Raw genomic sequence first — 144,179 nt, forward strand, 5'->3', positions numbered from 1 at the left:
ACCAACAGTTTGGCAAATAGAAAGTGTCAGACAGATCTCTTAAACATCCAAGGAAATAAAGCAATGGGGTCAGATGGTAAACACTTAAAAAAAATATTTCTTACTCATGGAGAGATTATTTCTCTATGTTCTCAAGTATCACTTTTTTATTTGGTCTTGAGGATTGCATGGCTCAAATTATACGCTTAGTGGGAATGGATTCTTTACACCGTGAGAAACCAGCAGTTCAATTGGAAACATTGTTGTCTTAGTTCTAAGAGGACATCCAGTACAATAACACCATACAAAAGTAAACCACGGATGTCAGAAATATTCATTGGGCTTGCGCTCTTGAACAGATTAGCGTAAACATGTTTCATGCATTTTGGGACTGATCATTTAACACAGCGTTGTTTTGAGCACCTTCACATTTCCAGGGGAAGAGGATCAATTACAATTAAGGGACCGGACTCAAGTGGAAATCAGGTTGCAGTTGCTGTGGGTGAAAAGCAGGTTGCAGGCGATGTGAACACCTAATCCTGTCCTGTGTCTCTCTCTGCAGCAGGGCTGCCATGATGGCCCCGTAAGTGTAGAGTCCTGTGGCCAGGTCAGTCAATGTTACACCAGGCCTGACTGGGTCCCCATCCTGGACAACAAAGCAAGTAAAAAAAGAAGGAAACTTAAGACATTTTTGACAACTTTACCGACATCATTAACTGTTTATTTCAAGTCCAGCAATCATTAGCATAATTCAGAAGTCATAGAAATGATGATATATTGCATATGCATTTAGCAGACACTTTTACACTAAGAAACTTACAGTGGTGCATAGACATTTTCGTATGGGTGATTACTTTGTGATTCTGACATACATTTTGGCACAAATTATGTATCTTTATTGACCTGTGAAGATGTATTTATTGGGGAGAGAAAACATACTAACCTCAGGGCCAGTGATGTGCACCATGCCAGAGACAGCAGAGGCAATGGAGCCATACCCTGGTCGCTGGGATTGTGTGTGTGTGTGTGTGTGTGTGTGTGTGTGTGTGTGTGTGTGTGTGTGTGTGTGTGTGTGTGTGTGTGTGTGTGTGTGTGTGTGTGTCTGCACGTGAGAGAGTATAAGTCAGAAGCACACATGTGATGGGGATATTCACTCTGTAGTCTCAGCACAAAACATTTCTGTCTCTATACTATGGCAACAGAAAATATATTCCAACATGAGACACACACAAACCATCCAACCCCACTGTACTATGCAATAGCAGCATGACATTAACCCACAAAACCATTGACCACAGCTGCAACTGTTGTGCATGTCAACACTGGGCCAATTGAATAATAACAAGTGACTTCTTGCTTACAAGGTCCCACCTCATGCAGAAAGAGTTATTTTAAGAAATAAATTGAAAACATATGTTCCATAACTCTGCGCGAACTAACTAAAACAGAAAGTGAATACTGGTTTTGTTTGATTGAGCCCAAAATGAGGACGTTGCAGCAGAAACTCAGAAGTGTTAACGTGTACTGAGCTATAGCCACTGCAGCCCAATCAAAATAAGCACTCCAGGGGAAAAAAATAACTATATTTCACACTTCAAATTAGCTTGGGTAACTTCAACACAACAAGAATGGAATTTTCCTAGAAACCTCAACACTTTCAGTACGGAGGGCCCTACTAATGAAGGGCACATGTTGACGATTACTTGCGTTCTCAGATGGCACTTAAAATCAGCTTTCATTTGCTGCAAAGAAATTAAGCACCAATGATAACATTTCAAACGTTTCATCCTTCTGTGGAGCGAGGACCCTAGTCCCTCTGTACCTCAAATATTCTAAAATCCTCCCTCTGTGCCTGAGTGCATCTGCTTTCCATTCCTGCCCAAAACTTCCATTCCACAAATTCTCTGGTAACTTTACGTGTTAAATAAGGTTGTTTAGTTAGTTAATAAATCTTGGTGGTATGTGTCTCTCCAATATACCTTCCTTATAAATCTAAAGAGGCAATACCAGATGGGTTTACTGTATCTGTAAAGCAGTGTGAAATCAAAACCATCTTCCCAGGCTGGTGTGTACAAATAGCCAAAGGCTCAAATATGTGTCACAGCAGAAGAAATACATACAAAAACCTAACAAAGTATAAGAGCAACAAAAAATGTGTGACTCTCCTCACTCCTCAGATGAATGCTCTAACTCCTCAGATTAATTCTCTAACTACTCTCATCACTCCTCAGATGAATGCTCTAACTACTTACTATCCTCACTCCTCAGATTAATGATCATACACCGCATTAAGTGCTCTTTAATATCCCCAAGATGTGTGGGGAGAGGCTCACGACAACCAAACCCACTCACTCTATATAGAGCTCAAGGAGAAGGGCATGCAGTCAGCTGAAGAACAATGACAGACTCACTTTTTATCCTTCCTCACCTTGTGCGGAAATGGATTTAAAAGCTCAGCAAGTTTAAAAAATGGACTGTCGCTAACTGAAACAGAGTTTATTGGTCTCATGCACAGGATACATGGTATGAACAGTACAGTGACATGCTTACGGTCAAGAGCCATACGTCTTCCGAAACACGAACCCGCCAAGCCGCACTGTTTCTTGACACAACAGTTGCTTAACCCGGAAGCCAGCCACACCAATGTGTCAGAGGATACACCGTACACCTGGCTACCGTGTCAGCGTGCACTGCGCATGGCCCCCCACAGGAGTCGCTAGAGAGTGATGGCACAAGGACAACCCGGCCGGCCAAACGCTCCCCTAACCCAGACGACTCTGGGCCAATTGTGCGCCGCCTCATAGGTCTCCCGGTCGCGGCCAGTTGCGACACAGCCTGGAATCAAATCAGGCTCTGTAGTGATGCATCTAGCACTGTAATGCAGTGCCTTCGACCGCTGCACCACTCGGGAGGCCGCAATACATTTGTTTAAAAAAAGAAACAATCAGTAATAAGAGTAGAATTCAGTGTTGAATGAGCTGCAGATAATGACCATGACTTTGGATGATTCATTCCATGAAAATGATGGAAGCTTTAGAAAAGTAGGCTATTTATGCCCCATCTCTTAAATTGTTTCTGTGTGTGTGACTGCTCATATGCAGTCACACACATTTTCCACTTGTTTGCAGCATAAAGCTCAAATAAATCTAAAATAGCATTGGATAAAAGGTATATTTTCCTAGAAGTGTGTCCTGGATCTTACTTTTCTTAATAGCTAGGTGGTCAGCTGAGACTAAAGATGAGAGAACTTAAAAAATGATGTAATTGAACTCCTGTATATGAATAAAAAGGTTGAAAAGCCTATTCTATAAATATCAGTACATCAAAAAAACTCAAATGGTTTATGAGGCAAAGACAACATGAAGCTAATCAAAGCACATTAGTTACAGATTCACACAAGGAAGCTGTCAAAATCCAGCAAATTCTCAGCATGAGCGTTATAAATCTTTCCAATTTCACTGTAGTCTTTACCATCCACAATTTACTAAGGCCTCGTGGGCAATGCCTTTTGGCTTTTAAAAGAAAGCAAGGTTGGGAATTTAGCAACAGAGGTAATCTTCCCGAAAAGACTTTGGTAAATTAAAATTGTCTGCAATTCATTGGTTTCCTTACCAAACCTGAAACCAACCCACCACATCTGATGTATCGAGGTACGAGACAAGAGGTATAAACTCATGGTTGACATCTTATTTAGACAAGACGCGCTTCTCAAAACTTAAAAAGAGGCACACCCGTGAAGAATTCGATTTTTTTTTTTATCAGGCTGGTATTTATTAATTGAATTTATATATCCTTATTTACACAGAGAATGAACATTGAGACCCAGGTCTCTTTTTCAAGTGAGCCCTGTAAACAACATAACAAAATGCATATAAATAAAGATAACCATGTTGCAGTAATTCATTGATTGATCGTTTAGCATCACTGGTTTCTTGACTGGCGGTTGAAGAAACTCGGAATTCAGGGGTATAGACATGCATGTTCACTAGGGTGTTAGGCGCCCTCTAGTGACCATGTATGAGAACTTTAGGCCTGTGCTTTGGACAGGGGTAGATAGCGCAGGCACCAGGAAAAAGTCAAGCGATGGCGTGGCCAATGTTCCCTGTAAACTGCGCCATGCCCCGCAGAGACGCAAGAGATTGATCTTCATTGAGTTCCTTCCCCCCATTAGTTGGCACTATATAGATCAAAGTTTTTTCTGTGATCGAATCAACATTATATCAGCCCCTTTTCAAGACAACAAACCAAAACAAATCTAAATTTGCAGATTGAGTCCGATTTTGTTGTAGGCAGAGCCAGAGCACAACAGGGTAGAATTGAATTGGCGGGTGTTGCCAACAAGCATTCTTTCAATCACCCGCGAGTGAACGCGCTTTTCAGATCAATTTAGATCAGAGCGTGCACGTGTGCACATTTGTTGATATTCTTTGCTGTAGTTGGCGAGTTATTAGTACAGTTATAGATACGTATAGGTCAGCTATTGCGAGTTACTGCTTTCCCACAAGTGCACAAAATGTGCAAGCTACATTTCAAGTTGTCTTTGAAAAGCCAGTCAAGTAAAAGCTTAGGTCTTAATTAAAGGGGCAATGTTGTAATTTGAGACAGGCTTGAACATGTAAATAAGCAAATAGTCAGACAGGTAGGATACATTGTTGAATTCTCTGTATGTTAATAATAATTCATTGTATTTTGTAAAGTGGTTTATTGCATCATATAATGTAATTCAGTCACCTGTACTGGAACAAGGGTAATTACACAACTGGTCAAGTAATTCTAATGTTAAGATTTTCTTGTTCCAGTATGTAACTAATGTTTTGTAATTACAAGACCTAAGGCAAAATGTGATCTGTGCTCCCAAAAATTAGAGGGAACATTGAGCGTGGCCCTGTGATGTGCAAGAATAATTGATTTATGAGTAAATATAGCTCAAAAGAGGGGCTATAGAATGGACATACAGTATATTTAATTATTGCAAGCCACAAGTTGCTGTACATAGAAAATGGCAATGGCAGTTTCCTTGAATTGAACATGGTTAGGATTATGTTGGTGGATAATGAGAGTTAACCATGAAGTCAACAAAAATGGATCTGTTTTAATGCAAAGGCCCGTGACAACAAATAGTAATATCCAAAGCAATATCAATAGCAATATCACGTCAACACATACAGGTATGTCAAGGTGACACAATATCACTTCACAGGAAACAGTGACGTGGGCTTTTGGACGGAGCATGACACGATTACAGAATTTACAGCTTGCCAACACGTGAAACCAATCTCGGAGAGCCAGCGTGGGGACATGAGCCATCCGTTACAGATTAGTGTGGCAACAGAGTCATTTTTGTATAAATCCCCACTTCCTTTACGAGTGAATAATGCAGACAGTAAACTGAAATGTGCCTTTTCACAAGTCCCGAAATTAATTGAAAACATGGATGGTAAAAGATTGACAACATGCATAGCCAAACAAAACTGTCTCAGCAAAATGGAGGAGAAATTGTCTCCCAGTCATTACATCTCCTTAATTAAAGATTTTCAAGCCATAAACTACAGTTCTCCGCCACCATACACACATACTTTGACAGAGTTGAGGTCAATTTCCCTTACATACTTTAAATTCAGGGAGTGAAAATGGAATCCTAATCTAAACAAATTCACTTTACATTAAGTTCCCCCTATTACACATTAATAACTGTAGTAACATAGCATACATATGTATTACTATGTAATTACATGGTAATAGGATTGTAGCTGTACCGGTAATTACACAACTGGAACAAGGACTATGTAATTACACATCTACTTGAAGGTTATTTCACATGTGTAATTAATAATGTTAAGCTTTTCTTGTTCCAGTATGTAACTAATGTTTTGTAATTACATATTCGATAGTCACCTGTGAGGGACCTCCCGAGTGGCACAGCGGTCTAAGGCACTTCTTCGCAGTGCTAGAGGCATCACTACAGATCTGGGTTCGATCCAGGGCTGTTTGCAGCCGGCTGCGACCGGGAGACTCATGAGGTGGCGCACACTTGGCTGAGCGTCATCCGGGTTAGGGGAGGGTTTGGCCGGCTGAAATGTCCTTATCCCATTGGTTTCTTGTGGTGGATGCACTTTGACTTCAGTCACCAGTTGAATGTGTTTCTTCTGACACGTTGGTGTGGTTGGCGTCGTTAAGCAAGCAGTGTGTCAAGAAGCAGTGCAGCTTGGCAGGGTCGTGTTTTGGAGGACGTATGGCTCTCGACCTTGGCCTCTCCCGAGTTCGTATGGGAGTTGCAACGATGGGATAAGACTGTAACTACTATCAATAAAAAAAAACATGTGAATTACAATGTTAAGTAACTCAAACCAAGGTTCCACTACCATGTAATATCAGGGTTGATAACTAGCAATAAGGCCTGTCCTTAATGCCCAGTAATTTTCAATTTATTTATTTCTGTGTTATAACCTGGCTAGGTAACACCATGGGCCAAGGTAGACTCAGCAAAGTGATGTTGACACAAGTGGTACTGCATATATTGAGATAAGCAAGTTGCAAGACTTCCCTCTCACACAGTATCTGAGCATATGCACAGGTTCGCTTCACGCTGTGACAATGTGGTAGCCACGGGACCAAAAGCCTTGTGCTTCACGCTTTTAGTTGTTGCGGACATTGACCCACTATGCTGTTTACTTTCTGCATTAAACTGTACAGCTCATGTAAAGTGTTGGTCCCATATTTCATGAGCTGTATGTTCCATATGCACAAACTTTTTTCTCTCAAATTTTGTGAACAAATTTGTTTCCATCCCTGTTAATGAACATTTCACTTTTGCCAAGATAATCCATCCACCTGACAGGTGAGGCATATCAAGAAGCTGATTAAACAGCATGATAATTACACAAGTGCACCTTGTGCTGGGGACAATAAAATGCCTCTTTTCAATGTACAGTTTTGTCAGACAACACAATGTCACAGATCTCTCAAGCATGAATGTCCACCAGACCTGTTGCCAGAAAATAATCTTCCACCAATATCTTTTTATAAATTTGGCAGTACGTCCAACTGGCCTCACAACTGCAGACCACATGTAACCACACCAGCAAGGACCTCCATATCCGGCTTCTTTACCTGCGGAATCGTCTGAGGGGGGACGGGTGTTGAAGAATATTTTTGTCTGTAATAAAGCCTCATTCTGATTGGCTGGGCTTGGCTCCCCAGTAGGTGAGTCTGGCAGCCAAGTGGGTGGGCCCCCAAGGCTCTGCTCAGTCACATGAAATCCATAGATTAAGGCCTAATTCAATTCTTTCAACTGACGATTTCCTTATTTGAGCTGTATATTTTTCTTGAGTGGATGGTCAAGGGACCTGAACATAATTACAAATCATTTGTAGACTGAAAATTGACCACAAGAAGCCCAAACAGATATACAGTAATATTTTAGTAAAACATAATAATTTTAAACATTACATTTGTATACGATCACCCTCTATGGAAAGATGACTCTCACAAACACAATGTTGTTCTCCGTTTTGCTGTATGACCCCCACAAGCATCACGGGACATGTCTGAAGTCGGTTTGGTTTGAGTTATTAACATGGTAACTCACAGGTATTTTCTGTTTATTAAGGATTCCCTTTAGCTGCTTCCAAGGCAGCAGCTACTCTTCCTGGGGTCCAGCAATATTAAGGCAGTTATATACAGTTACAGATATTACAGGACATTACATTTCATAACACTTTTCACAACACATTGAGTGTGTTCCCTCAGGCAACTACTCTACTATTACATATCTACAATACAACATCCATGTGTACGTGTGTGTAGAGTACTTGTCTTATCATGTGTATGTCTCTTCACAGTCCCCGCTTTTCCATAAGGTGTATTTTTATCTGTTTTTAAATCTGATTATACTGCTTGCATCAGTTACCTGATGTGGAATAGAGTTCCATGTAGCAATGGCTCTATGTAGTACTGTGCTCCTCCAGTAGTCTGTTTTTGACTTGGGGATTGTGAAGAGACCTTTGGTGACATGTCTTGTGGTGTATGCATGGGTGTCCTAGCTGTGTGCTAGTAGTTTAAAACAGACACCATGTTGCATTCGCATGTCAACACTTCTTACAAAAACAAGTAGTGATGAAGCCAATCTCTTTACATGCATATTATAAATGTTAGCTCTCCATGTACATTTAAGGGCCAGCCGTGCTGCCCTGTTCTGAGCCAATTGTAATTTTCCGAGGTCCCTCGGTGGCACCTGACCACACGACTGAACAGTAGTCCATGTGCGACAGAACTAAAGCCTGTAGGACCTGCTTTGTTGATAGTGTTGTTAAGGCAGAGCAGCACATTATTATGGACAGACTTCTCCCCATCTTACACAACTTGCTAAATTTCCAGATGATTCATTTCAAGACTTAGTTCAGGTTTAGGGTGAATAATTTGTCCCAAATACAATGCTTTTCATATTTGTAATATTTAGGACCAACTTATTCCTTGCTCCCCATTCTGAAAATAACTGCAACTCTTTGTTAAGTGTTACAGTGATTTCACTTGCTTTAGTAGCTGTATATTGTTGAGTCATCCGCATACATAGGCAAACTGGCTTTACTCAAGGCCAGTGGCATGTCATTGGTAAAGAATGAAAAAGTAAGGGGCCTAGGCAGCTGCCCTGGGGAATTCCTGATTCTCCCAGGATTATGTTGGAGAGGCTTAGACAGGTAACTCTTTATCCACAATATAGCAGGGGTGTAAAGCCATTACACATACGTGTTCCATCAGTAGACCTTATTACTTTGTTGGTTACAGCGAGCAAGTGCAACCATCACCATCAATCATAGTTCACAAATATGAATGTTTTTCCGCAACTGCCACACATATACCACAGGTGTTGTGAACTCAGGACCCCATGAATACATCTTCCTTTTAAAAACATATATATATATAAACTCACCAAAAAAGAAGTGTCCCTCTTTCAAAGATAATTCATTAAAATCCAAATAACTTCACATATCTCCATTGTAATGGGTTTAAACACTGTTTCCCATGCTTGTTTAATGAACCATAAACAATTAATGAACAAGCACCAGTGGAACGGTCGTTAAGACACTAACAGCTTACAGATGGTAGGCAACTAAGGTCACAGTTATGAAAACTTAGACCACTAAAGAGGCCTTTTACCTGACTCTGAAAAACACAAAAAGAAAGATGCCCAGGGTCCCTGCTCATCTGCGTAAATGTGTCTTAGGCATGCTGCAAGGAGGCATGAGGACTGCAGATGTGGCCAGGGCAATAAATTGCAATGTCCATACTGTGAGATGCCAAAGACAGTGCAACAGGGAGACTGGATGGACAGCTGATCATCCTTGCCGTGGCAGACCATGTGTAACAACACCTGCACAGGGTCGGTACATCTGAACATCACACCTGAGGGACAGGTACAGGATGGCAACAACAACTCCCCGAGTTACACCATGATTGCACAATCCCTCCATCAGAATTCAGTCTGTCCACAATAGGCAGAGAGGCTGTCCTGAGGGCTTGTAGGCCTGTTGTAAGGCAGGTCCTCACCAGACATCACCGGCAACAACGTCGCCTATGGGCACTAACCCACTGCCGCTGGACCAGACAGGACATTAAAAAAAATTATCTTCGCTGACGAGTTGCGTTCTTGTCTCACCAGGGGTGATGGTTGGATTCATGTTTATTGTCAAAGGAATGAGTGTTAAGACTGAGGCCTGTACTGGAGCGGGATTGATTTGGAGGTGGAGGTGTTCTGCCATGGCCAGCGAAGAGCCCAAATCTCAATCCAATTGAGCACGTCTGGGACCTGTTGGATCGGGGGGTGAGGGCCATTTCTCCCAGAAATGTCCAGCAACTTGCAGATGCCTTGTTGGAAGAGTGGGGTAACATCTTACATCAAGAACTGACAAATCTGATGCAGTCCATGAGGAGGAGATGCACAGCAGTACTTAATGCAGCTAGTGGCCACACCAGATACTGACTGTTACTTTTGATTTTGACCCCCCCTTTGTTCAGGGACACATTATTCCATTTCTGTTTGTCACATGTCTGTGGAACTAGTTGAGTTTATGTCTCAGTTGTTGAATCTTGCTGTGTTCATACAAATATTTACACACTTTAAGTTTCCTGAAAATAAACGCAGTTGACAGGGAGAGGACGTTTCTTTTTTTGCTGAGTTTACATACACACATATACATTACCGTTCAAAAGTTTGGGGTCGCTTAGAAATGTCCTTTCTTTTAAAGAAAAGCACATTTATGTCCATTAAAATAACATCATATTGATCAGATATACAGTGTTGACATTGTTATTTTTGTAAATGCCTATTGTAGCTGGAACTGGCAGATTTTGAATGGAATATATACCTAGGCGTACAGAGACCCATTATCAGCAACCATCACTCCTGTGTTCCAATGGCACGTTGTGTTAGCTTATCCAAGTTTATCAAAGTCTAATTGATCATTAGAAAAGCCTTTTGCAATTATGTTAGCACAGCTGAAAACTGTTGTTTTGATTAAAGAAGCAATATAACTGGCCTTCTTTAGACTAGTTGAGTATCTGGAGCATCAGCATTTGTGGGTTTGATTACAGGCTCAAAATGGCAAGAAACAAATAACTTTCTTCTGAAACTCATCAATCTATTCTTGTTCTGAGAAATGAAGGCTAATCCATGTACGAAATTGCCAATAAACTTACAATCTCATACAACGCTGTGTATTACTCCCTTCACAGGCGCTAACCAGAATAGAAAGAGCAGTGGGAGGCCCCGATGCACAACTTAGCAAGTGGTCAAGTACATTAGAGTGTCTAGTTTGAGAAACAGATGCCTCACAAGTCCTCAACTGGCAGCTTCATTAAATTGTACCCACAAAACACCAGTCTCAATGTCAACAGTGAAGAGGCGATTCTGGGATGCTGGCCTTCTAGGCAGAGTTCCTCTGTCCAGTGTCTGTGTTCTTTTGCCCATCTTAAACTTTATTTCATTTTATTTCCTGTTTAGTGTTTTGTCATTCACCTTGCGGGACTATTTGTTTGTTGTTTATTGTTTTTATTCAGTGTTCATTTTGCTTAATTAAATTATGGACATTTACCACGCTGAGATCCCTTACAGTCAGCAGAGTTGACTTTGAGTCAGTAACGATATGTAACTGTCACGTTCTTTCAAAATCGAACCCAGAAGCAGACCAGGACAAGGAGAGTAGGAAGAAGGTGAGTATTTATTTACAAGTGAATGTGAATGGGTAGATATATCCAGGTGGTGTAGCGAGCAGCGGTGGTGAGTTGATGGGAGTAAATAGGTGGATCCAATGGGGTAGCGGAATCCTCCGACGACCAGGCGGGAATGGGGTAAATGATCCGGGTGAGTAACTGTCACGCCTTGGTCTTAGTATTTTGTGTTTTCTTTATATATTTGGTCAGGCCAGGGTGTGACATGGGTTATTGTGGTGTGTTTTTGTCTTGGGGTTTTGTGGGGTGACTAATTAGTCTATGGCTGCCTGAGGCAGTTCTCAATCAGAGTCAGGTGATTTATCGTTGTTTCTGATTGGGAACCATATTTAGGCAGCCATATTCTGTGAGTGTTTTCGTGGGTGATTGTTCCTGTCTCTGTGTAGTGTACACCAGATAGGCTGTAATAGGTTTTCGCATTTCATTTATTGTTTTTGTATATTATGTTATTTCATGTATCGTCGATTCTACATTAAAGAACATGAGTAACCACCACGCTGCAATTTGGTCCGATCCTTATTCTACCTCTTCATCAGAGGAGGAGATAGAAGAACGCCATTACAGTAACTGAAGACAGAACAAACGGAGGTAAGTTTAAGGCAAGCAATACGTAAAAAACAACAAAACAAATTATATCCAACTTGAGTCTGATACTATGGCTCAACATACTGTTCATGGCTAACGATCCGGCAGGGAATGGATGTCAGGTCCGGGCTTATGAAGAGGAGAGATGATGATCAGGACCAGGTGTGCAGATAGCTGATGGGATATAGGTGCGGGTAATCAGAACTCCCAACTGGCTACATTGCCCGGCAACCAGACAGGGTGCGTTCCAGGACGCCGGAAAAACACTCCAGGACAGAACACAGCCAAAAAACAGACTCAGGAAACGGGATTCATGACAGTACCCCGACACCGACGAATGCCACCGGGCGGACTACCCGGAGCGCCAGGGTGGAGGCGGTAAAAGTCACGAAGCAGGTCATCGTCAAGGATCTGACGCCGAGGAATCCAACTCTCTCCTCAGGACCATGTCCTTCCCAATCCACTAAATACTGGAACCCTCGACCCCGCCGTCTGGAGTCCATGATGCGGCGCACCGTGTAGACAGGACCACCTCTGATCATCCGAGGAGGAGGACGACGAGGAGGGGGCAACAGAGGACTGAGGAGAACCGGCTTGAGGCAGGAGAGATGAAAGTTGGGATGTACTCTTAGTGTAGCAGGCAACTTGAGTCGGACCACAACAGGATTAATGATCTTCTCCACAATAAACGGACCAATGAACTTCGGTGACAGTTTCCTCGACTCAGTCCGTAGAGGAAGATCCCGTGTAGCCAACCAAACCCTATCTCTGACGGTATAAGCGGGGGCAGGAATACGGCGACAATTCGCCTGGATCTGATACCGGTCAGAAACCTTAAGGAGGGCCTTCCTGGCCCGATGCCAGGTGCGGTGGCAACGACGAATGTGGGTCTGGACAGAAGGAACCGAGAGATCCCGCTCCTGAGAAGGAAACAAGGAGGTTGGTAACCGTACAGGCACTGGAAGGGAGACATCCCAGTGGCAGATGAAGGGAGAGTATTATGAGCATACTCGACCCAGGGTAATTGAGAGGACCAAGAGGTGGGATCAGAGGAAACAAGACAGCGCAGCGTGGACTCCATCTTCTGATTGGCTCTCTCCGCCTGACCATTAGATTGGGGGTGAAATCCAGATGTGAGACTGACTGTAGCTCCAATGGCCAAATAGAAGGAATTCCAGACAGCAGAGGTAAACTGAGGACCACGGTCAGAAACAATGTCACAGGGAAACCCGTGGACCCTGAACACCTCCCTAACCAGGATCTCAGACATCTCAGTGGCAGAAGGCAGCTTGGAGAGGGGAACAAAGTGGGCAAACTTTCTGAATCTATCCACAATGGTCAGAATAACCGTGTTACCAACAGAAGAGGGCAACCCCGTGACACAATCCAGGGCCAAATGCGACCAAGGTCGCGGGGAATAGGTAGGAGGTGAAGAAGCCCAGAGCTGGCCCGATTGGTACTCTTATTCTGCGCACAAACAGGACAAGCGGCAACAAACCTCCGGGTATCTTCTCCCATGGCAGGCCACCAAAATAGTCTGCGCAGTAGCGCCATAGTCCGAGCAACACCAGGGTGACAAGCTATCTTGCTGGCGTGGGACCACTGAAGGACAGCAGAACGAACCGACTCAGGCACGAACAACCAACCGGGTGGACCGTTACCGGGCCCGGGCTGTGTCCGAAGAGCCGCCATCACCTCCTCCTCAATCCTCCATGTAACGGCTCCACGACAACATTCTGGGAAGAATCGTCTCAGTCTTGGCCCCACTCTCCTCCATCTTGGAGAACATCCGGGACAGGGCGTCCGCCTTCCCGTTCTTCGACCCAGGTCGGAATGTCAAGGAAAAATTGAAGCGTCCAAAAAACAAAGCCCACCGGGCCTGACGGGAGTTGAGACGTTTAGCCGATTGCACGCAAGCCAGATTCTTGTGGTCAGTCCAGACCACAAACGGTTGCTCCGCTCCCTCCAACCAGTGACGCCACTCCTCCAAGGCAAGCTTCACAGCGAGAAGCTCCCGGTTACCCACATCGTAGTTTCTTTCAGCTGGAGAAAGACGACAAGAGTAGAAGGCGCAGGGATGGAGTTTACCGTCAGTGGAGCTACGCTGGGACAGGATGGCGCCCACCCCACATCAGACGCATCCACCTCCACAACGAACTGACGGGAAGTGTCAGGTTGAGAGAGAATCGGGCGTTGGTGAATCGGCTCTTCAAATCTAGAAATGCTCGGTCTGCCTCAGGAGACCAACAGAACTTTCTGGTGCAAGACGTCAGTACAGTTAAAGGGGCGGCCACCCGGCTGTAATCACGGATAAACCTCCGATAAAAATTTGCAAACCCCAGGAATTCCTGGAGCTGCAATCTCGCACCGGGCTGGACCCAATCCCGAACCGCCCGAACCTTCTCTTGGTCCATCTTGATCTCTCCCCTGGAGATGATGTACCCGAGGAAGGACGTCGTGTGGGCGTGAAAATCACACTTCTCAGCCTTCACGAACAAATGGTTCTCCAATAACTGCTGCAGGACCTGCTTGACATGCTGAACGTGGCTAGAAAGCTCCTTCGAGAAGATGAGGATATCATCCAGGTAAACGAACACAAAAATACCAATCATATCTCTCAGAACGTCATTCACCATACTTTGGAACACAGCAGGAGCGTTGGTCAGTCCAAACGGCATCACCTGGTACTCGAAGTGTCCCATCGGAGTATTGAACCCAGTCAACCACTCGTCCCCCTCTTTGATCCGAACCAAATGATAAGCATTACGTAAATCAAGCTTCGTAAAAACCGTAGCACCCTGTAAAGAATCGAAAGCCGAGCTCATCAAGGGCAGGGGATACTTGTTCTTGACCGTAATATCATTCAAACCCCGATAATCAATACACGGTTGAAGAGAGCCATCCTTCTTGCTCACAAAAAAATCCTGCTCCCAGAGGTGATGACGAGGGCCGAATGAGACCTGCAGCTAGAGACTCCTTGATGTAGGTCTCCAAGGCCTCACGTTCAGGTCGAGAGATACTGTATAACCGTCCCTTGGAAAAGGCATCTCCAGGAAACAGATTAATCGCACAGTCATAAGGTCGGTGGGGAGAAAGGGACAGAGCCTTCTGTTTACTGAATACTTCACCCAACTTGTGATATGTTTCTGGAACCAGGGACAAATCAGGAGGAGCAGAGTCACTGACCTGACTGGAAACGGCAGGAGAACAGGCAGTCCTAAGGCAGTTAGCATGACAATCAATGCTCCAACTAGTTACCTTACCCGTCACCCAATCAAACGAGGGATTGTGTTCCTTCAGCCAGGGGTAACCAAGAACCAGAGGAACATGGGGCGAGGACAGAATGAAGAAGGAGATAAACTCTGAATGATTCCCCGACAACAACATCTTAACCGGTTCAGTCCTCATAGTGATCCGTGCCAGACTACTGCCGTTCAGAGTGGTTGCTTCAATGGCTTCCGGCAATTGCTCCTTGGAAAGCCCCAGCTGTTCCACCAAGTCGGCATCAATAAAGCTGCCATCGGCACCTGAATCGATAAAAGCGTTCATCTCTAAGCTCTGATCCTTATTCATAAGGGTCGCAGGAAAACAGGGTCTGACAGGATCTTTGAGAGGTTGAAACTGGCTCGCTAAAATTCCTCCCAAAACTAGCGAGCCGGGAAGTTTAACGGGCGCTGTGGACAAGCGGAGATGTAATGTCCCGAGCTACCACAGTAGAGACAGCTGTTGGTCTCACGTCTACGTTGGCGCTCCTCCTTAGTTAGCCCGTGTTGCCCCACTTGCATTGGTTCAGCATCTGGTGGCAAGACCCCTCCACTAATCCCGTGTGGGGAATAATGATCAATACGTTCTGGTTCACTTCATGAACCGAATGGTAACCGAGTTGCTGATTGATTGGATGGGCCCCACTGCTTCTCCCTCCTTCTCTCTCGGACTCTATTATCTACCCAAATAGATAAAGTGACCAAGCTGTCTAGGTCACTAGGCTCTGGATAGGATATCAGCTCGTCCTTGAGTTGCTCCGACAACCCTGTGTAAAAAAACGCTTGTAGTGACTACTCATTCCAACCACAGACAATGTCCTGAACTCGATCATAATGTCTGCCACACTGCGAGCTCCTTGGCGAAGAGTGAACAAACGTTTAGCTGCGTCCTTACCTCGGACTGGATGGTCAAAAAGCTTTCTCATCTCTCCCATGAACTCCTGGTATGAAGCCATGCAGGTCTCCTGTCATTCCCAAACTGCTGAAGCCCATTCCAGAGCTCTTCCACACAGCAGTTCAATAACAAAGGCTATCCTAGCCTTGTCAGTGGCGTAAGAATGGGGCTGCAGATCAAACACTAACCCACACTGCATAAGAAACGAACGGCATCTTCCCAAATCCCCTTCATATTTATCAGGCGTCGGTACCTTGGGTTCACGGAAGGAAACCGCACCAGACACGGCAGGTGAGATGGGTGAAACAGGTGGTGAATGAATCGCCGGCAAACTGAGCTGATCCTGGATTTGTGTCAAGCTAGCAGATAAGTTCTGGATTGAACCCGCTATCTCCTGTATCGCCGTCTTGCATGGCAAAAGGAGTCCAGGTCCGCTGGGTTCATCCTTGGCCGGATCGTTCTGTCACGTTCTTTCAAAATCGAACCCAGAAGCAGACCAGGACAAGGAGAGTAGGAAGAAGGTGAGTATTTATTTACAAGTGAATGTGAATGGGTAGATATATCCAGGTGGTGTAGCGGGCAGCGGTGGTGAGTTGATGGGAGTAAATAGGTGGATCCAATGGGGTAGCGGAATCCTCCGACGACCAGGCGGGAATGGGGTAAATGATCCGGGTGAGTAACTGAAGACAGAACAAACGGAAGTAAGTTTAAGGCAAGCAATACGTAAAAAACAACAAAACAAATTCTATCCAACTTGAGGCTGATACTATGGCACAACATACTGTTCATGGCTAACGATCCGGCAGGGAATGGATGTCAGGTCCGGGCTTATGAAGAGGAGAGATGATGATCAGGACCAGGTGTGCAGATAGCTGATGGGATACAGGTGCGGGTAATCAGAACTCCCAACTGGCTACATTGCCCGGCAACCAGACAGGGTGCGTTCCAGGACGCCGGAAAAAACACTCCAGGACAGAACACAGGCAAAAAACAGACTCAGGAAACGGGATTGGTGACAGTAACTGTGTAGAGAGTGACAGGTTTGCGACCTGGGTCAAGAAGTTTGGGATGGAACTCACTCTTTATATATGCATAGAATATGTATCTTTTTGTTTCTGTTGACACTGAGAAAATAAACATTCTCATCACCAACAAACGCAGGTCTCCATGATCTAGGGTCATCCTCAGCACCTTCCAGAAATTATCCCTAATACTAGGTTCAAATACTTTCGCTTGATCGAGGTTGCCTGGTACAATGGAACCAACAGAATAATCGCTTCAAAACTGAATTGTACACCGGTCTGCTGGATATCAGTATAATTACATTATCAAGATTTCTGTGAAATATTGGCCAATCGTCACCATTGCCCATGCTGAGGAAAGTTGAAAATCCTTCTCCAACTGAAAATGCATCCTTCCTTCCTCCCCATAGTCACAGGAACAATTTTCACATAAGTAGTTCACTGGGTTTTTACTAGTGCTGTATTTGCAGACTGATATGGCCTTCTGTCGCGCAGTCCACAAATTTATACAGAGCTGCAATATATCTCGGTTTATTGTATAAATCGTGCACGCATTGGAATGCAATGCTGGTGCGGAAAATAATTATGTCCAGTTAAATTAATTGCAGTGTTGACTAATTCAAGTGTAGACTATGACACAATGTATATGGAGAAGGCGGCTAAAACGTGGTCAGCGACAGATTAAAATAGCGGCATGAAGTCTCCAGGTGAATGGGAGAGCTATCCATGGTGCTGTCATTCAAGGTCCTTTATTTACCCTTTTCGTAATTGGTGCAATTTTGGCTTCTGCTCAGATGGATGAAGCCAGCGGGGAACAAATGCAGTATAGTGGTGTAAAGTACTGAAGTAAAAATACTTTAAAGTACTACTTAAGTTGTTTTTTGGGGTATCTCTACTTTACTAATTATATTTTTGCCAACTTTTACTTCACTATATTCTTAAAGAAAATAATATACTTTTTACTCCATACATTTTCCCTGACACCCAAAAGTACTCTTTACATTTTGACAGGAAAATGGTCCAATTCACACATGTATTAAGAGAACATCTCTGGTCATCCCTACTGCCTCTGATCTGGCGTACTCACTAAACACAAATTCTTAATTTGTAAACGGTGTCTGAGTGTCGGAGTGTGCACCTGGCTGTCCATAAATAAATAAAAAACAAGAAAATTGTGCCCTCTGGTTTGCTTAATATAAGGAATTTTAAATGGTTGATACCTAAGTACATTTTAGCAATCCGATTTACTTTGATACTTAAGTACATTTAAAACCAAATGCTTAGGGCCTCCCGGGTGACGCAGTGGTTAAGGGCGCTGTGCCACCAGAGACTCTGGGTTCGTGCCCAGGGTCTGTCGCAACCGGCATATCCTTGTCTCATCGCGCACCAGCGACTCCTGGTTGCCAGGTGCACAGTGTTTCCTCCGACACATTGGTGCGGCTGGCTTCCGGGTTGGATGCGCGCTGTGTTAAGAAGCAGTGCCGCTTGGTTGGGTTGTATATTGGAGGACCCATGACTTTCAACCTTCGTCTCTCCCGAGCCCGTACGGGAGTTGTAGCGATGAGACAAGATAGTAGCTACTAAACAATTGGATACCACGAAATTGGGGAGAATTTTATTTTCATTAAATTGGGGTAAAATTCAAAATAAAAATAAATAAAAAATGCTTTTAGACTTTTACTCAAGTATTATTTTACTGGGTGACTCAATTTTAGTTGAGTCATTTTCTATTAAGGTATCTTTACTTTTACTCAAGTAAAAGTAAAGTGGTGGAATTACAATTGAGTACTTTTTCCACCACTTATACAAACACCACCGCCTACAGACAGATCTTACTTGCAGTGGTGTGGTGCTATTTTTTTAGGTGAGGGAACTTACATCATTATTTCCTCAATCAAGGCTTGTACCCTATTCAATAGCTTATCATTACAAACTCTCCAACCCTGTTCCTGGAGCACTACCGTCCTGTAGTGTTTCACTCCAACCCCCGTTGTAACTAATCCCATTCATCTTATATTTAATTAAATTTATTTAACTAGGAAAGTCAGTTAAAAACTAAATCGTATTTACAATGACGGCCTGCCCCGGCCAAACCCTAAAACTAGGTCATTATTATTTTTAAAAAAAAATTTATTTCACCTTTATTTAACCAGGTAGGCAAGTTGAGAACAAGTTCTCATTTACAATTGCGACCTGGCCAAGATAAAGCAAAGCAGTTTGACACATACAACGACACAGAGTTACACATGGAGTAAAAAAAACGTACAGTCAATAATAGAGTATAAACAAGTCTATATACGATGCGATCAAATGAGGTGAGATAAGGGAGGTAAAGGCAAAAAAAGGCCAAGGTGGCAAAGTAAATACAATATAGCAAGTAAAACACTGGAATGGTAGATTTGCAGTGGAAGAATGTGCAAAGTAGAAATAAAAATAATGGGGTGCAAAGGAGAAAAATAAATAAATAAATAAATAAATAAAAATAAATACCGTAGGGAAAGAGGTAGTTATAGTTATAATCAGGTGAGCTATATTAGGATTGGAATGAAAACCTACAGGATGGTAGCTCTCCAGCCAGGAAGTTGGTGGCAGTTTCATTGGGGAGGACGGGCTCGTGGTAATGGTTGGAGCGGAATATGTGGAATGGCATCAAACACTTGCCATATACATATATACACTTGCCATATACATATATATTTATATTACTATTCAGGTTCAGCTAACCATCCTAAAATCTTATTAGAAATTAGAAGGTGTTTTTGGTGTAACAGTAACTTTATAGGCCTACTATGTTATGGTATTATATTTGGTTCTGTAAAATGCCAATGAATCGTTCTGTGATCTTGTGTGACATTGATTCAGCTTTGATCCAACTAAACGAGCACCATTGTGAGAAGTGTTCATCTTCAATTTTTTATAATAATAATAAGTGATGAGTAAGACTATTAGGCATATAGGCAACTGTAACGTCAGGAGAGTGATGGGTGTGGAGTTAGGCACAGAGAGCAGAAGTTTCACGGGAAAAAAAACGCTTTAATGTCCACAGTAAACAGGAACAGGTACAAAAATGGGTGAATCCAAAACACAGGCGCAACACAACCCAAAGACCACTGTTACATAAACCGGACAGCGAAAACCCAAAATCAACAATATACCACCTACGTACAATAACAACAAGTCCGCACAAACACAAGCGAGCTAAACAAACTTAAATAATACCCACCCCAAAACCCCAACAAGGAACAGGTGAAACATTTTAGACCAAAACAAACAAAAAGGAAAAAGCCACCCGAACAGGAAGGGGAGCCACCTTCGGTGATATTCAAAGGTGGCATGGGCCTGGGAGGGCATTGGCCACCCCACTTGGGAGTCAGGCCCAGCAAATCAGAATGAGTTTTTCTCCACAAAAGGACTTTAATTACATACAGAAATTCTTCTCAGCTTCATAAGCTGTCCGGGTGGCTTGTCTCAGACAATCCCGCAGGTGAAGAAGTCGACGTTGGAGGTGGAAAATGGTAGAGAAATTAATATTAAATTATCTGGCAAAAGCATGCCAATTCCATGCTCCCTCAAAACTTCTGTGACATTATGTTGAGTGACAAAACTTCTACTTTTAGAGTGGCCTTTTATTGTCCCCAGCACAAGGTGCACCAGTGTACTGATCATGCTGTCAGGTGGAAGGATTATCTTGGCAAAGGAGAAATGCTCACTAACAGGGATGTAAACAAAGTTGTGCAATTTAATTTGAGAGAAATAATGTTTTTGTGCGCATGGAACATTTCTGGGATTTTCTTTCAGCTCGTGAAACATGGGACCAACACTACATGTTGTGTTTATATTTTTGTTCAGTTAAGTTATTTGTATAGATTAAATCAGCAAATCAACTGGCCAAGTAGTGAACATAAATCACTAGATTTGAAGGAAATGTGCATAATATCAAGCTTTCCCACCCTGACATAGCCTACCAAGCTAAAACTAAATCAATAGCCAATATAGGCTAAATATCCAAAGCAGGGCTAAAGCAACTTCCAGAGGGGGTCAGGCTATTGGACTTTGCTGTGGTCCCTCTGGTTTGGGTGTCCTAGGCAGAACGGTGTCGTTCTTTTCACATATTGTTCTGGGTCCCACTGTGCAACAGCGAGTAGGTGGAGTTTTATGAACATCAAGGCAGAAATTGCTAAATTATTTTTGTTCTGAAGTTGCCAAGCCTCCAACGGGCCTCTGCAGTAGCCTAGAGTTCTTTATCATTCATCAGAGAGAAGCCAGGGAAGAAACCACAATTCACCTACCTCTAGGCTGCTGTAAAACTCCATATTTAATTGGTTTGAAATTCTATCGTTTTTCATGGAATTTTTGTGGTGAAATATTATTAATTTAGAAATGCTCAGAATAATTTTCAGTGTATTCTCAAATTGAAAAAAGTGAAGTCCCTCGGGCTCCCCCAGCACTACACACCTGCAGTGCTCTTTTTCATCAATAAAGTATTTCATTTTCTGTGGGGGGAATTTGTCACGCCGATTGCAGCACCCCACCCCCAAACTACTTCACGCTACTAGGTTCCTCCCTCCTTTCTTTGAGGTAGTCGCTGATCTGACATAACATGATTGATGAAAACAATGAAGTGGAAGCCTTGCTCACACCTATCAAATGATGTTAGATTGGTGATTACTTTCAAGGAAGGATGCATTGTCAATGTAAGTGCATTCAAACAGGGCATTTAGACTGTTCACAAACCTTCAAGTAGGTTCACATTCGTTTTACACAGCAGTGACACCATGTGGCTGCTGAAGGCCAGAGCCACTGACAACTTAAAAAAATACTGTATTCTATAGGATTGTGTCACGTTGCAAGTGAGCCCCCTTTGTTTTTCCCCGACAACAATTGTTTCCAAAAACTCACAGAATGTAACACTGAATTTGTCTGGTCTCTAAGCTCAGCACCCAGGACTCCCAGTATCATTGTGGCAAATGGGCCAGCCAGGACCCTGCAAAAGAAGAGAATAGGCTTGTTCTTTATTTATCTATTATACTGAGATAATGGACATTTTTCACCCATCCCAACTACATACAGTAGCATGCACACACAACAACAACCAGTTTCTGGCCCACATAGGAACACCAATACATGACAGTGGCTAATTAAATGAGGAATGAAAGAGTAGGCCTATATGTGAATGTTGTGTGAATGTATCTTTTTAGGTCTAGGACTTTAATGCCCTCCAGTGGTCAAACATTCTCTCCTATGTCAGACAAACATAGTTGTTAGACTAGTAGCTGACTAGTTAGTGGTGGCTCTTCGTGGCTTAACACATGTCCATTGGGGTGGGGGCAGAGTAAAATGTCCTTTGGGTGGTTAAATATTAGCCACAATTGAGAGCAATTGAGTAATACCAAAATACATTTAACTGTCACTTTAGTGTTAGTTTTCATCAATTTGTAACTTACATTTTGCATCATTCCACTCCATTCTGTTAACCTTTCTTTTCTCTGTCACGTATGTAGTTGTTCTTGAGGGTCAATAGATCCATGATTAGTGGATCATATTATGCTAACGTTGTGCAATAATTTGGGACATGTAGCCTATTTTGAAACATTATGGAACTCAAACCACACTTAGCAGGTTAAACCTGGAGCCTGGAGCACGGTTCACCAAGACCTGACCGTTGTCATACAGTTCTATGATTAGTGAGGATTAGGGGAGATTTAAAGGACTATCGTTCAAACCTTACTGTAAACTTTTTTCCACCTTCCAATATTTAATGGATGGAACTTGAAAATGACAACTTTTAGGATGAATAAAACCACTGTATTGTTGATTAATCACTATTTTTTGTGTATGGTACTGTCGCAGTTCTTCCATGGTCTGCATACTCACCTGACATGCCACCCATTGAGCTTGTTTGGGATGCTCTAGATCGACATGTACAACAGTGTGTTCCAATTCCCACCAATATCTAGCATCTTCGCACAGCCATTGAAGAGGAGTGGGACAATATTCCACAGGCCACAATCAACAGCCTGATCAACTCTATGCGAAGGAGATGTGTCAGGCTGCATGAAGCAAATGGTGGTCACACCAGATACTGACTGGTTATCTGACCCATGCCCCTACCTTTTTTTAAATGCATATCTGTGTTCCCAGTCATGTGAAATCCATAGATTAGGGCCTAATGATTTCTTTCAAATTGACTGATTTCCTTATATGAACTGTAACTCAGTAAAATCTTTGAAATTGTTGCATGTTGCGTTCATATTTTTTGTATCAGAGGTTATGCAATATCAAATAGCATTTTGTGTTGGACAAAAAAGTCAAATACACAAATAATTACTGCCGTTTAAACTTCTTCTATAATAAAAAATATAAATATATATATACAACTTAAGTTTTAGAACATCTACTCATTCAAGGGTTTTTCTTTATTTTCACTATTTTCTACATTGTAAAATAATAGTGAAGACATCAAAACTATGAAATAACATGTATGGAATCATGTAGTAACCAAAAAAGTGTTAAACAAATTGATGACAGCTTTGCACACTCTTGGCATTCTCTCAACCAGCTTCATGAGTTAGTCACCTGGAATGCATTTAATTTAACAGGTGTGCCTTCTTAAAAGTTAATTTGTGGAATTTCTTTCCTTCTTCATGCATTTGAGCCATTCACTTGTGTTGTGACAGGGTATGGGGGGTATACAGAAGATAGCCTTATTTGGTAAAAGACCAAGTCCATATTATGTCAAGAACAGCTCAAATAAGGAAAGAGAAATGATGGTCCATCATTGCTCGCCTGAGTTAGAGTACTTTATGATAAGCTGTAGACCACACTATCTACCTAGAGAGTTCTCATCTATATTATTCGTAGCTGTACATTTACCTACAGAACGATGCTGGCACTAAGACCGCACTCAACCAACTCTATAAGGCCATATTACATTTTTTTTTAAATGCTCTTCCAGAAGTGGCCGGGGACTTTGATGTAGGCAAACTTACATCAGTTTGACCAATTTCTACCAACATGTCACATGTGCAACCAGAGGGAAAAACAACTCTAGACCACCTTTACTCCACACATAGAGATGCATACAAAGCTCTTCCCCGCCCTCTATTTGGCAAATCTGACCATAATTATATCCACCAGAATCCTCCTTACAAGCAAAAACTAAAGCAGTAAGTACCAGTGACTCGCTCAATATGGAAGTGGTCAGATGACGTGGACGCTACGCTATAGGACTATTTTGCTAGTACAGACTGGAATATGTTCCGGGATTCGACCAATGGCATTGAGGAGTATACAACCTCAGTCATCGGCTTCATCAATAATTGCATCGACGACAGCGTCCCAACCAGAAGCCATGGATTACAGGCAACATCCGCATAGAGCTAAAGGCTAGAACTGCCACTTTCAAAGAGAGGGACACTAATCCGGACTCTTATAGGAAATCCTGCTATGCGAATGATAAAACAAGCAAAGCGTCACTGAAGGATTAAGATTGAGTCCTACTACACTGGCTCTGATGCTCGTCGGATGTGGCAGGGCTTGCAAACTATTACGGACAACAAAGGGAAAACCAGACGCGAGCTTCCCAGTGATGCAAGCCTACCAGATGAGCTAAATGACCAATATACTCGCATCGAGGCAAGCAACACTGAAGCATGCACGAAAGCACCAGCTGTTCTGGATGACTGTGTGATAAAGCTCTCGGTAGCTGGTGTGAGCAAGACCTTTAAACAGATCAACATTCACAAATCCGCAGGGCCAGATGGATTACCAAGATGTATACTCAAAGCATGCGCGGATCAACTGGCAATTGTCTTCACTGACATGTTCAACCTCTCCCTGACTGAGTCTGTAATACCTACATGTTTCAAGCACACCACCATAGTCCCTGTGCCCAAGGAAGCAAAGGTAACCTGCCTAAATGATTACTGCCCCCTAGCACTCATGTCGGTAGCCAGAAGTGCTTTGAAAGGCTGGTCATGGCTCAAATCAACAGCATCCTCCCGGATACCCTAGACCCACTCCAATTCGCAAACCGCCCCAACAGATCCTCCCCAACAGGGAGGAGGTGAGGGCGCTCGGAATGTGGTGTGAGGAAAACAACCTCTCACTCAACATAACAAAGGAGATGATCATGGACTTCAGGAAACAGCAGAGGGAGCATCCCCCGATCTACCTCGAAGGGACAGCAGTGGAGAACATGGAAAGTTTTAAGTTCCCCAGCGTACACATCATAAACAAATTGAAATGGTCCACTCACACAGACAGTGTGGTGAATAAGATGCAACAGTGCCTCTTCAACCTCAGGAGGCTGAAGAAATGTGACTTGTCACCCAAAACACTGACACATTTTTACAGATGCTGTATCACAGCCGGATACGGCAACTGCACCGCCCACAACCGTAAGGCTCTCCAGAGGGTAGTGAGGTCTGCACAACGCATCACCGGGGGCAAACTACCTGCCCTCCAGGACACCTACAGCACCCGATGTCACAGGAGGCCAAAATATCATCAAGGACATCAATCACCCGAAGCACTGCCTGTTCACAACTCTACCATCCAGAAGGCGAGGTCAGTTCAGGTGCATCAAAACTGGGACTGAGAAACTGAAAAACAGCTTCTATCTCAAGGCCATCAGACTGCAAAACAGCCATCACTAACTCAGAGCAGCTGCTGCCTACATTGAGACCCAATCACTGGCCACGTTAATAAAAGGATCACTAGTCACTTCATACAATGCACTCGAAATAATTCCACTTTAATCATGTTTACTTTACTTATCTTACATTACTCATATCACATGTACGTATATACTGTATTTTATACCATCTATTGCACCTTGCCTATGCCGCTCGGCCATCGCTCATCCATATACTTACATATACATATTCTCATTCACCCCTTTAGATTTGTGTGTATTAGGTAGTTGTTGGGGAATTGTTAGATTACTTGTTAGATATTACTCCACTGTCAGAACTAGAAGCACAAGCATTTTGCTACACTCACATTAACATCTGCTAACCATGTGTATGTGACAAATAACATTTTATTTGATTTTATCTACAGATGACACAATCTCATTCACACTCCACACTGCCCTTTCCCACCTGAACAAAAGGAATGCCTATGTGAGAATGCTGTTCATTGACTACAGCTCAGCTTTCAGCACCATAGTGCCCACAAAGCTCATCACTAAGCTAAGGACCCTGGGACTAAACACCTCCCTATGCAACTGGATTCTGGACTTCCTGATGGGCCGCCCACAGGTGGTAAGGGTAGGCAACAACACACCTGCCATGCTGACCCCTCAGGAGTGTGTACTTAGGCCCCTCCTGTATCTTCTGTTCACCCACGACTGCTTGGCCAAACACAACACCAACACTATCATTAAGTTTGCTGATGACACAACAGTGGTTACTGACAACGATGAGACAGCCTATAGGGAGGAGGTCAGAGACCTGGTAGTGTGGCTGACCTCCCGAGTATATGCCCTGGTAATCTGTCTGGCCATGAGGCCTTGTGAATGTTGACTTGTCTAAAGTTCTTGCTCACACCGGCTATGCAGAGTGTGATCACAGAGTCGTCCGGAACAGCTGGTGCTCTCATGCATGCTTCAGTGGTGCTTGCCTCAAAGAGAGCATAAAAGTCATTCAGCTCGTCTGGTAGGCACGTGTCACTGGGCAGCTCACGGCTGGGTTTCCCTTTGTAGCCCATAATAGTTTGCAAACCCTGCCACATCCGACGGGCGTCAATGCCGGTGTAGTAGGATTCAATCTTAGTCCTGCATTTACGCTTTGCCTGTTTGATGGTTTGTCTGAGGTCATAGCGGGATTTCTTAAAAGCATACGGATTAGTGTCCCATTCCTTGAAAGCAGCAGATCTGGCCTTTAGCTTGGTGCACATGTTGCCTGCAATCCATGGCTTATCAAGGCACAAGGCGAGACCCAGATGCAGACACAGGAGGCAGATGGTTGGAGTCTTACAATGTTTATTAATTCAAAGGGGTAGGCAAGAGAATGGTCATGGACAAGCAAAAAGGTCCAAACCAGATCAGAGTCCAGGAGGTACAGAGTGGCACAGGCTTGTGGTTAAGGCAGGAAGAATGGTCAGGTAGGCGGGTAGAAAGTCCAGAAAACAGACAGGGCTCAAAACTGTGACGACTAGAAAAAGGAGAATGTAAAAAGCAGGAGGATTTCTACTGTTGAGGTGATCGCAGAGCAGATAGATCAGTCCTTCCTTCCCTCGTTTGGCGGTTGTTCTGTTTTGAGGCTTTTGCTCCTTAATGTCTTTTGTTTAACAAATGACCCATGTTTAAATGAAGTGTTCCTCTGTCCCTCTCAGACCTGTAGAGTTATAACTCAGTCAGGATTGGTCAGTAACAGAGAGATGGGGGAGAGAAAGGTGTAGAGAGATGGAGAGAGAGAGCGAGATGGAGAGAGAGCGAGATAGAGAGACGGAGAGGGAGAGAAATGCTCTCTGCCTCGTTTCGCAGAGCCTTCGTAGCATTAAGATAATCGTTACAACCATCTTACAACGTGTCTTTACTAGCCAAGCTTTTTCCCAAAACCATCGTTACCCAAAGTTGCACTTGAAAAAGCTTGTTATTTACCAACGGCCTCAGACCACTCGTTGAACAGCTAAGTGCATCGGTAGCGATTACTTTGCCCCTCCATGTCACTTTAAATACAGAAGATCTCTGCTAAACCAAGAAACAACAGGTTTATCTGTCTCTTTGTGACGATTAACCTCAAACAGAAGTTGACAATAAACGCAAAGTTGCAAATGTCTTTTAAATTGTCACAAAGAAGCAAAGAAAAAAAAAACAATGCTATAAATGAAAACAGCAAAAGATAAATACATTATGGGCTACGTAGGCATGGAGATAGAATTCAATTGAATGAAAATAAAATCGATTTTATGTTCATTCAATTCAATTATATTTTGCTAATTCTAGGCTACTGTAATTTTTGCCGCAATATATTTCATGATGTGCAACAACATGTGTGCAATGGTGGGAATGCCAAATCTTGATTTAGTGCATTATTATAGGGTATGCATTTAGAATAAAATGTGTGGTATAATGCTATGGTACGATTTGAATGGAGAAACCTGATCCGAAAGCATCGCTACCTTTCTTTCGATCCTATCAGTATCGACACACGATGAGCGTAGCAAACGCTATCTTCAGGTGTTTGTTTGGGAATCACTCAGTTGGCCAGTAAATGCCGATGCTTCTGGTATGATTACTGTATCATAATGCTTAAGTGGCATCACAACTGGGAAACAAGGTCCTGCTGGGTTTTTAAATGTATTTCATGTTACAATGTATTACCTACCTTCAGAAGGAGACATTGTATTACAGGATACATACACAATGGCAATTTAATTTGAGGCATGTCAATCTTGGTGGGAAGGAAAAAAAGTGGGATGCATGCCAGCAAAGCCACTACACAACACTACACAATAAATTAATTGCACTATAACAGTGACAAACGGTGCCCATAAACTGTTAGGGCCTACATAATGCTGTTTCAACAGCAGTCCCAACATCTTATCACTGTTACACCTGGCTATCAGCGGAGCCTTGTCTGGCAGCGAAACAGTTCATTCAGCCTAATTTACTTCTTTAAAAAAAACATACATGATTTGGCTGACTTGCTTAAACAATGACAATTGAGATGTACAATCTATGGCATAAGGGGGACGACAAGCCGATAAGAGGCCATCCGTAATTTCGATTAAGACATTAGTGAGCGAGCTAGGATGGACGTAGTCAATATAACTATTTGTTTAGCTCTTTTGAAATGTACAGCGACATAATTCAGAACGTACGAACCGTAGGATGAATAAAGGGGGCATATAAGCAGACAATTTCTTACATTTTTCTTACATTTCTTTAAAACAGGTTATAGGCTACAGTAGAACAGTCCGAACAGTAGGCGAATAGAATAGGGGTAAATAGACCAAATTATTTGGGTGAGAAACATGGGTTACTAACATCTTACTACACAACATACACTTAGTATTACTTTCTTAGACACAGTATACATATCTCCCTGGCATGTTACATCATTTATGCAGCAGCATACAATACATTATGGACTCACCTTGTTGTGCTGCGCTCACTTGAACAGGAAGGTGGTGCTGTAGTCCTTCGTGGGCATATTTTGTCTTCAAAGTCTGGCATTCCCTGGATTTATGGTGCTTTCAAAACAACTGGGAACTCTGAAAAAAACAGCCACTCCACTGAATAGCAGGCTAGTGATTGCTTTGCAATGCTTGCAGTTAGCCACTGTCACTGATTACTTCCAAACCACTCATTATTGAATTTGCGATTTCCAACTTGTCTTGTAATGTTTATTATCATGTTTCAGGTAAGACCCAAATGCAGACTGTGTTGAAGTAACAACGTTTATTACAGCAACAGGGGCAGGCAGATGGCAGGTCAAGGCAGGCAGGGGTCGATAATCCAGAGTAATTGCAAAGGCACAGGATGGCAGGCAGGCTCAGGTCAGGCAGAGGTCAGTAATCCAGAGTAGGGGCAAAGACACAGGACAGAAGGCAGGCTCAGGGTCAGGGGCAGGCTGAGTGGTCAGGCAGGCGGGGTCATAGTCAGGACAGGCAAAGGTCAAAACCAGGAAAGCAAGAAAAAATGAGACCGCGGAAAAGCAGGAGCTAAGACAAACCGCTGGTTGTCTTGACAAACAAGATGATCTGGCAACAGACAAACAGAAAACACAGATATAAGTACCCAGGGATAATGGGGAAGATGGGCGACAGGTGAAACAGATCAGGGCGTGACAGTTTATGTCCAATGGCCGGTGAACACCGATATGTTTTATCTATAATTTCTCTTCATTATTTCTCTTCATATGACATGGATTAAAAAGGATTTGCCAGTAGATTGTCGACTTGATTCATGATGATGACTGCTAGCTAAGATTTTGAGTCCAATCAAAGCTACTGTAGATATGACGTGATTTGACGTAATTTTATCTGTGGCCGATGACCTTGAGCCTTCTTGGATGGGCACATCTGTAACTCTAAGGCAGCACCCAAGGGGCTAGAATTGTCTAGGTCTACCCTTAGACTTGGTGGCAATGTAGTGTCCCCATGAGTGACAGAATACTGAGCCAATCACGGCGCAACACTCATCTTTTCTGCTGGCTTGCCCCATCACCACAGAAAGCACTGAGCTAGGCTGAAACACTTGCATTTTTTTACATTTACATTTACATTTAAGTCATTTAGCAGACGCTCTTATCCAGAGCGACTTATGCAGCTTTATTAACTCAGTGATATATATTTTTATATTGTTTGCAAACTGATATGTGACACGTATTAATGCCAAAATAACATGCAAAACAGGCAAGCCCACCCCCGAAAAATAAACAGTACCAGTCAAATGTTAGGACACACCTACTCATTCAAGGGTTTTTCTTTATTTTTTACTATTTTCTACATTGTGGAATAATAGTGAAGACATCAAAACTATGAAATAACACATATGGAATCATGTAGTAACCAAAAAAAGTGTTAAACAAATGAAAATATATTTTATATTTGAGATTCCTCAAGGTAGCCACCCTTTGCTTTGATGACAGCTTTGCACACTGTTGGCATTCTCTCAACCAGGTAATCAACTGGAATGCATTTAAATTGTGCCTTGTTAAGGTGTGCCTTCTTAAAAGTTAATTTGTGGAATTTCTTTCTTTCGCTCTTAATTTGAGCCAATCATTTGTGTTGTGACAAGTTAGGGTGGTATACAGAAGATAGCGCTTTTTTGGTAAAAGTCCAAGTTCATATTATGGAAAGAACAAATAAGGAAAGATAAACAACAGTCCATATTTTATTTAAGACATGGTCAGTCAATACAAAAAATGCCAATAACTTTGAAAGTTTCTTCAAGTGAAGTAGCAAAAAACCATCAAGCGATATGATGGTCCTCTCGTGAGGACCGCCACATGAAAGGAATACCCAGAGTTACCTCTGCTGCGGAGAATAAGTTCATTAGAGTTACCATCCTCAGAAATTGTAGCCCACATAAATCCTTCACAGAGTTCAAGTAACAGACACATCTCAACATCAACTGTTCAGAGGGGACTGCGTCAATCAGGCCTTTGTGGTCGAATTTCTGCAAAGAAACCACTACTATAGGACACCAATAATAAGAAGGGAAACACAAGCAATGAACATTAGACCTGTTGAAATCTTTCCTTTTGGACTGAAGAGTCCAAATTTGAGATTTCTTTGTGAGATGCCGTGTGGGTGAACAGATGATCTCCACATGTGTGTTTCCCACCGTGAAGCATGGAGGAGTAAGGGTGATATTGTGGGGGTGCTTTGCTGGTGACACTGCTGCATCAGATGACCTGGCCTCCACAATCACCCGATCTCCACCCAAATGAGATGGCTTGGGATGAGTTGGACCGCAGCCAACAACTGCTCAGCATATGTGGGAACTCTTTAAAGACTGTTGGAAAAGCATTCCAGGTGAAACTGGTTGAGAGAATGCCAAGAGTATGCAAAGCTGTCAAGGCAAAAGGTCGCTACATTGAAGAACCTAAAATATAAAATATATTTATTTGTTTTACACTTTTTTGGTTACTACTTGATTCCATATGTGCTATTTCATAGTTTTGACGTCTTCACTATTATTTTACAATGTAGAGAATAGTAAAAATAAAGAAAAACCCTTGAATGAGTAGGTGTGTCCAAACTTTTGATTGGTACTGTATATATTTTTTATTTATTTATTTCACCATTATATAACCAGGTAGGCAAGTTGAGAACAAGTTCTCATTTACAATTGCGACCTGGCCAAGATAAAGCAAAGCAGTTTGACACAACAACACAGAGTTACACATGGAGTAAAACAAACATACAGTCAATAATACAATAGAAAAATAAGTCTATATACAATGTGAGCAAATGAGGTGAGATATGGGAGGTAAAGGCAAAAAATACATATATAATATATATATACACGTATATTTATTTATTTATTTATTTATTTTTTGCAAAAAATGTGGGGCTCAAAATTGCCCTGATTTACGGGTCATCACTGTACATACATAGAGTAATACTGCATATATCTGTATACTCTCTGTTGGATATTTACTGGAGCATACTAGGTCTCTCTGGGAAATCAGCCAAACAAATCATGTACTCTGTAGTGATAACATATTTTCCTGTTGGTTAGAAAGATACATTTCCTTTTTAGTGAAAATAAAAGCTACCTTTGGTTGAGTGGGTTGATCGTTTTTTCTGCTCTGTCTCTGCTCAGTGCTGCTTTAGGATCAGCTTACCCCTACCCATAGGTAATCACAAATTCAGGCATGCGTGCACACACACACACACATACACCTCACCTAGAGGTAGTTAGCATAGCTGAGGTTTTCCAGCCTGAGCTCAGCCAATGGTTTTGTGTAACTTCCAAATGGCACCCTGTTCTGTATATACTGTAGTGCATTTCTTTTGACCAGGACCCACAGGGCTCTGATATGAGCTCTGGCCAAAAGTAGTGCACTATTACGGAGTAGGGTACCTTTTGGGAATCAGCGTAAAGGGCTTTTTATCCAAAGAAACACAGCAGAGAGGAATGTCAATGATCACCAAATTCAGGAAGAGTGAGATTACAAACACATGTAATTGAGGAGCTTCAAAAGGTATAAAACGACCTTGTACCCCTGTAAATTGCTAAAAACCTAAACCAGATGTACTGTACCAGAATGCGATTTGCAGAGAAACACAACATCATTGTTGTGGAATGCCCGTAATGGTAATATATAGGTTAATGTAGGGAGCTGGTGGTGTGTGTGTGTTTGTTTTTACTATCCATGTGGGGACCAGAAGTCCTCACAAGTGGGGACATTTTGCCTGTCCCCACAAGGAAATATACAATTTTAAGCTTAGTGGTTAGGTTTATTTTGGGGTAAAGCTTACGGTAACTGTTATTTTATGGTTTAGGATTAGGTCCAGCCTAAGCAGAGAGAATTAGTTAAGACGGTTGAGCCTGGTGAGAGAGAGAGGGTGCAGTCCAAACACGTTTTACCCCAGTGTTTTAGTCCACTTTCCCTCTGGGGAATCCCCGTCAAAACCGTATGCAGTTTGATTGCCATCTTAAGTGGAGGTCCAATTCACTAATGTTGCCCCCTCGGCCCACAATTTAGTTTGAGGGAGCAAGTGAACAACTTTGGTCACTTGCAAGGTTGATATGACGCACAATTCAATGCAAACTGAAGTCACATGTCAAACTCAGGCAGCTTTGAAGTGTCAAATGCAATCAACAAGGCTGCATGTCAGAAAAAAATTATGAAGCTAGGTTGCTAAACAATATATATATATTCATTGAGTGTTGGCAAATTGGTTTAGTCTTAGCCTATAAAACATTGCTAGATTCATAAACATATTTTTGCAAATATGTATTGGAATAAATTACCAAACTATAAAGCTAGATACTTTAGCGTACTAGGTACATTAATAGCTTTAGGTATCACGTTTAGGGAAGACCCAGATGCAGAAGGTGTCAAAGTAACATAAGTTTATTACTAAAACAGGGGGCAGGAAAAACAACAGGTCAAGGGCAGGCAGAATCCAAAAGGTACAGCATTTCAGGCAGTCTCATGGTCCGGGAAGGCAGATGTCAATAATCCAGTGTGGAGTAACAAAGCACAGAATTGCAGGCAGGCAGAATGGTCAAAACTAGAAAAGATTAGCGAGAAACAGACAGGTGCAAGGGGGACAATGCTGGTAGGCTTGATGAACAGAACGAACTGGCACCAGACAAAACAGAGAACACAGGTATAAATACACTGGGGATAATGGGGAAGATGGGTGACACCTGGAGGGGGTGGAGACGAGGACAAAGACAGGTGAAACAGATCAGGGGTGACAGTAAGCCCCCTTCAGGGGCGCCACCTGGTGTCCTACCTGGGCGCATACCTGGTTGACTGGGGTGCCGGCGTTGGAAATCAGCGATGAGGCCTGGGTCCAGGATGTCCCTAGCAGGGACCCAGCACCTCTCCCCCGGGCCATAACCCTCCCAGTCAATCAGGTACTGGAATTCCCTTCCGATGTCGAACCTCCAGGAGATGTCTCACTGTGTACACCAGTTGGCCGTCGATGAGACTGGGGAAAGAGGTGGGCCTGGAAACAGGAGACAAAGGGCTGTAAAACGGGTTTGATTCTAGACACATGAAAAGTGGGATGTATACCGAGGGTACCGGGCAACAGAAGACGAGCGGCTGAGGGGCTAATGACCTTAGAGACGGTGAAAGGGCCAATAAAACAGGGGGAAAGTTTGCGGGACTCCACCCGAGAGGCAGATCCCGGGTGGACAGCCATACCTTCTGCCCGAGACAATACCGCGGATCCGGTGGCGGCCTGCTTGACGTCGATATCTGGTGGTGGTTTTGAGAAGGACCGGCCGGGCTCTCTTCCAGGTACAACGAACGCAGGTGAAAAACATCTGGGCCGAAGGAATGCCGACCTCTTGCTCTGGGAAGAGTGGGGGCTGATAACCCAGGGAACTCTCAAAGGGTGAAACTGGCAACAGACAAACAGAGAACACAGTTATAAATACACTGGGGATTATGGGGAAGATGAGCGACACCTGGATGGGTGTGGAGACAAGCACAAAAACATGTGAAACAGATCAGGGTGTGACATAGGCTGGTAGTTTTTAAGCTCAACTACAAGATTTCCATCAAGGATGTTGCCTCTCTGATCATCACTCTCCCTCGCTTTGGCAAGAGACATTTAAAGTACACTTGGATGTGACGTAATTCAAGGGCTGAGGGTTGTCTACTTTGATTTTGAAACTCAGCCAGAGAGAGAAAGGTTGGAGGGGGGTACATTATGAGGAGGAAGTGTGTGGTGGTTGATTTACATATTTCTCAGGAGACTCCCCTCAGGGAACACTTCATAATTAACCTCTCATGTTGTCTGTATGAGGCTGTGTCCAAAATGGCACCCTATTCCCTGTATAGTGCACTACTTCTGACTAGAGGCCATGGGGCTATATAGGGGAATAGCATTCCATTTGGGATGCATCTTGGAGATATGAAAGGCAGCATGCCCAACACCCAATGACACTCCAAGGTGTGTTAGGAACTGGATTAAAGCTCATCTGACGTAACGCTATAGGAGCCTCCTCTATAGCATATAGAAATTGTAGTGAAGAACTACAATCAGTTGATAATGTAATAATGCCATTCTGAATATATGTCAACATGTCTTTAAATTGACAACCGAATGGGCATCTTCCTTTCCTACAGATACAGAAGTTGGCCTCCCCAACAATATAAGACCAATAGTATAGCTAGCTAAGTACATCTGCTTTGTCTATAGAGGCTATAGGCTTCGTCCCAAATGGCACTCTATTCCCGATACAAGTTAGTGCACTAGTTTTGACCAGAGACCTATGGGATGTGGTCAAAAGTAGTGCACTATATATGGACAACAGTGCTGTTTGGTAGACACATCCATATAGCTACACTGTGAAGGAAAAGGTATTATCGACAGTAAAAAACGATGAAACGTGTTACTGCAGCATAAATTAAATGATGACGCATTGTGGGACAATTGCTGTATTTGAAATGGTACTGAAATTACAACCCACAGAATACAGTACCGTACCATATCTTTGGAGCTGAAAAAAACTGTTGATCACTAGTGGATGCATAGTATTGTTGTTTCTGGCACATGAACATATTTTTTCGTAAGAGGCTATATTTGTTACATCCTTGTGTGAGAATGCTGCACCAATTTAACTCCTATATGGTTATAGTGCCACATCAATTTAAACATGTATAAGAGACAAGACTGGAGAGGCAGCACCTTGGTAAACCTTGGTTGAGCATTTTTCCATGTACGTTTGGTCTGTTTTGCCCTGTAGTCGCTGCCGGTGAGTAATTAAGGCCTCTAGAAGTGCAAGTGACATCAAACACCAAATATTCATTCATATGCTGTAATGTGTAAACACTTTACCCAGCAGCCAACCTGCTTGCACCAATCCCTTGAATTACAGTAAAATCTGAAATACAAGCCCCTCCCCATCCATTCGTGAATTTATCCCGATCACGGTAGCATTGACTTTTTTACAGTATAATACTGTCAATTTAACGGTACTGTACTGTGTGTCATTACCTAGTACTTGCTTTGATACCATATTTATATTACAGTAGGTGTACTGTAATATTACATGCAGAATCTGACTTGACTAGAGCTGCCTGTAAATTACTGTCAAATTCATGATACCCCCTCCATCCACAGAGGCTATGGTATAACCTGTAACCTGATTGAGGCTCTCCGTATAGCTCTGTAACCGAGGGAAGGCTCTTTCCTTAACACGATTACCTCTCATTGACAAACATCCATTTGAGAACAGAGCTCAGCCGGACCACCACTTAGGTCTGAGCCGGGGCTTTTTACCTGGGATAAACCCAATCTCCATGGCGAACTCCCAAAGACACCATATTCCCTACATAGTGCACTTCCTATGACGAGGGTTTTGTAGGGCTCTGGTCAAAAGTAGTGCACAATGTGGGGAATATGGTGCCATGAGGGACGCAACCCATGTCACAATGTGTCTTCAATGATACAGCCGTGCCAGCAGGATGATTCAGAGCAGGGTCACCTTGGATCTTATCTCCTCCACATCTAGGTGATTCAATTGAGAGGGGGTATAGGGAGGGACAAACACGAGAGGGAGGGAGGGGGGGCAGTGATTGAGGTGAGAAGGTTGCTTGCCAAATGGCATTATGCTCCCTACAAAGTGAACTACTTTTAACCAGGGCACAGAGCCCACAGGGGTCTGGTCAAAAGTAGTGCACTATGTAGGGAATAGGGTGCCATTTGGGACACAGAGAAAATAAGACTGTGGTCAGTAGTGGTAAAGATGTAGTGAGGAGTCAGAAGCTCTGTTGGAAATGTAAAGTTGCCGTGTGTGTGTGTGTGTGTGTGTGTGTGTGTGTGTGTGTGTGTGTGTGTGTGTGTGTGTGTGTGTGTGTGTGTGTGTGTGTGTGTGTGTGTGTGTGTGTGTGTGTGTGTGTGTGTGTGTGTGTGTGTGTGTGTGTGTGTGTGTGTGTGTCAAATTTAATCAAATCAAATAAACTTTTATTTGGCTCATGCTTCATAAACAAACAGGTGTAGACTAACAGTGAAATGTGTACTTACGGGTCCTTCCCAACGATGCAGAGCGAAAAATGTAGAAACAGTAGAAAAATAATAACACAAGAAATAAATACACAATGAGTAATTATAACTAGGCTAAATACTGTGTGTGTGTGTGTGTGTGTGTGTGTGTGTGTGTGTGTGTGTGTGTGTGTGTGTGTGTGTGTGTGTGTGTGTGTGTGTGTGAACTGACAAAGATCAGTCAGTGGCAGCTCGCGTCTCCGAACGTCTCTTTGACTGGAGCAGACGTCTGTCAGTGTGCATTGTGTCACTCGGGCCAGGGCCAAGGCTGTCTACAGAAAATGCATTGTAGTGAGGGATACTAGTAGGAAGTGATGGATAGTAGATGGCTTTTCCCCCTTCTTTTCGTCATTTAGGCATGGATGAATCAAGACAGCAGACGCACGCCATTAGGCTGCCAATGGGACAAACCCCAATATGTAATTGGAGCAAATGAGACTAAAAGATTCATATAGGATATCAAAAAAGAAATGCCACCATCACAACTACACTGTTACACTGACTGAGAAGGGATGAGGAGGACCAATTTTAAGGATTATTTTAACCGAATCCTACAGTTTGAATCTTAAAACTCTGTGACTCCTCTATAAATAGTCAGAGCTCTGTGTCTGTCTGTGTCTGTCTGTCGCTCTCTATCTCTCTGAGTTTGGTTCCACAGGAGCGTTCTAATTGCCTATTGTTCTGTAGCTGTACTGTCTGGATGATGCGTACTGACAACCAGTCAACCAACATCCTCAAGTGATGTGTAGCCTACTTCAGAGGTTCCACAGGGAACTCAGCCATTTCACAGTTGTTTTCCTCTCTCTCTCTTTCCATCTCTCTCTCTCTCTTTCTCTCTGGTAAGAGTATATGTCTAGATGTAATGTCCGTATGTAGCAGTGTAATTATAAAGTTATGTAATTTGTCAGTCAGTGTCCTCATCTCATCCTCTCATCCACATGAGTTGCCTCAAATCATAAGCCAGAATGAATATCAAGATATTATGTTCATAGTCAACATGGACAATGACCAATTTAAAGAAAATAAATCTGTCCCTACCTGCTCTTACAACATGTCCACCCCCCAGAGATTTGAACAGGGGGTCAGGATTTAACCTACTTCGCACAGGCAGCTTGCTAGTAGCGTGAGGATGCATCCCAAATTGCACTCTATTCCCTATATAGTGCACTACTTCTGACCAGAGCTGTATGGCCATTTGGGAAACAGTCCCAGAGAGAGAGAAGAAGTATTACAACCACAATTCAGTTCCCCTGGTTCTGAGAATCAAGCAGACAGAAAAGACTACAGTGAAGCTCAGCTCATCCATTAAATTAGACTAATCAGTGAACCTCTCAGAGTGCTGTTTCTGTAAGATCTGTCATGTCCCCATCTTTTTTATTGTTTTATTGTCATAGTTTTAAAAAATGTAACCTTTATTTAACCAGGCAAGTCAGTTAAGAACAAATGTTTATTTACAATGATTGGCTACCCCGGCCAAACCCGGACGACGCTGGGACAATTGTGCACCACCATATGGGACTCCTAATCACGGCCGAATGTGATACAGCCTGGATTCAAACCAGGGACTGTAGTGGCGCCTCTTGCACTGAGATGCAGTGCCTTAGACCACTGTGCCACTCAGGAGCCCTACTCCCTGCCACTCCCACAACACAGCCCTCATCAGAGCTCTCAGTCATCCTGACTGTCCATCACCAGGACCGTGTTCAATAGGGCAACCCGTAAAAAAGGTTTTTACTCAGAAATTAATATCTGTGTTCTTTTTGGACAAGTTCAGGTAGTAGTAACTCTCAGTTTCAAAACATTTCAAAACATTTTCTCCTCGCTGAACATGACCCAGGTTCAACTCCTACACTGATGTAGTGTGCTTCAGTAATGTATTAAATGAGTTGAGAGGGTCCCTGCTGGAGGACTGATTAGTATTCCAATGCAGCATGTCAAGGAGACCCGCTGTCCCACAAACATCCCAGGAGTGTTGCTTTAAAAGTGGCAAGCACTCTGATGCCAGACACTAAACGATATCTGTTTGATTTACTTGATCTCATCCACGTGTGCGTGCGCACACACTCTTTAAACAAAGCTCCCTGTGAGGGATGCAGGATTGGATTAAGACGGCGGGTGGTGTGGTGTTTATCCCACCACAGTGTCCGATTTGAAATAGTCTCTACAGCAAAAGCACCACACGATTATGTTAGGTCACCACCAATTCACAGAAAAATTCTGCCATTTTTCCAGCCAAAGAGAGGCGTCACAAAAAGCACAAATAGAGATAAAATTAATCACTGACCTTTGATGATCTTCATCAGATGACACTCATAGGACTTCATGTTACACAATATATGTATGTTTTGTTTGATAAAGTTCATATTTATATAAAAGAATCTCAGTATACATTGGTGCTTTACGTTCACTAGTTCCAAAAACATCTGGTGATATTGCAGAGAGCCACATAATTTTACAGAAATACTCATTACAAACGTCGATAAATACAATTGTTAGACATGGAAATATAGATATACATCTCCTTAATGCAACCGCTGTGTCTGATTTTTTTGTAACTTAACGGAAAAAGCAAAACATGCAATAATCTGAGACGGCGCTCAGAAAATAAATAAAATGATACACCATGTTGTGGTCAACAGAAATCAGAAATCACATTATAAATATTCCCTTACCTTTGATGATCTTCATCAGAATGTACTCCCAGGAATCCTAGTTCCACAATAAATGCTTGATTTGTTCAATAATGTCCATTATTTATGTACAGCTACTTTTGTTAGCGCGTTTAGTACACAAATCCAAACGCTCGTGCAGGTCCAGCCGAACGTCAGATGAAAACTTCAAAAAGTTATATTACAGGTCGAAGAAACTTGTCAAACTAAGTATATAGAATCAATCTTTGGTTGTTGTTATCATAAATCTTTAATAACATTCCAACCGGAGAATTCCTATGTCTGTAGAGAAGCCATGGAACGCAGGTCGCTAATCATGTGAAATGCGTGTGACCAGGACCTGGCTCTCTGCCAGACCACTGACTCAAAGAGCTCCCATCCGGCCCCACAACACAGTAGAAGCCTCGTTCAGGTTTCTAAAGACGGTTGACATCTAGTGGAAGCCCTAGGAAGTGCAACTTTATCCATATCCCACTGTGTATTCAATAGGGGCTGGGTTGAAAATCGACCAACCTCAGATTTCCCACTTCCTGTTTGGATTTCTTTTCAGGTTTGTGCCTGCCATATGAGTTCTGTTATACTCACAGACATCATTCAAACAGTTTTAGAAACTTCGGAGTGTGTTCTATTCAATACTACTAATAATAGTAGTATTGGGACTGAGGAGCAGGCCATTTACTCTGGGAACCTCTGGGCACCTTTCAGCCAAGCTACTCAAATAGTACCCCTGTGGCCATAAGAAGTTAATGCAGATAGAAAAGAGCTCCAACTTCTTAATCATAGCCTCAATTATGTCCCGCAAATTGAATATAGTTGCGGAGCATCATCAGGCGAGAAAAAACATCACACAGATATGCCAGTTGTGTGAGAAACTCGTTATCATGCAAGTGGTCAGACAAGTGAAAATGATGGTCAGTAAAGAAAACTTTAAGAAAGTTTCTCAATTAAACGTGTCAACACTTTGTCTTGATAACCAGCGCACTTCTGTATGTTGTGAAATTGTTACATGGTCGATGCCCATATCATTGCACAATGCAGAAAATACACAAGAGTTCAGGGGCCTTGCAAAAACAAAGTTATCCAGTTACACTGTAGTGTCCAAAACGTTTTTCTAGCTGTCAGGCATTCCCTTGGCAGCAAGAGCCTCTCTGTGGACGATGCAGTGTAGCCATGTGACGTCGGGAGCATTAGCTTGCATTCGTGTTACCATTCCACCATGTCATCTTGTCATAATTGTTACGCCATCAGTACAGATACCAACACATTATGACCACCAAAGTCAATTTAATATCACAAAGCTGTCCAATACTTTAAAAATATTTTCAAATGTTGTCCTGGTTTCCAGTGGTTTGCAGAAGATGATGTCTTCCTTAATTAATTTACCCTACAAAAACATAACCGACATATACCAGGAGCTATGCCAGTCCCGCCACGTCTGTTGACTCATCCAGCTGTAATATGCATATAATTCACTGGCTTATATGCAAAGCAGTAATTGTTTCAAAACATCTCCTGCCATGTCACTGATGCATAGTGAAGAAACAGTGTTGTTTGATGAAGGCATTGTCTGTACAGCTTTTGTTAGCCTTTTCCCCAGCATTGTCCCAGCCATTCTCCCAGGCAGCAGGAAGAATTAAGTCCTTCACAATAGTATGGGACTTGCCTGTCCTAGCCACACGGCAGCTCACCATATAAGACACTTCTAGCACCTTTTTAATGGTATCTGTTGCTTTCATACATGTATTACTACTCAAAAGTCCTCTTTATTCTCGCTCCAAAAACTCCTGTGGCTTATTTTTGAAATTGTCATGGTTATTTTCTGAATGTCTGTGCAAGAGTGAAGATTTCCCGTGAGAGAGTAACGGTTAATGTGTTTGGATGTTAATTACTTGACTAGGCTACCTGTATTTGACATTGTGTTTTTATTTCGCTGAACACTAGGTGGTTTAATGTTATTTTTGGCAGTGAAACAAGGTTACTCAGGTAAGAAAAAAAATCTCACACAAATCTATTGCCCATTGGAAAATATAAATGTACTGTTTGAAAATGTGAAGAATTTTTTTTTTTTAAATATATACAGTTGATGTCTGAATTTTACATACACTTAGGTTGGAGTCATAAAACTATTTTTTTCAACCACTCCAAAAAAATGTTTTTTTAACAAACTATAGTTTTGGCAATTCGGTTAGGACATCTACTTTGTGCATGACACAAGTCATATTTCCAACAACTGTTTACAGACAGATTATTTCACTTATTCACTGTATCACAATTCCAGTGGGTCAGAAGCTTACATACACTTTACATACACATGCCTTTAAACAGCTTGGAAAATTCCAGAAAATAAATTCATGGCTTTAGAAGCTTCTGATAGGCTACTTGACCTAATTTCAGGCAATTGGAGGTGTACCTGTGGATGTATTTAAAGTCCTACCTTCAAACTCAATGCCTCTTTGCTTGACATCATGGGAAAATCAAAAGAAATTAGCCAAGACCTCAGAAAACAAATGGTAGACCTCCACAAGTCTGGTTCATCCTTGGGAGCAATTTCCATACTCCTGAAGGTACCACGTTCATCTGTACAAACAATAGTATGCAAGTATAAACACCATGGGACAACGCAGCCGTCATACTGCTCAGGAAGGAGACACGTTCTGTCTCCTAGAGATGAACGTACTTTGGTGCGAAAAGTGCAAATCAATCCCAGAACAACAGCAAAATACCTTGTGAAGATGCTGGAGGAAACAGGTACAAAAGTATCTATATCCACAGAAAACCGAGTCCTATATTGACATAACCTGAAAGACCACTCAGCAAGGAAGAAGCCACTGCTCCAAAACCGCCACAAAAAAAAGACAGATTATGGTTTGCAACTGCACATGAGGACAAAGATCGTACTTTTGGGGGAAATGTCCTCTGGTCTGATGAAGCAAAAATAGAACTGTTTGGCCATAATGCCCATCATTATGTTTGGAAGAAAAAGGGGGAGGCTTGCAAGCCGAAGAACACCATCCCAACCGTGAAGCACGGGGGTGGCAGCATCATGTTGTGGGGGTACTTTTCTGCAGGAGAGACTGGTGCACTTCACAAAATAGATGGCTTCATGAGGATGGAAAATCATGTAGATATATTGAAGCAACATCTCAAGACATCAGTCATGAAGTTAAAACCTGGTCACAAATTGGTCTTCCAAATGGACAATGACCCCAAGCTTACTTTCAACGTTGTGGCAAAATGGCTTAAGGGCAACAATGTCAAGGTATTGGAGTGGCCATCACAAAGCCATGACCTAAATCCCATAGAACATTTGTGGGCAGAACTGAAAAAGTGTGTGCGAGCAAGGAGGCCTACAAACCTGACTCCGTTACACCAGGTCTGTCAGGATGGGCCAAAATTCACCCAACTTATTGTGGGAAGTTTATGGAAGGCTACACGAAACGTTTGACCCAAGTTAACTGGGAGTGTGATGAAAGAAATAAAAGCTGAAATAAATTATTCTCTCTACTATTATTCTGACATGTCACATTCTTAAAATAAAGTGGTGATCCTAACTGACCTAAGACAGGGCATTTTTACTTAGACTAAATGTGGTGTATGTAAACTTCCGACTTCAACTGTATATATATTTAAAAAAAAATGTGAATCACAGTTTTGGCATACCCGACGGCATTTCACTTTCCCCAGTTTGGGAATACCTGGTGTAGATTAATAGGAGGAGACTCATTTTTAAGCCTTACCTGAATTGTGTGTGCGTCATTGACGGTGAATGGGCAAGACAAAAGATTTAAGTGCCTTTGAACGGGGTATGGTAGTAGGTGCCAGGTACACAGATTTGAGTGTCAAGAAATGCAACGCTGCTGAGTTTTTCACCCTCAACAATTTCCTGTGTGTATCATTAATGGTCCACCACCCAAAAGACACCCAATCAAATTGGCACTGTGGAAAGCTTTCGACACCTTGTAGAGTCCAAGCCCCCAATGGATTGAGGCTGTTCTGAGGGCAAAAGGGGGTGCAACTCAAAATTATGAAAGTGTTCCTGATGTGTTGTACCCTCCGTGTACAGGACAGTGTGCGGCGTTCCGTTTTTCAGCGTTGATTCCAATTTATTTTGCCTGAATTTTGACTTTTCAATTTTTTCATCAACAAATAACCTTCATTTCATTTCAAGAAACCTATAAATACATTTACTCAATACCATATTTTTTTTTAAATGATCTTTCTCAGAAACATTTGCATATTGTCCCATAAAATAATCTGTGCTAAATGTTTTGTTCCTAAAATAAGTTATGAAAATAATATTCCCTATGTAGTGCACTACTTTTTACCAGGGCCCAAAGTGCAATATACAGGGAATAGGGTGCCATTTAGGATGCAAACAAGGATGGGGTTGTGTGGATGAACCTGAACACATTTGTGGTTGCTTGCATCTCAACGTTGTTGTGTTATTTTGTGGTACAGACAGGGGAGACAAAGGAAGAGAGATTGGAATAAAGAATTGCTTCAGTGCTTTCAGTTATTTGCGGAAAAATTAAGTTGATTCATATAGATGGGTGCCACGATTCTCTGTAGCGAAATTTGAGTGTAAAAGATGGAACTGAATCGTGAAAATTACTGCTAGCACATATAGATTTTAGTAATTTAACAGACACTCTTATCCAGAGTGACATACAGTTAGTGCATTCATCTTAAGAAAGATGGGTGGGACATTCACATATCTCAGTTATAAAAAATGTATTACATGAGAAATGATGGTGGAAATAAATAAAGGTGCTATCAGAAAAATCTGAGCTAGTAAAGGGGGAAAAAAGTAAAGTGCGAGTGTTAGTTCACGAAAGGCATTCACAAAACACACACACACCAGTAGTGGTCAGTGCCATGAGGGAGGATGATAAAAAAATGCTTTGAGCATGGCCTTATTTCTATTACAGCATATTGGATGACTTTCTTTCATATCCCATTCACCTAGGTCAATGTATTATCGATAGGTTTAATTTTCCCTGTACCCATCATGAGGTTGCTACAACCTAGCCTATAATTGAAAGTTTACAAGAAGGCTAACAGGTCGAAATATTTTTTAGTAATCAAGGTAAAAGACAGTGACACCTTCAATATTGCCTTGCACACTCTTGCCTGAATCTGGCTGATGTAGGGTGTAATCATTAGTCCAACTGTTGCAAATGTGAGTTTCTATTGGATAAATTCAGGTATTTTTATCCAGGTTTAGTTCTGTTTGCTTGCGTTTAACCAGAAGGGGACTAGGGTTCCAATTTTGGAACACCCCCCCCACGTTCAGCTGGAATATCAAAAATATTCCTAAAAATATTTAACCTCCACACATTAACAAGTCCAATGGCTCAAATGAAAGATAAACACCTTGTTTATCTACCCAGCAAGTCAGATTTCTAAAATGTTTTACGGCGAAGACATAGCACATATTTATGTCAAACCACCACCGAAGACACAGCTAATTTGCATAGCCAAGTTGAAAAAAATATGCAATCAACAAACGCAGGATTAAAAGAAAAATAATGCACTAACCTTTTGAAATCTTCATCAGATGACAGTAATATAACATGTTACACAGTACATTTATGTTTTTTTCAATAATACGCTATATATATCCATAAATCTCTGTTTACAATGATCCATCGTTCAAAAAATGCTACTCAAATGTCTTGAGAAATGACGATAGCTCCGGCAGATAACGTCAGCTAACAAGGAATACACATCATAAACTTTGACTAAATATGCATGTTCTACATATATATAGTTAGATACACTTATTCTGAATGCAATCGCTGTGTTACATTCATTTTTAACGTTACAGGTTTCGTTCACTAGGCTATACTATGAGTCGGCGCTCAAAAAGTAGCATTATGGCTCCTCTATCTTGGAGTCCACATAAACCCAAATTTACCACATAAATATTCCCTTACCTTTGCTGTTCTTCCATCAGAAGACCTGGAAGGAATTATACTTACCAAAAACAGCGTTTAGTTTTGCAGTCTGTGTCTTTCGGTTCTCAAACACGACACATTTCGGTTGAAATATAGCCAAAAGTCAAGTGGATGCGCACCAAAACGTCAAACTTACATATTATATGTCGATTAAACTTGTCAAACTAACTTCATAATCAAGCTTTAAGAAACTTTTTTCGACAGAATCGGTGGAATGAATACACCCCTGATCACATGCAAACAGTTCATTTTCATAGCAGCCACATAAAAACAGCATGATCAAATCAAATTTATTTATAGAGCCCTTCTTACATAAGCTGATATCTCAAAGTGCTGTACAGAAACCCAGCCTAAAACCCCAAACAGCAAGCAATGCAGGTGTAGAAGCACAGTGGCTAGGAACATCTCCCTAGAAAGGCTAAAACCTTGGAAGAAACCTAGAGAGGAATCAGGCTATGAGGGGTGGCCAGTCCTCTTCTGGCTGTGCCGGGTGGAGATTATAACAGAACATGGCCAAGATGTTCAAATGTTTATAAATGACCAGCATGGTCAAATAATAATAATCACAGAAGTTGTCGAGGTTGCAACAAGTCAGCACCTCAGGAGCAAATGTCAGGAGTATCTCTACCGCTCCTGCTGTCTCTAGAGAGTTGAAACCAGCAGGTCTGGAACAGGTAGCATGTCCGGTGAACAGGTCAGGGTTCCATAGGCGCAGGCAGAACAGTTGAAACTGGAGCAGCAGCACGGCCAGGTGGACTGGGAACAGCAAGGAGTCATCATGCAAGGTAGTCCTGAGGCATGGTCCTAGGGCTCAGGTCCTCCAAGAGAGAGAAAGAAAGAGAATTAGAGAGAGCATACTTCAATTCACACAGGACAAGACAGGAGAAGTACTCCAGATATACCAAACTGACCCTGGCAGGAGAAGTACTCCAGATATACCAAACTGACCCTGGCCCCCCGAACACATAAACTACTGCAGCATAAATACTGGAGGCTGAGATAGGAGGGGTCAGGAGACACTGTGGCCCGATCCAATGATACCCCCGGACAGGGCCAAACAGGAAGGATATAACCCCACCTACTTTGAAAAGCACAGCCCCCACACCACATCCTACTAGAGGGATATCTTCAACCACCAACTTTACCATCCTAAGACAAGGCAGAGTATGGCCCACAAAGATCTCCGCCACGGCACAACCCAAGGGGGGTTAACAGGAAGCCAGTGTAGGGAGGCTAGCACTGCAGTAATATGATCCATATTTTTAGTTTTATTCAGGATTCTAGCAGCCATATTTAGCACTAACTAAAGTTTATTTAGTGCTTTATCCAGGTAGCAGGATAGTAAATCATTGCATAGTCGAACCTAGAAGTAAGAAAAGCATGGATTAATTTTTCTGCATCATTTTTGGGCGGAAAGTTTCTGATTTCTGCAATGTTACGTAGATAGAAAAAGCTGTCCTTGAAACAGTCTTGATTTGTTCGTCAAAAGAGAGAATAGGGGGCAGACTAACGCAGAGGTCCTTCACAGTTTTATTTGAGACGACTGTACAACCATCAAGATTAATTGTCAGATTCAACTGAAGATCTCTTTGTTTCTTGGGACCTAAAACAAGCATCTCTGTTTTGTCCAAGTTTAAAAGTAGAAAGTTTGCAGCCATTCACTTCCTTATGTCTGAACCACAGGCTTCTAGCGAGGGCAATTTTGGGGCTTCACCATGTTTCATTGAAATGTACAGCTGTGTGTCATCCGCATAACAGTGAAAGTTAACATAATGTTTTCTTATGACATCCCCAAGAGGTAAAATATATAGTGAAAACAATAGTGGTCGTAAAACACCGAAATGTACAGTTAATTTGTCAGAGGACAAACCATTCACAGAGACAAACTGATATCTTTCCGAAAGGTAAGATCTAAACCAGGCCGCGACTTGTCCGTGTAGACCAATTTGGGTTTCCAATCACTCCAAAATAATGTGGTGATCGATGGTATCAAAAGCAGCACTACGGTCTAGGAGTACGAGGACAGATGCAGAGCCTCGGTCTGACGCCATTAAAAGGTAATTTACCACCCTCACAAGCGCAGTCTCAGTGCTATGATGGGGTCTAAAACCAGACTGAAGCATTCTGTATACATTGTATGTCTTCAGGAAGGCAGTAAGTTGCTGTACAACAGCTTTTTCTAACTTTTTTGAGAGGAATGAAAGATTCAATATAGGCCGATAGTTCTTTATATTTTCTGGGTCAAGGTTTGGCTTTTTCAAGAGAGGCTTTATTACTGCCACTTTTAGTGAGTTTGGTACACATCCGGTGGATAGAGAGCCATTTATTATGTTCAACATATGAGGGCAAAGCACAGGAAGCAACTCTTTCAGTAGTTGAGTTTGAATAGGGTCCAGTATGTAGCTTGAAGGTTTCGAGGCCATGATTATTTTCATCATTGTGTCAAGAGATATAGTACTAAAACACTTGAGGGTCTCTCTTGATCCCAGGTCCAGGCAGAGTTGTGCAGACTCAGGACAACTGAGCTTTGGAGGAATACGCATATTTAAAGAGGAGTCCGTAATTTGCTTTCTAATGATCATGATCTTTTCCTCAAAGAAGTTCATGAATGTATTACTGCTGAATTGAAAGCCATCCTCACTTAGGGAATGCTGCTTTTTAGTTAGCTTTGTGACAGTATCAAAAATAATTTCCAATTAAGTTGGAAAAATAGGATAATCGAGCAGCAGTGAGGGCTCTTCGATACTGCACGGTACTGTCTTTCCAAGCTAGTCGGAAGACTTCCAGTTTGCTGTGGCGCCATTTCCATTCCAATTTTCTGGAAGCTTGCTTCAGAGCTCGGGTATTTTCTGTATACCAGGGAGATAGTTTCTTGTGACAAATGTTTTTCGTTTTTAGGGGTGCAACTGCATCTAGGGTATTGCGCAAGGTTAAATTGAGTTCCTCAGTTAGGTGGTTAACTGATTTTTGTCCTCTGACGTCCTTGGGCAGGCAGAGGTAGTCTGGAAGGGCATCAAGGATTCTTTGTGTTGTCTTAGAATTTATAGAACGACTTTTGATGCTCCTTGGTTGGGGTCTGAGCAGATTATTTGTTGCGATTGCAAACATAATAAAATGGTGGTCCGATAGTCCATAATTATGAGGAAAAACATTGAGATCCACAACATTTATTCCATGGGACAAAACTAGGTCCAGAGTATGACTGTGACAGTGAGTAGGTCCAGAGACATGTTGGACAAAACCCACTGAGTCGATGATGGCTCCGAAAGCCTTTTGGAGTGGGTTTGTGGACTTTTCCATGTGAATATTAAAATCACCAAAAATTTGAATATTACCTGCTATGACTACAGGGTCAGATAGGAATTCAGGGAACTCAGTGAGGAACGCTGTATATGGCCCAGGAGGTCTGTAAACAGTAGCTATAAAAAGTTATTGAGTAGGCTGCATATATTTCATGACTGGAAGCTCAAAAGACGTGAGAGATCTAACAGTGACAGATCTAACATTTAGTAGCCCTATTTTGAGATGTGAGGTATCACGATCTCTTTCAATAATGGCAGGAATGGAGGAGGTCTTTATCCTAGTGAGATTGCTAAGGCGAACACTGCCATGTTTAGTTTTGCCCAACCTAGGTCGAGGCACAGACATGGTCTCAATGGGGACAGCTGAGCTGACTACACTGAATGTGCTAGTGGCAGACTCCACTAAGATGGCAGGCTGGCTAACAGCCTGCTGCCTGGCCTGCACCCCATTTCATTGTGGAGCAAGAGGAGTTAGAGCCCTGTCTATGTTGGTAGATAAGATGAGAGCACCCCTCCAGCTAGGATGGATGATCACTTTGCTCATTGTATATGTAATTGCTTCTTGCAACTATCTACTCACTCTCCTCCTCTCACCTTTTCCCTTCGCTTGTGGACTTCAGTGCACAACACATCACCTGTCTGTGACCAGGCAAAAATCCTTTCCAAGCCAAACCTTCATATCATGACGATAACTGCTACACACAGCCTACATTGCGGACTCGTCATAGTCAACATAGCTACTAGAACTAACACGTTAGTAAACCCACTACAATCATGCAGTACAGTGTACAGTCAGAAAGCAGTTTAGCAGTTACACCGGAAGATCCCGGTGGCAATAAATTAATAAAACCAAAAGGTTACCTTGATTTGGAAGAGTTCCGGTGTTAGATAGCCAATGATAGTTAGCTAACTTAGCATCCCTCTGTGTTTGAGTAGGCTGAACTAGCTAGCACATTCACTAGCTAAGTGAAAGTGAAAGTAAAAAAAAAAATATACAACCAAATATATCTCTTCATTTTTTAATAAATTAACTATTGCCTTTCTCTTTCAGTCAACTTCTCACCACATTTTATACACTGCAGTGCTAGCTAGCTGGAGCTTACGCTTTCAGTACTAAAATCATTCTCTGATCTTTTGATTGGGTGGACAACATGTCAGTTCATTCTGCAAGAGCTCTGATAGGTTGGAGGACGTCCTCCGAAAGTTGTCGTAATTACTTTGTACGTCTGTGGAAGGGGGTGAAACCATGAGCCTCCTAAGTGTTGTATTAAAGTCAATGTACCCAGAGGAGAACAGAAGGTAGCTGTCCTCTGGCTACACCATTGTGCTACCCTACAGAGTGCTGCTGAAGCTACTGTAGACCTTCATTGCAAAACATTGTGTTTTAATCAAACATGTGGTAACATGTGAACTTCTTTTGTATAGTTTTATCTAAAAATTATAACTTTTTTAAATGACAGAGGAGGATGGTCCTCCCCTTTCACAACTGAGGAGCCTCCACTGACACACACACACACCTTCTCATGCCCTATCCAAGCCAAGTATGTAATCTAGTGAACCACTGCTGCTAGGTATCCCTATGGAGCCATTAAATTTGAGTAACAAAGTCAATATTATCATTTCAGAGCACTATCCATTTTCATTCACTCAATCTTCCATAAGCGTTGCATCTCAAATGGTACCCTATTTCCTATATAGTGCACTAATTTTAACCAGGGCCCATTGGACTGAAAATAATGCACTAAATAAGGCATAAGATACCATTTGGGACACAAGCCAATCTTCCATTATATGTCCCAAACTCCCTTAGCCCCCTCAACAACATCACTCACTCATTTACAGGCTCCAGGGTAGATGTCCATTACATAGCCTTGATTGATGCACAATGCATTAAAATTTGATTATCCTTCATCATTTTAAGCAAATTTATCAAACAACAGCTTTCCACTGCAGGGTTAAGAACAGAAAAGTCCAGAGGAAGTGATGTCATGGGTTCAGCAGTGGACCTCACAGAGATGTTTGTTGGTTAATTTCCCAGACACATCAGGCATTCATTCCCACAGCTGTAATGTTTTTTATTAACAATGAATACCAATTAAAACCATTTTCCCCACTCAACCCAGAGTAACAGTGTTTCACTACTAGGAATGTAATGTATGCCTATGCAGGAAATATAACATAAGCTCTGACTAAACCATTGTCTCACTTAGATGAAGGTCGTATTATAATTTTAAAATAAAAAAGTGAAGTCAAGAATAAAGAAATTAATTGTAAACAAGAAACTGACAAATGGGAAGAATGAAGGACCAAAGGACCAGAGCAAAGGACCACCTACCTTGTGTCACACAAGGTGGCTCTCGCTACACACCGGAAGTGCTGAACTAAAATTGTATTTTTTCACATTACCTAAGAATTAAACAGAACGGTATTGGTCATAAAGTAGATCGATTAGCAGTAATTGGCTATCAGAGGGCGTATCAATCTTTCAGAAGATTGATCGATCTATTAAAACTTAAAATAGCGCGGTGGGAGGGTCTGCATTTGGTTTAGTAGGAAGACTACGGGCACATTGTTCCCAGCTAGCACATGACGTTCTGAGAACAATATGTTTCTTAGAGCTTGGTGAGAGCCTGGTTGACCTATGGTTATTTTACATCAGTGGAATCTGGTGGGAGGGGATACAGGAGGAGGGCTTATTGTAATTGCTGGAATGGAATTAATGGTTGTTTGACTCTGTTCCATTTATTGCAGCCTGTCCTCTTATAGCTCCTCCACACCAGCAGCCACTGTTTTGCATACAAGCTTCCTACAGCATTCTGGGAATGCTTTGGAACATTCTCAGCACATTTAAGGAATTTGAAATATTTTCTTTGTATTTCATTACTTTCACATAACGTTTCCTAAAAGTTCAAACATGGATACATGTATTTATCATTTGGTAATGATCTAGGAACGTTTTGCATCTGGTTTGACATTGGGAATGGTCTCAAATAGTTCAGAGAACATTAAGAAACAACGTTCTTCTGTGGGAATTTCAGTAGGGTACTTTCGCATACCATTTCCCATAAGTTTTCTTCATGGTTCTGTTTAAAGTCATGTTCTCAAATTGCTCCAAGAACATTAAGAAACAATGTTCTTCTGTGGGAATTTCAGTACTTTAGCAAAACGTTTCCTACAGCTTCCCTCGTGGTTCTATATAAAGTCAAGTCCTCAACTTGTTCTGAGAAAGTTAAGAAAAGTTTCTTTAAAAATCACAAGAAATATGTAGTAATGTTCAAAGAATATTCTAAAAATGTTATTTAAAAACATACATTCTGTTCTCAGTATGAACAAAACTCTCTCTGTCATCTATGTTGTTGTGTGTTCAGGTATGTTTGCCATGCCCACTAATTGGCCACACCTGAGTGCATGTTTCCTCTGAAATGGGGTCTGTTTGAATAGGGTTAGACTAAACTTACATGGCATGCTAGCTCCATCCTGGTGGATCAGTGGACTAATTCCATGGCTAGAAAACAGAAGATTATAGGTTTGAATCTCACAGATACTGTGTCAAAACAAATGTGTTAGGCATTATTAATGCCTAAGAAAATTAAATTGCATGTGTTCAATCTGTGCTTGAAGTTAAAAAGAGTTAACTCAAAATAAGCTAGCAGTGTTTTTCAAAGTTTTTTTGAAACATTCAGTGAAAGTTTTATGGAAGTTATTTAGAAAACTTCCAAATAGCTTATAATTTCCGTTCTCAAACCTCCCAGGAAAACGCTCAAGGAACCGCCCTGTATCCTAAAAAGAAACATTCCCAGAAAAGGTGAATTTTTCACTTCTGTTCCCAGAACATTAAAAAATTATAAGTTAAAAAACAGATTCAGTTTAACCGGTCAGGAAACATATGGCTTCGTTCCCACAAACAATGTAAGACCAAAAACATACGTTCCCACAACTTCAAAGGAACCAAATCTGCTTGCTGGGTAACCACATACTAAACGGTCTTTGCTGTCACCACTCCGTGAAGTCGCCTAGTCCACCTTGATCAGGGGTGAACGCGGAGCCAGAATTTCGCAATCGCTGCCAGTCCAGTCTAGTCTATGCTCGTTCGGAGGAGACAGAGCCCAGGTACAGACAGAAAAAACTATCAAACAGTCACTGAAGCCGAATGTGGATTGCTGCTGTAGGCTACTAAATACAGACATGACAAACAGCGGATATTAAAGGTGAGATTGAGTTTATATTGTTGTCTTGCAAATTGTAATGTATGGTAGGCTATATTGATTCTGTAAACAATATACACTTATTTATCTGATATGTCTACAAATGTTGCAATGCGTAGGCTGTCAACATTAGACTAGGTGAGACAATGTTCGGAAGAAACATCATACGCTCCGTCTCGAGCCTGCAGCGCTCTGTTGGCTTGGTGCGTTGTCCTTTCTCCGATAATCATGTTAAAGGAAATGTTAACCATGCGTTATCAGACCGATTACGAAAATAAAACATGGATTGCTCTCTGATGGACAGACATCTTTATTTTTTCACAAATAACTTAGCCTAGACTTCAAACTTTACGTGTTTTTGCGTATATTTCAATTTTGTTTACAAATACATTTATAATGCAATGCATTGATAGGTGAAGTCAAAATGAAACTAAATCAATAGTTTTTTTAGAACGCTTAACAACTAATTCGAATGTCTACCCTGTTCATAATTTGATGTAATAATTGTGTTATGCAGTTGATTTACAGTGTTTTTGTAGTTGCGCGTAGGCTGTTTGACTTCAGAGCCCACTCCGCTCTATATCCTCATTTCACAGACAGAGAGAAAAGAGAAAGAATGTTGTCCCTTGCAATGTGTAGACGTATGTGTTTCTAACTTGTATCTAGTCTAACTTGTATCTAGTCAGACACACTAATGGTGCGCAGGTCAGCTGTTTGTTCACCCGCACCCACCCGCAATTGCTAATAACCCATCTGCAACCGCCTGACTAGGCCTATACAGTGTATTTGAAAAGTATTCAGAACCCATTGACTTCCACATATTGTTATGTTACAGCCTTCTTCTAAAATGTATTAAATCGTTTTTTTTCTCATCAATCTACACACAATACCCATAATACCAAAGCGAAAGCAGGTTATTAGAAATGTTGAAATGCAAACTGAAAATAAACATTTACAGAAGTATACAGTTCCCTTTACTCAGTACTTCTTGAAGCACTGTTGGGAGCGATTACAGCCTTGAGTCTTCTTGAGTATGACCCTACAAGCTTGGCACACCTGTATTTGGGGAGTTTCTCCCATTCTTCTCTGCAGATCCTCTCAAGCTCTGCCAGGTTGGATGGGGAGCGTCGCTGCACAGCTATGTTCAGGTCTCTCCAGAAATGTTAGATCGGGTCCAAGTCCGGGCTCTGGTTGGGCCACTCAAGGACATTCAGAGACTTGTCCCAAAGCCACTCATGCGTGTGTGGCCGTGTGCTTAGGGTCATTGTTCTGTTGGAAGGTGAACCTTCGCCCCAGTCTGAGGTCCTGAGTGCTCAGGAGCAGGTTTTCATCAAGGAACTCTCTGTACTTTGCTCTGTTCATCTGCCCCCTGATCCTAACTAGTCTCCCAATCCCTGCCACTGAAAAACATCCCCACAGCATGATGCTGCGACCACCGTGCTTCACCATAGGGATGGTGCCAGGTTTACTCCAGATGTGACGCTTGGCATTCAGGCTAAAGAGTTAAATCTTGTTTTCATCAGACCAGAGAATCTTGTTTATCATGGTCTGAGAGTCCTTTAGGTGCCTTTTGGCAAACTCCAAGCGGGCTGTCATGTGCCTTTTACTGAGGAGTGGCTTCCGTCTGGCCACTCTACTATAAAGGCCTGATTGGCGGAGTGCTGCAGAGATGGTTGTCCTTCTGGAAGGTTCTCCCATCTCCACGGATTAACTCTGGAACTCTGTTAGAGTGACCATTGGGTTTTTGTTCCCCTCCCCTCCGATTGCTCAGTTTGGCCAGGTGGCCAGCTCTAGGAAGAGTCTTGGTGGTTCCAAACTTCTTCAATTTAAGAATTATGGAGGCCACTGTGTTCTTGGGGACCTTCAATGCTGCAGAACATTTTTAGTACCCTACATTTCTAATACCCTCGACACAAGCCTGTCTCCGAGCTCTACGGACAATTCCTTTGACCTCATGCCTTGGTTTTTGCGATGACATGCACTGTCAACTGTTAGACCTTATATATACATACACAGGTGTGCCTTTCCAAATCATGTCCAATCAGTTGAATTTAACACAGAAGGACTCCAATCAAGTTGTAGAAACATCTCAAGGATGTTCAATGGAAACGGGTAACTGCGCTCAGTTTCGAGTCTCATAGCATAGTGTTTGAATACTATTTCTGGTATTTCTGTGTTTTTTCTTTTTAATAAATGTGCTAAAATGTCTAAAAACCTGTTTTTGTTTTGTTATTATGGGGTCTTGTGTGTAGATTGATTATATATATTTTTTTGTTAATACATTTTAGAGTAAGGCTGCATCGTAACAAAATGTGGAAAAAGTCAAGGGGTCTGAATACTTTCTGAATGCACTGTATGTGATAAAGTGAAAATTGGAGGATTTTCCCTAATTTAGATGTTTCTGTTTATAATCTCTGACATTGTTGGAGGCTATTTGTTATTCAACTTGTCTACAATTAGATACATACAGGTTCTCTTCTGTCATATGTTACCATAGAAATCTAAATGAACCCTTGTTCACCAGAATAATGTCATAAATTATAGAATTAATGCTTCAATTTAGTTGACATCAGTTAAGTTTTCTCTGTGGTCTGCTTATTTCGGGGAGCAAAGACGTTTAGGGATTGGAGAGAAAATGCAATAGGTTATAGACCTACAGTCAGTTTCCATTTAACCCATCTGAACAGTAGGCTACAGTTCACTTGACATGCCATAGACCTATTTGAAGTCCTGTCTTGTGACTGTCTAATTTGCATAATGCCTCACAATCATCACACATAACATACACTTAGAATTTGTATGACATTTTTTAACACATCCTTGTGTCTAGCTTTGGACGGCATGTGTTACTTTAAACACAATCACTGTGATTTGTGTACATTTCATGTACATTTTTCAACACAATTTGTGTCAATTCCTGCAAATAATGTGTTAAAAGCTGAAAAACATACAACACACCCTAGATGTTATATTATTGACCAATCGAATTGTGGATCCGACGTCATCATGCATCTACGCTGTGGCCTCACACCCTGGCCTTCAGACATCTTGAAAAGTGAAGTGACAACTGACAACCTGCATTGGGCCTCAGCCTGCCAGCACAAGGAATATGAAACATGAAACAAGGTAAATGTACTCTTTATCTGAATAAGGTGTACATTTGAGGCTAATGCAGAGCGGACACGACAACTTTTTAGCCTTGATTTATAAAAATATAAGGTGTCTCAGATGAGTTTTCAAGAAGTTAGGACATTTAGTCAAATTTTTACCATAACCGTTATCATCATATTTCCCAGCATGTTCTACTGCAGGTTGATTTAGAAAAATATTTTTTTTATACTTGTGCTTTTGCATGTACATTGTTTGCGTGATTCATCTTATGCTACACTAAGATAAATAAAATATATTTTTCTAAACTAATCCAATCAGTTAGTTTTTGCATTTGTTACTGAAATCATTGTTCCAGTCTAAATGGAATGCGTAGTCTCCTCCCAATGTTCCTAACCCTGGCAGTCATTCTGAATGCAGGTTGGATGGGAATAAAAATCCCAACTGTTGGCTGTTCTAATGCTGGCTGGATTCCAATAGGAATTACACATCACTTTGCATAATGTGACTTGCAGGCAGGTTTGCAAAAAATCTGGTAATGTTCCCAAAGTTCCCAGGATTTTCAGATATCCCACTTGAAAGCTTCATGGAAACTGGAGGGAATATTCAGGAAGCCTGGACTCCTTTTACCACATTTCCCAGGAAAGATACTTGAGTTTTCCAATGCTACTTGCAGACCAGATGTGGCCTGTAAAACCAATAGTTTCAGGCCACTATGTAAACTAATCTTGTTTTCAAAGTAAGGCCTTACAAGATTTGAATGAAACCACTCACCTAGAATCTCAATTGGTGATAATCACTGGCTTGACCAGAAGCAAATTCAATAACCATCTCTGTATCACTAACAAATAGAGTCATGGGTGGTAATACTACAATTCCCTCGAAAAGGCAAGGCACACTGGGAAATTATATTGGGGCATGGCTTGGTGGGGGCTTGGCTTTCAGTTACCGCCTCTTGGCCACCTATGAGTACCAGTTTAACTGGTCTATGGAGGTTTATTAAATTGGAGGTGTGGCTTAGTGGTGGTGTGGCTTTCAGTTAGATATTTTTGGCCTCCTGTCAGTAGAAGTGTTTTACCATTTTACCTGGTGTATGATAGATTTTTAATGTTTACCTCCTGACAAAGAATAAATGGCTACCTTGTCGAGTCTGTTCTCCTGCATCTCATCATCATATCTGTTTTGTTATCCTTTTGGAGACAAACATTTATTCCCATTAAAAATCCTATTTACCCTAACCCCTAACCCTTAACCTAACCTTAACTCCAAACCCCTAATGCTAGTTGTAACCACTTCTTTAGGACCTCTGGTACTCGCAAGGATAGTAAAACCACACCCACACACACAGAGTTTTTATTTTCCTATCATTTATTGATATGCGTACTGAGTGATATGTGCATTTTGAGGTAAAAGATACTTTAACATTATATTGTAAATAGCAGGAATACTGTGGTTTTGGGATTGGTTGTATTCTAGCCTTCTGTATGAACCAGAGGGTATGTCCCATTCCCTATTTAGGCAGCCTTGATCTTGGCTTTCATGGCTTTTAGTCTGAACTGCTTTAAAAAAAATAGTACTGAATAATTGAAAGCCTGTTTAAGCTAGAGATATCTGTATTTTTGTATGGGCTCAATCCACCCCATCCACCTATGTCGGCCTTCCACATCTGCGGTGGAAAGTGGCAGAGCTACAGGGCTGAAAGTCAGACCAGGAGACATCCTGAAAATCTGTCTTTTAACGAAAACGTCTGTAGCGTCCAAACTAATATGACCCCTCTATGGAAAGACGAGACTCACACGAACACGATGGTGTTCTCCGTTTTGTTCCACGACTTGTCTGAAGGTAACTAAAAAAATGAATGGAAGTATGGAAGTTGTTTTGTGCCCCCCAAAAAGGGGGTTAAATATGTGTAATATCTCCTGGATATAGGACAGACACTTCAAAACCTTATTCTTTATGTGTTTCTGCAATTTATGAACGTGCTATTCACTGTGTTTCTATATTTCATCAAATCATTTTTTTATATATTTTTTTGATACCTAAAAGGGTTCTAAAATAGAGGTTAAACAGTAAAGGATACTCCTACAAACTGTATATAAGAGCCATGGAGGGAATTGACTTGTAAGCATAATCAGAAGTGACAGGGACAGCAGAACAAGAGGTGGTTTTCAAAACCAGATGTCTTAGAGACCCATACATGGCAGAGAGAGGCCACATGTTTGTGGAGAATTTCAGTTTCAAAATTTATTTTGCCCCAACCCTCGGCTGTTTATCAAAACAAGGGGTGTGATGACCATTTTGTTGTATTTCGAATCGCAGATTGCCCCTCTAAAGATCCACTCCAGTTAGGTATTAGGTGAAGATACAGTATATGTTTCTTTAAGTCTCTCCCTTTCATGTAAACCACAGTTTTCTGTGAATGATCACCCGGTAGCTTGGTTAAGCTTCAACAAATGTAGCTATAGTTGTGTTTATGTTGTGTTTTATTTCATCTGATTTGTCAATGTTCTACTATTTTAAGTAAGGTTTTGTCTCGCTTTCGGAGAATGATTCTGGGGATAGCAGCAAAGTAAATACAGCCTTGAAGTTGAGAGAGAGAGAGGAAGCTAAATAAGAAGAGAGACAGAGGACGAGGGAGGAGAGCTTTTGACCGATCTGAGGCTTTGAAAATAGTCATTTGGAGTTTAATGCTCTGTGGCAGGTTATTTTGGGGAGTCTTTCTACCTGCTTTTAAGGTGAGTGGGAGAGACATTTGAAATCAGTCTGAGAGCTGTGATTGTGGCGTCAGGAAATGTTAAATCTTTCCTCTAGAGGTGACTGAAGCTGGATCCACCTGACAGGTGTTTGAGGATCCAGTTCTGGAGGTGTCGCTGAAAACGCAAGGATGTGGAATTTTAGTTCAACCTACTTTCTTTAGGTAAACCATGAATAGGCATGCATCTTTCTTAACTGTGTTTGCAAGTATTTTCCAATGAAACATTTCAAGGCTGTGAGGCAAGAGGGATGCTGGTCTGTGTTTGTGTATGTTCACAAAAGTGGACATGGCAATTTGGTCGATGTTTTTGCCTAGTGGCCTTTCTAAAGGCAAGATGCAGCTATACGTTTTGAGTGAAAACATGACAATACATAGTACCTGAAGCAGTGGGAGTACTTTTTTGTATTTTTCTCCACTATAAATGATTGATCAGTGATTGACACCCACACTAATTTAATCAATGGGTTGGAAGGAGGAAATATGACAATTATAGAATACTAACTACATATGGGTTTCAAAATGAATACGCCTCTGTTGATTTTACAGTTGGATAATCTTATGAATAAATAGAGAAAGATTCAATGCCGGGAGTTATTACAATCATACATCCTTCTACATTCACACCCTTCAGGTGTATGTTTGTCTAAGATCTCCTGGGATCCATCCATCCTCACTTTCTCTCCTCCTCTTGCTTCTCCTCTCCTGTCTTCAATACAACACTTTCACCTCTCTCTTTCTCATCACCCACCTCTCTCTCTCTCTCGCTCTCTCGCTCTATTTCTCTTTGTTACGTTTTCCAAAACTGCTCCTCCACCTCTGCTGTCCCCCTAATTAATTTCTACTTTCCCAAGATGGCAGGTCCTCTCTTCCCTCCTCCCATCATCCCCTCCCCCCTCTATTCATTTGCATCCTTGCTCTACGCTCCATGTGGCTGGCTGCCCAAGTATTTCTCCTGGAGTCAGCTGGCTAATTGGGTCCCATCTGTTGGGAGAGAGAGAGGTCTGTGCCGAATCCAGGCTAATTTGTGTCTGGATTTTTACCATATTGACTGAGTTCTGCTGGGCCAATGGCACCATGTTCACCGTTTCGGTGGTCTTAGCCTCACAGAAACACCAATTTTTTTGTTTTGTTTTTGTAGTTGCTCATGGACTCTGTGCCATATACTGACTGGGCATAAATGTTACGAATAATGCTCCTTCCATCTGCCATTCTGTACGCTAATATTTTGAAGGTGTAACGACGAGTGGTGTTGGTAACCTAAACCTGGGTAAGACGTTGTCAAGAGGGCGGTGATGTGTGTTTGCGAGGCAGAAGACGCAAGATCAATCCCAATAGTGTGTTTGTGATTGAGGAAGCTATACTGTTATTTTAAACATGCAACATGAGCCACGTTACATAAGGACTAGGCTGAGGCGCATACAGATAAAGGCTTCATCACGGCTGTGTTCTTGCTAAGTTATTGTTCCTGTTCTGTTCTGACCAAGTAAAAACCAAACATACAGTACTTCCTCCCACATGCTCTCTGCACTGCCTTTAATCTCACACTGATTGCATCAAGCCTCAGCAGCTCAGAAGCAGGATGCAAACTAGCCGCAGTACTGAGGAAGTGGTAAGGTCTTCAGCTTGGTGATGATCTGCAGTTGGCATGCTAGCACCCTTAAAAACAAGAACTTAAAGAGGAACCCATATGACACAACACAAAGGTGCCTGTTCACAAGAGCATGAGAGAAATGCCTGTCTCTTTTAACCAAAGAGTTAACACTTCTAACAGGTAAAATAGAGGGGATAGCCTGTGTCCAAAAGGGCCCTGGTCAAAAGTAGTGGACTATAAAGGGAGTAGGGTGACATTTGGGATGCAGGAAAGTTGGTGCTATAGGCTACCTACCTACGGGTATTATATTGGTAGTTTACTCAGTGCAGAGGCAGTCTATTGGATCTTCGCCACTGTGCAGAACTTATCACACTGCAACTCTTGAATGTTCAATAAGACCATGTGCTGTGTTTGGCTTTCATTTATGTTCTGTTCTTATTAATGCATATTATGACTCCCTCGGGTGCTCTTGTAAAATCAAACAAATGCAACCTGTTTGAAAATGTGTTTGTACCAGTCATCTGTGAATCTGCAAGATAGATAGTTTGTGTGTTCTGCTTTTCTCATGCTATAATTGTGTTTAGCCTGGGATACTATGGACCGTTACCAGTCTAGATGTCGGAGTTGACACATAAACCCTGTCACTTTATCTTCCACATCATGCGGACCCATCTCTCTCTTGCTCTCCCTCTCTTTTCATTCTCTCTCCCCCCTCCTTCTCTCTTTCTCTCTCTATACCTGATGACTTTGATTCATCATGGTTCTCATCTCCTTCCCCTCTGTGGGAGCTGTTTGTAATAAATGTGTTTTACGCATATAAAAAAAAAAAATCAGACAATTGATGGGGTGCCAGCAATGACCTTCTATAATGATGGAACGTCTTTGTATCTTCCCTCTGAAAAATGAGTGAAATTATATTTTGCCGAGGTAGGGTGAACATGCGGAATGAAACAGGGTGTAAGATATTTGGCCCTGTTATGTTACATCTCCTTTCTCAGCACAAAATTAATAAAGACAGAAGTGAAGATTTCAATTGTGATATCGAGATGGAGAGAGTGAGGGAGAACTTTCAAAGTAAGAGACCACAAGGTTACCCGCCCGGTTTTGAGAATCGAGACACAAATTGAGGCTGAATGGCCCAGGGGACTGTACTGGTGTCGTTTGATGTTTTCCTTCGTGTACTTTTTGGCACTTATTTGAATTTAGGTGATATTGAGGAATTTAATAGTCCAAGTCCACAACCTGTTATTGAGCAGATATTGATGTGTATGTGTTTGATTCTTTGGGTCTCGACCCGACATTCATTTTGTTTTCCCGCCCAATCTAAAATGAGCATTCCATGCATACAAACACACAGGCATATTGCTACACTGGATGCATCCCAAAATGGCACCCTATTCCCTATATAGTGCACTACTTTTAACCAGATCCCAGGCTCTAGTCAAGTACACCAGATAAGTGCAGTGAAATGTGTTGTTTATCAGGGTCAGCCATTGTAGTACGGCACACTTGGAACAAATTAGGGTTAAGTGCCTGGCTCAAGGGCACATTGATAGATTTTTTTTCCGAACCAGCAACCCTTCAGTTACTAGCATTTACCCACTGACTTGGCCATCTATCCTTAATGACAGGTTTTAATATGTTTTCGAGGCCTTCCTTGATTTCCAGTATTTAATTGCTGTTTTTCTTTCGTTCACCTACTAGTTTTGCTGCAATGTCTTCTAATTAGATCTCTCACCATCTTCCAGGTGTTCTTGTTTTAGACAACATCTCTTCCTGTTGATAAATTATGTTATTTCTAGCTTCCTGGATGTATTCTAAATCGGGGCTGTGTTTGAAATGTATTCCCTACATGGTGCACTACTTTTGTCTAGAGCCCTATGTGAACCCAATGGGACCTGATCAAATGTAGTGCACTACATTGGGAATATGGTGCAATTTGGGATGTAGACAGTGTCTAATGGCGATGGTGAATGCATCCTTTTTGGCAGATGAAAGTGATTTACTATGCTTCAAACCAGCCATTAAAGTTACACTATGCAGAAATGGCTCCGCCATTTCCTGGTTGCTATAAAAAGCTAAAAGTTTGCCTAATTTCAGTTTACGTGACAAAATAAGCAAGTATAGTGTAGAGAATCTTTGTACCATCTAATCCGCTGTGAAATATTTTTTCCATTACCAAAAATATTGTTGTTTCAGCTGTTTGAACCTGGTGTAAAAAAAACAAAGGTAAAAGATGAAAAATCTAAACTTGAGAACGTGAAGCATAGAAATAGCACACATAGAACAGATCTACCAATTCTTAGACTTGCTTTCAAGTAGAATGATAGATCTATAACTCACATATCTAGGAGAATTTGTTCAAGTCTCCCAAAACGTTACATATTGCCACTTTAAGACAACGAGAGAAGGTTGTAGCATCGTCAGGGGTGGCAGTGATTATTTCAGCATTTAGCTGCAGCTAACCCATCACAACATTGAAAGGTGAAAGAACGCATAACCACACTCACGGTTGTTTTCATAGAAAAGTTTCAGCACAGAGCACAGCATGGCTTCACAGCACTGTTACATGCTGGTTTGTATTGAACAGACCTTGTTGTTTTCAGAGTGTGTATGACCCCCCCAAGAATCAAGCCACCTAAAAGACCTGTGAAGAAGAGATCATCTTCGACCTTGAGGGATTGCTGATGAGTGGGTAGTTAGCCAGTGTGTGTGAGAAAACACGGTGGCAGTTGTGGCTGGTGAATGAATGGAATGGTTTGATAGCGTTCCATTCATTTCACTTCAGCCACTACTAGGGGCCATCTCCCCCTTACCAGCCTCTACTGTGTGTTTGGTAGATTAATGGTGATCTCCAACTGAGTGTGTAGAAGGTACAGAGGTGAACAGTGTGTGTGGTGAAATGAGTGGTTCCCTGGAGCTCTCCAGGCTCTTTCAGGGGTGACTTATTTTCCTCCTTCGTCAGACCAGTCAGTCAGGCAGTCAGTCAGTCTGGCCACTGACACAGCTCATCGTTCTTATCAATAGTAAACGCCTCAGGATGGTGTTTCCTGCTTGTTTTAACACTTTACTCAGAAAAGTCCGGACAACTCTCAGGGCAGACAGTGGTAGAAATCAATGCTGTCCTGTCATCCACATCTGTATTTGGGCCATATGGGAAAATCTGTGTGTACCATCATGCCAACCCATTGTCACTTCTTTTCATGCCAAACAATGGAGTTGGCAAGAGAACAAACATATCTGGAACCAGGTTAGGAAACCATTATAAAGGACTCAAAATGGAAGAACTTTAGCGTTGATTGGGTTGCTCTAATGATCATCATCATTACCTAGAAGGAAGAAGCTTATATTTTTATGTGGGAAACATTATTTTTCAAATGATCCAGTAATGATTGATGGATGGAGTGTATGATGTAAGGAGGACGGTTAACATACAACGGTTGGAGAAACAGACCTTGAAGCTAGTACATAGCTGTCAATGAGGAATTTGTCATATGATAATTGAATGTTCATGTTGACTGGAAAATATTTCACTTCTGAAGGGTCACTGTTGATTACAGTATATGCCAAAGAGAAACTGAAAAGTAAGAAGAGATATTTGAAGCACAGAGAGAGAGAGAGAGAGATGAGCGAGAGAAATGAGAAAGACAGAGAGAGGGTGATAAATGCCTGTCAGAGTAAGATTGATGGTTACAGTGTAATATCTCTAGAGCATCAAACTATAGAATGATGTTGTGACAGAGAAGAGAGATATGACCCCTCAGAGAGCATAATTTATTGCTTCCCAAATGGCACCCTAATTCCATTATAGGTCACTATTTTTTACCAGGACTCATAGGGCTCTGGTCAAAACTAGTGCACTATAAAGGTAATAGGATGGCATTTGGCACTCATACAGTGTTGTTTACTAGGTACAGTCGTTAATGTGACACTGCACATGTCGACCCATGACCTTTTTATTGACCAGATGATGAACTGCAGCCAATAGACTCATCAACCATCGTTCACAATGGCTTATTTTTTTCACCCTTGCTCTCTCTCCTTCTTTCTTTCTCTCTTTCTAGTGCACTAGGTAGGGAGTAGGGTGCCATTTTGGATGCAGGCTCAGTCTGCCTGACAGGCACTCACTCTCACATCAAATCAAATGTTATTTGTCACTTGCTTCATAGCAGTGGTGTGTTTGAGACCACCTAAACCAAGACAGATTCAAGACCAAGACAGGAACATATCGAGTCCGTGTCAAGACCGAGACCTGGATGGGGGACAAGGGGTCCGAGACAGAGTCAAGACCGAGACCAGAAAAATGTGAGTCCAATTCAAGACATGATTGTAATTTTGTCAAATCCCCACCATTAAAAAAGTAAAAACTGTCCAGTATTTCTGTCTTCACATTTCAGAACAACTTATGGATTCTTTAGAGATTTAGAAAAAAAATGAAAAAATTCATGCTAAGGTAAATATAGAGCACAGTGGGGAACAATGGGCCTCCTACACCTTAAGAGAAGGGCTAAGGATTTATATCAATTATGATTATATTCTGATTTAATCTCTTCAGTTTTTGTTGGAAAGGGTTAACACAAAAGATAAAAATAGTAACCAATCAGGATTTTTCATTGCTGGTCTCAGGGGAGATAAATCTGGCTAGCAATGTCAGCCATTGGCTAGGCCATCAGAAGCCAGATAAAGGCATCCTGCCATTCAACTGTATTAGGGCAACATTTTGGGAGTGACAGTGGAATCAACCAATCACATTTTGACTTAATGAGTGGGACCATTTTAACAAAATTCTGCCTTCTTGAAGGCCAACAGGTCACTGCGCAAGAGCGAGCCGTAGTTTTCCCACGGTATAACTAGCTAGCTTTTGTTGTCGGCTAGTTTGCAGTTTGAACCTTTACACCGGGGTTACTCAAGGATCCTTTTCAATTGGAAAGGTTATGCCGGTGTGGCAACCCAAAAGGTTATTCCAGGCACCTTTACTTCTAAGAGTGCACAGTACATTTAGCATATAATCTCCTGGAGGTTAGGGGCCCTTCCAAAAATGCACACTATTCCCTATTAAGTGCTCTGCTTTTAACCAGAGCAAGTGCACTGCTTTTGACCAAAGAAAACAAATAGGAAATACGGTGCCAGTTGGGATGTCAACAAACTTATGCATGAAGGAGTGATTTATAAATTGGTATGTAAGTGGGGTCCTGTTTTGTTTCTCCCTCCTGCCCTCCCTCCTGCCCTGTACGCTGGCCAGGTAGCTAGATATTTTATTCTCCCTCTCTTTCATCCTCTGCCTGCCTAGCCATAGGCATCTCATTTTACTTTCAGATTTGACTCGGGGAATGAATCTGAAAGTTATTTCCCCTACTGAAGAATTGTCTTGCTGTGGTGGTGGCATGGTTGAGCTGGAGTCAAACAGGGTAGGGTTTCTTGCTGGGTAGGACTGACTGAGTCTGTGAGGCGAGAAACGAGGGGTGGGGTTAGGGGAGTTGTGAACAGGTTGTTATCCCGACAGGGAAGTGTGTGCCTGTGTGTGTGTATGCATGCATGTGTACATGTGTCCATACTTTTGAGTGGTACTGTACACCTACTCAATCAAAGGGTTTTTCTTTATTTTGACTATTTTCTACATTGTAAAATAATTGTGAAGACATCAACTGTATGAAATAGCACATATGGAATGATGTAGTAACCCAACTCAGAAAGATTTTAGATTTTTCAAAGTAGCCACCCTTTGCCTTGATGACAGCTTTGCACACCCTTGGTATTCTCTGTGTCCAAACTTTTCACTGGTACTGTATGTGAATTTGTCCCAATACTGGTGGTCCCCTAAAATGGGGGGGATTATATATAAAAAGTGTTGTAATTTCTAAACGGTTAACCTGATATGGATGAAAATACCCTCATGAAAGCTGACAATCTGCTCTTAAACCTCATAGTCATTCTTGAATTTAAAATCCAAACTGTTGGAGTATAGAGTCAAAAGAAGAAAAACTGTATTTTGAGCACACAAAGGCTTCATAATTCCTAAAGGATGTTAACTGACGGATAATATCTCAAAGAATAAAACATATGAGATATCCTTATTTTCGGTATATATCTCAAAACCCAATTATTTTCCCCATTTAATATCTCCAATAGGAATGTTTTATTTTACCTTTATTTAACTAGGCAAGTCAGTTAAGTACAAATTCTTATTTTCAATGACGGTCTGGAAACCACCTGATCAGGGGCAGAACGACAGATTTGTACCTTGTCAGTTCAGGGATTTGAACTTGCAACCTTCCAGTTACTAGTCCAACGCTCTAACCAATAGGCTACCCTGCCGCCCCATGGCCAACATAGGCAGGTAAACATGCCAAAATTAATACAGCATGTACACAGCATGCATTGATTTCAAGAAACGTTGCATCATTTTTTTTACGTTGTTGCGTCATATTTCTGTGCATTCTTTTCGTTGAAGCTTGCTTCAAAATATCTACAAACGGAGTATGCATTCGAGAAGTGCCCTCTGTGCTCAGTTTTGCAGACTTTGATCAGGACTCATACTCCGACCCTCCTGGCTCCATTTTTGTGTCTTCGGAATACGATAGTATGCATTTTGAGAAACACCCAGTATTTTTCACCTCCATCAACAAAACACCAAATTATGACATTTTTTGGTGGAAGAATGGTGTCAAATACTTCTAATAAAGTTCCAGACACTTGTAGAATATTTTCCAAGCTACAATGAAGCTGCTCTGGCAACCCAATGCTCTATGAAGAGATAGGTTAGCGTTTTTCGTCATAAATCTTGCTCTGGAGGCAGCTCGGCACAGTGGTCACTCTCTGGCACGGCCACAAAGTCCTAAAATTAGATTTTTAAACCTAACCTTAAACTAACCACACTTCTAGTCATAATGCCTTACTCTAACCTTCAATAAAGATCAAAAAGTAAATTTTTGTTTTCATGAATTTGACAATATAGCTACTTTTGACTTTGCAGCCAGCCTAGCTAGCGGAAATCACTCAGTTCTGCCTCCAGACAAAGACTCATGACAATAAAAGTTGACATTTTGATTGGTTTTAGTTTCTTTGGGCAGTTACCTGTACGTCGTAAATTTTAATGTAAGGCTTGTGAGCCATGTACAAATGCATTTATAATGATTTGGACTGGAATCTAATACCTACCACAGTGTATTTTAGAGTTTTCCAGCACCATCGTCAAAATACCAAATTATGAAATATCTGGTGGAAGAATGATGTATCATCCTTCAAATAGAATTCCAGACACATGTACAATGCCTTTGGAAATGATTCAGACCACTTGACTTTTTCCAAATTTTGGTAGGTTACAGCCTTATTCTAAAATGTAATTAAAACATTTTTTCCCTCATCAATCTACACACAATACCCCATAATGACAAAGCAAAAACAGGTAAAAGAATTATGGAAATATAGCATTTACAGTTGAAGTTGGAAGTTTACATACACTTAGGTTGGAGTCATAAAAAATATTTTTTTCAACCACTCCACAAATATGTTCATGTTAATAAACTATATTTTTGGTTCAGTTAGGACATCGACTTAGTGCAAGTGACTTTTCCAACAACTGTTTACAGACAGAATATTTCACTTCTAATACACTGTATCCAGTGGGTCAGAAGCTTACATACACTAAGAGCGACTGTGCCTTTAAACAGCTTGGAAAAAGTCCATAAAATGATGTCATGGCTTCAGAAGCTTCTGATAGGCTAATGGACATCATTTGAGTCAATTGGAGTTGTACCTGTGGATGTATTTCAAGGCCTACCTTCAAACTCAGTGCCTCTTTGCTTGACATCATGGGAAAATCAAAAGAAATCAGCCAAGACCTCAGAAAACAAATTGTAGACCTCCACAAATCTGGTTCATCCTTGGGAGCAATTTCCAAATGCCTGAAGGTACCACGTTCATCTGTACAAACAATAGTACACAAGTATAAACACCATGGGACCACGCAGCCGCCATACCGCTCAGGAAGGAGACGCGTTCTGTCTCCTAGAGATTAACATACTTTGGTGTGAAAAGTGCATATCAATTCCAGAACAACAGCAAAGGAACATGTGATTATGCTGGAGAAAACAGGTACAAAAGTATCTATATCCACAGTAAAACGAGTCCTATAGCGACATAACCTGAAAGGCTGCTCAGCAAGGAAGAAGCCACTGCTCCAAAACCGGCATAAAAAAGGCCAGACTACGGTTTGCAACTGCACATGGAGACAAAGATCGTACTTTTTGGAGAAATCACGGATGAAACAAAAATAGAAATGTTTGGACATAATGACCATCGTTATATTTGGAGGAAAAAGGGGGAGGCTTTCAAGCCAAAGAACGTTTTACATTTACATTTAAGTCATTTAGCAGACGCTCTTATCCAGAGCGACTAACCGTGAAGCACGGTGGTGGCAGCATCATGTTGTGGGGGTGCTTTGCTGCAGGAGAGACTGTTGCACTTCACAAAACAGATGGCATCATGAGCCCTGACCTCAATCCTATAGAACATTTGTGGGCAGAACTGAAAAAGCTTGTGTGAGCAAGGAGTCCTACACCAGCACTGTCAGGAGGAATGTTGTGGGGGTGCTTTGCAGCAGGAGGGTCTGGTGCACTTCACAAAATTGATGGCATCATGAGGACAGAAATTGATGTGGATATATTGAAGTAACATCTCAAGTCATCAGTCAGGAAGTTAAAGCTTGGTAGCAAATGTTTTTTTCCAAATGGATAATGACCCCAAGCATTCTTCCATAGTTGTGGCAAAATTGCTTAAGGACAACAAAGTCAAGGTTTTGGAGTGGCCATCACAAAGCCCTGACCTCAACCCTATGGAAAATATGTGGGCAGAACTGAAAAAGCATGTGCGAGCAAAGAGGCCTACAAACCTGACTCAGTTACTCCAACTCTGTCATGAGGAATGGGCCAAAATTCATCCAATTTATTGTGGGATGCTTGTGGAAGGCTCCTGAAATGTTTGACCCAAGTTAAACAATTGAAAGGCAATGCTACCAAATACGAATTGAGTGTATGTAACCTTCTGACCCACTGGGAATGTGAAATAAAAGCTGAAATAAATCATTCTCTCTCCTATAATGTGACATTTCACATTCTTAAAATAAAGTGGTGATCCTAACTGACCTAAAACAGGGATTTTTTTACTAGGATTAAATGTCAGGAATGATGAAAAACTGAGTTTAAATCTTTTTAAGGTGTATGCAAACTTTAGACTTCAACTGTGCATAAGCATTCAGACACTTACTTTGTCGAAGCACCTTTGGTAGAGATTACAGCCTCGTCTTCTGCTTGGCACACCTGTATTCTTCTCTGCAGATCCTCTTAAGCTCTATCAAATTAGATGGGCAGTGTCGCTGCACAGCTATTTTCAGGTCTCTCTGGAGATGTTCAATTGGGTTCAAATCCGGGCTTTGGCTGGACCACTCAAGGACATTTAGAGACTTGTCCCAAAGCCACTGCGTTGTCTTGGTAGTGTGCTTAAGGTCGTTGTCCTGTTGGAAGGTAATTCTTCTTCACAGTCTGAGGTCCTGAGAGCTTTTGAGCAAGTATTCATCAAGGATCCCTCGCTGTACTTTGGTCTGTTCATCTTTCCTTCGATCCTAACTAGTTTCCCAGTCCCTGCCGCTGACAAATATCCCCACAGCATGATGCTGCCACCACCATGCTTCACCGTAGGGATGGTGCCAGGTTTTATCCAGAAGTGACGCTTGGCATTCAGGCCAAAGAGTTCAATCTCGGTTTCATTAGACCAGAGAATCTTGTTTATCATGGTCTGAGAGTCCTTTAGTTGCCGTTTGGCAAACTCCAAGCGGGCTGTCATCTGCCTTTTACTGAGTAGTGGCTTCCATCTGGCCATTGTACCATAAAGGACTGATTTGTGGATTGCTGCAGAGATGGTTGTCCTTCTGGAAGATTCTCCCATCTCAACACAGCAATTCTGGAGAGTCTTAGAAGTTACATACTTCTTCCATTTAATCAATGGAGGTCACTGTGTTCTTGGGGATCTTAAATGCTGCAGAAATGTTTTGGTACCCTTCCCAGATCTGTGCCTCTTCACAATCGTGTCTCAAAGCTCTACAGACAATTCCTTTGACCTCATGGCTTGGTTTTTGCTCTGACATGCAACATCATCTGTGTGATCTTGTATAGAGGGGTGTGTGCCTTTCCAAATCATGTCCAGTCAATAGAATTTACCACAGGTGGATGCAATCATGTTGTAGAAACATCTCAAGCATGGTCAATGGAAACAGGATGCTCCTCAGCTCAATTTTGAGTCTCAGAGCAAATGTTCTGAATACATATGTACATAAGGTTTTTCTGTTTTTTTTTATACATTTGCAAAAAAAAAATGGCTTCATCATTATGAGGTATTGTGTGTAGATTGATTAGGATAAGGCTGTAACGTAACAAAATGTGGGAAAAATCGAGGGGTCTGAATACTTTCCCAATGCGCTGTATAATCTATGCCAAGGCGCATTGGAGCTATTCTGTTCTGTTGGCTCGTGGTGGACCAACGCCTGGTAGACCAACGCCCTTTAAGGTACTTTATGGTGTTGTTTCCTTTATTTGTATGTACACTCTCGGAAAGATATTGCCATCTAAAACCTAAAAGGGTTCTCCGGCTATCCTCTTAGGAGAAGCCTTTGAAGATACCTTTATTGGCTCGAGGTAGAACCCTTTTGGGTTCTTTGGAAAAATAATCTTTCCCCAGAGGGTTCTACATGGAACCCAAAAGAGTTCTATCTGGAACCAAAAAGGAACCCTTTTGGAAACCCTTTTCTAAGAGCGTGCAGTAAAGCGTGCAGTAAAGAGCCATGCACACACACAAATAGAATTAAGTGGACTGTAATCTAATACCTAACACATATCTCTATCCCAAATGGCACTACATTCCCTATATTCTGCAGTATATACTGAGTAGGGTGTCATTTGAGACACAACCCCTGTCATTCTGGCTACAGCTGCATATAAATTTATATAGCAGTTTAATCTGAATACTAAATGTTATTATTAAAAGCTTTTCCTTCCCTCCCTGGTACAGGACAGGGACTGTGTCCCAAATGGCACCTTATTCTCTACATAGTGCCCTACTTTTGACCATAGTACTATGGGCCCCGGTGAAAAATAATGCACTACATAGGAAATAGGGTGCCATTTGGGACACATCCTGGGAAAGTGTATACCTGGTAATGAGGAGAGCACCCCAGGGCCTATTGCATTCATTGTGCAGCAGGCAGCAACTAGAGTGGTATAATTCAGTAATGAATTGCTTTAGTGCCTGGACAGCACTGTAATGGTTTTGGAGATTAACAATTAGGCTTACCTGTATGTACAAGGTGTGTGTGCCGTGTCCTTTTTCTATCTCTCTCTGTCTCTCTCTTTTTCTCTCTCTATTTATCTACCCCCCCTTCTCTATTTACCTACCTCCAGAGAGACGATCAGTAGGGGATGACAAAATTCAAAAATTCCAACTGCACTTCACAGAAGCTTTGGTGAAATCCTTGAGCTCTAGGTAGCAAGAGCCGGGAAATGTTAGATTGAGGCTAGCCAGACCTGTCTGGCTGTGTCTAGACTTGACAGTTCATGAAGCTTTAGTAATCTGATCATAGAGTTCTGATCATGGAATTCTGAATGCGTCATGCATTTACATCTACACCTACAGTTGAAGTCGGAAGTTTCATACACTTAGGTTGTAGTCATTAAAACTAGTTTTCAACCACTCCACAAATATCTTGTTAAACTATAGTTTTAGCAAGTCGGGTAGGACATCGACTTAGTGCATGACACAAGTAATTTTCCAACAATTGTTTACAGACAGATTATTTCAGTTATCATTCATTGTATCACAATTCGAGTGGGTCAGAAGTTTACGTACACTTAGTTGACTGTGCCTTGACACAGCTTGGAAAACCCTAGAAAATTATGTCATGGCTTTAGAAGCTTCTGATAGGCTAATTGACATAATCTGAGGTGCACCTGTTGATGTATTTCAAGGCCTACCTTCAGAATCAGAGCCATTTTGTTTGACATCATGGGAAAATCAAAAGAAATCAGCCAAGACCTCAGAAAACAATTGTAGACTTCCACAAGTCTGGTTCATCCTTGGGAGCAATTTCCAAACGCCTGAAGGTACCACGTTCATCTGTACAAACAATAGTACACAAGTATAAACACCATGGGACCACGCAGCCATCATACCGCTCAGGAAGAAGACGTGTTCTGTCTGCTAGAGATGAACGTACTTTGGTGCGAAAAGTGCAAATAAATCCAAGAACAACAGCAAAGGACCTTGTGAAGATGCTGGAGGAAACAGGTACAAAAGTGTCTATATCCACAGTAAAACGAGACCTATATCAACATAACCTGAAAGGCTTCTCAGCAAGGAAGAAGCTCCTGCTCCAAAATCGCCATAAAAAAGGCCAGACTACGGTTTGCAACTGCACATGGGGACGGAGATTGTACTATTTGGAGAAATGTCCTCTGGTCTGGGGAAACAAAAATAGAACTGTTTGGCCATAATGACCATAGTTAGGTTCGGAGGAAAAAGGGGGAGGCTTGCAAGCCGATGAACACCATCCCAACCGTGAAGCACGGGGATGGCAGCATCATGTTGTGGGGGTGCTTTGCTGCAGGAGGGTCTGTTGCACTTCACAAAATAGATGGCATCATGAGGACGGAAATTCATGTAGATATATTGAAGCAACATCTCAAGACATCAGTCAGGAAGTTAAAGCTTGGTAGCAAATGGGTCTTCCAAATGGACAATGACCCCAAGCATACTTCCAAAGTCGGAGCAAAATGGCTTAAGGAAAACAAAGTCAAAGTATTGGAGTGACCATCACAATGCCCTGACCTCAATATAGACATTTTGTGGGCAGAACTGAAAAAGCGTGTGCGAGCCAGGAGGCCTGGAAACTTGACTCCGTTACAGCAGGTCTGTCAGGGGGAATGAGCTACAATTCACCCAACTTATTGTGGGAAGCTTGTGGAAGGCTACCCGTAATGTTTGACCCAAGTTAAACAATTTAAAGGCAATGCTACCAAATACTAATTGAGTGTATGCAAACTTCTGGCCCACTGGGAATGTGATGAAAGAAATAAAAGCTGAAATAAATAACTCTCTCTGCTATTATTCTGACATTTCACATTCTTAAAATACATTTTTGATCCTAACTGACCTAAGACAAGGGATTTTTACTTTGATTAAATGTCAGGAATTGTGAAAAACTGAGTTTAAATGTATTTGGCTAAGGTGTATGTGAACTTCCGACTTCAACTGTACATTTAAATGTGTCTACCGTGTCCACAGTATTCAAATGCCAGTATACATTCTACAAACTGTGGAAGAGGTGAAATTTGATAATAACACAACAACAATTGATGGCAGTAGCTAACTGCTGTAGCTTACAAGCCAGCAAACGTCTGTAGCTTGCCAGCAAGCTAACAAGCAACGCTAAAGGGATTGCAAACGGGTTAGCATAACTCTAGCCAATCACCAAATTATTTTTCTAAATATTAGCTAGCTGGCTAGAGTTTGAGGCCAGCAAACATGTTCCTCACACACTAGGATTGTATTACCTCCAACGTTATAATGAAAAGGTGCCTCTCAGTCCCAAAACACAAGTTTTCTGGAGACATGTGGGAGGAGTGCTGAAGATGTCGTCCACTGTATGATCTTTCGGTAGCCTGTTAACATCCAGACTGAGGAGAAATCCTCACACACAGCACCCCGAACCTGTCCTGAAGAGGTCAGCCAGATCTGAACGCAATCAGACCACAAACGGACTGTTGTGCATCGAGACCCATCTTTTCAATGTGATATTCTGATAGTAGATGTCGCATGTTAGTGTCAAGTGTCGACACGACCTATGTGGGTCAGCTAACTCTTCTGGTGTTGATTGTCATTCCGAACATGTAGCCAGGAAGACAAGGACGATTGAGGAGTTGGCTGGGGCACAAATAGGCCTAGATCTAGCAGGATAGGGAAATCAAATGTACCTTGGTTGTGTGATAGAATTCCTTCCCACAGATCCCAAGTCCAACAGTCATTCTGCAACAGGGTCTCTTTCTCTGTCTTCTCTCCCTCCCCTCACCATTCCCTCTAATCACTACAGACATCTGGGCTGTAGAACCAAAGCCTATTAGACAATGCAGATGACAAGAAAGAGATGGAGCAAGAGAGAGAGGAAATGAATGAAAGAGAAAGAGAGCAGCAGAAAGGGAGAGCTGAGAGAAAGGGAGAAAATTAGCTGTGGAAAGGAGAAGCCCAGGGACGTGGAATAAGCCATGTCTGGCTTGTCTTAACATATCTGTGTCCCAAATGACACCCCATTCCCTACATACACTGTAAAAGACTTCCTGTCATTTTTACAGTAAAATACTTGCAGCACAGAAGCCAGTACATTTCTGTAGATTTACAGGACCTTTACTGAAACACAAATTTACAGCATATTACTGTAACGCCTGACTAATGCAACATACCGTATATCTAGAATTTACAGTGCATTACTGGAAGCACAGTGGTTAATATACTGTTTCAGATTTACATTGCAGGCAGCTAATGCCAACGATTGGCAGTATTTCTGTTACATATATTTGATATAGGTATTTCAATAGTTTCAATACCTATTTTTTAAATTGTAATTCACTGGCCTGAAGCACAATTAATCTATTTTGTAAATGTTTTATTAGAATACATTTATTTGGTATTTTCTAAGTAGCCCGCTTAACTACACTAACATTCTTGGTAATAGTAATATGATCTTTTTACTTGCTATGACTGTTATATGTTCTTGTTTATATACCTTAGTTCAATTCACTGACTGTAAGTTGCTTTGAATATGAGTGTCTGCCGAAACAAGGCCAAATTTGATCAAAATACAAGTCATTTGAGGGTGGGGCTCACTAGAATAATACCCAGCAGTGTGCTTCGCAAGTGTTCATGTTCACATTTATATTTTGGGCATTTAGCAAAATGTACATTTTGTCCAGAGCTATTTACAGTCAGCATTAATCTAAGGTTGATTCAAAAAAACATATCTCACAGTCTCTTTAACCGTTACTGAGGATGTTGTTGTAGTTAAAGCAGGAATCCACAGGTTGTTTGCAGCCCTATGTTGCCATACTTTTTTCTGTAGGGTTTTCTAGTGATGGGGAAATGAAGCGTCCTAAAGCATTGAGTGCTTTCCAGCCAATTGTCTTGAAAATTGGTTCATTACTCATGACTTCAATCAACACAGTATACACTAGTGGCACCTGCTGGTCAAAATAATTTTGAGAAGCCAACTTATCATTGATGACGTCCCACACGTTGTAGCGTGTGTGCGGAGTAGCCTTTTTTTCCTCTACTAAACCAATCAGTTGGTTATTCAACGAAACAAAGCTTCAAAAGGCATTGTTAAAGTGATACAGGAATCGTCACACTTCTTCGAAGGAAACTGCTTAGCGACTTCGCCGCATGCCTCAGAGCTCTGTTATCAAACGTAACATCACTGGTGTTTTCACTTTGAACGAAAACAAGGGGGTTGAGCCCTGAGCCACCTTGAGCTGACCTCCTGGGCAATGTTTGTCTTTGCGTTAAATCCCACCTAATCGAATGACCCTGCTGGACCGGAGCTGGAGAGGAAGTGAAAGTCACTTTTATGCTAACATTATAGCTGCCATTAACAAAAACAGAGGAGCCGAAGCCAACAAGCTAGCTAACTTGTTTGCAAATAAACTGCTGGGTAAAAAAAACGCTGGGTTAAAAACAACCCAATTTGAGTAAATATTGGACAGAACACACATTGGGTTATTTTGACCCAGCCAGTTGCGTCACAACAACCCATTGTTTTCTTTAAATTGGGTTGTTGATTCTGGGTTATTGAGCTATGATCCCCAGGTCAGATCAGAATGCTTAGTAGGGGTGTGGCTTTCAGACAGTTATTTTTTTGGCCAACCATGAGAGTAAATGTCAATCTGGTTAATCTGTTCTGTTGTCAACCCATGTTAAAATTGACCCTAACACTTCTTTGTAGTGTAAATTAATCTTACACAAGTGTCTAGGCATGAGCTTAAGGACTTGGGAGTGGGCAATATGTTGATCATATTCCAAAAGCTCACTAGTATCATTTACATTACATTTACATACATTTAAGTCATTTAGCAGACGCTCTTATCCAGAGCGACTTACAAATTGGTGCATTCACCTTATGACATCCAGTGGAACAGTCACTTTACAATAGTGCATCTAAATCTTAAAGGGGGGGGGGGGGGTGAGAAGGATTACTTATCCTATCCTAGGTATTCCTTAAAGAGGTGGGGTTTCAGGTGTCTCCGGAAGGTGGTGATTGACTCCGCTGTCCTGGCGTCGTGAGGGAGTTTGTTCCACCATTGGGGGGGCCAGAGCAGCGAACAGTTTTGACTGGGCTGAGCGGGAACTGTACTTCCTCAGTGGTAGGGAGGCGAGCAGGCCAGAGGTGGATGAACGCAGTGCCCTTGTTTGGGTGTAGGGCCTGATCAGAGCCTGGAGGTACTGAGGTGCCGTTCCCCTCAAAGCTCCGTAGGCAAGCACCATGGTCTTGTAGCGGATGCGAGCTTCAACTGGAAGCCAGTGGAGAGAGCGGAGGAGCGGGGTGACGTGAGAGAACTTGGGAAGGTTGAACACCAGACGGGCTGCGGCGTTCTGGATGAGTTGTAGGGGTTTAATGGCACAGGCAGGGAGCCCAGCCAACAGCGAGTTGCAGTAATCCAGACGGGAGATGACAAGTGCCTGGATTAGGACCTGCGCCGTTTCCTGTGTGAGGCAGGGTCGTACTCTGCGGATGTTGTAGAGCATGAACCTACAGGAACGGGCCACCGCCTTGATGTTAGTTGAGAACGACAGGATGTTGTCCAGGATCACGCCAAGGTTCTTAGCGCTCTGGGAGGAGGACACAATGGAGTTGTCAACCGTGATGGCGAGATCATGGAACGGGCAGTCCTTCCCCGGGAGGAAGAGCAGCTCAGTCTTGCCGAGGTTCAGCTTGAGGTGGTGATCCGTCATCCACACTGATATGTCTGCCAGACATGCAGAGATGCGATTCGCCACCTGGTCATCAGAAGGGGGAAAGGAGAAGATTATTAGTATCAATGCCATCATGTTCTATGCTGAGAATATCTTTTTGGAAGCACATTTTAAGAACAGCAATGTTGCTATGGTGGTAGTAGCAGCAATCCAGGTAGTGGTCACTGCTGTAGCAGCATTGGTCATGGACTGCGCTGGAAGAAAGCTTCTCATCCTCTCAGGAGTTTCTATGTGCCTAAGCACTGCTGCATTTGGTGTCTACTTCAAGTTGTCCAGTGAAACCCATGGTAACTCCTCAGGACTTTTGCCTAGTAGTCCCCTAGCAGAGGACCTTGCGGCTGTGCTGTCCTGGCTCGCACTGGCCGGCATGGGCTTCTTCATCACAAAAAGAAAATTGCTGGCAAAAAAATCCTCGAGTAGTTCAGTTCACACATCACACTTGAAGATTCACAAAATATGTGTGCACCAGAGATATTTGTCAATTTGACCTACAATGCTTGCATTTCATTATGTTTATGTATTTTTTTTGTTTGTTTACAGTACAAGAACAGTTTACAACATTTTAAAATGTGAGAGAACAATTAAGGCTATGTGCATGTCAGTAAGAATTTGGCCCATAATGACAATTAGATAGTTTACTGATTTAATGTTCTCTTTGTACCATGAGGGTATACATTTGTGAGTGTGCACAAATGTCCTGTTGGACTTATTTGTCATGTTTTTCTTCTGAAATAACTCAATGTTTTTACTAAAACATTTTAGAAAGGTGGAGAACAGTAAGAATGGCTGTGTGAATACACATGCAGTATCAATGCACAGTGTAATATAATGTGGTACACTATTACTGGTGCCAAAACATTCAAACTGAATGTGCAACAGTAGTGAATGGTCATATCATGCTAATAAAAGACTTTGCCCAAAGTTGGGATAGTTTTAATATTTAAGTGTTATTCATTTTGTGTTAAGAAATTTAATGAGCAGAACATTTGAAGGAAAATTAAGAATTGTAGTGAACCAACTTAAACATGATGAACATGAATGACATTTACTCTCACGTTTGGCCAAAAATGAACTATATGAAAGCCACGCCCCCAACAGGTCACGCATTTGGATTATCCAAAAAATTGGGTTTTTATTCACTTTCATGCTGGGTTGACCCAGCATATGGGTCTTTTTTTGTATAATCCATAGGTTATTTTCAGGAGGTTTTTTCTATTGGGGGTGTGGCTTTCAGATTGGTCTTTATGGACACATTCTTTGCAGTATTACTTTATTGCCTTGTGGCAAACAGGATGCATGTTTTGGAATATGTTTTATTCTGTACAGGCTTCCTTCTTTTCACTCTGTCAATTAGGTTAGTATTGTGGAGTAACTATAATATTGTGGATCCGTCCTCAGTTTTCTCCTATCACAGCCTTTATACTTTGTAACTGTTTTAAAGTCACCATTGCCCTCAATGTTGGAATCCCTGAACAGTTTCCTTCCACTCCGGCAACATAATTACCAATCTACCAATAGGTGCCCCTTCTTTGGTTGAATCTGTGTTTCTGACGTTACCTGCTCGACTGAGGAGACCGTATAGAATCTCTGGGACCTTACAGGGTCATTATAAAATCATGTTAAACACTATTATTGCACACAGAGTCCATGCATGTGACTTTAGGTTTTTATCCCTGAACGTATTTAGGCTTGCCAAAAAAAAGGGCTTGAATACAAATTGACACAAGATATTTCAGCTTTTGTCAACATTTTTTCAAACATAATACAGCTTGACATTATGGGGTATGGTGTGTAGGTCAGTGACATAAAACATCTCTATTTAATCCATTTTAAATTCAGGCTGTAACACACCAAAGTGTTGAAAAAGTCAGGGGTGTGAATACATTCTGAAGGCATTGTGTAAGGCACCAGGGATAGTATAGATCAGGATTTCTAGACAGAGAGAGATAGAAAGAGAGAAAAAGGACAGAGGGAGGGGGAGAATGAAGGGGTGGGAGGGGGAGGTGTAGGGAAAGAGAGCGAGAGAGAGAGGTTGTGGGACAGCGAAAGGAGAGTGAGAGAGAGAATTGAATTGTACATTGAATTGAGAGAGAGAATGAGAGTGTGAGAGAGAAAGGGAGAGAGAGGGTGTTTTTTTTTATCTCTCTATTCCTCCTTCCCGTCCACCAAAGCACTAACCACCATCGTCTCATCGGCTCATATCATACAGCTACAGATGCACCGCTGTCTCACAAAGGATAGCATATCTATCCGGGTGTTCCTTCTTATCATCTTCCTGTGTGAGTATATATTTCTATTACCAATTGCGTTCGAATAAATAGTAAACCAATGTGAGTGAGTCCAATAAGGTTTGTTTGAACAGCCTGCCTGCTCCGCTCCATCTGTGGTGGTAGCTGACCACCCAAAGAATCTGCAGATAACCATCAGCTCTCTATCCAAGTTCGAAAACCCTGTTTGTAACACATACATAATTTACAACAAAAAAACATTGGAGTACATGGGGCTTTTACTAATGAAGATATAACTATTTTATTTTGGTTAATAAGTCATAGAATTGATCAATCTTATTATTATTTTTTTTTGGGGGGGGGGGTGTCTTGTTACCATGACAACGACTTCTCCAAACGACAGGCGAAATTGAGGTTGTCTGGAGTCCTCTGACCCCAGGTTCAGTTTTCAGATTCAACCTTCGATTTTAACATATATCTCCTGTGTTATATCCCCAAGAGAGACATAGCTAGGATATAATTAGGAGTGTTTCTATTGTGACAGACAGCAGCTGGACTGGGATGTGTGTGTGTGTGTGTGTGTGTGTGTGTGTGTGTGTGTGTGTGTGTGTGTGTGTGTGTGTGTGTGTGTGTGTGTGTGTGTGTGTGTGTGTGTGTGTGTGTGTGTGTGTGTGTCGGTACCTGACTGACATATTATGACTTCCCCCTCTCTGACTATGTGTGTGCCGCTGCTCCACATTGATTGGCTTTGCTGACTGTGCATTCTATAGGTCCTCTATGTGTCTTTCATTGACTCTGTGTAGGCTGCGGTGTGTGTTTTATTGACTCCTCTCTTAATGTGTTTTTGCCTGGCTCTTTAAAGACCAGCTCATAGTGTGTCATTCCCACTGATTAGTTCACTAAATGCTTTTGTTACTATGCTGATTTCTGTCTCTCACACTGCGGAAGTGTGTGTGTGTGTGTGAATGAAGGGTAGCGTACATTGGAAACAGAACATTCGCCGATAGCACTTTACATTCATTAGGGTCCATTCAGACTGATGCTGCTGTGGTTGCTTTCAAAATGGCACTATATTCTCTATATAGTCCACTGCTTTTGAGCAGGGTCCATAGGGGTCTGCGGAAGGCAGGTATTCCTAAACTGGGGTATGCACAATGCTGTCAGGGGTACGTCAAATAAAAATGTGATTCACGTGTTTTTTTTGTTATTTAAAAAAAAGATTCTTCACATTTTCAAACATTCCATATATGTTTTCCAACAGGGCTAACCATTTGGGGGAATGTTTTTTCTCGCCTGAGTAGCCTTGTTTTACTACCAATAAAAAAATTAAACCATATAGTGTTCAGCAAAATAAAAATGCAATGTTAATACAGGTAGCCTAGTCGAATAATTAACATCCAATCACATTAACCGTTACTCTCTCACGGGAATTACACTACCGGTCCATACGTAGCCAGGCGTAGCTGCTGCTCTTTCCGTTTGCTCAAAGATGGATTAATGGTTAAAAAAGTAAGGCCCACGTTCATAGACACATAACAGCTCTACTGGTAGTGCTGCTACTACCAGCAGTACTACACCTGCACCTGTCGACGACACAAGTTGTTCTGCTTCCATGAGCACATCCAATGCTAGCATCAGTAATTTTACATTTGTTGTTAGCCCAGCTGGCATGGACACTGACAGTTGTGAATCTGATGCAGCAGAAGAGCTATTGCCCCCTTGCCCTGGAAAGCACCAAACAACAGACAGGTATGATTAGAACTACAATGATTTGGGGTTAACTTATATTGGGAGTAGTGCCTTTCCTTAGCCATAGTGTGTTATATGTGCAAAGGTACTATCTCACAACTCGATGAAACCTTCACACTTGCGCAGACATTTAGAAACAATGTATAGAAACAAAAATAAGCCGCTGGAGTTTTTTGAGTGAGTATTAAGATGACTTTCGAGTAGTAAGACATGTATAAAAAGCAACAGATACCATTAAAAAGAAGGGTCAAGAAGCATCTGATATGGTGAGCTACCGAGTGGCTAAGACAGGCAAACCCCATACTATTGTGGAGGACTTAATTATTTCTGCTGCCGCAGATATGGCTGGGACAATGCAGGGGGAAAAGGCCCAAAAAACTATACAGACAATGCCTTCATCAAACAACACTGTTTCATGATGCATCAGTTACATAGCAGGATATGTTTTGAAACAATTAATGCTTCACATACAAGCCAGTGAATTCTATGTGTTACAGCTGGATGAGTCAACAGGCGTGGTGGGCACAGCTCCTGGTATATGTCCGTTACGTTTATGGTAGGTCAATTAAGGAAGACATCCTCTTCTGCAAACTCACTGGAAACCAGGACAACATGAGAGGATATTTTTAAAGTACTGGACAGCTTTGTGACATCAAATACAATTTGGTGGTCAAGATGTGTTGATATCTGTACTGATGGCCATGACCTGCAGACATAGTGGAGTGGTAACACGCATGCAAGCAGTTGCTCCCGAATCTCTTGATGCTAAGGGAATGCCTGACTTTTTGGACACGACAGTGAAAATGGTTAACTTTGTTAAAGCAAGGCCCCTGAACTCTTGTGTATTTTCTGCGCTATGCAATGATATGGGCATCGACCTATGTACCGCTTTTACAACATGCAGAAGTGTGCTGGTTATTGTTCAGATAGGACTGTCATTTCTTTGTTTTTGTTAGTTTGTTCATGTCAAGGTGCAAAGTATGGTCAGGGGCGTGAGTTGGGTGGGCAGTCTATGTTTGTTTGTCTAGGTTTTGGGAATTTCTATGTTTCGGGCCTAGTATGGTTCTCAATCAGAGGCAGGTGTCATTAGTTGTCTCTGATTGAGAATCATACAAATTGTTCCTGTCTCTGTATTGATACCATGGTCTTTTTGAATTGAGAGACGAGCTTAAAGTTTCCATTCGTCTGACCACTTGCATGATACCCGAGTTTCTCACGTGACTTGCCTATCTGGGTGATCTTTTTTTCTCGCCTGATGACTCTCCGCAACTATGTTCAATGTGCTGGAAATAATTGAGCCTGTGATTAAGAAGTTGGAGCTGGTCTCTGTCTGCATTAACGAGGACAACACACAGGTCTTTACATCATTGTATGATTTGTTGTGTGCAAATGAACTCAGGCTTACGGACAATGTCAAATGTGCTATAGCGAAGCACCTGAGTGAGATGGCTGCTCAATCACTTAGGTACTTTCCCAGAACGGATGACACAAACAACTGGATTCGTTATCCCGTCCATGCCCTGCCTCCAGTCCACTTACTGATATCTGAACAAGAGAGCCTCATGAAAATTGCACTAAGCGTTTCTTTGATTTTTTTTTTTTTTTATCACAAGCCACTGCAAGATTTCTGTATTGGGCTGCGCTCAGAGTATCCTGCCTTGGCAAATCACGCTGTTAAGACACTGATGCCCTTTGGAACCATGTACCTACTGTTGAAGTCAGAAGTTTACATACACTTAGGTTGGAGTCATTAAAACTCATTTTTCAACCACTCCACAAATTTCTTGTTAACAAACTATAGTTTTGGCAAGTCGGTTAGGACATCTACTTTGTGCATGACACAAGTAATTTTTCCAACACTTGAATGGCTTTAGAAGCTTCTGATAGGCTAATTGACATAATTTGAATCAATTGAAGGTGCACCTGTGGATGTATTTCAAGGCCTACCTCCAAACTCAGTGCCTCTTTGCTTGACATCATGGGAAAATCAAAAGAAATCAGCCAATACCTCAGAAAAAATTGTAGATCCTTGAAAGTCTGGTTCATCCCTGGGAGCAATTTCAAAGTGCCTGAAGGTACCATGTTCATCTGTACAAACAATAGTACGCAAGTATAAACACCATGGGACCACGTAGCTGTCATACCGCTCAGGAAGGAGACACATTCTGTCTCCTAGAGATGAACGTACTTTGGTGCGAAAAGTGCAAATCAATCCCAGAACAACAGCAAAGGAACATGTGATTATGCTGGAGGAAACAGATACAAAACTATCTATATCTACAGTAAAACAAGTCCTATATAGACATAACCTGAAAGGCCACTCAGCAAGGAAGAAGCCAGTGCTCCAAAACCGTCATAAAAAAGGCAGACTACGGTTTGCCACGGCACATGGGGACAAAGATCATACTAACGAATGTCCTCTGGTCTTATGAAACAAAAATAGAACTGTTTGGCCATAATGACCATCGTTAGGTTTGGAGGAAAAAGGGGAGGCCTGCAAGCTGAAGAACACCATCCCAAACGTGAAGCACGGGGGTGGCAGCATCATGTTGTGGGAGTGCTTTGCTCCAGGAGAGACTGGTGCACTTCACAAAATAGATGGTGTCATAAGGATGGAAAATTACGTGAATATAGTGAAGCAACATCTCAAGACATCAGTCAGGAAGTTAAAGCTTGGTCGTGAATGGGTCTTCCAAATGGACTATAACCCCAAGCATACTTACAAAGTTGTGGGAAAATGGCTTAAGAACAACAAAGGCAAGGTATTGGAGTGGCCATCACGAAGCCGTAACCTCAATCCTGTAGAAAATATGTGGGTAGATCTGTTAAAGCGTGTGTGAGCAAGGAGGCCTACAAACCTGATTCAGTTACATCAGCTCTGTCAGGAGCTTATTGTGGGAAGCTTGTCGAAGGCTACCTGAAATGTTTTTGGGGAGTTTTTGGAAGAGGGGGTTGAAGGGGTCAGCAATGATCTTTCCCGTACGCTTCCTTTCCCTGGAGTTGTGCAGGACCTCGATGGAGGGCAGGTGGCGGCTAATGAACCTCTTAGCAGAGAGGACAATCTGCTGCAGTTTGCCCTTAGAGCGGGCCTACTCATTCCCTAACGAGGAGGTGAGGATGGACTTGATGATGTTTGTGTAGAACCGAATCACTATTGTTCACGAGAGTTCGAATTTCTTACCTGTTTGGGTTGGTCATTTCTTCAGAGTTTTGCTGGGATATCTGTCAGGATGCTCATTGCGTTGACGTTGTTGCTTTATGCCCGTTGTCGTGCAGTTTGGAGAAATCACGTACATCACAAAGGCCACCTCATCTGTCAGACGAGAAGAATAGACAGCGCTCATTTTTCAGCGTTTGAGTTTGCCAGAAACGAGGGGGGATACAAGATGAGATGAGGGGGTAGAGGAATATTAAAGGCTGTTGATTTGCCAACATCTGGGAACGTTTTCAGTGGGAATGAAAAGGAAGAAAAACGCTTGATAGCTGACTGTCCTCAAAAAGGAATTAATAGCTGCAGGGTCCCAGAGGGTGGAGGATTTAAAGCGCTAGCAAAGCTAATTTATTGTCACTGTATATCAATGTTAGCCTTTTTCTACGTTTTTCCATTTCACTAACAGAGGACGTTCCCTCTGGAAAGATAGAAGTGATTTTAGTAACTTTCATCACTGTATTTTCATGGGTGTACTAGGGTGGATAGAATGTGGTCCTTCTGTAGCTCAGTTGGTAGAGCATGGCGCTTGTAACGCCAGGGTATTGGGTTCGATCCCCGGGACCACCCATACGTAGAATGTTGCACACATGACTGTAAGTCGCTTTGGATAAAAGCGTCTGCTAAATGGCATATATTATTATTAATGTGTACCCAAGGATCTAGGAGGGTGTTAAATAGCATGTGTGTGTTTGATAGTGTTTGTGTGAGTTGGCCTACATAATGGTCTTGTGTGAAGTTGATTGAGATGAGAGAGGGGGATGGGGGGGGGCATGAGTGTGTGTTTGCATCCCAAATGGCACCCTATTCCCAAAGGGCTCTGGTCACAAGTAGTGCACTACATAGGGAATATGATGCCATTTGGAACGAAAGTTGAGTGTCTGGGCTGCCCAAGGGCCGGGATTGTCGTGTGGTGCCAATCATCTCATCGATCTGTTTGTGTTTTCACCAGCCAGAGCTGTCCACCGCTGCACGCCAACCAGTCAGATGAAATATCTCTCTCCTGTCTTCACCTCAGAGAGAGAGAGAGAGAGAGAGAGAGAGAGAGAGAGAGAGACATGACGGCCTACTGGGATTGAGAATCTGGCCCATTCCTCAGATCAGGTTTATAATTTGTCACACACTGATTTTGTTCCAATTGGGGACAACTACCTCACAGCTATCTAGTCAAAACTATGATCCACTCATAATTTCATACTGGTCATGATTAGATCTATGAGCAGAGAGTTACTGTTATCAAAGCTATTCCATATACAGTAGCAGTGCTCTTTAAATCTATTTTTGTGGGAGCAAGTAAAGGCAGAATGCATGCGCGAAAGCTGAATGTTGTTAGCTCATGATTTGATTCATGTTTGTCAAGATAGCCTTACTGAGAAAATTACCCTGTTGAATTAGGGTTTATAATTGGTTTATACTCAAAGATTTATCAGCTATTTTAACTTAGAATAACAAATATACTCTAGTATAGACACATTGTTTCCCTTGAAATTAAGGACTCTTTTAGAATTGATTTGTCTGCATGCACACACACACAGGGACAAGCTGGGATATGTTCCTACTGAAATAGCCATTTATAATCCACTCAGTGAGCTAACAATCCGGTCGCATTGACTGATTAATGAACAATCAATGCTGCTATTCCGTTGATCCCCATTGGTGTACCTGGGTCCTAAATGGCGCCCTATTCCCTTTATAGTGTAGTACATTTGGTCAGGGCTTAATTTGATCACCCTCTTGCAAGAGAACTTTCCTGCAATGCAGGAAATGTAAAACTCGTCGTGTATTTAATGTTTAAAAAGGCTTCTGATGTTTGTTATTTCCGCTTTGAAAAGTCACACTTGATTTTCTATTACAAAAAAATGTATCAACCAACCCCTACAAAAATTGCCATTTGGAACACAGGTGTAAGTCTTTAAAGCCCACGGTAAGGACCTGCCTTAGTAACTAACGACAGGGGATATAGCTGTAGCCTACCATTGTGTTTGCCTCTGAGCTAAGATAACCCTTTGTCTGCGACACTATTCAATTCAATTCAAGGGCTTTATTGGCATGGGAAACATGTGTTAACATTGCCAAAGCAAGTGAGGTAGACAACATACAAAGTGAATATATCACACATATATAGATAGATACTATCTATGCTCTATGTAAGTACACTACTTTTGACCAGAGCCCTATGGGGCTCTATGAAAATAGGGTGCCATTTGGGACATAACCTTTGACTATATTATCTCTGGGTGGTTGGCTGTTGATTGGTTAGTAAACTGGCTAGTTGTTAAGTAAATAATATCTATGGGTGGCTCCCTTTACATGATAGGAGGTACACAGAGCATGGATTTTTATCTCTAGTAGCTAGCTACCTCTGCATCAGTTTAACAACACAAGGATCTATGGTGCTTTTGCTGTCACTGTGCAACAGTAAAGAGAGAGAGAGTATTAGCACAGTAGACAGTACAGTATACATATATAATACAGTATCAGCACTGCATATAGCGGTATTCAGGGTATACACAGTATAGTGGTAGTAGTCAGGGACTACATGATACAGTTATATAAATGTAGTCAGCGTATGCATGGTGCTGTTTAAACCAGCTCTACAGCCCTGGGGAAGAGCTAAGCGGCTCAGGTAAGGTTCTAATATGAGATTATACTAAAACTCTCAGGCCTGCCTAGGTTTGTCTGTTTTTCTTTTCCACTGCCTGGCAACAGAGGTGTGTGTGTGTGTGTGTGTGTGTGTGTGTGTGTGTGTGTGTGTGTGTGTGTGTGTGTGTGTGTGTGTGTGTGTGTGTGTGTGTGTGTGTGTGTGTGTGTGTGTGTGTGTGTGTGTGTGTGTGTGTGTGTGTGTGTGTGTTAGTTATAGAGAGACCTGAAGGGAAATATACGTATTTGATGTGATTGTTTAAGTGGACGCCCTCTACTTTCACCATACATGTCCCTTGACAACATGTATAATCTTGATATCTCTGGCAGTGTTATTGCAAAGATGATCTAACTATGGTATGATCTTGAAATATCCCTGTGGGCAAAACTGTTTGAAATGGCACCTTTTCAGCTTCACAACCTGGATGAAATGACATCTTCCAACCAGTTCTGCCCACTATGATAGTTTTACACTGACGAGGGACTTGAAGGGTTAAGAGTTGTAGTATGTGTTACTGTTACTATGATTATAATGACAAAGTGACAATGTAGCTGGTGTTGATCTTGATAAGGTGACAAGAAACAGTTTCAGGGCAGGCAACTCTAAAAATGTGCTACAATATCCATTCTCTCTCTTGATAATATATCTTCACTCCTTTCCAAGAACCGCCAGCAACATTACACTCAAGTAATGTGACAGTTCTTGTCTTTGAGCAATGAGTTAGATCTCCTCTCGCTTCCCTCTGTTTCTAGATATCATCTGTTTGACTGACTTGCTGAGGAAAGTTTTGCCTCTCGGGGATGTTATTGAACACTAGAATAGATGATGTGTTAAGTAAACAAGTTTTGAAGGGGATGTGTGTTTGAAGACTAAAGTTTGCGTGTGTGTTAAAAGCGGTGTGTGTTTGAGAACTGTCTGATAGCAGAGTGCGTCAGAAAGACATTGAGAGATCAAGCATTAGTAGAACATCAAGTGTATGTAGTCTTCTCACGCTGTAGTACTATGCTTGGGGTAAGAAGCGCAAGCCGTCTCTTTCAGAGTTTGTAAGCTTGCATGTGCGCACACGCACACGCACCTGATTCAGAGGGGTTGGGTTAAATGCGGAAGACATATTTTGGTTGAATGCATTCAGTTGTGCAACTGACTAGGTATCCCCTTCCTGTTCCCATTCACATACACTATTGCTGCGTTGCCTGCCGATGTGTGAATGATGTCATTCCCAGGCCCTTTCTTTTCCACTGCCTGGCAACAGAGGTGTGTGTGTGTGTGTGTGTGTGTGTGTGTGTGTGTGTGTGTGTGTGTGTGTGTGTGTGTGTGTGCGTGTGTGTGTGTGTGTGTGTGGAATACCTGCTTGTTATCAGCAGAATGTATGAACTTTGTTAAAAATGTTGGTGCACACACGAGGAAACTACAACCCTTATTCACATTTTTAACAGATATGATTAATGCTTAACGGTCAGCTAAATTTGAGTCAAAAACTGTGAGTTAATTTCTAATAGGATCAACTTTTTCCAAGCTGTCTGGTTCAGTTGTGGTTTCCTTCACATCTCCACTATCAGTAAATATGTCTGGCAGATAGTAGATAGAGTCACCCATCCTCTCCTTTCAACTGTTCCTTTAATCACAGAGATAGTAGTCCTACTATCTCTACTTCTCATCAGTGCTGTCTGAACTCGCCTTTCATCATCAGACAAAGGGATTGCAATGCTGTTGATAATTAGGATGCTTTGCACTGTAATTTCATCATAGAACAGGTGGATGCCATTGCGTGTAGAAGATAGAAACATTGTATCATCCGTTGGATCTGGTTAGATATTACTATTATTATTTCAGTTTCAAAGATATACAAAAAATGGCAATCTTGATTGCTTGTAAGCCATGACTGACATCAAGGAAAGGATACTAAACCTGGATGTATTTCACAGAGTTCACAACATTAAGGCTGGGATTCAATCCGGATATGCTTTGTCAGCTATGCACCTGTCACAGGCAATGTTCCCACGTTCGTGGAGACCTCATTCACAGTGAATGTTGCATATCTTGGAAATTACCTTTAAATGTCAAACCTGCTGTAACGCGGATCTACCGCTGATCGGATTTAATCCTGACCTGAGAGACCTTGAGAAGAAAGATGAGTATTTATTTTATTTGGAGATTTAGACTCCAGCTTGCCTTGTTTCACTTCTCTGCACAACACACAACCCAGCTCACTGTCATGACTGAAAGCATTTTGAACAGTCAGCAGGCTACAATTCTGAGTAGACATGAATAGACATAATACCATAAAGGGCTTTGAATTGGTCTGATTTAACAAAACACAAAGATATTTGTGTGGACAGCACAGTTGATAACATTTGTTATGCTCTTGGATGCATAGACAAAACAGAAAGACCCTTCTCTCAATTGATTGATGTCACTTCATCAGTATTTCTTCCTGTCATGATATCTGTATCGACATTGAGTGTACAAAACAGTAGGAACACCTGGTCTTTCCATGACAGACTGCCCAGGTGAATCCAGGTGAAAGCGATAATCCCTTATTGATGTCACGTGTTATATCCACTTCATTCAGTGTAGATCAGTAGGGGCATCTGAGGGCAGGGATGGATCAAATGGAATGGCATAAAATACCTGACAACCATGTGTTTGATATATTTGATACCATTCTACTGATTCCGCTCCAAATAGTCTGGGTAGCCATTTGACTAGATGTTCAGGAGTCTTATGGCTTGGGGGTAGAAGCTGTTTAGAAACCTCTTGGACCTAGAATTAGCGCTCCGGTACCGCTTGCCGTGTGGTAGCAGAGAGAACCGTCTATGACACGGGTGGCTGGAGTCTTTGAGGGCCTTCCTCTGACACCGCCTGGTATAGAGGTCCTGAATGGCAGGAAGCTTGGCCCTAGTGATGTACTGGGCCGTTTGCACTACCTTCTGTAGTGCCTTGTGGTCGGATGCAGAGCAGTTGCCATACCAGGCAGTGATGCAACCAGTCAGGAGGCTCTCTGGTGCAGCTGTAGAACCTTTTGAGGATCTGAGGACCCATGCCAAATATTTTCAGTCTCCTGAGGGGGAATAGGTTTTGTCGTGCCCTCTTCATGACTGTCTTGGTGTGCTTGGACCATGTTAGTTTGTTGGTGATGTGGATACCAAGGAACTTGAAGTTCTCAACCTGCTCCACTGCAGCCCTTCGATGAGAATGGGGGCGTGCTCGGTCCTCCTTTTCCTGTAGACCACAATCATCTCCATTATCTTAATCACATTGAGGGAGAAGATGTTATCTTGGTACCACACGGCCAGGTCTCTGACCTCCTCCCTATAGGCTGTCTTGTCATTGTCGGTGATCAGGCCTACCACTGTTGTGTCATCGGCAAATTGAATGATGGTGTTGAAGTCATGCCTGGCCGTGAGGTCATGAGTGAACAGGGAGTACAGGAGGGGACTGAGCACGCACTGAGGGGCCCCTGTGTTGAGGATCAGCGTAGCGAATGTGGTGTTACCTACGCTTACCACCTGGGGTCGGCTCATCAGGAAGTCCAGGATCCAGTTGCAGCGGGAGGTGTTCAGTCCTAGGGACGTTAGCTTATTGGTGAGCTTTTAGGGCACTATGGTGTTGAACGCTGAGCTGTCGTTAATGAATAGCATTCTCATATAGGTTTTCCTTTTGTCCAGATGGGAAAGGGCAGTGTGGAGTGCAATGGAGATTGCATCATCTGTGGGTCTGTTGGAGCGGCATGCAAATTGAAGTGGTTCTAGGGTTTCTGGGATGATGGTGTTGATGTGAGCCATGACCAGGCTACAGATGCGAGTGCTACGGGTCGGTAGTTATTTAGGCAGGTTACCTTACTGTTCTTGGGCACAGGTACTATGGTGGTCTGCTTAAAACAGGTTAGTATTAAAGACTCGGACAGGGAGAGGTTGAAAATGTCAGTGAAGACACTTGCCAGTTCGTCAGCGCATGCTCGCAGTACAGGTCCTGGTATTCCGTGTTTCCCTACGTCCTTTTGAATGTTGACCTGTTTAAAGGTCTTACCCACATCGGCTGCAGAGAGCGTGATCATAGTCTTCCGGAACAGCTGGTGCTCTCATGCATGTTTCAGTGTTATTTGCCTTGAAGCGAGCATAGAAGTAGTTTTGCTCATCTGTTAGGCACATGTCACTGGGCTGCTCTCGGCTGTGCTTCCCTTTGTTGTCTGTAATGGGTTGCAAGCCCTGCCACATCCGACGAGCGCCAGAGCCAGTGTAGTAAGATTCGATCTTAGCCCTGTATTGACGCTTTGCCCCTTTGATGGTTCGTCAGAGGCGCTAGCATGATTTCTTATAAGTCCCGCTCCTTGAAAGTGGCAGCTCTAGCCTTTAGCACAGTGTGGATGCTGCCTGTAATCCATGACGTGGGGACAACGTCATCAATGCACTTATTGATGAAGCCAATAACTGATGTGGTGTACTCCTCAATGCCATCGGAGGAATCCCGAAACATATTCCAGTCTGTGCTAGCAAAACACTCCTGTAGCTTAGCGTCTGCTTCCTCTGAACACTTTTTTATTGATCTAGTCACTGGTGCTTGCTGCTTTGATTTTTGCTTGTAAGCAGAAATCAGGAGGATAGAATTATGGTCAGATTTGCCAAATGGAGGGCGAGGGAGAGCTTTGTGACCAGCCTATGCATCTCTGTGTGTAGGATATAGGTGGTCCAGAGTTCGTTTTCCTCTGTTTGTACATTTAACCTGCTGATAGAAATATGGTAAATTTCTGCATTAAAGTCCCCAGCTACTAGGAGTGCCTCCTCTGGGTGAGCGTTTTCTTGTTTGCTTATGGCGGAATACAGCTCATTCAATGCTCTCTTAGTGCCAGTCTCTAAATAGCTACAAAGAATACAGATGAAAGCTCTCTCGGTAGGTAGTGTGGTCTACAGCTTATCATGAGATACTCTACCTCAGGCGAGCAATAGTTCGAGACTTCCTTAGATATCGTGCACCAGCTGTTGTTTACAAAAATACAGAGACCGCTGCCCCTTGTCTTACCAGACGCCACTGTTCTATCCTGCCGGTACATCGTACAACCTGCCAGTTGTATGTTAGTGTTGTCGTCATTCAGCCACGACTGATGAAGGGGAAGAGAAAGGTTACACCCTTAGAGCCGATGTCCGCGCCCCCGCTGAAATCAAATTAGCACAATAAAGGAATCCCCATGAAATCCGTCAGGTTAACCTCTTGCTTCTACTTGACACGCAGGCGTCCCATCTAGACATCTTGAAATGCAAATGCGCTACGCTAAATGCTAATAGTACTAGTTAAAACTCAAACGCTCATTAAAATACACATGCAGGGTATTGAATTAAAGCTACACTCGTTGTGAATCCAGGCAACAAGTCAGATTTTTAAAATGCTTTTCGGCGAAAGCATGAGAAGCTATTATCTGATAGCATGTAACACCCCAAAAGACCCGCAGGGGACGTAAACAAAATAATTTGCATAGTCGTCGCTACACAAACCGCACAAATAAAATATAAAACATTCATTACCTTTGACCATCTTCTTTGTTGGCACTCGTAGATGTCCCATAATCACTATTGGGTCTTTTTTTTCGATTAAATCGGTCCATATATAGCCTAGATATCAATCTATGAAGACTGTGTGATAAACGAAAAAAAATTGCGTCTTATAACGTAACGTCATTTTTTTAAATTAAAAAAGTCGACGATAAACTTTCACAAAACACTTCGAAATACTTTTGTAATGCAACTTTAGGTATTAGTAAATGTTAATAAGCGATCAAATTGATGACAAGACTGTTGACATCATGTGGAAGCTGTAGGTATTGCAACCTCAGCCCCATTTATTGCGGTTCGCCTTTATCAATGGGTTGAAGTGGCGGATGGATATATATTTCCATTTTCAGTGATCAGATTTTCCTGCGCTTTTCGATGAAACGCACGTTCTGTTATAGTCACAGCCGTGATTTAACCAGTTTTATAAATGTCTGAGTGTTTTCTATCCACACATACTAATCATATGCATATACTATATTCCTGGCATGAGCAGCAGGGCGCTGAAATGTTGCGCGATTTTTAACAGAATGTACGAAAAAGTAGGGGGTAGGAGTAACAGGTTAAAGAAGGATTTTCAAGCCTTGAGACAATTGCGACATGGATTGTGTATGTGTGCCATTCAGAGGGTGAATGGGCAAGTAAAAATATGTATGTGCCTTTCAACAGGGTATGATAGTAGGTACCAGGTGCGCCAGTTTAACTGCAATGCTGCTGGGTTTTTCACACTCAACAGTTTCCCGTGTGTATCAAGAATGGTCCACCACCCAAGGAACACCCAGCCCACTTGACACAACTGTGGGAAGCATCGGAGTCAACATGGGCCAGCCTTCCTGTGGAATGCTTTTAACAGCACATGCCCTGACACATTTAGGCTGTTCTGAGGGCAGAAGGGGGTGCAACTCAATATTAGCAAGTTGTTCCTAATGTTGTGTGCAATCAGTGTATATCCCAAATCAAATTAAATTGTATTTGTCACATGCACCCGAATACAACAGGTGTCGTCCTTACAGTGAAATGCTTACTTACAAGTCCTAACCAGCAATGCAGTTTAAAAAATAAGAGGCTGCCAAATAAAGGAACACTTGAGTAAATGAGGGCTACAAAGTATATTGAAAGCTGATGCTTCCTCACTGGTGTGGTTCATGAGTTAATTAAGCAATTAACATCCCATCATGCTTAGGGTCATGTATAAAAATGCCCAGTTGCCCATTATTTTGGCTACCATGGCTAGCAGAAGAGATCCCAGAGACTTTGAAAGAGGGGTCTCAAAGGAGCGTAGGGGAATGTTAATTGCCAAGAGTGTGCAAAGCTGTCATCAAGGCAAAGGGTGTCTACTTTGAATAATCTCAAATAGAAAGTATATTTTGATTTGTTTTACACTTTTTTGGTTACTTACATGATTCCATATGTGTTATTTCAGTCTTCACTGTTATTCTACAGTGTTAGAAAATAGTAGAAATATAGAACAACCCTTGAAGGAGTAGGTGTGTCCGAACTTTTGACTGGTACTGTATATCAAACATAATGTTCCTCCACTTTGACGATAGATATGATTTTTATGAGATGGAAATGTGAAGTGCACATTTGGACTGGATGTTTGGCTTCCCCCTATATGACATCAACGCGGTATTTACTATAATCTCATCTTTCAAAATACATGTACACCATTTCTCTCACTCAAGACAACAAAACAGTTGCAAAAGTTGCCCAATTAGCTGAAAGCATGGGGGATCTTCTTGTTCCCCCATCCCTCCTTCTTGTCAAAACCCATACAAACAGAGCCTGAGGTCATGTATTGCATGTTACTGTACAGCCACTGCGTTCCATTTTATGCACGTATCATTGTCCAAATCGACCATTTTCAACCTGTATACAGGTACAAGTATAAAGGGCTACAACACTTTATGTTTGTGTTTCCTTTATTTTGGCAGTTACCTGTATCTCTGATAATGTAGCCAGCTGCTAGATAGACATTGATTAAGACAGAACAATGTGAGGTGTCTGTGTTTCTGGATCAGGGAAATTCAATCAGTAAGTCAGGTCCTAGTGTTGTATCTATTCTCTCCAGTTTTCTACTAGGGTTTGTTGATAAGAAAGGAAAGGTAGCCAAGGACGTGGTCAAATATTGGCTTTGGAGAATGAGATGCAAGCTCCTCAAGAGATGTATGATCGCCTCCCTCTCCAGGTCATACACACACATGGACACACATACTCACACACCTCCCCCTCAGCTGTGTTACTGATGTATCCGAGAGGTAGTGGATTGTGTGTTTGTTGGTCACGCTCATGTGGGTGTGTGAGTTTATAGTACTGCTGCCTGGCAGGCACGTCTGTGGATAGGGACTGTGGGCGTGTGTGTGTGCGCATTTGCTGATGGGGACTAGGTCCTTAATATGGAAATTGCCATAATGTGTCCTGCAGCAGTCTGCTGCACAGGCCTCTGGACACACACACACACACACACACACACACACACACACACACACACACACACACACACACACACACACACACACACACACACACACACACACACACTTTTCATCATCGAGATACACCTTTCTCAAGGGCAAATGTGGTCTTCTCTGTTCGCTTGTGTGCTTCACTTGCGATGTACAATACATTTTTTGTCTTATTGAGATTAATTGTTGAGTGGAGGATTAACTAGGAGTGAGTGTGGAGCGTAAAAGTACTTGGCAACTTAGTCAAGGGTTTGTCCTAGACCTAGCCTCATGCCATGTAATGTCAATTAACCCCTAGTTTCAATTTACAGAGTAACTGTTTCTGACTGTGCCAGAGTTTTTAGTCTTAGTACTGGTAAGTGGCCACCCGTGTAAGTGGTGTAACATGTACATAGTAATGACTTTTTGTGAAAGTGTATGTTATTTAGTTGGATGGCCAGCCTTTCTTTCAGAAAAGTGAACTATTTAGTTTTGATGCATGTCTAATGTCTATGACACATCCCAAATGACACCCTATTTCCTATTTAGTGCACTACTTTTGACTGGAGCATATAAGGAAATAGGGTGCCATTTGGGATTTCATTTATTTAACTAGGGAAGTTAGTTTAGATCAAATTCTTATTTACAATGACAGGTGTTAACCTGTGTTTCTGTATCCTTTCTCTCCTCTCCTCCTTTGTCTTCCAAATCCCCTGTTACTTGTTACCCCCCTCTCTGACTTGCTCCAACCAGTTTATCATTTTTGGGAGTGTGTGTGTGTCCTTTCCTTGGTTATTTTTAGCCGCTGTCTTTAAGGAGGAGTGAGCTTTTTCCTTCGGCTGATTGTGTGTGCTGTGGAGCGAGGCAGGGGAGACTGGAGGGACAGAGTGTTTGTGTGTGTGTGTGTGTGTGTGTTCCAGTTATGCTCAGCGAAGGGAGTGTGTCTGTCCTTTTGGATGGTCCCAGGGGGCCAAAGGGGCTCTGGACAGGGATAGGGGTTCCAGTAGGGAACTCACCATCATTACTTAATCATATTCCCTTCCTACAGTCATATGATATGACGGACCAAACCTTGTATTAAGACTTTTTTGAATGAATTCACAGTTGCTTTTAAGTGTTTTACAGAGGATGTTCAGAAATTAGATTTGCCGTACCTCCTATAGTTATGCTCAGTGACAGTGAGGTGTGTTTTCTCTCCCACACTAGGTGAAATGTGAAAATGGGTCACAAAACTATAATGTGAAAGAGCGAGAGAGAGAGGGAGAGAGAGGAGTAACCTAAAGAAAGGTAGACAGACTAACAGTCGAGAAATGTATTTAGAGAGAGTAAATAACAGAGGACGGAGGGGAAGAGAGTAAATTATGAAGGAGGGAAGGAGAGGAGCATGAAATAATGAGTGTATGGGAATATTGAGCCACAAAGCATTTTTGTCAGATCAAAGCTAATCCTTATCTTATGAAGGGTTTTTACTAATACCCCTGGTTGTCTTACCCATCAGGCAGGTCTCTCTCTCGCTCTCCTTTTTTCTCTTCATCTGACTATCTTACTTTCTCCCTCTGTATCTTCCCCCCTCTCTCTCTCTCTCTCATCCCCGTAACTAAAATTACTGCATTTTCTGCATTTTACTTGACTTTGAAATGGTGTTAGAGAATGCAGAAGGGTTTAGAGAAACTAGGTCAAGCGGAGAGTGAGGAGTGAAGGGGGTATCACATCAGAACCAAAACAGAAAGATACATTTTGCCTGGGTAGGGATAGAGGGAGAGGAAAAGAGGGGAAGGGAGGAAGTGGGTGAGGTTCGGATGTGTGTGGTGGAGACGCTAACCGCTGCAAATGTGTTGCATTTACAGTGGATTTAGAAACCTAACACAAGAAATAGATGTTTCAGTCCCAAAAGGTGGAGGGACAGTGACATGGTACCCTGTTCCCTAAGTAGTGCAGTACTTTTGGCCAAGAGCCATAGATAATAGGGAGCCATTTGGGACACAACCGCTATGTCACATGGATGTCTTCTCTATGGCTGTAATTCCATTACAACGTGTGAGCAAACAGCTGTTAGAGCTGAGGAGTTTAATTGACAAGGTATAATTTGACTATACTGTTGACATTAATAGTATCTATGGTCACCTTGAAATTAAAAGGTTTCACGGTTGTTCCATGTCACTGTCCCTCTGTCAGTCAGTTACCAAGACATGTGCCTACTACCGTACTCTATGCACAATGACTACTTAGAAAAAAGGAGTAAATAGTAAATAAACCAAAAAATCTGGAAAAAGTGTGCAACGTTTGGCAACAGAATTACGGTAACATCTTGTTAAAGTAGTCCTTGTGCATAGAGCTGTGTGGTTTGTTAAACTTAGACATCAGTGTTTTTTGTTTGGTTTACATTTGAAGTGAAACATTTTGAGCCTGGGCGTAATTCTGTTCCCATGGAATTGCCCTAACTAACATGGCTGATATGATTACGTAAGAAGAAGAGTGGGAGAACAAACTTTCACAGAGCCTGTGGCTAACTAATGCGTATGTTGATTTTGATGTATTCTGTGTAGTGTGATGACCAAATTAATTTCCGGCTGTGGCTGAAGATAAAGAGTAATTAGAAATATTATGAAAAATGCTTATATCCCACCCTCTATCAGATATCCTCTGCTGGCCCTAGTGCCCTGAGTTACCCTATTGTGTCTGATGTGGATATGTCACAGATGATAATGTCACTTTCCATCACGTGTGGTTGTGGCATGACGACCTCCCTCCCTTCTCTTTGCTCTGTATGATGTGGCATGTATGAGCTTCCTCACACGTTTCTGTAATGTTAGTTATTTCTCTGTCGTGTGTGTGTGTGTGTGTGTGTGTGTGTGTGTGTGTGTGTGTGTGTGTGTGTGTGTGTGTGTGTGTGTGTGTGTGTGTGTGTGTGTGTGTGTGTGTGTGTGTGTGTGTGTGTGTGTGTGTGTGTGTGTGTGTGTGTGTGTGTGATTCCTTTTGATGTTAAAGCCAGGCAGAGAGGCAGAGCGTTGATAGGGGCAGGGCAGCTAACTGATTTATCTGTGTGAAAATGAATGCAGGAGATCCAGGCTGATGAGCCAGCCCCAGGGGGATTGAGGGGGACACAGGCTACACCCTAATCCCCATAGGGCTCTGGTCAATAGAAGTGCACTGTATAGGGAATGGGGTACCATTCGGGACACACAAAAGCCTACATGCCTGGCTGCCCGCTACACTGCCCATGCCATGCCCGTGCTCCTATTTCTGCTCCACAATCAGTGTGTATACACACACACACACACACACACACACACACACACACACACACACACACACACACACACACACACACACACACACACACACACACACACACACACACACACACACACACACTCTCTCTCTCTCTCTCTCTCTCTCTGCTCCGTGAATCTCTTCAGCCCTTTAACACTGCGGTCTTCTCTCTTGTTTCACAGATGAACCACCGTGTGACCTCAATCATCCTGTGACATCACACCAACACTGAGACGGTCAGGTGGGTGGAAGGACAACGAGCAGGGGCTATGAACTCAAACAGCACAGCTTTGCTCTGAGGAGGAATCAAGTGCCTTGTAGATGTTCTGGATTTCATTTAGCTTCCTGCTACTACAGTCAAATAATAAGAGGCATTCTTCTTTGTCATCCTGGTTTGTGTTGCAGTACACAAAAACAGCCGCTTACATCAAAGGGTTACAAGCACCGTTTCACTTGTTTATGCAAGAGGATAATAATTGAGCACGTTCTCTCCCTTCTCCTGAAACTATAAGCACCTAGCCTTGTGAAACCAGCCTATTCTCGTGATTGCTCGTGATTGCTACTATAAAGGACCCATAATAACAATCCATAACAAAATGGAGACTCGATCTCTCTCGCAGGACTCCATCTTGGAGTGTCAGATCTGTTTTAACTACTACAGCCCGCGAAGGAGGCCCAAGCTGCTGGACTGCAGACACACGTGCTGCTCTGTGTGCCTGACCCAGATGTGGTCCAGCCAGAAAGAGATCCGCTGCCCCTGGTGCCGTGGCGTCACCAAACTCCCCGCCGGCCTCTCCGTCTCCCAGCTCCCCGATGACCCTGACATCATTACCGTCATTGCCATCCCGCACGCCTCCGAGCACACGCCCGTCTTCATCCGCCTGCCTAGCAATGGCTGCTACATGCTGCCCCTACCCGCCGCTAAGGAGAGGGCGCTGCTGCCTGGCGAACTGGGCTGCCGGTTCCTGCCAGGTGGCAGCGGGCAGCAGAAGGTGGATGTGGCGGTGGTGGCCATGCCTGAGCTGCAGCCCCTGGGGATGAGTCTCGACGGCCTGGAGGAGGCAGAGAGGAGGGGAGGCGGGGGAGGAGGTGGTGGAGGGGGGAAGGGCTCCACGTGGTCCGGGGTGTGTACAGTGATCCTGGTAGCCTGTGTCCTGCTCTTTCTCCTGGGTATCGTGCTCCACAACATGTCCTGCATCTCCAAACGTTTTACTGTCATCTCCTGTGGCTGAGGGGAGGGGCCAGACATTATGTCAATCACCATGTTCCCTCCCACTCCCCCCTGATGTAGCTCCACCACCCTCCTCAGCCTGGATTATGATGAGGATAAAGGATTTTATACCTATCATAGATGGTCAAGAAAACAACAAACAGACCGAGACAGAGAGAGAGGGGGTTGCTACAAATAAACTGGGGACTGAAACTCATTTTCTCCTATTATTGATTATTGATTTGGAGATATTCTGAAGACACAAAACACACACCCCTTTCCGTCAACTTGATGTACCCCTCTACTCCCCAAACCCCAAACCCCCCATCAGAAGGAGGGCCTCAGCCTCATGGAATTCTCGTGGAAATTTGAGGTATCCTTGTGGACCTATGGACCCGGGGACCTAATTTGGGGACCCCTGGGGACTGGTGGTGTCAGTACTGAGCACATACAGTGTCTCCAGCTGGAGCTGCAATATACAGTGTTTGGACCTCTTGGTAGACCTGGGATCAAATACAAAAATCTGAATCTTTTCAAATACTTTGAGTGTTTGGTTAAGTCTGCCTGCCATGCCAGATGGGTGGGGTATGACGTTGTGGGACTTTTCTATTGGTTTAATAAGTCAGGCAATTTTAAACAGATAGGTATTTCAATTGATTTTCCAAGTATTTGAAACCCAGGTCTGCTGCTCTTTATTTCTGTCCTCAGTACTGAGGCAAAACAGACAGTGAATCCAGTAATTACTGTATGTGGAATCCACTAAACCACCTCTAGCCAAGGGTTGTTCCTAGAGGGACTGATCAATCAATACTGGGGGTGGTTGTTTGCTGTGGTTGTGTCCCAAAGGGCACCCTATTTATTATATAGTGCACTATGTAGGAATAGGGTGACATTTTGGGGAAGCGCTTGCTGTGTTTCAAATTTTGTCAGAATCTCTCTAATGGTCTAAAAACAGAACGCTTACTTAATGTTGCTCCAATGTATAATTCAGTACTGTATGTATGTGGTGGTATTTTGATCAATGATGTTTTAAAAACAAAAACAGGGAAGTATGTGATCTGTGTTGTATTATATACTTATAAACCAGCCTATATTTGATAGAAAGCACATACTACATGTCTTCAGTAGCCAGCCAGCCTAAAGTAATAATGATTGATGTAGTGTTGCAATGATTTGTCTATCCCCAATGCCCTTCACTGAGAACAGATGGTCATTGCTTTTAATATTGAGGTCTCTGGTCAGTATTAACATGAAGGGAGATCAGTGCGAGAGAGAGAGCACGTGGCGTGGGCATCCGTGATAACCAGGTCTCAAGTCATGGGCAAGTCAAGTCACATTCTCTCCTCTCCCACTGATCTCCCTTCATGCTAATACTCTGTCTTTGATCTTCATGTGGGGCTGTGGGGTCAGAGTAAGGTGCTGGGAGGGGTTAAGAGTGGGCGGGCTTGAGGGTCCAAGTCTTAATGCTAATCGCATTGATTTATGAAGAGTTATAAATATTTTCTTCTTCTTCATGTTTGTGTCCCAAATGGCACATTATTACCTGTCTAGTGCACTGCTTTTGACCAGGGCCCATAGTGACCTGGTCAAACATAGTGCACAATATAGAGAGTAGGGTGCAATGTGGGACACAATATCTCTGTTGTTGTTGACAAAAGTATTATGATCCGGTATCTACTGTATTAAAGCAATTGAGTGTAATCACAAACAAACAGTGTGAACTGTTTTGTATAGCAGCCATGTACAGACATGTACAGAATGATTGTATTTTTCCTTGTTGTCCTTCTTTCTATTTGTGTTTACATGTTTACTTCAGTCTGTCTGTAATAGTAGCCTGGTCTAGAATCAGTTCTTATTGCAGCAAGTTAGAAACCTTGGTGGACAGTGTGAAGATTAGTTCGGACTGGTCTAGGATCAGTGCTCAAGACAGTGGGTTTGTTAGGCTCTTTGTTACGGTTGCAGAATTCTGTACATTTTTCCAATATTCCCCAAAATGTCCAGGAATCCTGGTTGGAACCAATCACAGCCAGAGAGGAGGAGGTTGTCGAAATGAGAGATTCCAGGTTTTGTGGGGATTGGCTGATCAGCGCTTACCTACAGGTAATTGTACTGGGTCTGGCGGCTATCAATCATCTGGTGCTGGAACCACCAACGGCCAAGATGGAACCTCTGCCCAAGCATTCTGCATGCATACCAATAGTACACGATATAGAAAATAGGTTGCCATTGGTCACAGGCTGTCTCTATCCCCACTACCCTGTAAAAAATCTAACAGACCTGCTGGGCTGCCATTGTGATTGGCCCCAATGTAACTCAATATTGGACTCCTTAAAAAGGCAGTCAGTGAGTGAGAAATCTCAGTTTGATAGCCACAATTATCCTTAGGTAAGAGCTAAACAACCGATCCCCAGGACAACTGGAGTGTCTCATTTCTACAACCTTTTTCTCTCTGGCTGTGAATGGTTCCAACCAGGATTTCTTGAAAACCAGGGAATGATCTAAAAGTATATATGCCACGCTGTGTATTGTTATCTTAGACAAATACTGAAGATTTCATTTTTTTTAAATGATGTAAATTTATGGTGCCAATAAACCAGACTAGTTTAGTTACATTGTCTGTAGATAGATACCACAGTAAACAACAATAACAGTAGTTAATAGGGATGCAACCCAAAATGTCAGCCTATTCCCTATAATGTTATAGTGCACTACCTTTGACCAGAGTCCTATGGGCCCTGGTCAAAAGTAGTGCACTATTTACAAAATAGGGTGCCATTTGGGAAGCAGGTGTCTGACCCTAAAGGGTTTCTTTAGGTCAGTGGTAGGTGGTGAGGGGAGGACGGCACATACACTGGAAAGGAATTTATTAGAACGGTATGTGTATGATGCCGTTCAATGTATTCCATTCCAGCCATTACAATGAGCCCGTCCTCCGGTTTAAAGTGGCACCAGCCACCACTTCTTTAGGTCAGTGTTATTTTATTTATTAATACATACAGCCAGTAAAATGATTTGAACCGATGGACTCAATGTGTTTGAAACCCCTGTTGTACTGCGAATAGATCCATTGTTAAAAGATGCATGATGTGATTTTACTTGGATGGAGTCAGTAGAGGATATGGTTTTATATGCAAATGAAGGTACAGAGGAATGTCAAATAGTATAGTTTAAAAGGTGTCTGTGCACAATGAAGCTATGAAACATTAGAATGGGGATTTGGGGATTTTTGCACTGCGTCCCTGGGTAGATTTATCGTGTTTCCCGAATTGACCCCTATTCCGTATTTCGTGCAATACTTTTGACCAGGGCCCATAGGAATAGCGGGTGCTATTAAGTACAGCACCAAGATGTTTCTTTCCATGCTACAGTAAAGCCTGTTTTTAAAACTGGAATCATTTTCAGAGGACACTGTTTACTTTCAACAACAGTCCATGTACAAAGCCAAGGACTACATCCTGTAGCCTTAACCTTTTACTGCAGTGGGCTAAATCAGGGTCACACCGAGTGTTTATTCGTAGTCTTAAACAAATCTACTTTGAAACAAAAGTATACACCTCACACACATGGTTCTGGGCTTAAACAGGAAGACATCGGTACCATGTCAGATATAGAGTTTAAATGTATTACATTTTTGAGTTTGTATCACATTATTACACTTCATATACATCACAGAAGACTGAAAATATATATATTTTTAAACGTTTGACATAGAAACATTGGATTTTCGGAGTTTAAAAAAATCAATGTTTATTAATTATGAAATTATAAAAGATATGAATAACATTCCACCCATGAGGCCACTAACTCATTTGACTGCAGGAAAGGGCTATGCTGCGATTCAATCCGATCATGCTTTTTCGGCAATGCACATTTTTAAGGCAATGTTCCCCGTTCGTGGACACCACATTCACGGTAAACACTGCATATGTCGGCTCAATCAGAAATTACGTATAAATTGTCGCATTGACAAAATTAGCAATCAAATTGAATACCAGCGTAACGTTGGATAGGATACTTTTTTTATTCCAGTATTTATTTCATGGCTCTGATCATTTGAAGCGCCCTCTATTTTCCTTAACAGACACACCAAGTGGCATTTGAATATGGGTAATTTGGTAAGAAGACTAACAGGGAATGTTTTTGTTCCCATCCAGTCATGCCTGCTGCTCCTATGTCAGAAACGCAAAGTGCGTCCCAAATGGCACCCTATTCCCGATATAGCTCACTATGTAGAAAATACAGTGCCATTTGCAACACATTCACCTTTCTATCTCTAGAACACATGTTATGTATGACACAGAGAGAAGAAGACCAAGGGTTGTCAAGTCTGTGCCTGTGTGTTTGTCAGTTAGTGATGTACAGTTCCAGTAGTAGTTTCTGTTTGTGTCAGGTTCGACAGACACACACAGCTGTTTCAGTGATCTATTAAATAAACTGTCTGAAAATCACCTGCAGTCTTATTGAGTCATTTATTTTTTTCAACAAATACTTGTTATTTCAAACCAAATAATACTCTTGTTTAGAATAACGGACCCAGCAACCTAGTTAGTTGGGTTTTGGAGCATACAATTGGGGAGCATACAGTTGGAGAGCATACATTTGGAGAGCATACAGTTGGAGAGCATACAGTTGGGGAGCATACAGTTGGAGAGCATACAGTTGGGGAGCATACAGTTGGAGAGCGGACGGAGTAGAGTGAAAAATAAAAGTGATGACGGAAAAAAGGGTTGTAAATTAAAAACAAAATGTATTGACGAAAAAATTATACATTTACAAAAATGATCCAACATACTTAGGCTACTGTAGCAAGATAACGGATACAAGTTATAAGATATAAGTTAAAACGCCCAAACACTGCAGAAAGACTCAAGTCTAATACCTGAAAACTAAAGCAACAGCAGCACGTTGTCTAAATTCGTCCAGCCCTCTCGACCAACCAGAATCAAATGGCTCAAATGGGTTGAATAGCCTGAAACCGGAAATGGTTACGTAGGCCTACCAATGGCAGGGCTGTTGAGTACAAAAAAAAAGTGTGCAACATTCAATTCTGTTCTGAACAACCAGTTGAAAAACAGGGAGGGGTTGGGTTGTGTGTTCAAAATGCACCTTTGCCCTTTAAATATGTCACTCACTGCTTCAAGCCACACCCAAAAAATAGAGCAAACGTACCTCAAAGTCTGTTCAAGAACTTTGAAAAATGTTTTGGGGAAACGTGTCATTCAGTACATACAATCAAGCCACTCAAGCATTGAACTGAACGTACCCCAAGTGGATCCACACATGAAACAAATGCACCTCAAAGCTAGATAAAATAAACATTTATTTCAAGTCAACAAACGTAATAGTCATTGGAAATAGTGTAATGAATTTTAATGATCACAAAATGTAATACTATGTCACTGACATTTTAGAATGGATTATCCCAAACAATCTCCACACTCTTTTCAAACAGTACATTTATATTTTCCAACGGGGTTATACATTTGGGTGAGTTTTTTTTTCTTGGCTGAGTAGCCACGTTTCACTGGCCAATTTTCTTTTTAACCATCCAGTGTTCAGTGAAATAACAACACAAATACAGGTAGTTGAGTCAAATAATTAACATCCAATCACATTAACATCCAATCACATTAACCGTTACTCTCTCTTGGGAAACCTTCACTCCTGCACAGACATTTAGAAACGAAACATGATAATTTGAAAAATAAGCCACAGGAGTTTTATGAGCAAGAATAAAGACGACTTTCGAGTAGTAAGACATGTATAAAAGCAACAGATAACATTAATAAAAAGGGTCTAGAAGCGTCTTATATGGTGAGCTACCGAGTGGCTAGGACAGGCAAGCCCCATACTATTGTGGATGACTTCATTCTTCCTGCTGCCACGGATATGGCTGGGACAATGCTGGGGGGAAAGGCCAAAATAACTTTAGAGACAATGGCTTCATCAAACAACACTGTTCACGACACATGAGAGACATGGCAGGATATGTTTTGAACCAATTACCGCTTCGCATACAAGCCAGTGAATTATATGCCTTACAGCTGGATGAGTCAACAGATGTGGCGTGCCTGGCACAGCTCCTGGTATATGTCCCTTACGTTTATGAGGGGTCAATTAAGGAAGACATCCTCTTCTGCAAACCACTGGAAACCAGGACACCATGAGAGGATATTTTTAAAGTACTGGACAGCTTTGTGACATCAAATGGACTTTGGTGGTCAATATGTGTTGGTATCTGTGCTGATGGCGCTAAAGCCATGACAGGGAGACATAGTGGAGTTGTAACGCACGTGCAAGCAGTTGCTCCCGACGCCTCTTGGGTACACCGCAGCATCCCCCGAGATGCTCCTGCTGCCTAGGGAATGCCTGACAGCTTGAAAGGCATTTTGAACACTACAGTGAAAATGGTTAATTTTGTTAAAGTATTGCGTATTTTCTGCATTATGCAATGATATGGCTATTGACCATGTAACGCTTTTACAACATACAGAAGTGCACTGGTTATCAAGGGATAGTGTTGACACGTTTTTTAAAATTTTAATTGAGAGACAAGCTTAAAGTTTTCATTACTGACCTTAATTTTCACTTGTCTGACCGCTTACATGATGAAGAGTTTCTCACACGACTGGCCTGTCTGGGTGATGTTTTTTCTTGTATGAATGATCTGAATCTCGAATAACAGGGACTCTCTTATAATATTTATTCATTATTATAATGTTATTATTTGTTCCCTGGTCCTATAGGGCTAGGCATCCTGTCAGGGGGACACCTGTCAACAACTTCCAGTGAAATTGTAGGGCGGCAATTCAAATAAATAATCATAAAAATTATGAATATTAAACATCTAGGTACATACAAGTGTCTTATGTCGGTTAAAAGCTTAAATTCTTGTTAATCTAACTGCATTGTCTGATTTACAATAGGCATTACATCGAGAGCTATGCAATGCTCTGCAATTGTTTGAGGATGGCGCCCCACATCAAAATATTTTTCAAAGAGCACAGGCTTCGTAAAATCACAAATAGCGATTAAATATTCACTTACCGTTTGAAAATATTCCTCTGATTTGCAATCACAGGGGCCCAGATAGAACATGCATGGTCGTTTTGTTGGATAAAATCCTTCTTTATATCCCAAAAAGTATGTTTAGATGGCGCCATTGATTTGGGTAATCCACTCGTTCAGCTTGTTAAAACAAGTCAAAATACATTTCTATTTAATCCTCAGCTACCCTAAATATATAATTAAACTATAATATTTCATACAGAAAGAAGTATGTTCAATAGAAAAGTACAATTTGTAAGTGCGCATCCATCCTCTTTCGTCACGCACGCACAGACTGATTTCCAACTCTGACTCCCAGAACCAAAACTCAAAATTCTTCCTTGTTTGGGAAGAAACAAGCCTGAAACTTTTAACAACGACTTCTGACATCTAGTGGAAGCCATATAAATTGCAATATGGGAGCTGGAATTGCACAGGACCCATAGCTTTCCATTGAAAGAGCATGAGCTCTCACAAAACAAAAATGATTCTGGTTGGTTTTTCTTTGGATTTTCTCCTACATATCAATTGTGTTATATTCTCGTACATTATTTAACATTTCCACAAACGTAAAAGTGTTTTCTATCCAATGGTACCAATTATATGCAAATCCTGGCTTCTAGGCCTGAGTAACAGGCATTTTACTTTGGGCACATCAGTCAGACAGGAAGTGGAGATAAATAGATCCTAGCCTGTGTCACTTCCCACGAGCCGGGTTGTGACATAATTCTCATCCTTATGTTTAATAAATGTATCATATAGTGTGTGTGTGTGGCAGGCTTACAATGATGGCAAAAAACAACATTTGAGAGTGCACTGGAGGGGGTACGCATCTGGAGGTTGAACGTTTGAAGGGGTACGGGACTATAAAAAGTTTGGGAACCACTGCTCTAGAACACCGAACATGAGACCCTCAAGATGTTAAGTTGCAGTGTAAATGTTACAAACTGGTTTTTGGGCAAACTAAAGAACTTAATGACCCAATCCAAGCATGAATATAAAGAAGTACTATTGCTAACAAATACACATGTGAGTTCTTATCTGAACATGAATAAATATGCAACTTTAGTTACATGTGAGAGTGCAACCTCAACTTAGGGATAGACGTAACATAGTAAATATAAGTCTGTCTCCCTCCATTTAGTATGATATGTTACGTTTCACATTGGTATGTATTAATTTCTGGATGTTCAGCCACCGTTTCACCATATATCCATTTCACCATAGATACCATATATCTACAACACAAAATCTATGTATACATATGTCTGTAGTGTGTATGTTATCATGTGTGTGTATGCATGTGACTGTGCCTGTGTGTGTCTCTTCACATATTCGCTCTTGGTACAATATGTGACGAGTTTTTATTACGTGAAAAATGCATGCCATGTGCTGCATTTGCTATAGGCCTATTGTTCACATTTTCAAACTGCTTCAATTAAACCATTATTGGGTTAAAATACACATACATTTGTGAACAGCCATCCACAACAACTACAATCCTTAAGCCGCTAAAAGAGAGAGCAGCAGTGTGATTCACTGCTGATTAGATATCAATAAAAGGGATATCCGTATAGCTTGTAGGATACACCACTACTGTCATCCTTACCTCCAAGCGTTTATTTAAATTGGATAATCTTTGGATGCTGCTGACAGCAGTCACACCATTGGAAGACATAACTTGGACTGTAGCCTACAAAAGCCTATCACTGCTCTTTTCCCGCTATCCATCAAATGCTTTTGGTGTGTCAACATAGTGGTCTCTGACTTGTGCTCAGACTCGCTCAGCTGGAATAAACTTAAACTTGCGCCTTTTTTCAAAGATGATTTGAATGTTAATGTGAAAACAGAAAGGTGTCAAAAAAAATTGCAAACAGAATTTCTGAATAATCCTAAAAGTAATCATCTGGTTTTTCAAAAATTTTTGTAATCTGATTGCAGTATTTTTGCTGGTAACGTGTTGCATTACGGTAACAGTTTTTTTGTAATCCCTTACTCCCCAACCCTGGCTAGGGGGTTAGTGTTAGGGCTTAAGGTTAGGGGTAGGGGTTAAGGTTAGGGTTAGCTAAAATGCAAGGGAGTTGCAAAATAGGTAAAAAGTTGTAAGTAGTGGCAAAGTTGCTATTTAGCTAAAATTGTCTGTGATGAGATTGGAACACACACCCTTGGGTTGCTCGACACTTGCGTTATACACCCGACCAACCTCCCCCCTTTCATGTTTGACTTAAGTAACCTTCTGTCTTCTGTAACCATACAGATGTAGGATCTTCATTTCATCTAATTTTTATTACTGAGGTGTCACGACTTTCTTCCTGGGAAGGAGAGGCGGACAAAAACGCAGCGTGGTTATAGTTCATGGTTCTTTAATAAGAGACATGAGACATTTAACATGAACACAACTACAAACCGTGAAAACCCGAAACAGTCCCATGTGGCGCAAACACTGACACAGGAAACAATCACCCACACAATACCCAAAGAATATGGCTCCCAATCAGAGACAACGATAAACACCTGCCTCTGATTGAGAACCAATCCAGGCAACCATAGACCTACCTAGACACCTAAAAGAACACAACCCCATAAATCTACAAAAAACCCTAGACAAAACACATAAATCACCCATGTCACACCCTGGCCTAACCAAAATAATAAAGAAAACAAAGATAACTAAGGCCAGGGTGTGACATGAGGATTTTCCTGCACAGCAGTAAATGCAAACTTGTGGTATATTCGAGGTTTAAAAAGGCTTCTAAAGTTTGTAATTTCCACATTAAAATGTTAGACTTGATTTGCCATAACGAAAAATGGATCAACCCTTCCAAGAAATGTCCATTAATTATAATTCACATAATAATTCACATTTCCTGTTGCTGCAGGATTGTTACCTGCTGTAGCAAACTGGCTTAAATGAAGATCCTTGCTCTGTACCAAACGTAACATATCATACTAATTTGAGTTTCATAGATGTACGTTTACTATGTTATGTCTTTGAGGCCAGGCTGGACAGGACGAGATAACAAACAATACTTTTGGGGGCAAACTCAAATCATCACATCTCTAGACACACTACTACATTCATAGAAGAGATGCACTCTTCTTCCCGGTGCACGTTTGTGTTCTGTAATCCTTCAGGGTCGTCACTATTATTATTATTATTATTATATTATTATTATTATATTATATATTACTAGCTTCTATAACAATCTGTTCTATACCCACAAAGTCATAAAACCCGCCCATTTCTACACTCAGAAAATATATCAAAAATGTTTTTTTTTAACACATCCCTGTGTCTAGTTAGGGACGACGCAAGTTGTGTTACTTTTAACACAATCACCTTGTTGGCACAACATGATTTGTATACATTTTTCAACATAATTAATTTGTTAAAAGCTGAAAACCATACAACACACCCTAGATGTGTTAGATTAATGACCAATTACATTGCAGATCCAAGGAGTATTTAACATGCAGCCTACATTTCCAGTATGGCAGTCGAGCTGGCCTAGCTGGTCTTATATTTTAACAACCCACCCTTTCTCTCTGAATTTATTAACCAAGAAAAATGAAATATACTAGCTATTTACTATGGATTCAAATTAGTGCAACAAACAGGTCTGATTAGTATGTTTTTCTTGGCTCACATCCTTCCATTTTCTGTTCTTTTCACCTCAAATATTTATTGATGTTCTGTCAGGAAGGTAATTAACCACCTCCATTTGTTCCATTCAAACAGCTCTTTCCCTCAGAGGGAGAGGCAGAAAAAGGGAGAAAGAAAGCGAGAAAAAGACAGCGTGTTAGCCCCTAATCACGTCCACTGCTTAGAGTGGCACGGAGACAACCACAATGGAGCCAGTTAAAGCTGAACTACATAACTGTGTGTGTACAGGGTTTTTTGAAGACCCCTCTGGCAAGAATGCAGTATTTTTTCAAGATTTGAACATGATTTCCCATAAACCACGGCTCTCATGAGTCGTCGGCTGGGAATTAAGTAGTACTTCAACATCCTCTCTTAACAGTCGAGGCTGCGAGAAATCTGAGAGTACGGACAAGACCTTTGTGAAATAGACAATCATTGATAAATGTGCAACAATGGTATGAGTATGATGTAGCCTAATCATAGACAACATTAGATTTAGTTTTATATTTGTCAACAAGTACTGGATTTTATTTGGTATATACAAGTGGTTATTTCATTAGCTCCATTGTTTATCAAGATGTTATGTAGCCTATTGATTGTAGAAGTACAATACTTGACCCTTCTGCATGAAAACCATTATCAGTCATACATTCTCTAATAGACCATGTACAGAAAATTACAATACATTCCTAAGTAACAATGTTGTTTACATGTGTACTCACTGTAGGATTCCAGTTTTGAAGAGTCGCAGTCCTCATTCAGGGGAAGCTATCACAGGATCTCCAGACATCCCAGACCGAGGACAGCCCCATTGGTGCACCTGCCTGAATTGCCAGGAGATGGCCACTGACCTTGAGAGGAAGTGCTGAGGTGCATGGAAACTATTTGCCGGGAGGAAGGAATCTTGCAGCTTGTCCGGTCTACCAGAAATTACATTTTGGCGTTTGGCTGATCTGCAGGATCCAGGCACCGATCACAAGGAGTACAGACATGCAGCATAAAGACAGTATGTTGTTTGGCAGTATGGAACACTGGCACAAGAACAGAGTGGTGATTCCTAGCTGTTGTGACTGGCACGTTCGAGACAAGTATCCAGATCCTGTAGGGCAATACAAAGGCGTCATTCCTAATAGGCTGTAGAGCTCTGATGTCCTCACTCCAGAAGACAGCACAGCACCGTATAGGGCGGCAGGTAGCCTAGCGGTTAGAGCTTTGGGCCAGTACCCGAAAGGTCACTTTTTCAAATACCCGAGCTGACAAGGTGGAACCTCAGTCGATGTGGCCTTGAGCAAAGCGCTTAACCCCAATTTGCTCCAGGGATACTAGTTTGGTTGAACCTGTGAAATAACACATTTCACTGCAGCTATCTGCTGTATGTGGCAATAAAAATAACTTCTGGCACTTTCACAAGAAAGCTTATAACAACATGGACAATAGCATTTACTTTCCAGCAGGACCACTAGAGACAGCTCCAAGTTCTGCTGCCATTTCACCACTGCACTATTGTATTTATTTATTATCAAGTACATTTACATAACAGTTGAAGACTTTACATGACTACACTGTACTTTATTCTTCATTCGGATCCCAATTAGGAAAAAAATATTCAATTTGGTTGTCACGGATCCCTCTGGAACTTTCATGGCACACATCTGGCTCCCATTCCCACTGATTGTATTTACATATACAGTGGGGCAAAAAAAGTATTTAGTCAGCCACCAATTGTGCAAGTTCTCCCACTTAAAAATATGAGAGAGGCCTGTAATTTTCATCATGGGTACACTTCAACTATGACAGACAAAATTAGGAAAAATAATCCAGAAAATCACATTGTAGCATTTTTTATGAATTTATTTGCAAATTATGGTGGAAAATAAGTATTTGGTCACCTACAAACAAGCAAGATTTCTGGCTCTCACAGATCTGTAACTTCTTCTTTAAGAGGCTCGTCTGTCCTCCACTCGTTACCTGTATTAATGGCACCTGTTTGAACTTGTTATCAGTATAAAAGCCACCTGTCCACAACCTCAAACAGTCACACTCCAAACTCCACTATGGCCAAGACCAAAGAGCTGTCAAAGGACACCAGAAACAAAATTGTAGACCTGCACCAGGCTGGGAAGACTGAATCTGCAATAGGTAAGCAGCTTGGTTTGAAGAAATCAACATTGGGAGCAATTATTAGGAAATGGAAGAGGTGGGGTTTCAGGTGTCTCCGGAAGGTGGTGATTGACAGTGCCGCTGTCCTGGCATCGTGAGAGAGTTTGTTCCACCATTGGGGGCCAGAGCAGCAGAAACAGTTTTGACTGGGCTGTGCATCTAAAGCTTTTAAGGGGGGAACTGTACTTCCTCAGTGGTAGGGAGGCGAGCAGGCCAGAGGTGGATGAACGCAGTGCCCTTGTTTGGGTGTAGGGCCTGATCAGAGCCTGGAGGTACTGAGGTGCCGTTCCCCTCACAGCTCCGTAGGCAAGCACCATGGTCTTGTAGCGGATGCGAGCTTCAACTGGAAGCCAGTGGAGAGAGCGGAGGAGCGGGGTGACGTGAGAGAACTTGGGAAGGTTGAACACCAGACGGGCTGCGGCGTTCTGGATGAGTTGTAGGGGTTTAATGGCACAGGCAGGGAGCCCAGCCAACAGCGAGTTGCAGTAATCCAGACGGGAGATGACAAGTGCCTGGATTAGGACCTGCGCCGCTTCCTGTGTGAGGCAGGGTCGTACTCTGCGGATGTTGTAGAGCATGAACCTACAGGAACGGGCCACCGCCTTGATGTTAGTTGAGAACGACAGGGTGTTGTCCAGGATCACGCCAAGGTTCTTAGCGCTCTGGGAGGAGGACACAATGGAGTTGTCAACCGTGATGGCGAGATCATGGAACGGGCAGTCCTTCCCCGGGAGGAAGAGCAGCTCCGTCTTGCCGAGGTTCAGCTTGAGGTGGTGATCCGTCATCCACACTGATATGTCTGCCAGACATGCAGAGATGCGATTCGTCACCTGGTCATCAGAAGGGGGAAAGAAGAAGATTGGGAGAATGTCATATGGCCAGATGAAACCAAAATATAACTTTTAGGTGAAAACTCAACTTGTCGTGTTTGGAGGACAAAGAATGCTGAGTTGCATCCAAAGAACACCATACCTACTGTGAAGCATGGGGGTGGAAACATCATGCTTTGGGGCTGTTTTTCTGCAAAGGGACCAGGACAACTGATCCGTGTAAAGGAAAGAATGAATGGGAGCATGTATCGTGAGATTTTGAGTGAAAACCTCCTTCCATCAGCAAGGGCATTGAAGATGAAACGTGGCTGGGTCTTTCAGCATGACAATGATCCCAAACACACCGCCCGAGCAACGAAGGAGTGGCTTCGTAAGAAGCATTTCAAGGTCCTGGATTGGCCTAGCCAGTCTCCAGATCTCAACCCCGTAGAAAATCTTTGGAGGGAGTTGAAACTCCATGTTGCCCAGCAACAGCCCCAAAACATCACTGCTCTAGAGGAGATCTGCATGGAGGAATGGGCCAAAATACCAGCAACAGTGTGTGAAAACCTTGTGAAGACTTACAGAAAACGTTTGACCTCTGTCATTGCCAACAAAGGGTACATAACAGTATTCAGATAAACAATTGTTATTGACCAAATACTAATTTTCCACCATAATTTTCAAATAAATTCATTAAAAATCCTACAATGTGATTTTCAGGATTTCTTTTCTCATTTTGTCTGTCATAGTTGATGTGTACATATGAAAATTACAGGCCTCTCTCGTCTTTTTAAGTGGGAGAACTTGCACAATTGGTGGCTGACTAAATACTTTTTTGCCCCACTGTATGTGCCTTTGTTCCCCATGGTGCTGTTGATTATCATTACTATGTCCGTTGGTGTGTGTGATGTATGTTTTGGGATTTTGTGCCCTTGTGAATTGCGTATATGATTACGGTCTCGTCCCATGTGTTAATCAACGAGCGCATGTGTTATTTATTCAAGTTACTCCTCGCTCTTTTGTTTGGGTTTCAACCCTGTGTTATTAAGTGATTGTTTGGTCGTCGTCCCCGGCACACTGTAATTTGAGCGAAATAAAATGAAATATTATGCATTCCTGCGTCTGTCTCCCGATCCTTCATGCCAACGTGACATTTGTAAGTACACTGTAAAACCATAAAACGTGACATCTTTATAACCTAAACAAATGTCATTGTTTAAAACTTAAACTTTAGGCATTTAGGTTTGCCAATTAAGTGATGTATTCTAAACACCTGTGTTTAAGATAAGATTACACATGAAAGTCATATTTATCCAGTCAGTTTCCAACCAGGACAACACCTACAATATATCTCCTATGTTCAGATTTTAAACGTGTTTACTTCCCCATCATCCTTTTTAGAGTGCATTTAATTATTAGAAATGTATGTGACTTTCCATGCCTTTTATTCAGATCAGCATTAGGAACGTTTGTCACCTTACCTACATTTCAGCACAAATGAACAAGACATATAATTCATGAAAGGTTTTTAATCCATGATGTTGCTTCTCAACTGTTGAGACTGCTAAATACTTCAATCCAAAAACACACGCACCTTACATCACACAATATGATTTGCAGAGTTCATTTCCGTTAACCCTCATAGAGTGAAGAGGATGTGGGAGAAGCAAAATTATCGTATTTCCCAGCATGCTGTGTTACAAGTAGATTTTTTGAATAGTTTGTTTTAATATCTATTTTTCCTTATAGACATTGGTTGATTAATTGATCATATTTTTCTCATTGCAAACTAATCCAATCTGTGAGGGGTTGGATTTATTGCACTGATGGTTGTTCCAGTTTAGGTGGATAAGATCGTCTCATATTTTATTAATTCAATATAATAGCCAAGCATTGTGTGTGCTGTTGGAGATAAATTATTTAAATTGTTGGCTCGCCTCCCAATGGCTGGGTTCTGATAGGAATTACTATTCACTGCATATACCAGTTTTAATATCACTTGCAGGTTTGTTGCCCATGAACCAGGACTTTCAGACTATAATGTTGAGGACAACTATGCCATGACTGAAGTTATTATGAATTCTGAACTCAGCAAATAAATTAAATGTCCTCTCACTGTATGAACATAGCAATATTCAACAACTGAGCCATAAACTGAACAAGTTCTACAAACATGTGACTAAAAGAAATGGAATAATGTATCCCTGAAAAAAGGAGGGGTCAAAATCAAAAGCAACAGTCAGTATCTGGTGTGGCCACCAGCTGCATTAAGTACTGCAGTGCATCTCCTCCTCATGGACTGCACCAGATTAGCCAATTCTTGCAGTGATATGTTACCACTCTCTTCCACCTAGGCACCTGCAAGTTCCCAGATATTTCTGGGGGGAATGGCCCTAGCCTTCACCCTCCGATCCAACAGGTCCCAGACGTCCTCAATGGGATTGAGATCCGGGCTCTTCGCTGGCCATGGCAGAACACTGGTATTCCTGTCTTGCAGGAAATCAAGCACAGAACGAGCTGTATGGCTGGTGGCATTGTCAAGCTGGAGGGTCATGTAAGGATGAGCCTGCAGGAAGGGTGCCACATGAGGTAGGAGGAATTATTCCCTGTAATGTACAGCGTTGAGAGTGCCTCCAATGTCAAAAAGCTCAGTCGATGATGCTGTAACATACCACCCCAGACCATGACTGTCACGCCTTGGTCTTAGTATTTTGTGTTTTCTTTAATTATTTGGTCAGGTCAGGGTGTGACATGGGTTTATGTTGTTGTATTTCGTATTGTTTTTTTTTGTATTATTGGGATTGTGGCTGAGTAGGGGTGTTGTATGGGCTTGGCTGCCTGAGGCGGTTCTCAATCAGAGTCAGGTGATTCTCGTTGTCTCTGATTGGGAACCGTATTTAGGTAGCCTGGTTTCGCTTTGTATTCCGTGGGTGATTGTTCCTGTCTCTGTGTAGTGTTCACCAGATAGGCTGTATTAGGTTTCACGTTCCGTTTGTTGTTTTTGTATTTATGAGTTATTTCATGTATCGTTCCGTTTTCCTTCATTAAAGATCATGAGTAACAACCACGCTGCATTTCGGTCCGACTCTCTTTCGACAAACGAAGAATGCCGTTACAGAATCACCCACCACACACGGACCGAGTGGAGTGGTTACAGGCAGCGACAGCAGGAGCAGAAAAAGGAGGACGTTATGGACAGCAATGGCATGGAGTATACGACGTGGGAAGAAATAGACAGGTGGGCGGCCGACCCAGAGAGAGTGCAGGAGCCCGCCTGGGATTCGCTAGAGCAGTGCGAAGAGGGCTATAGGCGAATGGAGTCGGAAAAAAAGACACGGCGGCGCAGAGCAAAAACCGAAAGTAACCCCCAAATATTTATTGGGGGAGGGCTCAGAGAGAGAGTGGCTGAGTCAGGAGTCAGACCTGAGCCAACTCTCCCTGTTAATCGTGAAGAGCCTAGCGGTTTTTGGTTTCTCCTTTCAATTTACATCTACACAACCAGGTGAGGGGTGTTCCTTACTTATCAGTGACCTTAATTCCTTAATCAGGTACAAGGGAAGAGTGGAAACGCGCAGACACTCGGTCCTCCGTGGCATGAGTTTGACAGGTGACTTAGGTAGTCACTTGGTGAAGAATTCAGAAATAGAAATTATTCAATGCAACAATCATGTCTCAGTCAGCGGTGGGTATCTCTCACATTCACTTGAAAGGCATGCTGGAAAGTGTGCGTGTGTGTGTGTCAAGCATCGATTGATTATTAACAACAAGCTAAGCTGTGTTTTGGTATAATGTACTTGTGATTTCATGAAAATTAAATATTTGTAATTTATTTTGAATTTGGCGCTCTGCAATTATTCACAAATTATCCCGCTAAAGGGATCGGTGCGCCAAGAAGTTTAACAAAGTAAACTCAAAGTTCACTTAGTTAGCTTACTTACTTGAGCTCACTATCTCAGATTCTGAGATGTTTTCAGACGAAGTTCAACATTCTCCATTATCAGGGACACACAATCTCAAACCAGATTGTTGCGATCCATTGTCTCAGTCCTCCGTCACCGTTCCAGGCCTCACGAAGGACCAAAATGCCATGGCCAAGCTGATCTCTCCACTGCCTACTCACCAGCCTTTCCGCATGCGTTGAAGGCTTGGTCGTCCACCATCCTACCCATCTACAAAAGCTCTCCCCTCTGCTTCCGCTACTACCACTAAGGCATCCAAATCCAGTTGTCCAGTGCTGTCATACTGTACCATTTCCAGGTTACAGAAGAAGTAACGACAACAAGGCTGAGCTGTTCCGCCGGTATGTGGGTTCCCTGGGGGGTAAGCACACGGCTTCCATCCAGAAGCAGCCAGTAAACTCCTGGATGTCGTGGCTCTGGCCTTCCATCTCTCACTTTGTCATCTCCTTTTCTACCTTATCGTCAGCTTTTCCCACTTTCCACTCCTCCCTCCCTGCCCTTGTCTCCTCCTCTGCCAGTAGTGCCCTCCCCACATTGTTTGTTTGCTCTGGCCCTTGGGCTTCCTTGCCTCTTGCTCCTACTTTTCTCTCCAGCCTCACTGGCCTTGTGACCACTGCTTAGGCAGTGTCTCAACCACTCTCTATGCCAGACACCACCTCTCTCTCAGTAAACTGCATACCCCCCCCGACCTCTCACGCTCTGTCTCTGCCAGCGTCGCAACTCATTTTCCGGATGCCCGCTCTGGCCTCCTGGCTACCTTGCCTGCATTATCTTCACAGCCTCTGCTTCTCCTCCCCACTACAGATCCCGCTGGCCCCATGACCACTGGTCCAGTAGCAGCTCACCCTCTCTCTCTGCCAGTGTCAACCACTCTTTCTCTCATGTCACCTTGTCTCTTTGCCAGCATTCCCACCTACAGCATTCCCACGGGACCGCTGCCCCCCTGTCCCAGTCTTCACTGCCGACGGTATCCTAGCCCTGCCCTCCGGCCCACCACTCCCTCTCTACCGCCACCCCTGCTCATCCTCCACCCAACGCCCGGATCTTCAATCTGCCTCCCTTCTCTTCCCCTCTCCGTCAGCAGATCCTACAAGGTGCAGATGTAAATCTTGCTGTTCTCCTCACTACTTCTTCTCCACAGGCATTACACCGCATCATCAACTGTGGCTTCTCCCAGGTGCCCCTGCTCTCCACTGACCCTCACCACTCCAAGGTTTTCACTGTCCCAGAATTTTGCTCGGCTTTCTCTCACTACAGAGACATCATTTGGTCAGCCCGTCCTTCTCGCCTTCAGGAGTTGGATGACTAGCAATCCATCATCATGGATCTGGCTGTCTGTTTCAGGGACACATCTTTTACGACTAGCATCGTAGGTTCTCGGTAGCCGCCCTAGACTTGGAGCTTACTGTCGCATCTTCGTGGCAAAGTGTCCCACTCCTGCGACTTCTGTGGCTGCCCACCCTGCACCATGTCTGCACTGTGCTCCGCGGCCCGTGAAGCCTCATCTGCCCTGCCTCTGCTTGCTGTTCCGCACTAACCACGTCCTCCCTCTAGACAATGTTCTGCCTCCCCCGGGAGGAAGGACTGCCATAGTCAATCTGTGCTTTTCATCAGAGAATGTATGATCTGCAACCATTTCCATAACTACGTATGCATTGCTTCCACATGCAAGCTCAGCACATTTTGTAGTGGTGCCCACAACCCGCACCTCAACACCTAAAAATAAATGATTGCTGGCCAACCTCCCCATCAACGTCACTGCCATGGCTGCGGACTTGGATCTTCACCCTGATCACTAATTTGTCCAATATTTGCTTGATACCCTGAATTTTTTTTTTTTTCTCCCGGCCTCATCTCTACTTCTTATTTCTGCTCCAACCTTCGTTCTGCACATGACAAGCCAGAAATCATCTCCTCCCTAAGAATTCTGGCAAGAAGCATATCATCCATCTCTCCAACCCCCCACAAATCTTCAGTCTCCAGTGTCAACAGCCTCATCCCAAGTACTGACTTTTTGCAGTATGACACTGTCAATCATGCCATCATTTTCATGAAACGTGCTATCCGTAGCCTGGCTTGCCAAGGCTGACATTATATCCACCTTCATGGTGCTTCCCCTCAATGCCGACATCTCTTTGGGGTCTGCTGGGAGGGCCGGTACTACTTCTCTGTCCGCCTGACTTTTAGATCCAAGAGCAGCCCCCAAATATTCGACACCTTAGCTGAGGCACTCTGTTGGATCTTGCTCAATGATGGTTTTCTCACTATTGGCGCCCCTTTATCCACTCCTGCCCTGAGCCTCTCCACCTTCAGCCAACTTGGCATACCTTTTCACTGAGAAGAAGACAGAAGGCCCCTTCACTCGCCTCAAATTTCTCGGGATCATGCTGGACACAGTCTCCTTTCAGGGCTCCCTGCCTCTCACCAAACTTTCAGTGCATTTCCCTCCTGTCAAATTACTTGGAATCTCCCCCCTGCACTAAACGTCAACTGCTTTCACTGCTGGGCCACATGAGTTATGCCATCAGGATCATCCCTTAAGGCTGCTCCTTCCTGTCCTACCTTCTCTCTCTGGCCTCCTCCGTGCCTTCCTTACTTCACACTGTGGTCTTCAACCCCTCATGCCTCTCGGAGCTAAGGCTTTGGCACAGGCTTTCTCCTCAGTCATTGGAACGGTATCACCTTTTTCTATGGTGACGGTTTCTTCTCCTAAATACTTACAGCTGTTTACCGATGCTGCCCCTTCCATCGTGTACTGGGGTTCCTACAGCAGTTGTTGGTTTGCTGCCACATGGCCTCCCAAACTCTCCTCCTCTCCTGCGGCCCCCTCCTTCAACCTTTAATGAGTTGTACCCAAATGTCGTAGCAGCCTCTGAATGGTCTATACGACCCTTATGGCCCTTGTTAATGATGTGTACAATCTTCCTCCCTCCATATGACTTTTCTAAGACGTATAAACTGGCTATCAGTCACCCATTTGTTCCTTCTCAGAGCTGCACAAGTACCTGGCCAATTTAATGCTAGCGCTGATTACTCCTTATTCCATGACAACCTTCCTGTGAACCATCCATTCCTGCCATTCATGTTACGCCACTTCATCCATTCACATTACGCCAAGTCCCTGTTCTCTTACTGGACAACCTGGAGATGCTTCCAGGATTTCCATACCATTTTATCAACTGCCTTTTCCCTCCAATGACTTGGTCACCATGTCTGCCTTTGTCACCCATGCCAGCTCATCCCTTTCCATGTGGACATCCTCCATCCGGACGTACCTGGCTGGGATTAAGTTTTTCAAGTTGCTTACTGGGTCTCCATCCTCTCACGTGCAAGTCTCCCTTCTCCTTAAGGGTCTCCAATGCACATAAGTCCACCACCCCCTCGCCACCATCACACTCGACATTCTTTCTGGTTACATCTCCATTGCAGTGTCTACCACACTAGAATCTAGAATCAATGCCTTCACCACAGCAGCCTAAATACTGAAGGTCTACCTGAGACTCCAATCCAAACCCTAGAGTCAACCCCCCTTAAGATCCTTCATCTGCAGCACTTGGCTTTATGCGGTCATAAACACGTTTTGGTGTTTACTATCTAAACACTGACATGTTTTCATTGAAATTCTAAATGCCTAAATGCCGAGACTAACTAAACACTTTATTATGTTTCTTAAACGCGGGTTTAAGAAACATAATAAAGTGTTTAGTTAGTCTCGGCTTGTTTATTTAAAAACAAAAGTACTGTTCAGATCCTAAACACATGGTTTTAATGTAGGTTATTTAACAGATTTTGGTGGTATCAGTTCAGTACTCTAGTGGGTAGAGCATTGGGCCAGTAACTGAAAGGTAGCTAGATCGAATCCCCGAGCTGACATGGTAAAAATCTGTTCTGCCCCTGAGTCAAGGGCGCTGAAGATGTTGATTTAAGGCAGCCCCCCCGCACCTCTCTGATTCAGATGGGTTGGGTTAAATGCGGAAGACACATTTCAGTTGAAGGCATTCAGTTGTTCAACTGACTAGGTATCCCCCTTTACCAGTTTAGTACTTCATCAGAATGTTTTCCTTACACTGTTATTTTGAGATTAGAGACTACTTTGTATTCTTGTTTATCTCCCTAGTAAACCTTTATTTGACCTGATCTGTGTCATCGGACCAACTTGGTTTGTACTGTATTTACACCAGGGTAGTCCATCCATCTTCCTGGATATCTGCCATCCTGCAGGTCTGCTAATTTGAAGTGCAAACCGTCAGGAGTATAGATATCTGGGAATCATTTAGTAAATCATTCTTAAACCATTCCTAAAGTCCAATAATAATAATAGTAATAATAATAACAATACCTATATAAAATAACGCACAAACATCATTTTTTTACCCAAGTTTGTTTCCCACACTTATTTACATTTGATTTGTGTTTGATTTTAGGCCCCCCTCGTTCAACATATCTACTTTGCACTCAAAGGTATGCTAACTGCATCCTGTGTTGCGTGGCGACGTCTAATCGAAGTTGTAGCAGCGCAATCTTTGCTGGTGGTGGCACTTCAGGGAGTCTTGCATCATCTAATCTCAGAATCATTCTCCTTGTTAGCACCAATTGAGAGCCCATTCTTCTCAACACTGCTCTCTGAAGTTTTGGGATGTATGTGTAGTCCTTTGCAGTTTTTCAATGGATAGACACTCCACCTTCATGACTTGTTATTGTAGAGCCTTCTTTACCTGGAGGAGGGAAGCAAACTGTGTACATGAGTACATGGTTCTGGAAGGTCTCCAGCTCGGAAGCAGACCTAGATAATCTAATCTGATATACAATTTTACCATTTAAAAACTATGACAGAATTGTATTTGATGACCATCGGTCGTAAATGCATTCAGTTTAGCACGAAAGGAGTCTTTTTAGATAATTGGAGAAGGAGGCTATTAGGCAGAATGAACAATGAATGTTCGCATTAGGCTAATATTTTGGAATGCATCATCAAAGCTAATGTAAAACCTGGTAGTTCATTGTCCTAAACCTCTTGGCTACAAACATTCCAAGCAATATAAGATGTCTACTTTATTATTAGATAAAACACTATTGTTCTTGGCCAGCTAGGAGAAATACAATGATGGAACAGGCAACATTGTCAAAAATACCTTGCTCAAGTTTGTGCTTACTGATCTGATTCTGCTCCAATACTCGACAACGGTGGGGCTGGAAACACACTACACTTGGTAGGTGTCGATGTCGATTGATACCTATAATAACTTAATATATACAGTGCCTTGCGAAAGTATTCGGCCCCCTTGAACTTTGCGACCTTTTGCCACATTTCAGGCTTCAAACATAAAGATACAAAACTGTATTTTTTGTGAAGAATCAGCAACAACTGGGACACAATCATGAAGTGGAACGACATTTATTGGATATTTCAAACTTTTTTAACAAATCAAAAACTGAAAAATTAGGCGTGCAAAATTACTTCTGGCCTTAAGCTGTTCTTGTCTGTTAATGCTCTTTATTATGCAATGTTTCATGTTTTTTGTGGAAGAGTAGCTGCTATCGCAACAGCTAAAGGGGGGCTTTGGTGGATAAGTGGATGTGTGTTGGTTAGTGTAGATGGTCCTCGTGCATGGCAGGGGATAATTTATGATGTTATCGGGTACCGATGGGGGGCGGGGGGGGGAAGGAGGGTGTACTGTATATGGACGTAATCTGTCAGACCCTGTCACAGACCGGTTCTGTCTCAATGGAAACCACAGCAGGGAGAGCAGAGCTAGGGAACAATATGTATGTCCCAAATGGCACCCTATTACCTACTGTATATAGTGCATTATATTTAACCAAAGCCCTATGGGCCCTTTATCAAAAGTAGTGCATTATATAGGTAAAATGATGTCATTCGGAGCGGAGCCGATTGGTCGGTCAGTCAAGAAATGGTCAGAGAAACACCCTAAGTATCCTACAGACAAATACAAGCTACTGTATGTATCCTACAGACAAATACAAGCCACTGTATGCATGAGTTGTAATAGATGTGTGGCACTCCAACCATAATTTTTATATAGAGAGTCAATATGTACTTATTCTGTTTCATCTCATTCTTATTCTTGAGTCCCAATCAGAAAAAATAACCTTGTCCTTTCCAACCCCCCCCTCTAATCTTTTCAAATATTTAACTTTTCAGCAACCTGACATAGCATAAGAAATGTTCTTTGAAATATTGATATTGCTTTTTTCACCTCGTTGCGTAATGTCACCCAACACTGCTTTCAACAAATAGATATCAAGAAGCACTCTCCTCTACATCTTCCATATTCCCAAGATAGATTGGTAAAATGTATCCGTATGCCATGAACCATCATGCATATTATTCAACAACTCCTGCATATGCAACATATGACTGTTAGCCAATGTGACATATAACTAACTACAATGGAGAAATGTCACTATATTGACATGTAATGAGACCATGTTAAATATGCTCAAATACATACCCCAGATAACAACTGACATTTACTAAGAACTTCAATGACTCCTGATAGCTGTTCACTCAGCCACTGACCTCACACAACACACACACACACACACACACACACACACACACACACACACACACACACACACACACACACACACACACACACACACACACACACACACACACACACACACACACACACACACACACACACACACACCAGACACACCACCACAGAAATCACATACACCATTGTTTGAAGGCAAAGACATTAAGGGGTCCATGTTTTCGCTGCTTTATTGCTTCCTTATCAACTGTGAGTGTCGCTGCCTGCTTGGTAACACTTGTTGCTTCCCATATGGCACTGTATTCCCCATATAGTGCTCTATTTTTGGCCAGGGCCCTCTATGGCAGGATAATGGTCAAACAATATGTGCTATTAAGGGAATAGGGTGCAATTTGGGACACATCTATACTCTTAGAAAATATGCATTATTTTTTTAACATGTGTTAAGGGATGGTTATTTTTATTTTAACACAATTACTGTCTTGGCACATTTATCACATGATTTGTGTAAAATGTTCAACACAGTGATTAAGTTAAAAGTGACACTTGTTATCCCTAACGAGAGACACGAATGTGTTAAATCTACATTTTTTTTCGATGTATTGTGTTATAATCCACTTTAATTATTTAGAGTCTATGATGTGGGGGGGTGCTAAGCTGACAAATGGAATTGTTTTAAGATGGCCATGCTACGGATCATTTAGCGATTTGATTTAGAATTTTGGGACCAGGTCATAGGCACCACATCATTTAGGTATTTGATCAAATATTTTTTTTACAGGCCTTTACTACTAACGCCCAAGGAAACACATTAAATAACACATTCATGAATGGCAAAAAGGACAAAAAAGGACAAAAATAAAAAGTAAGAAACCATATTTGTCTGTCCTAAAAAAATAACTACAGATATAAAAACAAAAACTTTTTTTTCACCCACCTTTTTTGGGTAGGTTCAAAACTCCCTTCATACCTACATTTATTTTTTTATACCAATAATGGTTACCTTCAGACGAGGTCCGTGACACTTGTGGGGGTCGTAGAGCAAATGTTTATTTTATTTATTTATTAATTTTTATTTAACTAGGCAAGTCAGTTAAGAACAAATTCTTATTTACAACAACTGCCTACCCCGGGTCAACGCTGGGTCAATTGTGCCTCGCTCTACAGTGGCTTGAAAGTATTCACCCCCTTGGCATTTATCCTATTTTGTTGCCTTACAACCTGGAATTAAAATAGATTTTTTTGGGGGTTGTATCATTTGATTTGATTTACACAACATGCCTACCAGGGTAGCCTAGTGGGTAGAGTGTTGGACTAGTAACCGGAAGGTTGCAAGTTCAAACCCCTGAGCTGACAAGGTACAAATCTGTCGTTCTGCCCCTGAACAGGCAGTTAACCCTGTTCCTGGGCCGTCATTGAAAATAAGAATTTGTTCTTAACTGACTTGCCTAGTAAAATAAAATAAAATAAAACAAGAAATTAACAAGAAATAAGACAAACATAACTTGAGAGTGCATAAATATCCCCTCACCTCCAAAGTCAATACTTTGTAGAGCCACCTATTTCAGCAATTACAGCTGCAAGTATCTTGGGGTATGTCTCTATAAGCTTGGCACATCTAGCCACTGGGATTTTTGCCCATTCTTCATGGCAAGACTGCTCCAGCTCCTTCAAGTGGGATGGGTTCCGCTAGTGTCCAGCAATCTTTAAGTCATACCACATTCTCAGTTGGATTGAGGTCTGGGTTTTGACTAGGCCATTTCAAGACATTTAAATGTTTCTCCTTAAACCACTCGAGTGTTGCTTTAGCAGTATGCTTAGGGTCATTGTCCTGCTGGAAGGTGAACCTCCTTAACCAGACTCAAATCTCTGGAAGACTGAAACAGGTTTCCCTCAAGAATTTCCCTGTATTTAGTGCCATCCACCATTCCTGCAATTCAGACCAGTTTCCCAGTCCCTGCCGATGAATAACATCCCCACAGATGGTTTATAGATCAGGTGTGTGTATATATACTGAAATCATGTGACAGATCATGTGACACTTAGATCATGTAAATAAAGTCTATTTTTTGACTTCTGAAGGTAATTGTCTGCACCAGATCTTATTTAGGGGCTTCATAGCAAAGGGGGTGAATACATATGCACCCATATGCACATATGCACCCAGCACTTTTCAGTTTGTATTTTTGTTAACATTTTTGTAACAATTTATTTATTTTATTTCACTTCACCGATTTGGACTATTTTGTATATGTCCATGACGTGAAATCCAAATAAAAATCCATTTAACCTCTTGCTCCTACCTGACACGCAGGTGTCCCATCTAGACATCTGGAAATGCAAATGCGCTACGCTAAATGCTAATAGCACTCGTTAAAACTCAAACGTTCATTAAAATACACATGCAGGGTATTGAATTAAAGCTACACTCGTTGTGAATCCTGGCAACAAGACAGATTTTTAAAATGCTTTTCGGCGAAAGCATGAGAAGCTATTATCTGATAGCATGTAACACCCCAAAAGACCCGCAGGGGACGTAAACAAAATAATTAGCATAGTCGGCGCTACACAGAACACACAAATAAAATATAAAACATTCATTACCTTTGACCATCTTCTTTGTTGGCACTCCTAGATGTCCCATAAACACTATTGGGTCTTTTTTTTTCGATTAAATCGGCCCATATATAGCCTACATATCGATCTATGAAGACTGTGTGATCAACGAAAAAAATAGCGTTTTAAGTCGACGATAAACTTTCACAAAACACTTGAGAAATACTTTTGTAATGCAACTTTAGGTGTTAGTAAACGTTAATAAGCGATCAAATTGATCACGAGGCGATGTATATTCTATAGCTGTACGTCTGGAAATAATGTCCGGGTAAATCTCCACCAAAATATCCGGTCGGAGACCAGAAGAAATGGGCTGTCTCTTCTTCGTTTGACCAAGAAACAAAGCCTAGGCAAATGACAAGACTGTTGACATTGTGTGGAAGCTGTAGGTATTGCAACCTCGGCCCCATTTAATGTGGATCACCTTTATCAATCGGTTGAAGTGGCGCATGGATATATTTTTCCATTTTCAGTGATCAGATTTTCCTGCACTTTTCGATGAAACGCACGTTCTGTTATAGTCACAGCCGTGATTTAACCAGTTTTATAAACGTCTGAGTGTTTTCTACCCACACATATTAATCATATGCATATAATATATTCCTTGCATGAGCAACAGGGTGCTGAAATGTTGCGCGATTTTTAACAGAATGTTCGAAAAAGTAGGGGGTAGGAGTAACAGGTTAAATTACAGGTTGTAAATGCATCAAAATAGGAAAAACACCAAGGGGGTGAAAACTTTTGCAAGGCACTGTATGGGACTCCCAATCACGGCTGGATGTGATACAGCCTAAATTTGAACCAAGGACTGTATTCAAGCCTCTTGCACTACAATACAGTGCGCCTTTGACCGCTGCGCCATTAGTAAATTTATCGAGTGGTAATAATCGAGTGGTAATAATTTCTGCATTAGCGTCGAACAGCCCCCGTGATATGCAACTTTTTAGGGAAAGTAGGAACAAATATACACTGGCAGTTAGGAAAGCTAAGGCAAGCTTTTTCAAGCAGAAATTTGCATCCTGTGGCACAAACTCAAAAAGGTTCTGGGACACTATAAAGTCCATGGAGAATAAGAGCACCTCCTCCCAGCGGCCCACTGCACTGAGGCTAGGAAAAACTGTCACCACCGATAAATCCACTATAATTGACAATTTTAATTAGCATTGTTTTTACCCCTACCCCGGTCAACAGGCCTGCGCTCGCCACAGCAAATCGCCTAAACCTCCCCCTCTTCTCCTTCACCCATATCCAGATAGCTGATGTTCTGAAAGAGCTGCAAAATCTGGACCCCTACAAATCAGCCGGGCAAGACAATCTGGACCCTCTCTTTCTAAAATGATCTGCCGAAATTGTTGCAACTCCTATTACTAGCCTGTTCAACCTCTCTTTCGTATCGTCTGAGATTCCCATAGATTGGAAAGCTGCCGCGGTCATCCCCCTCTTCAAAGGGGGAGACACTCTAGACCCAAACTGCTACAGACCTATTTCTATTCTACCCTGCCTGTCTAAGGTCTTCGAAAGCCAAGTTAACAAACAGATCACCGACCATTTCGAATCCCACCGTACCGTCTCCACGATGCAACCTGGTTTCAGAGATGGTCATGGGTGCACCGCAGCCACGCTCAAGGTCCTAAACGATATCATAACCGCCATCGATAAGAGACATTACTGTGCAGCCGTATTTATCGACCTGGCCAAGGCTTTCGACTCTGTCAATCACATTCTTATTGGCAGACTCAACCGCCTTGGTTTCTCAAATGATTGCCTCGCCTGGTTCACCAACTACTTCTCTGATAGAGTTCGGTGTGTCAGATCAGAGGGCCTGTTGTCCGGACGGCTCTTAAATGCAAGTAAAACTGAATGCATGCTCTTCAACCGATCGTTGCACGCACCTGCCCCCCCGTCCAGCATCACTAATCTGGACGGATCAAACTTAGAATATGTGGACAACTACAAATACCTTGGTGTCTGGTTAGACTTTAAACATCTCCAATCCAAAATGTAATCTAGAATCGGCTTATTTCTCAACAAAGCATCCTTCACTCATGCTGCCGAACATACCCTTGTAAAACTGACCATCCACCGATCCTCGACTTCGGCGATGTCATTTACAAAATAGCCTCCAACTCTCTTCTCAGCAAATTGGATGCAGTCTATCACAGTGCCATCCGTCTTCTCACCAAAGCCCCATATTCTACCCACCACTGCAACCTATATGGTCTCGTTGGCTGGCCCTCACTACATATCCTTTGCCAAACCCACTGGATCCAGGTCATCTATAAGTCTTTGCTAGGTAAAGCCCTGCCTTATCTCAGCTCACTGGTCAGCATAGCAACACCCACCCGTAGAACATGCTCCAGCAGGTATATTTCACTGGTCATTCCCAAAGCCAACACTCTTTGGCCGCCTTTCCTTATAGTTCTCTGCTGCCAATGACTGGAAAGAATTGCAAAAATCTCTGAAGCTGGTGTCCTATATCTCCCTGTCTAATTTTAAGCATCCGCTGTCTGAGCAGCTTACCGATCACAAATAACACACCCGACTACCTCATCCCTATGTTATTTTCTTACACTCTTGCTCTTTTGCACCTCAGTATCTCTACTTGCACATCATCATCTGCACATCTATCACTCCAGTACTAATACTAAATTCTAATCATTTTTGCCTATAGGGCCTATTTATTGCCTACCTCCCTACTCTTCTACATTTGTACACACTGTACATACATTTTTCTATTTTATTTTGTGTTATTGACTGTATGTTTGTTTATGTGTAACACTGTGTTGTTGTTTTTGTCGCACTGCTTTGCTTTATCTTGGTCAGGTCGCAGTTGTAAATGAGAACTTGTTCTCAACTGGCCTACCTGGTTAAATAAAGGTGAAATAAAAAATAAATAAATACAAATATATATGGATGAGCAATGACAGAGCGGCATAGGCAAAATGCAATATATGGTATAAAATACAGTATATACATATGAGATGAGTGATGCAAGATGTGTAAACATTATTAAAGTTCCATAATTAAAATGACTAGTGATCCATTTATTAAAGTGGCCAATGATTTCAAGTCTGTACAGCAGCCTCTCTGTGTTAGTGATGGTTTTTTAACAGTCTGATGGCCTTAAGATAGAACCTGTTTTTCAGTCTCTCAGTCACAGCTTTAATGCACCTATACTGACCTCGCCTTCTGGATGGTAGCGGGGTGAACAGCCAGTGGCTCGGGAGGTTGTTATCCTTGATGCTCTTTTGGTCTTCCTGTGACATTGGGTGCTGTTGGTGTCCTGGGGGGCAGGTCGTTTTCCCCCGGTCATGCTTTGTGCAGACTGCTCCACCCTTTGGAGAGCCTTGCTGTTGTGGGCGGTGCAGGCGGTGTGCCGTGATACAGGCGGTGATAGAGCCCGACAGGATGGTCTCAATTGTGAATCTGGAAATGTTTGTGAGGGTTTTAGGTGACAAGACACATTTCTTCAGTCTCCTGAGGTTGAGCAGGCGCTGTTGTGTGTGTGGACCATTCATTTTTCCGTGATGTGTACACCGAGGAAATTAAAACTTTCCACCTTCCTCACTGCTGTCCTGTCGATGTTGAAGTGCTCCCTCTACTCTTACCTGTCCACGATCATATCCTTTGTTTCGTTGATATTGAGTGAGAGGTTGTTTTGTTGAGGTTGTTTTGTAGACACACAAGTGCCCTCACTCCTCTCTGTAGGCGGTCTCATCGTTGTTGGTAATCAAACCCACTACTTGTTAACTTGATAATTGAGTTGGAGGGATGCATGGCCACGCAGTCATGGGTGAACAGGGAATACAGGAAGGGACTGAGCACGCACCCTGAGGGGCCCCAGTGTTGAGGATCAGCAAAGTGGAGGTGTTGTTTCCTACCTTCACCACCTGGGGGCAGCCCGTCAGGAAGTCCAGGACCCATTTGCACACCCGGGGTTCAGACCCTGATCCTCAGCCTTAATGATGAGCTTGGAGGGTACTTTGGTGTTGAATGCTGAGCTGTAGTCAATAAACAGCATTTTTTACATAGGTTTTCCTCTTGTCCAGATGGGATAGGGCAGTGTGATGGCAATTGCATCATCTGTGGACCTATTGGGGCAGTAAGCAAATTGAAGTGGGTCTAGGGTGACAGGTAAGGTGGAGGTGATATGATCCTTAACTAGTCTCTCAAAGCACTTCATGATGACAGAAGTGAGTGCTACAGGGCTGTAGTTATTTAGTTCAGTTGCCTGTGCCTTCTTGGGTACAGGAACAATGGTAGCCATCTGAAGCATGTGGGGACAGCAGACTGGGATAGCGAGAGATTGAATATGTCCGTAAACACACCAGCAAGCTGGTCTGCGCATGCTCTGAGGACTTCGTTAAGGATACTGTCTGGGCCGGCCGCCTTGCGAGGGTTAACACGTTTAAATGTCTTCAGCCACCTAGAAGGAGAACCCACAGTCCTTGGTAGCGGGCCTCGTCGGTTGCACTGTATTATCCTCAAAGCGCGCAAAGAAGGTGGTTCGGGTAGGTTTTAGTAGTCACAGTAGGTACAACATCTCCATTGCACTTCCTTATAAACTCACTCACCGAATCAGCATATACTCTACATCAATATTATTCTCAGAGGCTGTTATCAAAACAGTCTTGAAACATGGATTCCGATTGATCAGACCAGCGTTGAATAGACCTTACCACGGGTACATCATGTTTGAGTTTCTGCCTATAGGAAGGCAGGAGTAAAATGGAGTTGTGGTCAGATTTGCCGAAAGGAGGACAGGGGAGGGCAGGTGAGAGCCCTGTATACATCGCAGAAGTTAGAGTAGCGGTGATCCAGTGTTTTACAAAAGCGAGTGCTTCAGTCAATATGCTGATAGAATTTAGGTAGCCTTGTTCTCAAATGTGCTTTTTTAAAATCCCCACCTACAATAAATTCAGCCTCAGGATATAATCTTTCCAGTTTGCGTAAAGTCCAGTGAGGTTCCTTGAGAGCCGTCACGGTATAGTCTTGAGGGGGAATATACTGTACAAGGCTGTGACAATAACATTTGATTGTGAGGAATTCTAGGTCAGGTGACCAAAATGACTTAAGTTCCTGTATGTTGTTACATTTACACCAATTGCACCAGTGCTGCAAGGAAAGACCTAGTTAAGCTGCAGCTGGCAGAAAGTCGTATTCCTGGTCGTAGTGCTGGTAAATTGACGTCGCTCTGGTATCCAATAGTTCTTCCCGGCTGTATGTCATAACACTTGAGATTTTATAGGCTAACAATGCAAGAAATACATTATAAAAAACAAAGTACTGCAAAGATTCCTAAGGTTTAGAAGCGAGGCAGTGTCATGCCTTGGTCTTAGTATTTTTTGTTTTCTTTATTTATTTGGTCAGGCCAGGGTGTGACATGGGTTATTGTGGTGTGTTTTTTGTCTTGTGGTTTTGTGGGGTGTCTACGTAGTCTATGGCTGCCTGAGGCGGTTCTCAATCAGAGTCAGGTGATTATCGTTGTCTCTGATTGGGAGCCATATTTAGGCAGCCATATTCTGTGAGTGTTTCGTGAGTGATTGTTCCTGTCTTTGTGTTTGCACCAGATAGGGCTGTTTCGGTTTTCGTTATTTCATTTAGTTATTTTTGTAGTTTCTGTATGCATAGTTTTTCCTTCATTAAAATATCATGAATCATCATCACGCTGCATTTTGGTCCGATCCTTGTTCTACCTCTTCGTCAGAGGAGGAGATACAAGAGAGCCATTACAGGCAGCCCCTCCATCGGCGCCAGTTATTGTAACACAACATATGTTGTCCCTTACTAGACACATGTGTAAGAAATAACACATTTTCTAAGAGCGTCGTGATGGATGGGCATAGCTGACTAAAAGTGTACTTGCAATGGTACCCAGCTGCTAACGTTATTGTCCTTGAAATTAAACAAATGCTGCTTTCTTTAAATAACAGCATACAGTCAGAACAAACATATTTTGGAGATTAGAAGAACACATTGCGTGGGATCTTACACCATTCCTCCATAGAGAATATTTCCAGATCCTTGATATCCTTTGTCTGCGCTTATGGAGTGCCATCTTCAATTCAAACCACAGGTTTTCAACGGGGTTCAAGTCCAGAGACTGAGATGGCCAGAGCAAAATGTTGATTTTTGTGATATATGGACCATTTCTTTGTGAATTTTCATGTGTGCTTGTGGTTATTGTCTTGCTGGAAGATCCACTTGTAGACAAGTTTCAGCCTCCTGGCAGAGGCAACCAGGTTTTTTGGCTAAAATGTCCCGGTGGTACTATGTAAAGTGGCACTGGTGACTTTCACAAGGGCCCCGTGACGAGTTGAAGATCCACCACCATGTTTGACAGTAGGTATGGAGTTATTTTCCGCTTATGCATCCTTATTTCTATGCCAAACCCACCACGAGTGTGGTTGGCCAAATGGCTCTTTTTTTAATTTCATCTGACCATGCCAGGCATGGCACATGGCATTCCCCAAGAGAGAAAAGAAATACATCATGGGATAAAAAAACAAAAACACACAATACATTATCTTAAAATGTTCCTTTCACTTGTCGCTTCTTTTTGTGTGCCAAAGACATTTAGCAAATGCCAGGCGTTGGCATTTGTTCAATGACATGAAAATAGAGCTCTTCGGCCACACACACCAGTGGTGAGTTTGGCATAGAAATAAGTATGGCTTTGAACCCAGTCAGTCCCAAATACTATTGATACTCCATTCCTTCTGGGTCTTGCCCTATCTGTGTGTGTGTGTGTGTGTGTGTGTGTGTGTGTGTGTGTGTGTGTGTGTGTGTGTGTGTGTGTGTGTGTGTGTGTGTGTGTGTGTGTGTGTGTGTGTGTGGTTAGATTTACCTGTGCTTCTCTTTAGGTCTGTCTCTCTACGGAAGCCCTGAAGCAACAAACTAAAAATCGATATCTTAGTATCACGCTTGAACAACTTAGTATCTAGTTTGAAGGACGATGTAAAAAAAGTCATTAAAATGAGATACTAAGTTGCTCAAACAAGATACTAAATTATTTGAATGAATTATCTTGTTTGAACGACTTAATTGTCATTTTGTCTAATTAGTCCTAATGTGTTATGCACCTTGTCAGACCGTGTAATGGTTGCTGCAGCCATTCATTCATGGATTCCATCCATTAATAAGATTATTAATTGACAGTTCTTTGATAGCCTAAAGCAGTACTGCTTTTGAATGCCAAAGCATGTAAATGGGCGAGTGTGAATTGAGGAGCAGAGCGTAATTAGAGGAGATAAAAAAATGGTATCAGCCTTCTCTCCAGCTACAATTTCGCTTTGGTACTTCTCAGCCACATGCTCTGTGCATGCATTTAATTAGGGCTATTTGGTTGTAAGTATTAAGCCTATCCACCCACAGTAGCCCATATCTAGTTTATATTCCACTTTCTAACATTAGGATTTGTTGTTATTATTTTGAAGTGTAGTAATGGTTGTTTCAGTAGGCAATAAATACTGTAAAATGTATTTTGTTTTTCTTGGAATAGAAACAATATAATATTAAACAATTTAATTTAGGTCAAATATCTCAGATACATTGTAAATAATAAAGACCAGTATCAGCTTCTTTTCATAAATAAAAGGGAATAAATCATCTCAAACTGCAGCGGTCAAGTCATTTGAGCACAGAAGCAAGCACCAACAAGCGTCACGTGCATGGAGCATGGGAAATTAAATATTATTATTATGTTTATTATAATAATAAAGACAGACAAATTAACATTTAAAAGTGTAATTACATAAAGAAATGTTAGTGGGAATATAGCCATCATTTAAACAAGAGAAAGGAGAATGGAATATATTTGAAAAGCCTCAAATTGAAAAATACTTTAATTAAGGTGAAGCCGCCCCTGTGTGTGGATGCTATTTCTCCAAAATATTGATATTTATTAGGGTCTAATTGTGCACTTTATTTTTTTCTTCATTTGGAAGAAAGAAAATGAGAAGGCAAGTACAGTGCAATAAACTTAATTGAAAAAATATATATACAAATACAAAAATATTGGGGCAAATCTGCATGAAAATCAGAAAGCACAACTGCAACACATTTCAACTCCTAATTCATACGCACATTGCACCTGAAACTGGTCTTTGAAGATTGCAACCCCTCTGTCCGCACAATTTATTTCAACAAATTATTGGAGGGGGGCTTCTGTAGTCTCTCCTTTTTATACCACCGGCATTGACTTGGACTGTCACCATTTCCCTCTTGTCCTCTACCAGGTTATTGTCTGTCTACACACACACAAACTGATTTCCTATGCTGTCTGATTTTAGACATGGCATTCCTCATGCTCAGACATATTTTGTATATGACCCTTTGGCTCAGGGCAGAGCAGACGCTGAACTTTTATATTGGTATGGTTGTTTAGAGTTGCTCTAAACTCGGACACATGACTCTTCACTACCCTCCTTCCTTAAAAAAATGTTTCTGTTAGTAGTTCACAAAAAAAATACACTCATCCACTCATATCCTCAGCACCTTGACTCGGGCGTTGTTTTTGTGGGGTTTAGCACATACCATTGAGCTCATCCTCTATTGTTTTCCACTCCGACTCGACTCGATGGATAGGAGTGGAGTGGAGAAGAGGCATAAGAGAGGGAGAGGAAAGGCATGCAACAAAGTAACGGGTGAAATACATCTAACTAACTGATTGGATTCGTTTAGAAAAATACATTTTAATTTATCTTTATGTAGCTTACAAAAACACAGATTTTTTAAAACAATCCTAATGAAATCAACCAGCAGTAGAGCATGCTGGGAAACATGATCATGATGGGCATGGTTTTGATGGGACTGTTTTACTCTCCACAGTGTAAAACAATAACTATGGTTATTAACACCGGCACTGGAGGTTATTTTATATCACTGTGTGTTAATTGCAACACGAGAAAATGTACAATGAAAAATCAACACAGGCCAATTTGCAATTTCCTGACCGCTGTCAATAAGAGGGGTCTCTCTTTGACTGAGTGCTCATGTTTCATTGGTTCAGAATTGCATTACTGCAGTCTGGTGTTTGAATGTTAATACAGATAGTAAATAATAAGCACTTTGGACAGAACAAGAATTGTGGCCACTAAATGAGGACATATGCATTAACAGGAAGGATGGTCGTTTTCATTTCCATTTTGGCCTGCCTGAATTACCTCATTACCAGAGACGGGTTGTGTCCCAAATTGCACCCTATTAGTGCACTACATAGAACTAGGGGCCCTGGTTAGTGGACTACTGTATATTAGTGGACTACTGTATATAGGGAATAGGGTGTCCTATGTAATTTAATTGAAATGACATGGAAACAGCGCTGATTTAACCCATGTGTGCCCAGTGGATCATTTGTGACGCAGTCCAAGAGACTGTTAACTATTTCCAACACACAGTACAAACCAGCATCTATAGTACTTGTTTGTCCTGATCTTGCAGAGATCTCGTTCACATCACAACAAAATGTGTGAATATCCATTGCGTTGTACAATGAGGTGTAGAAGCTTGAGTGAGAACTGAGTAGACCTGGGGAGAAAATAGTTGTATTTTGTAGCTTTTACGGGGCTTACACAAGAGTATGAGTTCCTCAAGTGCATATCCAATTTTGGGAGAGTTACCACTTTGTTATAACATATTTGTTATAATGTTATTACATTTATATTTAAATATCTAATGTCTGATATTGAATATTGAAACGAATATATAAAGAATTTGCTGGGTAGAAAAATGAACAGGAATGTAATTTACTCTCATGGCTGGCAAACAAAAAAAAACATATTAAAGCCTCACCCACAATAGGCCACGGCTTCTGAAAACGACCTACGAATTACATAAAAATTGTATTATCCCATGTTTGGGTAATCTGGTTATGGGGGGCGTGGCTTTCAAATAGTTATTTTTGGCCACGTGAGAGTAAATGTCATTAAGTTTGTGCACTGCACATTTACATTTTCCTTCACGTGTTTTAACTCATTAAATTACTTAACATAATTTGAATAACATAAAGTGATAACTAAACCAACATTAGAATATGCATAGGCAGTTGGACTCATGCTCTTGTGTAAGAGTATTAAAGCTACAGAAGTGTCAGTGCTCAAGCTTAACATGAGGACAATACAACAGAACAGACGTACAGGAATGACATTTACGTACACAGGTGGCCAAAAATAACAATCTGAACACCACACCCCTACTAAGCCACACCTCCAGTCTTCAAAGAAAACAACCCAACTAAGGGCCATATTCAATCCGATCCACTTTAGCTGACATCCGCATATCTGGTGTTTTCACGGTGTCGGGAGCGGAACAGAGTTAGAGCTGACATGACCATTGGCATGCATTAAGAGAAATCCCATTCAGCCTTGCTTTCAAGTTCAAACACTGGAATGTGAGACGTAATCCACATCTCGATTAAGCTGATGATAATTTTGCCATTCGAGCATATAGCCTACACTTTCTCGTTCTGAACATCTAACATGAGTGGGGCGGGTGTGGTTTCGTGATAATGATCACAAGATCAGCTGCTCGCTGACTGGATGCTCCAACGCAGTTCCACCTTCGACACCTCCAAAACATCCATTAAGCGGGTGTCTGCTATCGCTGGTTAATGCTTGATCTGATTGAACTGACTGGGTCAAATTAACCTCAATGTGTGTTCTGTCCACTATTTACTAGTCATGGGGAAACAAATCTTTCTGAAGCATTAATGCTTTCCAGCCAATTGTGCTGAAAATAGTTTCATCACTCGTGGGTATGATCAACACAGTGTACATTAATGGCACCTGCTGGTCAACACAGGGTAGCCTTTTTGACTTCTACCAAAACCAATACCAAAACAATCGACGAAACAAAGCTTTGGACCTCATTGATGACGTGCATCTGATAAAGTGATACAGGCATCAGCACACTGCTTCGAGTATAAACTGCTTAGCGTTTTTGACACATGCCTCCGGTTTCAAATGTAATATCAGTACTATTTACCCAGTGCTAGGTCGTTCTTAAAACAGTATTTCTTTTTTATGCGGTATTGTGTTAAAAAGTATTATTATTTTTTTTTTACATAATTGCTAAGAATCTCATTCAGTATAGTCCAGAGGTCAACATTTGGATGAATGTAACAATCATGTCTTTGTCACCAACAAATAGAGTCATGGGTGGTAAACTCCACAATTTACTCAAAAGGCAAGGCACTCTGGGAAATATTTAAGAAAGACTTGACACTAAGCAGTGTGTTGATTTAACACTGTTTCAGTGTCTATAAGGGTCCACAGACTCCACATTTTTGTTATTGATTTAGCACCCTGTTATTTATTTATTAACACTGTATAATTTGTTGTGTAGGCATCCAACTTGCTGTTTGCAATGTTTGCAATTGGCTTTGAATTACTCTGCAGTATCTTCAGGTAATTAATTGCCGCTTTCAACCTTTTCAGTGGCATGTTGAAAGAGTCATACAGTAGTTGAGCGTCACAACTTATTTATACTTATGTACAAAGTGTCATTGGTCTACACTTGGAGCAATGGACATTTACAGAACGTTCAGATATAATGTATTGTGTAGATCAAATATGACTGTCAGATAGATTGGAATAGTACTTGAGCTTCTATGTGCGCTCTTCATTCTATTTAATGCAGTTATAGATACAGCCCTGCTATCAGTTGAAGGCAGCCAAACCAATAGTTTCAGAAAAGTATTCACTTTCTGATATCTATATTCAAATAGTTTTGAAAAGTAGTCACTTTCTGAGATCTGTATTCAAATAGTTTTAAAACCTAGTCATTTTTTGACATTTGTATTCAAATTGTTGTAGTCGCCTCCAAAGTAACTATTTGTTCCCCCGCAAAAATGCAGTAGTTACTTTCCACACAGCACTGTTAAAACTGTTGTTGTTTAAACAGATGCCTTTCTTTATTTATTGACAATGATTTTCCCAACTTAACAACTTAAACAGTCAACTGTCAAGTGTATCGATCTCTTCACACCCTCTATCTAGATTTGACTACCATTTGTGACGCAGTCTAAGTCTGGTCCTTGTCAAGCTTCAGTCCTTCAACACCCTCTCCTGATGGCCCTCAGTCACACTGACTTGTCCTCTTCACTTCCCATCCACAACTGAATGTCACCACACACGCCCATGGCCTCAATTGTCTCACAAATGTCACCTCTTGATTTCTCTGTCCCTCCTTTCCTCCCCTTCGCCTATCACTAGATAGTGATACTGGTCTCTTTGAGTGACCAACGACAATACACTACATGTCAGTCTTTGTCAACTGACAATGCTTGATTATCTTTCTGTTCAAAGCCTTGAATGTTCAAAGATGTGGTGTCACATTTTATTTTGTCCACCTTCTGAATACAGAAGTGAATTGCAAGTACAAGAAGAACAATATTGATTGTCTGCTACTCAGTCCCTAGTGGATTGTCTAAATGAATTTAACAAGATGAAACCAACAAAACTAATCCTGATTAGATTATTTCTTCATTAAAATCTGACGTGGCAAAATTACTTCCTAATAAGGGAAAAATGTGTTCTTCGGTGCAATCAGCTGACATTTTTCATTGTATTAACATGTTATTTACATTAATCCATTTGTAACAGACATGTAACACTACACATTTTATGCCATTTTTAAGCCTAAAATGTAATCCATATTTCTTTTCTTTTTTTTTATATTGAAAAAACACTGTGAAGGGGTTACCGTGAATTTGATGATAGCTTTTAGGTAGCTTAGTGACAAATCAAATTCTGTATTTCATATTACAGCACACCTATTGTAATATACCGTGCCTTTAGAAAGTATTCGTTACCACTTTAATTATTTCACATTTTATCGTGTGACAGCCTGAATTGAAAAAGTATTACATTTGTGTCTTTTTGACATTACACGCAATACCCCATAATGACAATGTCAGGCCCTGGTCAAAGTATTTTGTGTTTATCTTTATGTATTGGGTCAGGCCAGGGTGTGGCATGTGGTTTTTGTATTGTAGTGTGTTTTGTCTTGGGGTTTTGGTATATAGTGGGATTGTAGCTAGTGGGGTGATCTAGCAGAGTCAGGTGTTTATCGTTGTCTCTGATTGGGAACCATATTTAGGCAGCCATATTCTTTGGTTGTGTTGTGGGTGATTGTCCTTAGTGTCCTGATGTACTTGTTCTGTGTTAGTTGACACAAGTATAGGCTGTTTTCGTTACGTTTATTGTTTTTGTAGTGTTTTGTATTGATTCGTGTTTACGTGTGTTTTTTCCATTAAACATGGATCGCAATCTACACGCTGCATTTTGGTCCGACTCTCCTTCACCACACCTAGAAAACCGTTACAGACAATGTGAAAACATGTTTTTTGAAATGTTGGCAAATTTATAGAACATTTTATACAGAAATATCTAATTTACCTAAGTATTCACAGTTGTGTAAAGTACTTAATTAAGTAAAAATACTTTAAAGTACTACTTAAGTCGTTTTTGGTGTATCTGTACCTGACAATTTATATTTTTTTACAACTTTTACTTTTACTTTGCAACATTCCTAAAGAAAATAATGTACTTTTTACTCATTACATGTTCAATGCTTAGCAGGACAGAACATTTTTCAAATTCATGCACTTATCAAGAGAACATCCCTGGTCATCCCTACTGCCTCTGATCTGGCGGACTCACTAAACACAAGTTTCGTTTCTAGATTGTGTATGAGTGTTGGAGTGTGCCCCTGGTTATCAGTATATAAAAATGTTGTGTCTTGTTTTCTTAATATAAGGAATTTGAAATGATTTATACTTTTACTTTTGATACTTAAATATATTTAAAAACAAATACTTTTAGACTTTTACTCAAGTAGTATTTTACTGGATGACTTTCACTTTTACTTGAGTCACTTTCTATTAAGGTTACTTAATAGAAAGTTACTTCTTTACTTTTACACAAGTATGACAATTGGGTACTTTTTCCACCACTGACTATTCACACCCCCCATTCAATACTTTGTAGACGCACCTTTGGCTGTATCAGATTTGCACATCTGGATTTGGGGATTTTCTTCAAATCTTTCTTGCAGATTTCCTCAACCTCTGCTAAATTAGATGGGGAGCGGCAGTGAAAAGCAACCTTTAAGTCTTTCCACAGATTTTAAGTGGGGATTCAAGTCTGGGCCCTTGGCTGGGCCACTCAAGGACGTTCACATTCTTGTTATGAAGCCATTCCAGCATTGCTTTGGCTGTATGCTTAGGGTCATTGTCCTGTTGGAACCTAATTCTTTACCCCTAGTCTAAGGTCATTTGCTCTCTGAAGCATGGGTGAGAAATTTTTTTTTTTTTAATCCATTTTGAATTCAGGCTGTAACACAACAAAATGTGGCATAAATCAAGCACAATGCATACTTTCTAAAGGCAATGTAAATACGACATCAAAGCAAGTACTGTGTAATGACACTCAGTACAATATCGTAAAATTGACTGTATTATACTGTAAAAAAATGTAATGCTATCGTAATCAGAATGAATGATTGAAATTCAGTGAGAGAAGGGGTTTGCATTTCACAGTATTTTGGGAAGGGATTGGTGCAAGCAGGTTGGCTGCCTCTAAAAGTGTAAGCTAACATATAGAATTGTTTTGAGATTGTCATACCGTGGATCATTTAGCTATTTGAGTTTGAATTTTAGGACCCCTGCAGGTATCCCCCCAAAAATGTTTTTGTTATTATATGTTGAATTTGACCTTTAGTACTATAGCCCATAGACACAATAAGAAACGCTTTGAAAAACACATTCATAAATGGCAAAACAGACAGTCAAAAAATAAATCAGAAGTAATAAGGTTTTGAAGTATCTGTCCTATATCTAGGAGATATAAGAAACCTCAGGAAATATTTTTGTTTTTTGGAACCACAAAACTACCTCAATACTTCCATTTTTGTTTTTTTAACCAGTACCGGTTTACATTCAGAAGAGTCCCGTGGCACCTGTGGGGGTTGTAGAGCAAAATGGAGAACACCATAGTGATATTAGTTTGTTGACAAAACGGTTCAGATGCCACTCTAACAAATGGATCACTAGTCACTTTATAAATACCACTAATAATGATGTTTACATATCTTGCATTACCCATCCCGTATATACATATTGTATTTTATACCATCTATTGCATCTTGCCTATTCCGCTCGGTCATTGCTCATCCATATATTTATACAGTTGAAGTCTGAAGTTGACATATACGTAGGTTGGAGTCATTAAAACTAGTTTTTCAACCACTCCACAAATTTCATGTTAACAAACTATAGTTTTGGCAAGTCGGTTAGGACATTTACTTTGTGCATGACACAAGTCATTATCCACTAATTGTTTACAGACAGATTATTTCACTTATAATTCACTGAATCACAATTCCAATGGGTCATACATTTACATACACTAAGATTATAAGTGAAATAATCTGTCTGTAAACATTTGCTGGATAATGCCTTTAAACAGCTTGTAAAATTCCAGAAAATTATGCTATGGCTTTAGAAGCTTCTGATAAGCTAATTTGCTCCACTGTATACAGTATGCTGTAAAACATTTCACAGTATTTTACTCTATTTAAATGTTTACATTAAACAAATATATGAGTGCAACATGTAAAGTGTTGGTCCCATGTTTCATGAGCTGAAAAAAACAGACATTTCCCATTCCTGGTTTGTATGAATGTTGAGGCTTGGGCACTAGGGTACATTTACCTAGTTTACATGAGGAATGGGGTGTACTGATGTGTGTTCCTCTGTGGCGAATGGGACAACCTTCCAGAAGGACAACCATCTTTGCAGCACTCCACCAATCAGGCCTTTATGGTAGAGTGACCACTCAGTAAAAGTCACATGACAGCCGACTTGGAGTTTGCCAAAAGGCACCTAAAAGACTCTCAGACCATGAGAAACAAGATTCTCTGGTATGATGAAACCAAGATTGAACTCTTTGGCCTGAATGACATGCATCACATCTAGAGGAAACGTGCCACCATCATGCTGTGAGGATATTTTTCAGCGGCAGGGAGTGGGAGACTGAAGTACAGAGAGATCCTTGATGAAAACCTTGTCCAGAGTGCTCAGAACCTCAGACTGGGGTGAAGGTTCACCTTCCAACAGGACAACGATCCTAAGCACACAGCCAAGACAACGCAGGAGTGGCTTTGGGACAAGTCTCTGAACTTTCTTGAGTGGCCCAGCCAGAGCCAGGAATTGAACCCGATTGAACATCTCTGGAGAGACCTGAAAATAGCTGTGCAGCGACGCTCCCCATCTAACCTGACAGAGCTTGAGAGGATCTGCAGAGAAGAATGGGAGAAACTCCCCAAATACAGGTTTGCCAAGCTTGTAGCGTCTTAACCAAGATGACTCAATGCTGTAATTGCTGCCAAATACCCAACAAGATTCAAGGCTGTAATTACTGCCAATGGGGCTTCAACGAAGTACTGAGTAAAGGGTCTAAAATAAATTTGCTTTGTCATTATGTGGTTTTGTGTGTAGATTGATGAGAAAAACAAGACTGGAACGTAACAAAATTAGGAAAAAGTCAAGGGGTCTGAATACTTTCCGAATGCACTGTAGGTGTGTGTGTGTGGCTGTTTAAGTATAAGTTTGTGAAAGAGAACATCATAACTGTGGACACAGCATTGGTTGATAAGCGTAGGTTGAGGAGGGATTTTCTCTTTCTGTATCCCTGTCCTGGCAGAGGCCATCGCTGCCCTCTCTCTTGGAATGCAGGAAGTAGTGTGTGTGTGTGTGTGTGTGTGTGTGTGTGTGTGTGTGTGTGTGTGTGTGTGTGTGTGTGTGTGTGTGTGTGTGTGTGTGTGTGTGTGTGTGTGTGTGTGTGTGTGTGTGTGTGTGTGTGTGTGTGTGTGTGTGTGTGTGTGTGTGTGTGTGTGTGTGCACGCGTGTCCTCGCTTGTAGTAGGAAGTAGTGTGGCGTGTTTACCAGTTTCCTGTCTCATTGTTTACAAAACACACAAGGGAACATACCTCTATTCCAGGCCTGGTCAACCACATCCCTAATTACTCTCTGTTCTGAAAACACAATCAGGAACATGTCACACAAGGCAGACAACAGAGCATTGGCGATGGCACGCAAGTCATGGCAGGGCACCAAGAATGATGTCTCTGTGTGTGTGGGTATGGGGGGGTTGGCTTGCATGCAAGCATATGAGTACTGTCCTTATGTGTGCATCCTGCTGCCCTGTCATGCGTGAGAGATGCACAGCTGGTGAACATGAACATGTGGTGAATGTCAGTTCATGGATGTTGCATCTCATGCCATTCCTCCCCTGCCCTGTTACATCTA

At 41.9% G+C, this 144,179-nt stretch overlaps 1 protein-coding gene across 5 annotated transcripts; it reads left to right on the top strand.

The window, feature by feature from the left end:
- Positions 1-53,071: 53,071 nt before the first annotated feature.
- LOC118361550 (E3 ubiquitin-protein ligase RNF152-like) lies at positions 53,072-104,558 on the top strand. 5 transcript variants are annotated; one of them, XM_035741571.2, is made up of 3 exons: positions 53,072-53,299; positions 56,260-56,422; positions 99,083-104,558. In XM_035741571.2, exon 3 carries the CDS (start codon positions 99,497-99,499, stop codon positions 100,130-100,132), a length of 636 nt encoding a protein of 211 aa, XP_035597464.1. In that variant the 5' UTR covers positions 53,072-53,299; positions 56,260-56,422; positions 99,083-99,496; the 3' UTR covers positions 100,133-104,558. The 5 variants fall into 5 exon arrangements, with proteins under 5 accessions (XP_035597464.1, XP_052339204.1, XP_035597461.1 ...); XM_052483244.1 differs by lacking the exon at positions 56,260-56,422 and adding an exon at positions 64,815-65,055; XM_035741568.2 differs by lacking the exon at positions 56,260-56,422 and adding an exon at positions 64,920-65,055.
- Positions 104,559-144,179: the final 39,621 nt, after the last annotated feature.

This window comes from Oncorhynchus keta, chromosome 28, assembly GCF_023373465.1.
Source record: "Oncorhynchus keta strain PuntledgeMale-10-30-2019 chromosome 28, Oket_V2, whole genome shotgun sequence".
Taxonomy (NCBI): domain Eukaryota; kingdom Metazoa; phylum Chordata; class Actinopteri; order Salmoniformes; family Salmonidae; genus Oncorhynchus; species Oncorhynchus keta.

What these genes read in the sequence shown, in the direction of transcription:
- LOC118361550 (XM_035741571.2), top strand. Translation starts at nt 99,497, where the DNA reads ATGGAGACTCGATCTCTCTCGCAGGACTCCATCTTGGAGTGTCAGATC.